The 122,485-nt window shown below is 42.5% G+C and overlaps 3 protein-coding genes across 5 annotated transcripts in view; 1 reads left to right on the top strand and 2 right to left on the bottom strand.

Moving 5' to 3' along the window:
- nf1a (neurofibromin 1a) overlaps positions 1 to 31,682 on the bottom strand; it is a 117,228-nt gene extending 85,546 nt beyond the window's left edge. For all 3 annotated transcript variants that reach the window (XM_083914444.1, XM_083914443.1, XM_083914442.1), the window contains exons 1-10: positions 31,466 to 31,682; positions 18,512 to 18,655; positions 9,377 to 9,460; positions 8,573 to 8,763; positions 7,878 to 7,984; positions 6,234 to 6,301; positions 4,656 to 4,731; positions 1,963 to 2,120; positions 1,691 to 1,864; positions 210 to 338 (exon numbers count right to left, since the gene is read on the bottom strand). In XM_083914444.1, the coding sequence (XP_083770570.1) occupies positions 210 to 338; positions 1,691 to 1,864; positions 1,963 to 2,120; positions 4,656 to 4,731; positions 6,234 to 6,301; positions 7,878 to 7,984; positions 8,573 to 8,763; positions 9,377 to 9,460; positions 18,512 to 18,655; positions 31,466 to 31,525 (1,191 nt within the window). In that variant the 5' untranslated portion in view covers positions 31,526 to 31,682. The remainder of the gene's footprint in view (positions 1 to 209; positions 339 to 1,690; positions 1,865 to 1,962; positions 2,121 to 4,655; positions 4,732 to 6,233; positions 6,302 to 7,877; positions 7,985 to 8,572; positions 8,764 to 9,376; positions 9,461 to 18,511; positions 18,656 to 31,465) is intronic.
- A 17,288-nt stretch (positions 31,683 to 48,970) lies between these two features.
- smco4 (single-pass membrane protein with coiled-coil domains 4) lies at positions 48,971 to 56,204 on the bottom strand. Its single transcript, XM_083914583.1, has 2 exons — positions 56,051 to 56,204; positions 48,971 to 50,055 (listed from the first exon to the last, which is right to left on the bottom strand). The coding sequence occupies exon 2, from the start codon at positions 50,008 to 50,010 to the stop codon at positions 49,831 to 49,833; it is 180 nt and encodes a 59-aa protein (XP_083770709.1). The 5' UTR covers positions 50,011 to 50,055; positions 56,051 to 56,204; the 3' UTR covers positions 48,971 to 49,830.
- Positions 56,205 to 63,829: 7,625 nt separating this feature from the next.
- On the top strand, positions 63,830 to 115,629 carry nlk2 (nemo-like kinase, type 2). Its single transcript, XM_083913500.1, has 11 exons — positions 63,830 to 64,356; positions 74,560 to 74,689; positions 75,067 to 75,122; positions 77,803 to 77,909; positions 78,762 to 78,847; positions 80,616 to 80,825; positions 84,747 to 84,848; positions 92,492 to 92,578; positions 108,668 to 108,866; positions 112,630 to 112,723; positions 115,545 to 115,629. The coding sequence occupies exons 1-11, from the start codon at positions 63,938 to 63,940 to the stop codon at positions 115,597 to 115,599; spliced, it is 1,545 nt and encodes a 514-aa protein (XP_083769626.1). The 5' UTR covers positions 63,830 to 63,937; the 3' UTR covers positions 115,600 to 115,629.
- Positions 115,630 to 122,485: the final 6,856 nt, after the last annotated feature.

Raw genomic sequence — 122,485 nt, forward strand, 5'->3', positions numbered from 1 at the left:
CTCCCTCTCTCTCTCCCTCCCTCTGTCTCCCTCCCTCTGTCTCCCTCCTTCTCCCCTTTTCCCTCCCTCCCTCCCTCTCTCTCGGCCAGCGATAGAGCCAAAGCACTTGAATTACAACGCACATTAATAAACTGCCTACTCCAGCTTTAAGTAGGGGAAATTAATATAACTCATATTAAACACAGTAATATAACTTCTTTTCAGACCACCTTAAAGTGCTGGTTGTTGTGAGGATTGATGCGGAAACAGGAGACAAAGCAGTCCATCATGAGGTCCACGTCAGCGTTCTGGCTGCCTGTCCCTCTCCAGAAAGGTTTGGCTGGGTTGAACAGCAGAGCCTGGTGGGACAAGGAGAGCCACAGATCACTTGAGGTCATCCAGAAGCACATTTCACAACTGTTATAAATAATTGGTGATATATTGGAGAAAACAGTGTTAAGTTGTGATAAAAACAATCCCGTTTCCTGTGTAAAATTGAAACTTGTAGGATGATTTTTTTTAAATTAAATTTATACTAGACATTTTCTGGAAATGAACATTTGAAAAGTGAATTTTATGTTTAACAAGACATGAGGGCATAAAGTAACCATTTTGAGTAATGCTTCTAAAAACACATACAGTGTAGATCAAAATTAGAAAACAATATTCTGTTTTTAAATAACCAAGGCACTTCAACAAAAAACTTTATAATGTGAAAACAGTGATCAAAATTAGAGAACTGTAACTATTGTGTCAGAAGAGAAGATTTAAACAATATTTTCTTCTCTAGGATTCAAACATGAACAGGAAGTGTAGAGGCCACAGCTTTGAATGACTTCAGCACATCTGCGCCCACACGACATCACTAGTTTCTCACACTGCTCTAGCGATTTAATGAAGAGGGAAACAGTCTATGGCCATGCATCATAACCACTGAGCGACTCCTTTCAGATTCACACACCCCTCAGCCTGTAAAGTGCATTATTTATGACACCGCAATACAAACTATAGAGCAAAATATGAAACGATAGACGTTTCTATCGTCATATGGAATATATTCATATCGCACAGCCCTATGTGATGGTGAAAGCTCTTACTTTGGTCCCATCAAATCAAACCTCATACCAATTTGCATATCAAGCAAATTGTACGGTGTTGAGGATATGCTACTGGCCATGCTTAACAACTTCTATGAACACTTAGAACAAACATACAGTCTAATAATGGCGTTTATTGACTTCAGTAGCACTTTCAACACCATACAAACCTACCTCTGGGTGAAGGAGCTAGTGAATATGGTTGTCAATTATCTGCTGGATAAGTGGATGCAGTTTTCTTGTAAACTGCACACAAGTCACATTTAATTTTGCCATATCCATGCACAGAACAGTGAGTAAGGGTGCTCTGCAAGGCTGTGTAAGTTCACCAATTCTCTACCCACTGTACAAACACCTGCCAAGCCCTGAATCAACTACCTACTCTGTACAAGCACAAAGCCAAAAAAGTTCCAACTTCCGTGGCTAAAAATACCCAGATGATCGGCACTACTTCCACAGTATGATCAACAGGATCACAGTTCTGGGAAATACTCACAACTACAGTAATTAATATTTATTTATTTAATTTCAAATGAATTTTCTAGCTGCTGTGACCAAAATAGACAGAAAGAAGGAAAACAGGAAACAAAACAACATGAAGTAACTGGTCAGACCTTGAGATCCATGACGATTGACTGGACAAGAAGGAAAATGGTTGAGTGATCCTCCCAGTTGATGTAGGTGGAGGCTTTGCACAGTTTGACACAGGCGATGGCAGCGCTCTCCATCAGCTGCTTGCTACCACCCTGGCCTGCCAAAGCTTTCCGCAAACTGTCCAGAAAGAGTTTCTGCAGATAGATCAGGGAAGGAAAGGGTTTGTGAGTGCTGAAGTCAGCCTCTGCTTTGTGCGTGTGTGTTCGTGTGCGTGTGTGTTCTATCCTCCTACCTTGTTTGCCTTGCTGTCTTCCACTGAGTCTTTGGAGATGGTGTGCGTGATCTCTGGACAGAGGATGAGGAGAATGATTTGCAGAGGCCACACAGCGGCCTTCCTCTTAGCGCTCTCTGCAAAGCTGTCCACCAGGTCAAACAACTTCTCTGCAGCTTCTGAACACAGACCAACACACACAATAAAGGGATGTTGTTAAACATCATCATCAACAGATGAAAAACCTGCACAGCTGACAGAGATTTTAGATTATACTGTCGATTTTTCACAACACAATAACAATCCCCCAACCCCTCATGTTATAAAAGTCTTGGTACACATTGCCATACAAAGGTTATATATATTTTAATTATAAGTAAAGCTGCAAGCAGCGATAAACTGCCACGGTGTATTTCCATGAGCATCGAACACTGCGCTAAGTATAAAGTGCCGGAGTATTGCACATTTGTCCACTATGTGGCATTAAGACACACATAACAACAGCTAAATAATCATCGGTTGTTAACATACGTACACTAAACAAAAATACAACACTTTTATTTTTGCTCCAATTTTTCGTGAGCTGAAATCAAGGATCTTAGACTTTTTCTATGTGCACAAAAGGCCTATTCCTCTCTTGTTCTGATCACAGTTTTTTGGAAATCTGTGTTGGTGAGCACTTCTCCTTTGCTGAGACAATAAACAACAATAAAATAAAAGGCCACTCTAAAATGTGCTTTTTTATCAGACAGTACAATCCCATAGATGTCACAAGTTTAGAGGGAGCGTGACACTGGCATGCTGAATGCAGGAGTGTCCCCCATAGCTGTTGCCACAGAATTAAATGTTCATTTCTCAATCACTAACCAGCTCCAAAGTTGTTTGAGAATTTGGCAGTACATCCAACAGACCTCACAACCGCAGATCACGTGTAACAATGCCAACCCAGGACCTCCACATCTGGCATCTTCACCTGCAAGATCGTCTGAGACGAGCCACCCGGACACTGATCCAGCAACTTGTTTGCATAACCAAAGTATTTTTTGCACAAACTGTCAGAAATCATCTCAGGGAAACTCCTCCGTATGCTCTTGACCTGACTGCAGTTCATTTTTGTAACCGACTAGAATGGGCAAATGCTCTGGATCGGCATATACAAGATCATGTTCCAGTTCCTGCCAATATCTAGCAACTTGGCACAGCCATTGAAGAGGAGGGGACCAACATTCAAAAATCAACATCATGATCAAATCTATGTGGAGGAGATGTGTTGCTCTGCGTGAGGCAAATGCTTGTCACACCAGATACTGACTGGCTTTCTGACGCCCTGATGTGTTAACTATCAGCCAGTATTGGAATTAACGGTTTTCTAATAAACGTGAAATGGTATTCACTGGATTAGACAAAAATATGCTGTCAGAGACTTCTCTATAGAAACAGTTTTTTTTAGTTTTTTTAGTCTAAAAGTAAAGGACTTGAAGATAAATAGTCTTTCAACTAGTGCCTGTTATGGCTGCCGTTATTCCCCACTCATGTGTTTAAGTGTTTGTTTGTATGCAAAGTAGGATGTGTGGCCTCCTGTCGGGGATTGGTTCCATCTGGCCCATCCCACTCCCTGGCTCCTGCGGATCCCGATTGGTGCGGCGGCCTGCAATAGTCCCCACCAATCAAGCAGCGGCTCCAGCCTCTTCAGCGTCACCGGCTCACCTATAATTGGTTTCCCTGAGTGACGATAGCGGCGCTGTGTTTCTTTGACCCAGACGCCTCGTGCTTTGTTGTGTGCTTTGTTGTTCATTCATTGTTGTATCGTTCATTGTGTTGGTTACTACTGCAGAGATTGGGCCAGGGGAGGTTAACACACGTTAAACTTGCTTTGACAGTAGCTGCCTCATGTTAAGTAACGCTAGGGATAGGGATGCTGCTCACATTGTGCTTTGTTCTAAAGGATTAGTTAAGTGGAGGATCTTTTGTTTGCCTTTTGTTCCAGCTCTAGTTTTAAAGTCTTTTTTCAGTTTTATGTGTGTTATTGCTTTGGCAGCCCCCGTAGGCCCTCTCCTTCTGTTGTAGTTTTGTATGTCTTTCTTTTCTACTTTTAAACTTTACTGTTATTAAATACCTTACATTACCAAGAACAGCTGGTTTTATGTTGCTTCCCTTTCCCCTCACGAGCTGGCTTTATACATTAAGCACGTGTTGAAACAAATCACAGTTGATATAATCACAAACAAGGCAGTGGTACAGAGGGGTGTAGAGGTGTTGCCCTCTAAAGCCCCTGAACATTCACACAGGTGTTTTCAGTTAACTAGTTGATTAGACTTCTTCTCAAGACTGTTATGATGTGTCTACTGTGATTGACTGACATCTTCCCAAGTCTCCTGTTAGCCTTGTTTCACCTGTTAAGGCGAGACAAAGTACACCTTTATTATTCTTAGTGGTAGACGGACATTTATGACCTCATAAATTCCCATCAAATTCTCATCAAAGCCCCGCCCACCTTCAACTGGAGAAGCCAGAGTAACTGTAAACACCTGTTGGGGTGTTCAGGGGATTTAAGTTTAGCTTTGGCTGCCTCTTTGTGGGTTTTTTTCTTTGTTTCGTTGTCGTTTGTAAGTTCTTTGTGTTATTTGTTGAAAAATAAATAAATACTTTAATGACAAAAAGAAAGAAATAAAGATTCAGTCTAAGCTAGATTGAACGGTGACATCCATTCATACCTGCCATATCTGCCTGTGGTCTCTGGTAAAGCATGGTGAACTCATCTGGGTAGTTCTCCACCCAGTTCCAAAATGCCTGTAGAGAAAAAAACAGCATAAGTACATGAGTGGGCCAACAAGGGTTTATGCTAGACGGCAAGTTAGTATTCCAGAATACAGGCCATATAGAAAAACTACCAGACATATGTTTCAAATGGCCATATAAAGCCTATGTTTTCACAAAAAAAAAACACTATTTCTGCTATATCTAATAATTAATATATAGAAAACATTTTTGGATATGCATTCATCAGAGCGTATGAGCGGATCGGGAGGAAGCGTCGCCAATATCTCTATGCTTTGCTCCGGTACCGCTAACACCATGAGTTTGAAGCATGCCCAAGCTCGTCTTTGTGTTACTGCAGCGCAACATTCCCTGTAGATGGACGCTGCCCTCACCCTCCCTCACAGCAGGCGCCTTTCATATACAGTAAAGCAAGGGATTTCTGTGAGTAAGTGTGTGTTGCTGTCATTCACTTTCCACCTGATATACTTCACACTTGCTGAGGACGCGGTGATGTTTTTGTGGTGCAATTTGGACATGTGAACATGTTCAATATTAATAAACTTTAAATAAACCATCCATGTTGTTTCCACATCTTGACTTAATGCTCCACAAAACCAGTTCCCGACACAAAAATGGAACCGTCCGAGGGGCATGTTAATGAAGCAGGAGTCTGTCTTTGTGATCATTGTGTACGGCCTCTGAGCAGGTGTGTGTCTAGTCTGCGTGACAACTAGTGGAGCGTTGGGCGATATTTAGTGGAGTGGCTCAGAGCAGCTTTGAGCAAGAGAGCGGGGGGATTGAACAGCTCCTTGAGTGAGGAACGGACATTCTCACCGCTCCACTCCAGTCACATTTATAAGGGAATGGAAAGAAATGATTAACAGAGCCGTACGCCGCTACAGAATTATGAGCATCACACAATCATAAATATCCTCTGTTCTCATGTTTCATCGCTAAAGATTATTATTTGGGCCTGAGCACGAAAGTGCCAAGGGCCCAAACGAGCCCTGGCATTGAAAGTGCAAAGAAACTTATTGTGTTTGAGGAAATAATTAGGGCCATTCTACTGCGCCATCGCATTTTTGAAGGGCTTAGGATGCATAAAGGCTCACAGAAATTGGCACCAAGGTCAGAAGTGAGAGATCGATTGATCTTTCACACCAACCAAAACCAACCTGACTATCCGCGGAAACGAACGAGGATTCGCCTAAAATGGACCAAACGGGTCAGGTGTGAAAACTACCGAAGAGACAATTTCACAGTTGTAAACAAACATTCTTAATCTGTTTATTTCCTGTTGCAGTGTATGTAACTGACAACAGCTGACAGGAAGTTGGCTTTTGCCTAGCAATGGACTTCCTTTGAAAAGATATATAATCAGTATTGGTATTAGGCCTGAAAAAGAAAACATAATAACAAATAAATCACTGAACATACTGTGACTATAACTATGCAAGAGTACACGTTTAGTAAGAACAAATTAAATGTCAAGTATTCTAGTATTGGGAGGGAAAACAGGATGGTAGAAGTACCTTCTCTAAACTGTTGATGACTGCAAGCTGGGCAGGCTTTTTGAGAGCTCTAAACTTCAACACAGTTTCTGGAAGAAAACAAACAGAATTAACACATACATCACATACAAACTGGTGTAACCTCAATTTCTTCAACATTTCAGTATCTGATGAAGTAAGAAATTGTGAGCTTTGTCTTCTTCACACACGCTAAAGAACTTCTGCACTGACCACAGGATGTATGAGTGTGGTTGTACTGCCTACTGCAGCCGCCACTGTGTGCTCGTCATGTATGTTGTGTGTGTATGAGAGACAGTGCGCCTACTGTTTGTGCTGCTGTGTGCACAACGTAAAACTGGCAAAAAATCCAATATGTGAGACTGACAACCAGTTGGTATTGACCAGTGGAAGATGCTTGTTATAATTTCATGTACAATATGATTTATATGAATTCAAAACGCCACACCAGTCATTAGCCGTAAAAAGCGATACACAGTGTAAAAAAGTATTATAAATAAGTACTGAGTGTTCAATTGGTACTAAGGGGCTCAAGTGTGCCAAGAAAAATATCCTCCACATCATTACACCACCATCCCACCAAGGATCCATGCTTTCATATTGTTTACACCAAATTCTGACTCAACCATCTAAATGTTGCAGCAGAAATCAAAACATGTCAGACCAGGCATTGTTTTCCAATCTTCTGTTGTCCAGTTTTGGAAAGCCCATGCCAATTTTAGACCCAGTTCCCTATTCTTAGCTGACAGCTGTATCAAAAAATCGTCACGACTATGTCTAGATGCATTGAGTTGCTGCCCCACGATTGGCTCAGGGCTCGACAATAAGGCTCGCCCACTTACTCTCTGTACGGGCAAGTGGAATGCCTCATGCACTTGTCCGATCTGGCAACCCAATAATAAATGTGATTTTTTTTTTTTTTAAATCAATCTCTCCGTGTTGAAAACGGTGATAATATTCGCGTCACCTGATCTAGCCGGTGTGGGGACAGGAGTGGGGGGGGGGGAGAGAGTACGGTGGATGCGCGGTGAGCTAACAGAGACAGCGATCAGAACAGAGAAGAGATCAAGTTTATCTGTTAAGATATCAAGTGAATGTACAGTAGCTACACATAAATGCGTCAGCTCCTCCAGACTAGTGGAAGAGTGTAGTGTTGTTTCCACAGCTGCTGAGTAGAGTGACGGAGGTTAGCTCCGGAGAGAGTATCAACTCCGGCAGGGGACAAAATAATTGTCAGCCCCGATGCGAATTTTTAATGTCTTTATTTAGGATGCGAAAGCTCTGAAAAACAGACCGTGATCTGAAACAAATATCTTGTCCTGTGTCAAAATACGCATGAGAAAAACAACATTTCAAAAATACATACCGACGTGCAAATTATAATATAATAATATTTAATGGCCAAACCCCTGCTGATTAATTTATTTTCAATAGGCCTACATTTTCCATGTCGGGCAAGTGACTTTGGCTATCAGGCAAGTAAAGCATCTCATGCACTTGCAACTGAAAAGGCTTAGTGTCCCTGTGGGCTGATCAGATTTGTGTCAAACAGTTGAGCAGGTGTACTTAATAAAGGAGACCAGAGAGTGATTCAATTCCTTTAAGAAGTTCTGATAATGTACACCTGTATGAACATCAGGAGCTCACCTTGTAGCAGCCTCTTTAGCTTAGAGCAGTCCACATTGATGTACTGCATCAGCTCTATGTCATGCACGTCCACGTTGTCCTCGGAGCACACCGTCAGCTCCTGTAGCCTGAGAAAACACCAAAGTGAATCACACATGAATCAGAACGCTTTGAACACAGTCAAGAGAGATCAAGACATGAACTGAGATTTTGAAATTTTGATTTGGCAATAAAAATGATTTGGAGGAGTATACAACTTATTTTCCAGCACTGCCACTTCAGAAAAACATGCTGGGTTCGCATGTTGGCAATTTCTGTGTAGACCTTATCTCCCTCGCTCCGTCCGTTACTCAAATTCATGTAAATTCAATAACCTAACTAATGTCTGATCCTGAATCTAAGGGCTTGGAAACAATAAAAAAATGTAATAATAACATTGTCGAGCAGTGAAAGTGTATCTTTTTCTATGCACATTTTGTGGTAACAAAATGTTGTATTGGAACCTATGGGTGATCAAGTTAAGGGGTTATAATAAACCATTCTACCCACTGATGTTGAGCAGTGATACGTTTTACAACACAAATACTTATACCAGTGGACCCTGGACAAGACTGGAAAAGCAGGTTTCATCGCAGATTTCAGAGAAACTTTAGTCTGAGAAGACTGCATACTACCCCAGTAGCCTGGCTTGGTGACCAACTGGGTAAGCGAGCTACCTGGTGGAGATACGGCTAAAGACGGCGTTGAAGTTGTTGCAGCTCAGAGAGAAGAGGACGGCTGAAGCTGAGGCCCGGAGCTCAGCAGCGTGCTGGTGGCCCTCACGGTACGTATGGATGAAATGGCATATCTCCGGCAGCAGCTGTTTGACCAGCATGGTCTCATCCAGACGCAAGCAGTCCTTTGATTGCTGAGGAGGGGGGACAGAGAGTAAATAGAAGTCAGGATAAATGCATTAGTCTGTTTCATTGATGTGATTCTCCATGTTGAAACTGAGGGAGCTATGGGTCAGCATCCAAAAGAACGGGTTACTTTTTGTCACTTAAAGGCCGACTGGAGCAATGTGACACACACAATAGCTTCTTTCTGTGTAAATGTGTGTCTGTGCATGTCTGTTTTTAGTTTTTAGTTGCCCAAAATCAAATTACCTTAGGGATTCTCTCTCTGCTAGGTGTCGATCTAAATTCAACATCACAACATCAACTAAAGCTAGAAAATGCGTTGGAAATGCTGAGAAGCTGAGTTGCTAAAGCTAAAGCTAGTAGTAGATATACTAATTATTATTAGTGGTGAGACACTATTAAATAAATTAATGTAATAAATTAGCTTTGTAATTAATTAATCGTGATTAATCACATAGCAATATTTGACAAAAGAAGCAAAATGTTTTAATTTAAATGGACTTTGGTATATGACTTGAATAGTTGATAATTAAATAGACACAAAAATTAGTTTAAACAACAAAATGTTTTTATTTTTATCAGACAGACAGACAGACAAGTGTTCAGAAAGGGAGGACTCACCCCAGCCAGGCACTTTTCCAGGGTGTCCAGGATGATGAGCTGGGAGAGGTAGAGGTTCTTCTCAGAAGCTTCTCCAAATATCCGCTGTGAAAACAATCACAGTCAAAACATCATTTATTCACCATTTACAGTAGATATTAGAGCACATCATTAGGAAACCCCAATGTAGCACTTATGATTGGAACACATGCTTAACAGCGTGGCACACTGCAAAACAGGTGAAGCAGTTCCTTGAAGCTAAGAATATTGGATCAAACCAGAGCAGTGTGAGAAACTAGTGATGTCCTGTGGGCACAGATGTGCTGAAGTCATTCAAAGCTGTGGCCTCTACACTTCCTGTTCATTTTTCAATCCTAGAGAAGAAAACATTGTTGAAATCTTCTCTTCTGACACAATAGTTACGTTTCTCTAATTTTGATCACCGTTTTCACAAAATAAAATTTCCAATTTCCTTGGTTATTTAAAAAAACACACTAGTATAGCAGTGGTATAGACACAGAGGATATTCTATCAAATTATGAACAATAAATCAATAATTAATACCTTGTTCTAAATACTTTGTTCACTTGCTCTATTTTTAATTTTTTTGTAATTTTCAGAAATTTTGAAAGAAAATATTTTACTTGAATGTTGTGTGGTAAAATGTGTAAATCATGCTGGAAATATATATTTTTTTTAATGTATGATCATTTCAGGCTGTAAAACAAAAAAGTGACAGTCAAAAGGGTATCATGACTTTCTAATGGTACTATATATATATGTATATATATATACACATCTATATATACCGATATAGATATAGATATATATATAATATATAGATTTATATTTATATATAGATATAGATATAGATATATTTAGATATATAGATATATACATATATCTTTTCAATCATACTAAAAATCTTGCCCAATCCTGTTTGTATATGTAAAGAAACATTTTTAAGGTTATGAAAAACATGCTCTTATATCATCCCGACTGCACCATTGTAACTCTCTTTTTACCTGTCTTAACTCACACTCACTGTCTTAGCTGCAATTAATACAAAACTGTCACATCACTCCCATTTTAGCAGCACTGCACTGGTTACCCATTCATATAGCCTATTAACAGCATGTGAACACATTTAACAAAGTGAAATTAATCCAACTATTTATTCATCTATCTCATCTATCTATGTATCTATGTATTATTCATCCATCCATCTATTAATCCATTATCTACATATCTATTACCTGAGTTTTGCCCAGATACATTCCTGATTCCTGTAAGCATGTGTCTCTTTGGGAGGTTGTGCTTAGTAATGTTGTCCAGTTTTTAAAAATTATGTACAAGACATTGACTTTTTGGCTTGGTCGTACACAGGCCAAGGAAAAGTTTTCCAACACTGTGGGTTAAAACAGTAGGTTTTCCCATTAGATGTCACATGGCTGCAGGTTCCAGGTTCGTTGGTGCCGATCATGCTGATTCTCTTCCAAACATAGATTTTCTTTCTGTGCAGAGTTTGCATGTTCTCCCCGTGTCTGCATGGGTTTTCTCCGGGTTTTCCAGTTTCCTCCCACAATCCAAAGACATGCATGTGTTAGGTTAATTGATGACTCTAAATTGCCCGTAGGTGTGACTGGTTGTCTGTCTCTGTTTGTCTCTATGTGCCCTGCGATAGACTGGCGTCCTGTCCAGGGTGCACCCCGCCTCACGCCCGATGTCAGCTGGGATCGGCTCCAGCCCCCTGCGACCCCAATGGGGACAAGCGGTTGAAAATGAATTAATGAAGTTCCTTTTTGCTTTAAAAGTCAATTTCCCCGGGAACGTGAATAAGTCTCTTTGACAACGTGCTCATGCTTAGGAAATGTAGGTTTTTTTTATTAGTTATGTTGAACTGGTCAATATATACTTCGTAATACATTTCCCTTGATGCATCAGTTCTCTATGTCTTAACAAGACACACACTTGTCCTAAGTAACCATTTACAGTTTATATTAGCAGCCTAGCGCACAAGTGCAAGTGGACTTGTATTTATCCTCGCACATCATTTTATCACAAATACGATCAAAACCTGTCGCACTTTACAGCCCTGATTTTGTTCACAAATTTGTTTAGATCTGTGTAATTGAGCACTTCTACTTTGCTGAGATAATACATCCGCCTGACAGCTGTCATATATAAAGATGTTGAAGTAGAGAAATAGTTTTCTGTCTGATCCATGGATGTATGAGGTCTAGTATCAGACCTCTGAGGTATTGCATTATATTATGTTCACATTCGTGAAGGAGGACTCACATTGCTCCTTCACAAATTTGGTGCTAGTATAACGCCATATTTTACAGCCCTCTGATGCAATGAGGTATGCATCTTCATTAGGGCTGGGTATTGTCAAGAAACTCAAAATTCAATTTCTATTCTTTAGATCACGATTCAATATCTATATCGAATCGACGATCAAAATTAGGGATGGGCTTGAGACATCGATTTCTCAAGTTCTTTTTCTAACTTCGTTTGGTGTTTCACTATGGGAATCGCCTTGGTGTGACCAACTATGGAAGCTCCAATGACACAACGTCTGTCTGTGACGGACAGGTCAAACTGTGCAGGGGTCACGCCCCCTCATACTACAACAGATGACAGGCACTTCCTAAATCATTCTCGCTTTCTTCCCGTGAAGAATCTTGGTAAGCTCCCTCAGCTTATCTAGGCTAGCTTGGATATCTGCTCAACTGTTCATAGACTAACCGTAAAGGATAGCGTCGTCGAACGCAGTTCCTGGCGTAAGTCTGGATTTGCTGAGTAAGTACTTCGTAAGAAGTTTACTTGCGGTTACACAGGTTAGTTCGAGCAGTGACCGCGCTACGGCGAGCCGACCGGTCTCAGTTAGCAATAGCTTGTTAGCTGAGCCGAATACCAAAAGTTAAGCTAACGTGTTACGACGAGCTTACTCTTACGGTACACAGGTAGCTCGGGCTAAACCCCGTCTGCTAGCGCTACTGACCGACAGGCCACCGTGTTCGACGCGGCTTGTACGGCTGAATATTTATACAATATCCCCCTTTCCAGGCACTATGTCTTCGGCTACTACCCCCGCCAAAGGGTCAGAACCGGAGACTAAGGAGGCTGCATCCCGCCCGTGCCCTGCGTCATGCGGGGCGTCTATCTCGGGCAGGGACCCTCACCCGATGTGCATATGCTGCACGGGCGCTAAACACGCTCAGGCATCTTTGGCTGACCCCCAGTCATGCTCTCACTGTGCATCAATGCCAGAGAAAGTATTGGAAAGGAGGCTGAGAGTGGCTGTGTCCAACAACCAGGACCCCTGTCTGTCAGGAGCCACAACCGCCCTTCAAAGCAACTCCTGCCAGCAGTGCCTGCCTGCATGAAAGAAATGAGCAGGTACTGGTCCAGTCCTTTTAAGAGTAAGCTCCCCACCAAAGGCTACTTTAAGCTAGAGATCCATGGAATGGGGGCTCTGGGGCTGGCTGAACCCCCAGTGGTGGAGCCTTCAGTGGCTTATTACCTCCACCCTAACCGTCGCTCTCTCTCAGCTTCATCCAGCATCTCTCTGCCCAGTAAGATGGAGCGCCTCACTGCCTCCACCTTTCAGAGGATGTACAGGTATGCAGCGCAGTCAGTGTGCTCTCTGAATGCTATGACCTTGCTGTCTGCGTACCAGGCGGAAATCCTGGAGGAAATGGGCCAGCAGCTGGATGGTGGGGCACCTAACCCAGCCCTCTGGGATGAGATCTGTGTAGTGAATGGCCTCATCCTGCGCTCCTCACGTGGCGCAGTACAAGGCCGTGGTCGTGTTATGGTACTGGCAGTCTCAGGTGAGAGAGCCATGTGGCTGAACCACTCAGGCTTGAGTGATACACAGAAGGCCGAGGTTATGGACGCAGCATACGACCCCACCAAAGGTCTTTTTGGTCCAGCTCTGGAAAAGATGAGGGAAACTAGCATTCTCAGAAAACAAGAAGGTGAAGCCTTTGACCTCTGCCTGCCCCGGAAACAAATCCCTAACGCCCCCTCTGTTCCAAGGGCGGGTTATGCCGCTGCGGCCGCAGCAGCAAGGGGGAGACAGGGTGGTGCCAGACCACAGAGACAGGCAGCTGTTAAGCAGTCTAACCAACAGCCTCGCTCAGAAAACCCTAGACCATGGGGCAAACACTCATTCGCTGCAGTAGCAGCGAAAAAACCGCCCTTCCCACCCCGGGGAAGGCAAGAAGAAGAGTCCAGCCTAACGCTTCCTGCTTCTCCCTCTCCCCCTCCTGCAAAAAGGAGGAGGGCAACAAAGCCCTGCAGTTTGTTGTTCAGAGACCCAGGTAGGTTCCAGTTCTCCAGGTGTGGTCTCTCATTTTCTCTCCCCTCATGTTCATGGGGAAGAGACTCAGGGGCAACGAGTAACACATTGTCACCAAGCACAACAGTGTTCCAAAATAAAACATGCACTTTCGCAGCCAGGCCCTCAGCCAAGGGCGAAGTGCTGTCCCCAAAACAAAACAAAAACAAAAGACAGTCATTGCCTTTTAATCCCCACAGGGGGAGCTCGCGCTCCTCAGGAGGGAGAAATCTCCCTCCGGCTGCCGGGCTTGACGTCACTGCAGTGCGACTACAGGGGCCCACTTCCCATCCGCGCAGACCGCTGGCGCGCATGCGCAGTTCACCCATGGGTCCTGTCCACTATCTCACAAGGGTACAGGCTTCAGTTTGTCATGAAACCTCCCAGATTCAACGGTGTGTTAGTTTCAGTTGCCAGGGGAGACTCAGCACGTGTCCTAGAGGACGAAATAACGTCCCTGTTACACAAACAAGCCATCAGAGCGGTCCCGAGCGCGGGGGCTCAGCAAGGGTTTTACTCCCGTTACTTCCTCATTCCGAAGAAGGGGAGCTCATCCCTCCGTCCCATTCTAGATCTCCGTGTGTTAAACAGACACCTACGAAAATACACATTCAGGATGTTGACATACAGGGTGCTTTGTCGATCTATTCGTCCGGGAGAATGGTTTGTAACGATCGATCTCTCGGACGCGTATTTTCACATAGCCATTTATCCCGCACACAGGAAGTTTCTCAGGTTTGCTTATCAGGGCAAAACCTACGAATACCAGGCAATCCCGTTCGGGCTATCATTAGCCCCGAGGGTGTTCAGCAAGTGTGTGGCGGCGGCTCTGTCTTCGTTACGGAACAGCGGCATCAGAATATTTTCGTACATAGACGACTATCTAATATGCTCTCACTCTCGAGAGCAGGCAGTCAAAGATTCCGCTACTGTGATAAATCATCTCGTGGATCTGGGGTTCAATATAAACTGGGCATAGAGCCGAGTGGAACCCCTGCAATGTAAGGAGTATTTGGGTCTCACTATAAACTCCCTCTCTTACAGAGTCACGCTGTCAGAAGGGAGGTTAGCGTCTATCCCGCAGTGTCTCTCCCTCTTTCAGCGGGGCAAAGTAGTGTCGTTCAGGACGTGCCTGCGCCTGCTCGGTCTCATGGCTTCAACAATATCTGTTGTACATTTGGGGCTTCTTATGATGAGGGATTTTCAGCGCTGGGTCGCAGCGCTGGGTTGCAGCGCTGCGCCTGTGCGCACGCTGTCACCTCAGCCACAGGGTGAAAGTGACGCTGGCGTGTGAAGCGGCTCTCCGCCCGTGGAGGAACTCGACGGCGCTAGCGTCGGGTGTTCCGCTGGGGGCGGTGACGTCGAGAGTAACCATGACGACGGACGCGTCCCTGTCAGGATGAGTACCATGCTGGGCAGGGCAGTGAATGGCACGTGGAGCCCGAGGCTGGCTCGAGCTCACATAAATCTCCTGGAGCTTTGGGAGTTGTTTTTTGCACTGAAGCAATTTCACCAATTTGCCCAAGGCCGCCATGTCTTGGTGAAAACCGACAACTCCACGGTTGTGGCATACATCAACCGTCAGGGCGGTACTCGCTCTCTGAAGCTGCACAAGTGGTGCTTGGGAGATCATACTGTGGAGCAGCACCAGGTTCATGTCCCTTCGAGTAACCCATGTTCCGGGCGTGTTGAACAGGTGTGCAGACCTTCTGTCCCGAGGGAAACCCCTGTACGGAGAATGGACTCTCCACCCACAGGTGGTAGAGCAGCTCTGGCGGAAATACGGCCAGGCAGCCGTAGATCTCTTCGCCTCGCAGGAAAACGCTCAGTGTCCACTGTTTTTCTCCCTGTCGGACTTAAATGCACTTCTGGGTGTGGACGCTCCGGCCCACCCGTGGCCGAGAGGGCTGCTCTATGCTCTATTCAGGGGAGTGTCTGTAGGGGTGCTGGCGAGCTGGGCTACGCCTCACACTTTTGTGAAGTTTTACAGGCTGGATGTCCCTGTGATAGTAACTTTCCAGCTCTGCTTTATTATGGCTTCGGGAGATTGGATGCAATCCGAGAGGCGTCTATATCTCCCATAGCGAAACACCAAACGAAGTTAGAAAAAGAACTTTGGGTTACTTAACGTAACCTCGGTTCTTTGATAACAGAGTGAGGTGTTTCACCATCATTTCCCTCCTTGCATAGACACGGAAAGAAACCAGTGTTGAATGATTTAGGAAGGGCCGGTCATCTGTGGTAGTATGAGGGGGCGTGACCCCTGCACAGTTTGACCTGTCTGTCACAGACAGACGTTGTGTCATTGGAGCTTCCATAGTTGGTCACACCAAGGCGATTCCCATAGTGAAACACCTCACTCTGTTATCAAAGAACCGAGGTTGTCCTTGCTTTAAATTAACTCGATTGGTAAACATTGGCACTCAAGTTTTTTTGTGCACGTGTGTGTGTGTGTGCGAGAGCGCAGCACATCTTGCTACTGCACTTGACCCGAGACACAAACACCTTCGAAAGAAGTTGTGACCTCAGTGACGGGGTTACTGTCCAAGGACCAGGGGAGCGGAAAAGCAGTGACACTCGACCGCAGGGCTGTATTGCTGTGCATCATTATTCCTGCAGGAAGATGCGTTGTGTTCTAAAAATAGATTTGGAAAATCGAGAACTCGATTGGCCCTCAAAGAACTGATGCAATCCCTCGATCTTGGAATTAACCACTCATGCCCATCCCTAATCTAAATGCTTCGATATTGATTCAGTAATAAGTAGGGGTGTAACGATGACATATTCGTAACGAACAGTCACGGTACAGGCACCTCCGGACGGGTACAGAGGTGGAACGCAGCCGTAAATGTCCCATAGATAGCGCTGATATGGCGACTGTACAGGCTTGTTTTGCACTGCGGAACCTGAAGTTGAAGTTCCTCCCGGATCGTTTAGCCTCCGGCTTGGCTTGCACCCGGCAGTACCAGCAGGCGAGAGAGAGTAGCAGGCAGCAGGCAGGCATAGCCGTGACGCCTCGCACCCCCACAAGCAGGGATTGTTGTCTAGTGAACAGAGAGCAAACTACATGCCAAACGACAACAAATCATTAACTGTTGTCTTTAAGTATTTACTTATTAAACTTAACTTAACTTAAAACTTTGTTCTGACAGACATTGTTTTTTCATTTTCCCACTTAACTATGAAGCGTACCATCCTGTACATACCGAACTGTAACTTTAGTGTACGGTTACACCCCTAATAATAAGTGTAGATTACAGAAATACACAAATAATTCATCACCTTCTGATAATTGTTTAATAATAATGTGCGCAATATTTGTACTGGTTTAGAACAATCTGACCCAAACAGAAAGAAGATAGTAGTAATTATTATTACTATTAAAATTACTACAGAAAAGTTATGTACAGAAATTTGTAAAATGGTGACGGGAAGTCAACTGCTCAAAGCCACTGGACCAGAACGCTTCATAGTTAAGGGGGAAAATGAAAAAACTGCATGTTTGTCAGAACGAACATAAGTTTATAAGTAAATACTCAAACACAACAGTTAAACAGTTGTTGTCCGGCGGCTTTTAGCAGTTGACTTCCCGTCACAACGCACCAGTAACTCCGTTTTGTGACCGATTACGAGGCCTACAAAAGGTAAGAGTTAGGGTTAGACATGAAAAACACTAGGTTAGAATTAGAAAAAAGGTTTGGTACGTCCATGACTTAAACGGCACTAGGACACAAACGGCTAGGAGTCCTACTGCTGCTACTCACTTCGGCCGCTGTTTCAAGCATTGTTTGGACGAGTGGGGCCTCCGTAGGACACAAATCACACTACGCCGTTGCCCAAAGCACCCTTGACTAGGACTTCATTACAACAGAAATAATCGATTTCAAGATTTTCTGAATCAATATTGAATTAGGAAATATTATGCTGTAATCCATTGATGAATTAACATTTCTACCCAGCCCTAACCTTATTCATTTTCAGTGTGTTCAAGTGTGTGTACTCGGTTTTTACACAGTTTCATGTAGTGTTTACCTGTTGGAGAGAGAAAGAATAGAGAGGAGAGAAAAACTGCATCCAGCAACTTTTGCAACTTGAACTGAATGAAAAATTAAATGGGCAATTCAACAATTGAGCATGTTCACAATACAGTGACTCGCCAGAACTCCATCCGTCAGTTGTGTTTAAACAACAGAGTGCAACACCATGAATGCCTTCAAGGACAGCCCGTCCAAACAGTGTTGCCAGCCACCCACATGCAACAACAATAACTACAAAGGCACTGGCTGCACTACCAGTATTAGGAGAAGGAAAGATTACAGCTAGGGATGCACCGATCCAGTTTTTCGCGGTCCAATCTGATATCGATACCTGGGCTGAGTGTACCGGCCGATACCTGATACTGATCCGATCCTACTGTTGAATGAATGAGTGAAGGCATCAGGCTTGACATAAACATATGGCCTTGTTAAAAAAGGTAACACATTAACACAGATATAAATGTACTTAATATTATTTAACAAATGAAGTGTACATTAGCAGCAAAAATAAATAAATAACACTTCCATGTAATGTGAAAACTGATATTTTTAAATTTAATATTAAATAAAGCAGCTGCCTGAAACCCAACAAACAATAGCTTAATTAACTTGCTGTGTATTATATTATATTATTAAGAAAGAAATGACTGGATGAGAATGCTCGGCCTCATTCATCCGATATCCGATCCAGTTAATTAGTCAATATCGGAGCAGCTTTCCGATCCGGGTATCGAACCAGTGCATCTCTTATTACAGAAACCAACAACTCACCATGTTGTTGACATTTTTGAGGATGGTAGTGAGGCCACTGATGACGAGGGAGAACTTGTACTTGGAGATGTTGATCAGACATTCCTTGTTGTGCTCTATGCTGACTTTGGTGTGAGTGTTCTGGTGTCCAACTTTAATGGGAAGCTGGAAGGAAAAGAGTGGACAATGATGATGCAGACAATTCACTGTTGGATCATAGCAATGTCAGCTTTGTTATTTGAATCATGTTGTAACCAGCACATACAGTAGCATTCACATTCAGATCATAATCAACATGTTCCAAACATATTTGCTTATGAAAGTGTTTAGAGTCGTGGCTGTGGATGTTGCTAGCTGCGTGTCCTGTATCTTTGATGCCTTCAAATCTGAAAGGAAGCCGTAAACTCACTATCCACATGTTCCCTGCAATTATAACGCAGTGTCTATGTGTTTTTATCACAGCCCCTTAGCTGAATAAAAAGGAAAAAAACTGTGCTGAAAGTTCTCTCTATCTGTGTGTGTGTGTGTGTGTGTGTGTGTGTGTGTGTGTGTGTGTGTGTGTGTGTGTGTGTGTGTGTGTGTGTGTGTGTGTGTGTGTGTGTGTGTGTGTGTGTGTGTGTGTGTGTGTGTGTGTGTCATCAGCAGCAGAGCAGAGAGGCTATGATGGAAACAGTAAACCAGGTGGAGTGAAGGTAACTTTTTACTTAAGTTGACATGAACTTGAATCAAAAGTAGAAAAACCACATTATATATGTATATTTCCACCTGCTTTGTCTGCAGCTGTCTGAGACGACCACAGCACACTTGTTAAGTGAACAAACAAGCTGAAAATGAAAAACTGTCGGGGTCGTAAAATGTCGTCAGAACATATTGTTACCATTTATTCATTTTCATGTTTTTAAATCAGTAATATAGAGGACAGAACATGCTTATTGTGCATTTATAAGGACCAGTCTGCATACCTTACATCACTCACTATTCATCTTCTCTACATTTCTATTTGAGCAGCCTATAAAAACACATAAGGCACGAGCCCTGTTGAGCTTTGTGTCTGCATACGTGTCCACATTTGACACTTCGATGCTGCAAGCCCTGTCAGAGGTTCATCGGATAGATTCTGTGTGAATATTCAGCATTCAGATTTCCATGAAATAGGTGCATCTAAAACGGCATTTGGTTTGAGTGAGTCTTTTTCTTTTCTTTAGATTTGGTCTGTGTTTCTGCTCACTTTGACGAGGTGAGAGAGAACCAGCAACACACTTAATTTCCTGTCAATTGTTTCACAATAAAAGTCCCCTGTTATTTTGTCATTTAAACACTTTTACTGGGAAGCAGCAAAATCATGAAATGTTGACAAAGAAAGCGAATATGAAATGACAAGTGCATTGAAATGACAAGTTGTTTTGGCGCTCAAAAATCAAAAGAAGGTCATCGTTTTGATTTAGATTTTTCTTTTGTTCACTCAATTGATAAAAATAAACAGTTATTTATATTCTTGAAAGCATTCTTAGTTTACAGCATTTTTTCACACCTGCCTAAAACTTTCACACAGTACAACCAGCAGACAGCGCATAATCAAGGTAATGACATTTTAGCCTCTAACTCCCACATGGTACATCTTACAAGATCAAACTCACAGAGATGCGTGGATGTAAAAAAAATTCTGAATGTGATTAAGACCACGACCATTTCCACCTAGACTTTAAAATGCCTAAATATGCACAAACCTACTTTTTTTAACTCCTCCTGCACAGAGAGTCTGATTATCATGAAACTTTAATCATTAGACCATCAGGGTCAAAAGTTAGCAAAATACATTTTTTTTAAAGATTATTTTTTTGACAGTTTTCAAGCCTTCTATTATACAGGACAGACCGGAAATAGGGTGAAAGATAGGGGGAGACATGCAGCAAAGGGCAGCAGGTCAGAGTAAAACCTGCGGCGACTGCCCCGGCAAAATAATTTTAGTAATCTTAAAAATGCATGAGTTATAATGGAACAACTTTCTGTGGATTCAGGTCAAAATTGTGTTGCGTATCTTTGCAAAAGTTTGTTGGATAAAAACAAAACCTAACTCGAAGCTTCATTTGGACATCACTACTTTACGGCATCCTTCTTGAGAGTCAGCACTTGTTACTTCAACCCTGAGGACAACAAGGCTGAACACAAACTCCTACGCCTGAAGGAGATGGTTCACCCTCACACCCAAGGTCAACCGGTACACTTGTGGTGGAGTCAATGGAAGCATGTGAGATCCCCAAAGAGAAGGCCCTCACAACTATTACTGACAATGGCAGTAATATGGTGACTTCGTTCCACACACACGCAGAAGTTGCCACAACTTCTGAAGAGGACGCAGAGGGGAGCATGGCTATGCCGATGCTGCGGGTGGGCATCAGGAATGGGAGGATGACAGGTCAGTCTGTATATGAAACTATGCTATTAATTCATTTCATAGGAAGTTAACTACTTGATTTGGTTCAATAATCTAAGGGCTAAAATGGTTTAATGTGTAATTTTTTAAATATTTCCATGTAGATACGACTTCAAATGAAGTTGGCGCGTTGTGTAAAACGTAAATAAAATTTGAATGCAATAATTTGCTCATCCTTTTCAACCTTTATACAACTGAATACACTACAAAGAAGAGATATTTAATGTTCAAACTGAAAAACTCTATTGTTTTTTTGCAAATATTCACTCATTTTGAATGCAACACGTTCCAAAAAAGCTGGGACAGGGGTAGTGTTGTCCCAATACCACAATTATGACTTTGGTACTGAAACGATACCGCAGCAGAAAACTAAAACATCAACAATTATTTATTTATTTTAATTAATTTAAGCACTTAAACTCAAAAAGTCAAAATAGAAATATATTTTTGTAAAAGCTGCTAAACTTTATAGCTACTTAACATGTTGATTTGATTAAGTAAGATAATCCTCTATGCGTCCCACAAAGGGGAAATTTACCATTTGCTATTCATCATATTAAGTTCAAACCCTGCAAACTACAGTAGTGACTACAGCACAACACAAATGACCCAGACTTGGAGGTCTGTGCTCTAATCAGACCATTTTCTACTAAGATTAATTACAATATATGTTATATCATCATTGACCAAAATGTAGATGCTCTGATTGTTAGGGCTGCCCCCGACCAAGGATTTTACTGGTCGACCAGTGTTCGTCATTTAGAGCGATTAGTCGACTAAAATTAGCCCTACTGATTATATTACCAATACTCATTGATTTAAAATCAATAATTAATAATTTGTGTTGTTGATCAGCATACTTGTGAACACCAGCACATGTTCTGGTAAAGTTCATGTGTCCAGTGTGAACTGTTTGCATACAGAGATGTGTGAACCCCATCAGACAGTTAAACAGTCAGCTTTACCCCTGACTGCCTCCTCCAACTCTGATGGTGCAAAACTTCTATTTCTTGGGACTGTGTCCAAATTATCTAGAAAAGTCGAAAAGATGTCTGTTGGTCCCCTGCCCCCATGCCGCCATGCCTAACAACTTTTCTGGGGGAAACCCTGCATATGATGACTTTATCCAGCTCTAGCAGGGGACCCCAAACTTCCCTTTCCCGGGCCACATTAACCAGCTCTAACTGGGGGATCCTGAGGCGATCCCAGGCCAGTGTGGAGTTATAATCTCTCCACCTGGTCCTGGGTCTTCCCCGAGGCCTCCTCCCAGCTGGATGTGTCTGGAACACCTCCCTAGGAAGGCGCCCAGGGTTCATCCTTACTAGATGCCCGAAGCACCTCAAATGGCTCCTTTCAACGCAAAAGGAGCAGAGGCTCTACTCCGAGTTCCTCACGGATGGCTGAACTTCTCACCCTATCTCTAAGGGAGACTCCAGCCAGCCTCCTGAGAAAAGCCATTCCGGCCGCTTGTACCCGCATCCTCGTTCTAGATTTTTTTGTCAGAGCTGCTAAATTTTCTGACATCTTTACAATATCGTGTACATAGAATTGTATATTTTTTGTGATATCTCAAAAATAAAGCTATATTGCGAAGCAAAAAAGGTCTGATGTTGCTAACAGTTTCCTGTTGCTACCTGTTGTAAAGGTTTACTTGAAACTTTCACCTTTTCTTGGGCAATATTTTAACTCTTGAACCCTAGAGTAATTTAGCAAACAGTGTGACGCATATGTACTATATGAATAACGAAAGAATATAGTGATGTTATACTATGAGTAGAGTTATTTAAAGGTATTTAAAGCTTAAAGGGGTCGGTTGGGTTCTGGACGTCCCATTACAAAAATGGCACTTGGTTGGCGTGGCTGGTGCCAGGATGGGGGGCCCAGTGTGACATCTTTTCATGGGGCCCAAAATCCCTGGCGGCACCCCTGCTCATGTGTGTCTGTCTCTGTGACTGTCTGTCTCTGTGACTGTCTGTCATGGTGAAACCACACCCACTCTGGCTACACACAGACACACTGCCCCGCTGTCACACAAAGTTCATAAAGTACTGATACTAATAAAACCTCAAATGGTATTGAAAACTGGGAAAGTTGAGGAATGCTCCAAAAACACCTGTTTTGAACATTCCACAGGTGAACAGGTTCAATGGAAACAGGTGAGTGTCATGATTGGGTATAAAAGGAGAATCCCTGAAAGGCTCAGTCGTTCACAAGCAAGGATGGGGCAAATAGTCCAACAGTTTAAGAACATCTCTCAACGTACAACTGAAAGGTATTTAGGGATTCCATCATCTACAGTCCATAATATCATCAACAGATTCAGAGAATCTGGAGAAATCTCTGCACATAAGCAATAAGGCTGAAACCCAGCATTGAATAAGTGTGACCATTGATCCCTCAGAGGGCACTGCATTAAAAACCAACATCATTCTGTAAAGGACATTACCACGAGGGCTCAGGAACACTTCAGAAAACTATTGTCAGTTAGCACAGTTCATCTCTACATCTACAAGTGAAAGTTAAAACTCTACCATGCTTCTCTGAGCCCGAGCTCATCTGAGATGGACTGACCCAAAGTGCAAAAGTGGGCTGTGGTCTGACGAGTCCACATTTACAATTGTTTAGAGGAAAGGGACCATCTAGATTGTTTTCAGTGCACAGTTTAAAAGCCAGCATCTGTGATGGTATGGGGGTGCGTTTGTGCCCATGGCATCATGGGTAATTTGACACCATTGATGCTGAAAGGTACTTGCAGGTTTTGGTTCAACAAATGCTGCCATCCAAGCATCATCTTTTTCAAGTAGGTCCCTGCTTATATCATAAAGACAATGACAGGACACATTCTGCAGGTGTTATAAAAGCGTGACTTTGTGGTAAAAGAATGAGAGTATTAGACTGACCTGCTGCAGTCCAGACCTGTCTCCCATTGAAAATGTGTGGCTCATGAAGCACAAAATACAACAACGGAGACCCTGACTGTTGAACAACTGAAGTCGTACATCAAGAAAGAAAGGGAAAGAATTCAATCTACAAAGCTTCAACAATTAGGGTCCTCAGCGTCGGCGTAAATGACAGCCGGTTAGGTCAATCAGAGGTCACTACAGTTATTGTGGAGTCGGTGTGGACATATGCAAAGACTATGTCTGACATTTTATCTGGTCCCCTGCCCAATTACAACTCGACTAGCGATGACATGTATAACCCCATGTCATCATTCTGCCACTGGCTGTCGGGATGGTGTGCAGTAAATGATGTGGCTCCTCATAGATAATTATCTTGCATGAACAATTGTGGGCTGATACTGAGACAGTTGCAGTAGAGGTATTCATGTTGCTGAAGGAGGTTCACAAACATTTGCATTCACCCTGCCATGTGACTGTACAAGAGGCCCAACTCCTGCTGCAGAAAACATCCCCAAACCATGACACTTCCTCCTCCTAATTTAACTAACTCCTTTACACACTTTGGATTTAGTCTTTCCCCAGTCCTACGCCCAACATAAATTTTCCATCTGACACAAATAAACTGAACTTACTCTCATCACTGAAGTCACTCTGGACCAGTTCTCCTCTGTCCACACAACATGCTCCTCAGCAAAGGCAAGTCTAGTCTTTTTATTCTTTCTATTGATGAGGTTTGGTCACTGCAGAGTGGGCTTTCAGTCCAAAAAGTCTTAAAAGATGAGTCACAGTGTGCAGAGACAGATCCTTGCCCTGTTCGGCACTGAACTGGAGACCAACTCCAGCTGCATAGTTGAACTGACTCCCCATTAGGAGTCTTCTCATCATCCTGTCCTCTCGTGCACTTGTTTTACCTGGACGGCCGGCCTTTTTGAGGGACTTAAATGAATCTGTGTCCTTGTAAAGTTTCAATCTTCTTGAAATCACAGACTGTGAACGCCCAACCTCTCTCTGATGGCTGAGAGGGTCATCCCTCTGGCCTTCATCTGGATAACCTGCTGTCTCAGGGTTTCAGTCTCCTTAGAGCAGCTGCCATCTTACAAAGTAGCCAGGAGAGCTGCAGATAAATAGGGCGTGTCCAACAATGAAGTCAATCGTCACCAGGTGCCAGATTAACACCAATAACTGGGAGGGATCTGAAAGTGTTCTCTAATTTTGTTCACAAAATAAAGGTTTTTGTTGAAGGGCCTTGGTATTTTTTTAAAAACATGCTAGGACAGTTGTGGTATAGCCACAGCAGATATTCTATCAAATTATGGACAGTAAAAGTAGAGACTGACATCTGGTCTTGAGTTTCATCTTTTTGTTGCCCACCACAAATTAATTTGCACGCTGCTTTTTTTTAGCTTGTGCCTGGCAGGGGGAACAAAACATGATACCCGTTGAGTCCTTGTACTAAAGCCATTCATTTTTCGTTGGGGTTTCGCCTTTTTTTCACCTTCCCTTCCACCTTTCTCTTCCCCGGGAATGTGCCACCATATTGCTGCGCTCGAATCACAGTAACTGCACTAAACCTTATGATTTGTGTTGTTTATTTGTCTCAACGAAAACAAAACCACCAAAAGACTGGTCCCGACCACCAAACTGCTGGTCCCGACCACCGGGTGGCTGGTACCGACTACTAAGAGACTTATCCGTACCACTGGTCCGTGGACGGACTGGGCAGACCACTGAATTTTCTACAACCCCTACTGCGTTCATGTCATGGACATACTAAACCATACCACGGCCTCTTTTCTAATTCTAAACAAGTGGTTTTCATGTCTAACCCAATCTTGCTATTATAGTCTACAATCGGTCACGTAACCATGTATTTGTGTCTTGTTGTTCCAGGATTCGCTATAAGCTGACCAAACAGGTCGGGTGTGAATGTGACCCAAGTCTACTTTTTTTCTTTGACAAGAGGAGAACGAGACAAAAACTTGATTAGGATGAGTGTGTGTGTAGGTAGTGATGTCCAAATGAAGCTTCATAGAGCATAAGTTGTATTTGTTGAGCCCACTAAATGGAGCTCTTGGTGAAAAGAAAAGGGCTTTATGAATGGTGATTCAGTATTTTCAACCCTTTGTTGAACAGAGAGCTCCATCTAGGGGACTCAGAAAATAATGAAAACAGTTCATGAAGCTTTATTTGGACATCACTACATGTAGGCTAGCTGGAAAAGGATTGTGTAGTCATTTTATTTACAAAGGAAACAAATGAAGACAAAATTATGGGAGAAAAGCCATGTGAACAAAATAGGAGGAAAGAACATAGGGCTGTACGGTATGGTCTAAAATTTGTAATACGGTATAATTTGAAGCATAGGCGGTAACAGTATTATATCATGGAATATTAATTTATCTTAAAGTACAAGTTTGAGGCTCTTGTTTTTTATTTGAGTGTTTCTTCTCATGCTACTTTATAATTCTACACCACTCCCATTCAGGGGGAAATTTTCTACTTTTTACTCCACTACATTTATATGATAACTTAAGGTACTAGATACTTTACCAATTTAGATTTTTTCTTCACACCGATATACACTTGTTGCAGAGTAACCATAAAGGCTTCACAGTGACAGCTATAAACAATTTCTTCTCTGTCCATTCGCTGTTAAAGTGCCGGTTTTCTGTGTCAACCTTTCGTTTTTTCAGAGAAGGAAGAGACATTGTGGCGGTGATTTAAGCATGGATTTAACCAGACTGAAACGATTGCAAGAACAACAACAAGCGCAACGCGGAGCTTGGCGAGCTGATGAGAGGATTTAGAAGCACAAGAAGAAGAGCGAAGCGCTGAGACCGTGTTGTGCTGAGATGCGAGAGAGGACAGCAGTTAACATTTGCAACTATGGCCAGAAATTACTTTTTCACATAGGCTTCTACTCAAAGGGCCAGTACATATTCCCTCCCGGGCCTTTTTTGCCTACAGGCATTGTGTGGTTACATCAGAGCTGCTCTGCTGGTTAGACAGAGTCAAAATCCATATCGTAGCGCAAATTCCTACTAGTGTACTCTCTATAGCGCTTATACCTTACACCCATAACACATACAGTATGAATCTGAATACACACTATTCAGTCATGCTGCAGTAGGTAAGGCAACTGCAACATCACCACATAGCTTTTCTCCAATTTCAATGCATTCAGTTTTTCATTTGTTTGCCTTAAAACGTAGAGCTGCTCCCAAATAGTCGACCAAAAAAATCATTTGCCAAATAAAATTTCATTAGTCCATTGGTCGCAGGAAAAAAAAAACATTTGGAGCTGTGTCTTGTCATAATTAAATGAAAATCTGTGACTGGAGGCTGGCCTAAAAGGCTCGAGGGCTTTTAATTTGAAGGACCAGATACAGGAGGTCGTGACACTCACAGACAGATAAGAATTAATAGCCATTCATATCGGGAAAGACGTCTTAAATATGGGACCACTTTGAAAAAGAACAAGGATGACCCCAAGAAGGTCGGATGAAACTCTGCAAAAAAACTTCATGCCATCACTCGTCCATGACGAACATGATCTACCACCTTAAACATGCAAGTAATGCCCATGTTCCGACAGTCTCCTAGGTGATTTTTTCTGACACATTCAGAAATCGAATCTGAAATACAGTCATTTGCCGGTGTCATTAACAGGCGACAGACTTAGGACCTGTCCACACGGAGACGCGTTTTCCTGTAACCGCACAACTTTAGTATCGTTTTGGCCGACCATCCCCACGCAGACGGCATTATCGGAGCCTGACAACGGTATCTTTTGAAACCGGGTCCCAGAGTAGGAAAATTTGAAAACGCCCCCCTGTGGCGTTGTCGTCTGGAGGGCGAAAGCGCATACTTTGTTAAATGATGATAGAGACAGAGACCCATAGAGACGGAACTGGACACTGAGCCACTTGCATAGGAATGAATTAGGCCAACCATATATTTCTTCCATTTTTCTGATGGTCCGAATAAGGAGCTAAATTGGTCGCTAGTAGCTTCTTATAAATTAATTTGCCAAGAGGGTCTGAAAAGTCTCTAAATGTAGTGAGAAAGTGGCGCCTGTGAGTGCTTTGGGATGGGAAAGGGGCTCCCAGCAGCACCCTCTGCTCGTTGAGGACACTAACTGCAGAGGGATCGGTGCATCAGAGTCCAAAACAGCACAAAGTCCCCACTAACACCAGAAACAGTGGACACATTTGTCTCTAGGATCGAGGAGGATTTGGAATTTATTTGATCAATAATATGTTTTTGTTTAAGAAAATAAACAATGCATTTAAATATACATTTGTTTTACCTTTTTTGTGACTTAATATGAAAACCAGACATTTAATGCATTAAAAAAAAATTAAATAATGTTGAGAAAACCAAGAGTGTGTTAAATGACTTGTGCTTTGGTCCCAAGAGCCCATTGCAGGCTCACATGTTTTCCCCAGAGGCACTTCACCTCCACTGATACAACTCCGTCCTAGGAGAAACACTGAACATGTAGGGTTAGCTTAAGCTAAAGATAGCACCGTGTCAGCGGCACACCAGCAAAGCTGACTGACATTTCCAATAACAGAGAGCTGCAAACACTTTATAAAAGTTCCTACACTGTACAAAAATATGAAAGCGGAGTGATATAGAATTGTGTAAAGGAATTAGATGTCTATTCCATGATATACAAGTATTATAAGGGCGCACTCACACTGTCCTTCCGTACCATGCCCAAAATGGTTTTACGGGTAAAGCCTAGTTCGTTTGACCAGTGTGAGTGCAACCGAACCGTGCCGTCCACGGCCTGTCTGAGAGAGGTGAGCTTTTGTAGAGCGTGTTTGCACATGTACGAGCACAAGCGTGCGCATGTGTACAAGCACGAGTCCTACGGAGGCTCTGACGTCATTTTATGTGCCCCTGTTCGGACATAGAAAAAAATAAAAAATAAAAGACGGACCAAGCGCGGACATTTAACAACAATGGCGGCGAAAGGTTCACGTTGGTGTGATGCGGAGGTGGAGTGTTTACTGCAGATTTGGTCGGATGAAAATATTCAAAAACAGTCGGACAAGACACACAACAACTCCGAGGTCTATGGAAATATTTGCAAACAAGGCGGCGCATCGTGATGACGTCATCAATGCGTGTGACGTGTTAAGGCGTGATGACGTATAGGCAGCAAGAAGCATTCGCCGAGGCCAAGGTAGTGTGAGTACAAACGGGCCTGGGCCGCGGGGGGAGAGGGGACAAGTACCCTAAAGCACGGGGCACGGTACGGGCGGACAGTGTGAGTGCGACATAACATGGCTATCAGCATGCTTGATTCAAGCCATATAAAACTGTCATTCCAGAACATGTTATAGACCTTTTCAATGGATTTCTATTGCTTGGCAACAGCCTGTGTCCTTATTAACTTCCTGTCAGCTGATGCTGAGCTACTAGATTTTCCTTGCACTGTTGCAGGAAATAAACTGGGACACATTTAGAATGTTTACAACTGTGAAAAGCGTATTGTCTACATGATAAAAACGTCCAGGCTCTAGCTCTCATTCATCATTTTCATATATACTGTAAATCTAAGCAAGCTGAATAAACTGTAATTCATATCCACCTACCTCATAAATTTAGTGTCAGATATTACATTACTCAGTCCATCTTAATTCCAGCACTCTCTGTAGTCTGCATCATTGCCCTATTGTCTTCTTGTTTACCAATGTACTTATGTTTTTTCATAGTAGTGAAATGTTTAGGTTTACCTTTGTCTAGTTCGCTGTCCTTATTTTTTGTACAAGTACACTGAGAATAAGGAAAAACTGCCTTGTAGGTGTACACATTGTTGGCCAATTAAGCTGATTCTAATATTATACAAAACACTGTAGGACACTACACTAATCAACGGTCAGCTGTGATGCAGACCATATTTTCTAAATGGAAACCTACTCAGCTGGTAGTTGTATCTAAACTGGTTTAGCTTTGCTAACTTAATGCTGGCGTACTAGGTTAACTGTTCACTGTGAACCCTGTGAATATTCTCATTTGTCCAGGTCATCGTTATCCCCAATGCGATTTCAGTCAAAATTAACTGGACTTGGTTATTTGTCTAGGAAGACGTTTCACCTCTAATCCAAGAGGCCTCATCAGTTCATTTGCGCATCTGACCAGGCTGGGACTGGTCCAACTAACTGGTGTGGAGATCCAGGTATTTAACCTCTCACAAGGCCGATGATATCACTGGAAACTGGATCTCCACACCAGATAGTTGGACCAGTCCCAGCCTTGTCTAGTGCGTTAATGAACTTATGAAGCCTCCTGGATGAGAGGTGAAACGTCTTCCTAGACAAATAACCAAGTCCAGCTGCTTTTGACTGAAATTGCTTTGAGGATGTTCACTGTGAAGCTGAATTATGTCAAAATAAATAAATAAATGAATAAATAAAAATACCATGGGTTATGATCAGCCCATTTGAAAAAATATACTGTTATTCCTTTAGTTATTTAAAATCACCAAGCACACTAGGTGATGTACAGCAAATTAATAAGAGGAAAATATTTTGCAGCAATACTAAACAGCATGGGCTACTCATTTATTTATATACTGGAAAGCTTTAGTTGGGGCTTAGGGTAACAATAACCAACAAGTGGATATAACTCCTTAAACCTACGGTAGTAATCCAAGCTGAGCCACTAAACCCCGGCTGCAATCCGTGATCGGTGGCAACTTACACCAGACATGAGTCTTGGAAGTAAACAAAGCCAAATGACTTTTAAATGACAGCCACTGGAAGTCAGATTTCCCCTTACACAAAAAAGACAATTCATCCTGGAATAGCCCAGACTGGTTGGGATGACAGACCGGGTGGAATCTGCCCTTTTTCTTATTAAATAGAAACACAAGTTGAGGATTACACAAATCCCTACACTTAAGGTTTCATTTTACAACAGATGATGAAAAGTATGCAAACGTCGCTGTTACATGCAGTAAATGTGAACGGTTTCAATTTGAGCAAAATAATGGGTCACGAGAATTGCAGCTGTAGCTAGAATCCCTGTGGAAAAATAAAGATGTACTGTGGTTGTTTTACCTGCGATATGAAGCCTAGCGTTAGCGGACAGTGGTTAACCCGCAGGGAGAGCAGCGTCCACTGCACTGACGTCCCCTCGGTCGCCACAGACTTCATCTGCTCATATGAATACAGCGTGCTAAGCCAGTCACATCCTATTTGTTTACATTAGACAGTTAGGCCTGCTAACGTTAGCTACCTAGCTGTAACGAAAGAAAACATTAGCTCGGGTACTTCATTTGACACATAGACGCGTATGTGCAAGTGCAAATGTTCCTGACGTGTCGCTTTTCTGTGTGTTATTTTGCAGTTGACAGGTCCGTGCAAACACCAACAATGCGGGATACATCTGCTAACTGACCGTATAGACGATGCTAGCTAAAAAAAAAAACCATCTAGTGTTTTGCAGTTGGGACAAGCAACACAGAACATAACGTTATTTCAGTCGAAAAACTACTAAAGCAGGGAAACGTTGCTTTAATCGGGAGATAAAAAGGAGCTCGCCTGTGTAAATGAAACGCTTGCTGGAGCGGTGGGGCATCAACCAAAGCTCGCTACACCCATCCACTGAATCAACCCATCTTACCTGCTCATCAAATCTAGTAATCACGGCCTGGACCCACTCCACTGGTTTGTGAGCCGCCATGGCCGGGCGGAGGGACACCGCGACGCAGTGCTGTTTAATCCAAGGTATAAGGCTGGAGCTGACAGGCTTATTTAAGAATGAAAATCTGTCCCGAGTCGATGGAAAAGGACGAAAGGGGCGAGTATTTTTCCCTTTCTGTAGGCTTCACCATGCTACCGCCATGACACACCACCGGAAGTCTTCTTCAGAGAAATTGATGGGAGGCGTTGGAGACCAGGGTCAAGCTGCGATAGCTGGAATAAAACAGACCACTTCCCGGGACAATCTTCAAAGTAACGACCGTTGACGAAATGTTTTTTCGAAGTGACGAATACAAATGCACAGGTGACATGAAGCCCACTCGGGACGTCAATTCCAGACGTGTAAAAAAATAAATACAAATAAAAAAATATACTCTGTTTCTGTTAAACGTTCTGTATTTTCTGTAATATTAGCCCATTGTGTAACGTTGGTTTTGGACAACTTGCTTAAGACTACTGAAACTGTAAAATGGACGATACAACCTCCGGGATTACAGCGATAACCAACCATCGCCCTGTGATTAGATGTTCCGGTGGACCCACTGCAACAGTTTTTCCTGCGAGTCTTCTTGTTTTATTTTGAAATGCGATTGTTTAACTTCCGCTGTAGTGTAGCAAATTGGCCAATTCTAGCCAGCACCAGCTTGTTTGGAGCGCATGCGTCAAGTACCAGAATGTTTCGGTCTTTAGAAGACATTTTATTGTTTTCTTACACACTTCATGTTCCTTCTAAATGTTTTACACATATATAGGCCTACGACTTAACACTAGTTATAACAATTACCCACTCTGTATACAAGTCAAGTGTTAGAATTTAATTTAAATTATAAATCCAAATAGTGCAAAATAATAAATATTAAATAGATGCAGTATAGCTACAGGAAGTGGGAGTTTATGTACAATATATTCAATTTTATGTCGTGTCAAATCATTACAAAAGTTCTCCCAGGGAACTTTGCATAAGGAGTAGGTCACTTCAGTTCAGTCTTCTTCATTAGTACCCGTAGGTAGATTTGTTGTGCAGTAGGAAGGAGAACAGGACAGAGGACAAGTTAACACACAAAAGGGACAATAAATACCATTAAAAAATATTTCAGGAAATAGAAATACATAGATAAATAAGACACTCTGATTTGTTAAAGGTTAGCTATGTAGAATCTTTATTAAAAGCTATATATATATTTATTTTTTTAAATAATACACCCAGGGGGCGTTTTGAGGGGTACAGAGTGAAAGTATTGCTTTTCCATAAAAATTATATTCAGTCTGAATTAATATTTTAAAAAACATTTTTTATGGGTTTAACAATGACCTTCTGTCACGTTCTGTTTACATTGTAGCAGCCAATAGCGTGGGGCATTGTGGGTTGCCCGGGTTGTCTGCTGTTGGGTGCAGCTACTGTAGGCTGGCGCTAGGTAAAAGCCTCAGTGAAGGGGGCGTTATTTGTCCCAGCAGCTGAGTGAGCGGAGACGGGCAAAAACCAGAGTCAGTACAGGCCAAGCATTCACTCCATGGACTGAGAGAAAGGAGTTCAGCAGCATTAAAACACACACCCAAATGGCTGTTTCTCCTTGATCTGTAAGCTAACTTTCATGTTTACTTAACTGCAATGGCTAACGCTAACTGTCAGTCAAATTCCTCTGTAAGACTTGTTTTTATGTTGCCATTTGCCGGAGGGGATGGGTTCAAACAGGCTCAAACAGACTCTGGTCTCCTGTAGGCCACTGGACCGGGTCTCTCCAACATGGAAACCTGAGTGCTTTTATTATTTTTAGTTGTTGCGACTGTGTTCGGCTCATTCCCCATATTCAACCTTTAATGATTTACAGAGACCCAACAATTCCCAATGAATAAACAGCAACAGCAACAGTGGCGGAAAAAAACAGTCAGGAATGCTAACAAATTGTTGCAGTAGTAGTAGTAATAGTCATATAAATACGGCTAATAATTAAAGCTGCATGCAGCGATGAACAGGCCCTCGCACCTGACGCGTCGGTGGAGCCAGCCAGACTATGGCAGGCACAGCCAGGGTTGAAGCACCAAATACAGCAGTCTCTGGTATATGGTGTCATATGACATTGTAGCTTTGATGCTGATTAATTTAGTGTACTGTGTGTGTTCTAAAAGTAACTAGCAACTCCCACTGTATTCAGGTAGTAAAAGTTACAGTTAGCTAGCAATAGCAGCTGTGTCCATCTCAGCTAGCTAGCTGCGAGCTAGCTGTTGTAGTAGGAGTTTGCTAGCCAACTTTCTTTTGAACGCTTGTAGCTCATCTATCTTGACACAAACAATAACACTTCTCCTCCCTTGGTTTCTTTTTCCTCTCTTTCTTTTATCTTTTTTCTTTTCTGGAACGCAAATTTTACTTTCTTGAGGGAAGACATGAAGTCACTGGTCAGTAGATTAGCTGACTCTCATACTGTTTTGTGATAGACAGACTTAACAATTTGACGCCTTTTGTAAAGGGTGAGAGGGCCTTGAGAGAACCTTCACTATTTTTTGAAATAAACAGTTCAGTCTCTCAACCAAGCTTTGAATTGACAAAGGGTAAAAAATTGGCGAGCAACATTGTATCTCCGTTTTCCGGCAAGAAATTTAGGTGGTTTTATGTGTGTTTGTCTTGGAAACGTAATCTTTATCTGGCAACACCACTGGTTGAAGTAATTCTACATTTCAATCTATGTCGTTATGTGTCATACAACCATTGGCTGAGTGCCTAGCGTAAAAGTTAAGTAGTAAAGTTAAGGTTAACAAAAAACTAGAGATATTCTTTGAGTTAAAAAAAAAGAAGAGCAAAAGAGGGAGGCTGCAGATACAGTAACATGACATGATTATAATGTAAATGTTTATGTTTTTACCATTTTAATGTATATCTGCCATCAATGCAAATACAAAAACTATTTAAAGACACATGGATCTCATAATCTGGTTTATTTCCCCTGGAACTTGTGACAATACTTTTCTTAAGGTCCTTAGGATAATGGCTGTTTATGGTTAGTTTTGATTTTATTTACTTGTGCCAAATTGTCATTTTATGGGTGGTTATTGATATGGCGGTTGAGCTAATATGTTACTGGCAGTGTTCACCTACCATAGCAACTGTAAACGTACTGTTAGCGGAAACAGGCAAGCTGATTGATTGTATATATATATATATATATATATATATATATATATATATATTGTGTTTATTTTGATGTAGGTCTAGTAGGATTTATGATTTCTATTAATGTATGCGTACATACAGTATTGCCTATATATAATTTAATAAGTGTAATGTATTTGTAACGCTGAGACGAGGCTAAGTGAGTTAGAAGCACGGCTCCGCACCATGGAAGCTCACTCTTCTGTAGCGGAGCCACATAGCGTTAGCTTCTGCTAGCCCTACCTCAGCAATCCCTGAGCAGCCGGGAGCCTTGGTGACTGTGAGCCCATGGTTAACCATCCACACGTTCACGTTTCAAATAAGTTTTCTCCACTCAGTGACACACCTGCTGAGGAAACAACACTAGTTATTGGCAGCTCCATTCTGAGAAACGTGAACTTAGCGACACCAGGGACCATAGTAAAATGCCTCCCAGGAGCCAGAGCGGGTGACATTGAGTCCTAATTGAAACTGCTGGCTAAGGATAAACGTAAATATGGTAAGATTGTTTTTCACGTCGGCGGTATTACGGTTAGGTCAATCAGAGGTCACTGTAAAATAAAACGTGGACTTTTAAACATCTGGGGCTTCATTTATAAAACTTTGCATAGGATTCACTTCAAAGGTGGCGTATGGACAAAACATAGAACGTGTGTGCGCATAAAAATACAATACAACAGTGCACCCTCACATCCTACGCTGGTTGCCCTTTATAAATCACAATCAACTCTAAATGTGTTGCAGCTTTTGCCAAATTAATATTCATTCATACCGACATCATGTCAAACACAGAGAGCACAGTGTGGACATTACTAAAGACAAAACAGCTGCAGAGTGACAACATGATGCAGACACAGTTAATGTAGCGTCATAAGGGAAATGAAAAAGAGTTGAAACAAAGCAATTTTCCTTCTCACTCGGTGGTCTTCTAGAAACATGAGTGCCGTCAACAGCACTGAGGACATTTGAGAAACAGGACACTTTTTATTTCCCTGTTCCCAGAGATCCAAAGGAACCATGAGAACAGTACACGGCAGTCCCAACCGGTCCTCATCTGTCAGTAAATCAGCCAGTGTGTGTCATTACGCATTGTGATGTCATCCCTTTTTATATCTGTCCATTTGATTGGTTTGATATAAAAAGATACAGGTGTGGGAATCAATCTAATCTCATTTTAATAAAGACTGTATTAAACACTGTGATGTATGATAACCATGTTCAAACTGGGCTCATATCTGCAGACAGAGGCATCGATATCAGCATCAGTGTGTAAACATGAGTTGTCCTGTTCACCATATTATTCATGAGAATAAACTCCATAACACGCAAGTATTGTTTGATAATCACAAAACATAGTTATGAGTTATGTTTTTATGTCTTTGTTTAAATTCATGATTATTGCTGTCTTTTTTCCACTGCAGAGAGAACCCATCAAAGAGCTGTTTGTGTTTTAATTGTAAGAATGGCGTTTGTGAATTCTTCATATGATTATTGAGAGAGAATATTACGATTTGTTTTACACCATGGTCTCAGTTTCTCGCGTTTCATCCTTCGGCGTCGGTGTTGCCGTTTCTCATTCCTCCCGTTTCTTTGCGTACGCCGTAGAGTGTGACTCTTCTGTGCGAGCACCACCTTTAAAAATGAGGCCCCAGAGCCTGTGTGTTTGTAACATGAATAATAATAGAGTGAAAAAAATGAATTTACTGTTGCAGGATTAATAAAGTAATTCTTCTTCCCCGATGGTCTCATTTTTCAGACCCGGACACTCCATCCAATTTTCAAATAGGTTTTGAATGATTTCTCCTGTATTAGCTTCTTTGCACTGGCTACCTGTAAAATCTAGAATAGAATTAAAATCCTTCTCCTTACCTACAAAGCTCTTATTGGTCAGGCTCCATCGTATCTTAAAGTGCTCATAGTACTGTATTACCCGACTAGATCGCTGCGCTCTGAGAATGCAGGGCTACTCGTCGTTCCTAGAGTCTCCAAAAGTAGAACAGGGGGCAGAGCCTTCAGCTACCAGGCTCTTCTCCTGTGGAACCAACTCCTTAGCAGTCCGGTCGCCAGACTTATGGGGGAAAGTTTAGAGACAATAACCGATTTCTTTTAGAATCTAAATTGTAACAGAAAAAGGAAAAAATTTGTCATATTCATCATTAAACAAATCATTCATCACATCTACTATGGGTGGAAAATAGCTTGGTGTCTGTTGCGTTACAACTGTTCTGCATGGACTACAGTGGTTATTTCTTTACCTGTCAAAATCCTCCTTGTCCTTCCACATATCCTCACGCAGCAGGTGTTCTTTCGAGGCTGCATGTTTGTTTAAGCCTGTCCCTGTAACCAATGCATGCTTCTAGTTGCAAAATCCAGCTATTGTAAACGGGGCGTCTACAGCTGATGAGGGTGCTCGGAACTTTTGGCATGGGAAACAGAAAGCAGCATTTGATCTACAGATTACTCCAGCCACTGTGTGCTGGCATACCAGGCAGTGTGGAAAGATCTTTTTTCCTGGAGAAAAGGCCCCTGGGGTATGTCCTCAAAGCCACTTGGTTGGGTTCATCAAGACCCAGATGCCCCATCTCAGACTCCTGTGAGGACCTCTGCTTGGCGTTAGCTAGCCTTTGACGACTGTCAAGCGTCAAGCTAGTGTCTGTAGCCTGGCTGATGTTAGCTCCACAGTGTTTATTGATATTCAATTCAGTTTATTGAATCATTTATATTGCAAAAATACTTTTGTTTATCCTGGTAGCTTGGGTTGTGTTGTATGTTTTTTTTTTGTGAATGGCTTGACTGACACTGGGTCTGCTCCCAAGTGTTGTTCAGGAGGCAGACACCGTCCCCTTAATTAAAAGTAAACTTAAAACTTTCCTCTTTGATAAAGCTGGTAGTTAGGGCTTACTAGCCCTTAGTTCTGCTGCTATAGGCCTAGTCTGCCAGGGGATAATACTGTTCCTGATACTCTCCTCTCTGTCTGTATCATTCATGTCTCATCAATGCATGTTATTCACTTTCTTCCCCCAAGTCGTTGTGCTTTCTTGCCTCACAGGTCTCTGCTGATTGTGGTGGTACTGTCGTTGGAGATCGGTCAATAAGGATCAAATGAAGAAAGACAAGGAGAAAATAAGACAGGCGTTCTCCATGTGAGTTTATTTTCGAATCGTTTGCTTGCAAGTGTGGCATGATCAAGGGGAGGAGACCAGCGAGAACGCCCCCCTGAGGGAGTTTCGCCCCCGGTAAATAATAGAATGATACAATGAACTAGAAATAAATAGAAAAAGGCAAAGCAGGTTCTTTGACACACAGGACAGAGAACGGGCTTTATGTTACAAAATTTAAGTTTTATTCATTTAAATATATTGTTTGGTTAAAATGCTACCACAGCAAAATACAGGCTAACAGCAATTTCCAGTGGACAGTTATGAAACAGGAATGGGGCTTACCACGGCGGCAGAAAATTAAAAGAGGAAAGAACCATCACCTTATCGTGGTGGAGAGGTTTGTGTGTCCCTGTGAACCTGAGGGCTGTGTTGTCTGGAGCCTAGTGCTCCTGGTAGGGTCTCCCATTGCAAAGTGGCCTCAGGCGAGGGGCCGGACTAAGAATGGTTCACAAAGACTCAATGGACAAACAACGAAGAGGAAGAGAAACCCTGCCCGGAGGAAGCCCGGGGCCCCCGTCTGGAGCCAGGCCCAGACGGAGGGCTCGCCGGCGAGCGCCTGGTGGCCGGGTTTGCCACGGAGCCGGCCGGGCACAGCTGGCTGGCCTCGACAGACCAGACACGGGCAGCAGAAGCTGGCTCTTAGGACGTGGAATGTCACCTCTCTGTCGGGGAAGGAGCCAGAGCTTGTGCGGGAGGTGGAGCGCTACCAGTTAGATCTGGTGGGGCTTACCTCCACACACAGTCTTGGTTCTGGAACCGTACTCCTGGATAGGGGTTGGACACTATTCTTCTCTGGAGTTGCCCAGGGTGTGAGGTGCCGGGCGGGTGTGGGGATACTCACAAACCCCCGGCTGAGCGCCGCGGTGTTGGAGTTCACCCTGGTGGACGAGAGGGTCGCCTCCTTACGCCTGCGAGTGGTAGGGGGGAAAACTCTGACTGTTGTTTGTGCATATGCACCGAACAGCAGTTCAGAGTATTTCTGCCCTCTTGGAGACCCTGAATGGAGTCCTGCATGTGGCTCCGGTAGGGGACTCCATAGTTCTGCTGGGAGACTTCAACGCCCACGTGGGTAATGATGGAGACACCTGGAGAGGCGTGATTGGGAGGAACGGCCTCCCTGATCTAAATCCGAGTGGTCGTCAGTTATTAGACTTCTGTGCTAGTCACGGATTATCTATAACCGAACTGAACCGGAGTGAGCAATGTTCAAAGCTTCCATTGCTGAAGCTGCAGCGGTTAGCTGTGGCCTCAAGGTCTTAGGTGCCTCAAGGGGCGGTAACCCTCGAACACCGGGGTGGACACCGGTGGTCAGGGAAGCTGTCCGACTGAAGAAGGAGGTCTTCCGGGATATGCTATCCCAGAAGACTCCGGAGGCAGTTGCAAGGTACCAACAGGCCAGAAGGGCTGCAGCCTCTGCTGTGTCAGAGGCAAAGCAGCGGGTGTGGGAGGAGGTCGGAGAAGCCATGGAGAAGGACTTTCAGGCGGCACCAAGGTGCTTTTGGAAAACCATTCGACATCTCAGGAGGGGGAAACGGGGAACCGTCCAAGCTGTTTACAGTAAAGACGGGACGCTGGTGACCTCAGCTGATGAGGTAATCGGGCGGTGGAAGGAGCACTTTGAGGAACTCCTTAATCCGACTAACACGCCCTTTTTGTAGAGGCAGAGCTGGAGGCTGATGGGGAATCATTGTCAATATCCCTGGCGGAAGTCACTGAGGTAGTCAAACAACTCCACAGTGGCAAAGTCCCAGGGGCTGATGAGATTCGTCCAGAAATGCTGAAAGCTTTGGGTTTGGAGGGGCTGTCTTGGTTGACACGCCTCTTCAACATTGCATGGAAGTCTGGGACAGTGCAAAGGGAGTGGCAGACCGGGGTGGTGGTTCCTCTTTTTAAAAAGGGGGACTAGAGGGTGTGTGCCAATTACAGGGGTATCACACTACTCAGCCTCCCTGGTAAAGTCTACTCCAAGGTGCTGGAAAGGAGGGTTCGTCCTATAGTCGAACCTCAGATTGAAGAGGAACAATGTGGATTCCGTCCTGGACGTGGAACAACGGACCAGCTCTTCATTCTCGCAAGGATCCTGGAGGGGGCCTGGGAGTATGCTCATCCAGTCTACATGTGTTTTGTGGATCTGAAGAAGGCATATGACCTGGTTCCTCAGGAGATACTGTGGGAGGTGCTGCGGGAGTATGGGGTGAGGGGGTCACTTCTGTGGGCCATCCAATCTCTGTACACCCAAAGCGAGAGCTGTGTCCGGATCCTCGGCAGTAAGTGGGATTCGTTTCCGGTGGGGGTTGGCCTCCGCCAGGGGTGCGCTTTGTCAACAATCCTGTTCGTGATTTTCATGGACAGGATATCAAGGCGTAGTCGTGGTGGGGAGGGGTTGCAGTTTGGTGGGCTGAGGATCTCGTCTCTGCTTTTCGCAGATGACGTGGTCCTGATGGCATCGTCGGTCATTGACCTTCAGCACTCACTGGATCGGTTCGCAGCCGAGTGTGAAACGGCTGGGATGAGGATCAGCACCTCTAAATCTGAGGCCATGGCTCTTAGCAGGAAACCGGTGGATTGCTTACTCCAGGTAGGGAATGAGTCCTTACCGCAAGTGAAGGAGTTCAAGTACCTCGGGATAATGTTCACGAGTGAGGGGACGATGGAGCGTGAGTTTGGCCGGAGAACCGGAGCAGCGGGGGGGCGGTGTTGCAGTCACTCTACCGCACCGTTGGGACGAAAAGAGAGCTGACCCTCACCTATGGTCATGAAAGCTGGGTCATGACCGAAAGAACGAGGTTGCGGGTACAAGCGGCCGAAATGGGTTTTCTCAGGAGGGTGGCTGGAGTCTCCCTTAGAGATAGGGTGAGAAGTTCAGCCATCCGTGAGGAACTCGGAGTAGAGCCGCTGCTCCTTAGCGTTGAAAGGAGCCAGTTGAGGTGGTTCGGGCATCTAGTAAGGATGAACCCTGGGCGCCTCCCTAGGGAGGTGTTCCAGGCACGTCCAGCTGGGAGGAGGCCTCGGGGAAGACCCAGGACTAGGTGGAGAGATCATATCTCCACACTGGCCTGGGAACGCCTCGGGATCCCCCAGTTAGAGCTGGTTAATGTGGCCCGGGAAAGGGAAGTTTGGGGTCCCCTGCTAAAGCTGCTGTCCCCGCGACCCGACCCCGGATAAGCGGATGAAGATGAGATGAAGAATCAAAACAAGACATCGCCGTGAACACAACACACCAGACAACAGATAGAAGACATAGAAGACACCACCACTGCCGCACAGCACCTGTTCAACAAAAGAAGAAGGTAGCAACAAATTACTCAAAGTATCATACTGGGAAAAAAGTAACACAAACAACAGTCAACCCCCAAATACACAGACACTTCAGTCACAAAACACAAATATAACTCATCTTAATTAACAACCAAAGTAATCTTACAATGACAGAAGATGATAACCACTAACCAATAATAAACAAAATACTAATAAGATCAGGTGACCTCAACAAAAACGGCTTAGTTAATCTTAAAAAACAAAAAGTCAAATATATAACCCAAAATAATAAACACTGGAACATAATACACACTATTGGATGGCGGTTCCTGCCACAACTAGTAAAAGCATCGGGTAGGCCCGGCCGAGAGTGGAGGCAAAGAGTGAGAGACGGCGGAGTGATTACTCCTAACTTAGTTCAGGAGCCGGGTAACAGCCGTACACAGCCACGCTATCTTTACGTGGCTTAAACACTCGAGGCAAAACCAATACAGCCAAAACGATGGTAAACCAAAACAGCATTTAACCAAAACAGCAGTTCTGTTCCAGGCGAGGCACCAATGACCGGTATAACCCCGGGCACAGCTGGCAATACGGAGGATTGTCTCCAAGACAGCAGGAGAAAGAGCGGCCAAGTCCACAGCTCTTCTTCACAGCTAAACAAGACGTCTCATGTAACAGTTATGGTGAAACAAACCATCGGCAGATTGGGTCAGGCAGGGCATGGCGCATGCGCAGGACTAGGTACACACAGTTCCGAGTTTGGAAGCTAAATAAAGCTAAATGTTAAATAAATTACTGTGAGCTGCCTCGTCCTATCAAATAGTCGACTATTCTGGGCACTCCCGTGTCCCTAGCGGAGACTACACCTGCCCCGGGAGTAATGTGCAGCCAGCATTTATGAATCCTCCTGGTGCTCCAGATTAGCAGCTAGTGTTTGTGTCATAGATAGCAGGCTGTACTGCAAGTCGTGGTGCAAGTCTGGCTATTTAATTAGCATAACAGAGCTAACGTTAACATGTTGTGTTCCTCAACCATCTGTTTGTACAGTCGATCGAAGAGCAAACCATCTTGTCACTTATAATAATACCACCACACGAATGACAACAGTCCAGGTCGAGATGACAGAGTTAGCATGCTAATCCTAACCCGGATGTCAGCCAGAAGAAGCAAAAGGGACGCATGATTCTAACTTGGCCGTATTTGTACATCATCCAGCGCCGCCCATCAATCATTTCAGGTTATCCTGCCCACAGCGCCATGCAGTGCGCAGGCGGAGAAACGTATTCGGCTACACAAGGAAGGCTGTCTTCGAGACGCCTGCACAGCTCCGGTCTGGGAGAGTGCCCCGAATGCCAGGTTCTGTAGAGACTTAATACAGATGACATGACATTTACAGCGACATATCAGAACACATGGGTGACTTGTCCTGTGTTCTGAGTTACAAAAAGTCATAATTATACATTTCCGTCACGATATTATAAATAGTATACACATCGGAGAAGCCCTTTTGAATATGAAAATCCAAAAAAAATTAAGAAATGAGTACATGAAATAAAATCACAAGGAAATGAATTAATAGATGAAATAGAAATGACAAAAATGTAAATGAATAAATAAGACAAAATTGACTTGAATGGACTTTACTATGAGAGGAGCTGGTACAGGGGCCAGTAGGTTTAAAACACTCTTTTAATAAACTCTGGGTTCTCTAACTATGTTGTTGGTGCTTTGTTTTCTGTGTAAGGACTCTTCTCATGCTACTGCAGAGGTTTGCTGTTATTTTGAGCAGTATTAATGGTTAAAAAAGACATTTTAATGTCTTCACCGTACTGCCCCGAGCTAATCAGTGTTAGCCACGTCCGGCTGTTAGCGACTCTACCGGATTTCTCCGTAAATAGTTGTTGCACGAAAAAAACTGTCTTAATGGCTTATTTGATGAATGTAAGTGTCGAAAAAGACCATGGGATGATTTTGCGTTGGAATGATACTTTAAAACAATGACTTTTTCTTAGAAAAGAACAGTGTGTAGGATGTATATGGCACAAGTAAAGAAAAGGATGTGGTTGTCACCTTTACAAAGTTGCAGTGGGTCTGTTGTCACCTCTACAAAGTTGCAGTGGGTCTGTTGTCACCTTCTCAAAGTTGCAGTGGGTTTGTTGTCACCTCTACAAAGTTGCAGTGGGTCTGTTATCAACTTCACAAAGTTGCAGTGGGTCTGTTGTCACCTTTACAAAGTTGCAGTGGGTCTGTTCTCACCTTTACAAAGTTGCAGTGGGTCTGTTGTCACCTCTACAAAGTTGCAGTGGGTCTGTTATCACCTTCACAAAGTTGCAGTGGGTCTGTTGTCACCTTCACAAAGTTGCAGTGGGTCTGTTGTCACCTTCACAAAGTTGCAGTGGGTCTGTTGACACCTCTACAAAGTCGCAGTGGGTGTGTTGTCACTTTTACAAAGTTGCAGTGGATCTGTTGTCACCTTCACAAAGTTGCAGTGGGTCTGTTGTCACTTTTGCAAAGTTGCAGTGGGTCTGTTGTCACTTTTACAAAGTTGCAGTGGATCTGTTCTCACCTTTACAAAGTTGCAGTGGGTCTGTTGTCACCTCTACAAAGTTGCAGTGGGTCTCTTATCACCTTTAAAAAGTTGCAGTGGGTCTGTTGTCACCTTTACAAAATTGTAGTGGGTCTGTTATCACCTTCACAAAGTTGCAGTGGGTCTGTTGTCACCTTCACAAAGTTGCAGTGGTTCTGTTGTCACCTTTACAAAGTTGCAGTGGGTCTGTTGTCACCTTCACAAAGTTGCAGTGGGTCTGTTATCACCTTGACAAAGTTGCAGTGGGTCTGTGTAAGGACTCTTCTCATGCTACTGCAGAGGTTTGCTGTTATTTTGAGCAGTATTAATGGTTAAAAAAGACATTTTAATGTCTTCACCGTACTGCCCCGAGCTAATCAGTGTTAGCCACGTCCGGCTGTTAGCGACTCTACCGGATTTCTCCGTAAATAGTTGTTGCACGAAAAAAACTGTCTTAATGGCTTATTTGATGAATGTAAGTGTCGAAAAAGACCATGGGATGATTTTGCGTTGGAATGATACTTTAAAACAATGACTTTTTCTTAGAAAAGAACAGTGTGTAGGATGTATATGGCACAAGTAAAGAAAAGGATGTGGTTGTCACCTTTACAAAGTTGCAGTGGGTCTGTTGTCACCTCTACAAAGTTGCAGTGGGTCTGTTGTCACCTTCTCAAAGTTGCAGTGGGTTTGTTGTCACCTCTACAAAGTTGCAGTGGGTCTGTTATCACCTTCACAAAGTTGCAGTGGGTCTGTTGTCACCTTTACAAAGTTGCAGTGGGTCTGTTCTCACCTTTACAAAGTTGCAGTGGGTCTGTTGTCACCTCTACAAAGTTGCAGTGGGTCTGTTATCACCTTCACAAAGTTGCAGTGGGTCTGTTGTCACCTTCACAAAGTTGCAGTGGGTCTGTTGTCACCTTCACAAAGTTGCAGTGGGTCTGTTGACACCTCTACAAAGTCGCAGTGGGTGTGTTGTCACTTTTACAAAGTTGCAGTGGATCTGTTGTCACCTTCACAAAGTTGCAGTGGGTCTGTTGTCACTTTTGCAAAGTTGCAGTGGGTCTGTTGTCACTTTTACAAAGTTGCAGTGGATCTGTTCTCACCTTTACAAAGTTGCAGTGGGTCTGTTGTCACCTCTACAAAGTTGCAGTGGGTCTCTTATCACCTTTAAAAAGTTGCAGTGGGTCTGTTGTCACCTTTACAAAATTGTAGTGGGTCTGTTATCACCTTCACAAAGTTGCAGTGGGTCTGTTGTCACCTTCACAAAGTTGCAGTGGTTCTGTTGTCACCTTTACAAAGTTGCAGTGGGTCTGTTGTCACCTTCACAAAGTTGCAGTGGGTCTGTTATCACCTTGACAAAGTTGCAGTGGGTCTGTTGACACCTCAATAAAGTTGCAGTGGGTCTGTTGTCACTTTTACAAAGTTGCAGTGAGTCTGTTCTCACCTTTACAAAGTTGCAGTGGATCTGTTGACACCTCTACAAAGTCGCAGTGGGTCTGTTGTCACTTTTACAAAGTTGCAGTGGATCTGTTGTCACCTTCACAAAGTTGCAGTGGGTCTGTTGTCATTTTTGCAAAGTTGCAGTGGGTCTGTTGTCACTTTTACAAAGTTGCAGTGGATCTGTTCTCACCTTTACAAAGTTGCAGTGGGTCTGTTGTCACCTCTACAAAGTTGCAGTGGGTCTCTTATCACCTTTAAAAAGTTGCAGTGAGTCTGTTGTCACCTTTACAAAATTGTAGTGGGTCTGTTGTCACCTTCACAAAGTTGCAGTGGGTCTGTTGACACCTCTACAAAGTTGCAGTGGGTCTGTTATCACCTTTACAAAGTTGCAGTGGGTCTGTTGTCACCTTCACAAAGTTGCAGTGGGTCTGTTGTCACCTTTAAAAAGTTGCAGTGGGTCTGTTGTCACCTTTACAAAGTTGTAGTGGGTCTGTTGTCACCTTCACAAAGTTGCAGAGGGTCTGTTGACACCTCTACAAAGTTGCAGTGGGTCTGTTATCACCTTCACAAAGTTGCAGTGGGTCTGTTATTACGTTTAAAAAGTTGCAGTGGGTCTGTTATCACCTTCACACAGTTGCAGTGGGTCTGTTGTCACCTTTAAAAAGTTGTAGTGGGTCTGTTGTCACCTTCACAAAGTTGCAGTGGGTCTGTTGACACCTCTACAAAGTTGCAGTGGGTCTGTTGTCACCTTCACAAAGTTGCAGTGGGTCTGTTGTCACCTTCACAAAGTTGCAGTGGGTCTGTTCTCACCTTTACAAAGTTGCAGTGGGTCTGTTGTCACCTTCACAAAGTTGCAGTGGGTCTGTTGACACCTCTACAAAGTTGCAGTGGGTCTGTTATCACCTTTAAAAAGTTGCAGTGGGTCTGTTGTCTCTTTTACAAAGTTGTAGTGGGTCTGTTATCATCTTTACAAAGTTGCAGTGGGTCTGTTATCACCTTCACATAGTTGCAGTGGGTCTGTTGTCACCTTCACAAAGTTGCAGTGGGTCTGTTGTCACCTTTACAAAGTTGCAGTGGGTCTGTTGTCACCTTCACAAAGTTGCAGTGGGTCTGTTGCCACCTTTACAAAGTTGCAGTGGGTCTGTTGTCACCTTCACAAAGTTGCAGTGGGTCTGTTGTCGTTTTACAAAGTTGCAGTGGGTCTGTTCTCAGCTTTACAAAGTTGCCGTGGGTCTGTTGTCACTTTTACAAAGTTGCAGTGGGTCTGTTATCACCTTCACAAAGTTGCAGTGGGTCTGTTGTCCCCTTTACAAAGTTGCAGTGGGTCTGTTGTCACCTTCACAAAGTTGCAGTGGGTCTGTTGTCACCTTTACAAAGTTGCAGTGGGTCTGTTGTCACCTCTACAAAGTTGCAGTGGGTCTGTTGTCACCTTCACAAAGTTGCAGTGGGTCTGTTATTACTTTTAAAAAGTTGCAGTGGGTCTGTTGTCACTTTTACAAAGTTGCAGTGGGTCTGTTATCACCTTCACAAAGTTGCAGTGGGTCTGTTGTCACCTTTACAAAGTTGCAGTGGGTCTGTTATCCCCTTCACAAAGTTGCAGTGGGTCTGTTATCACCTTTACAAAGTTGCACTGGGTCTGTTGTCACATTTACGAAGTTGCACTGGGTCTGTTGTCTTCTCCGGATCAGGAAAGGTAAAATAAAACAAAGTCAGAAAAATATCAGCATCAGTATACATAAAAAATAGTAGAAAACTTTACCCTGGCAACATACTGTATAACTGAGTCTGTGTAATGGAGATTACTGTAGTGGCACGACTGATGAAAGCAAAATAAGACTTGCTGCCTATCTGGCCAGGCCTGTGCGCTGGCAGGAGAAACAGTTTTATAAAGTACTTTTAATTAGCTGATAACAGAACTTATTAATGTACAACCATGGACCTAAGGCAGAGATTGTATTAGACTTTCTCATTGTCCGTCATCTAAACAGAGGTGGAAAAATGTTCTTTTTAATCTACCTTGTCATTTTATAATTGAAATTAGTTGGATAAGATAATTTAAAAAAATAAAAACAATATTTACATTTTCTTAACTTCCTAAAAATAACAATCACAATGACGGAAATATCAAAATACATTTTGCTTCCTTAGGTTAAACCTTTATTAATGTCAGCTTAGCTGTGTATTTGAAACACCTGAGCACCTTCTCTGCTGTGTGAATGTCCAACGCCATGATCCGGCGGCATGTCAGGCGGCCACATGTCGCTGTCTTCTCTCCTTGGTCCTACCTGATAACTGCCCTGTCTGTTCTGGCCACGGCTTCTTGCTGCCCATGGGACTGTCTAGCCGCTCTTCCACGTTCTTCTGCTGCTTTGTCTCACAAACCATATTATTACCACAAAATTAATTAAAGGCTAATAAGCTTGCTAATGCAAGTGGCTAGCTAACTAGCAAGTGCTAGCTAGAGTTATGATGCACAGCACAGAAGGGAGCGTTTCTATGTTCCCCGGTCACATACAAAGTGGGGAGCATACCGTAGGACCCTTTTTAAAAAAACAAACAAACAAAAAACGGTCTGATGGTCCCTACTTTTCGCAGAAAGGGTCAGTGCCCCCGCAATTCCCTGGCAAATAGGCCTATGTAGACCCTAACACTACCCTCTAACCCAGAAAGTTCCCTTGTACCCTTGCCCCACGGCAAAACCTAACAAAATGCTAAATCAGCAAAGGCTTATGCGACTGGGGAACATAGGACTCTGTAGGGGGAAAAGGGAAAAGGGTCAGGACCTGGGGAACACAGGGATGACCCTGCACAGAACAACCCCCCACCCTCCTCCACTGCCTCCACAGGTGCTCAAAGGCCACAAGTCACTTTTGAGCAAACACTTACTATTTTATTTATTTGAAATGTTTATTTAAAAATATTCCTCTTTTCTCTCCAAAACTTGAGGAGGAGCTTCCTCCTCTGCCTCCATGGACCAGCCTCTACTGATGCAAATATGATAACAGTTACCGTTAAAACATCAGGAAACAATTAAAATGCAGAGAAAGGAAATTGCAAAACTGACTTAGGTATATCATTGGAAACTGTAGAATGGTCTCCTGTCTGGAAAACACTTCAAAAAGCACCCAAAATGGTCAATTAAGACTTTTATCATCTTTCAGCCTCCTTCAATAGCACAAGATAGGTGTATCTGACAGTGAACTTTGTTGGCATTGCAAACAGGATAAATGTGTGTGTGTGTGTGTGTTATAATATGATACGGGCTTGCACTAAAGTACAAACCTTCCTACGAGAGATCAGCGGCTGAACTGTTCTTTGTGATCAGAGTGCCTTCTAAATGACACTGTTGAAGGAGTTAGGGCTAATTTAAACAACAGAATGCACGACAGCGAATGACTAATAGCAACAAATTGGAAGGACGCTGATCCGCTGTAAGAGGGACTGTGGCTTCAAACATTCTTAGAGACTATCTCCACGGAGGGATTTGAATCTAATCTTTCTGAAGTTTATAATGAGGAACAATCATGGAAGGCTATACTGGACATTACATTTCATCGCTAAATACCTAACTTTCCCATTATCTTGAGATACACTCCTGAAGCAACAGGAACGCTTTCCTTTCTTTATTACCCTATTAGATAGATGACATTTTCTTGTTAAACTTGCTCTCAAGACCCTCATCTCACTAAATTACACATGATACTTTAAAAAAAATAAAATGTATAGGTATCTGAGTGGGAAAGTCAGTAAAATACAATGTTTCCTTTTTGTTGTTGTTAAGAAATTCAATAAAAGTTCAAGTGATCAAAAATATATTTTAAAAAATGAATTTATTTTACTGAAATAATACAGTTGCAAATCTGTTAAGGCACCTAATTACATCTGCAAGGATGTCATGAATGATTGAAAGGTATAGTCAATAATTTAAAGGAAACAAATTGGGTCACATTAAAGATGAATAAATCCTGGTGATGGAACATACTGGACATAAGAGGACATGTTCTACAATTACATTCAATGAGAGAGAGTTGCATTCAGGTGTTCAAAGAAGGAGCAAACGGTTTTCCTCTTTGTACCTAAAACACTTTTTTCTGGGAGTGCTGTTCAAAGAGAGGTTCATGTCAGAGACCAGGCTCATGTGGCATTGACTAGAAATAATTAGAAGAGCATGAGTCAAAAGTTTAGTTCTTTTTGGAACACCTCTGGTCGAACTTGGCAAGCTGTGCAGCAGTCCTTTGGTATGCGTGATAGTGCATCGTTTTGTAAGACATCCACATGAATCCATCTGCTGCTCAGAAATGAACAGGATTACATGGATATGGTCATTCACCTGAAGGGATCAAGAGTTCCTCTGCTCCGTTGGATTTCTTATTCCTGCAGATTGAATCCGTCTTGGAGCAAAGAAACACCCTTTCTGAGAGGCTTTCATTAAGACAAAGTCACCGGCCTGCAGAGGGATGCTTGTCACATGATGGGGGGTAATCCTTTTGGTATAGCTGTTGTGAGTTTGTCTTAACCCAATCAGTTTGGGAGTTCATGTCTTCTTAGTAGAGCGTTAAAGGGATACTTTACCCATTTCAATCCAGGTTAGTGTCATGGCAGTGTGGGCATTGTTCAGATTAACGGTGTCTCAGTGGCGGACATCCCCGAGCATCTGAGATGTGCCAAAATCATGTCAGACCTGGATTCACATGGGTAAAATATCTCTCTAGTGTTTACTCTATAGCACCCGGCCTGGTGGCCACATAGACGAAGACAACGATGAGCAGCACCACTACAGCCAGTGTGGGCAGGACTATCGTGGCCACCTGCTGTCGGGCTTCCTGCATGGTCTGCTTACGCTCCTTCTTGTCCTTGGAAGTTTCTTTTTTGGGTTTGCCTTTGAGCTGCCTCATGTCTTCACAACGGCTCACTCTCTGCCTGGCTATGCTCACAGGAACCTGATAGACAAGAACACACCATAATAAGTCAACTTTCACGTCAAATAGTATACAGCTGAGTACAAATTTCCTGGAGATAGACATTGGAACTCATTGTCATATTCTTCTACTAACTTTTAGTAGGACTCTCTAAACTAAACAAGATTGTTGTAAATAATTTGTTTCAGCCTGATGAATGTCACCTTTTTATGAGGATGTTAGTATGTTTAAGACAAGATTGTAAGAAGAGAATAGATTCAACTTTATTGATCCCCATATACAAATCCCCAGTGTTTTCACAAAATAAAGGTTTTTGATGGAGTGCCTTGGTTATTTTAAAAAAACATGCTAGTGCAGCAGTGGTATAGCCAAAGTGGATATTCTATCAAATTCTGAACAAAAAAAACAAACCAATATTTCAGAATAAATCAATAAGTAATTAATAACTTGTTCTCTAATTTTGATCTGTAGTGTGTGTCTGTGTGTGTATATATAACGTATAAAAAAAGAAAAAGTTAGAGAAGAAAAAATAATAAAACTAGGGTTAGGGTTAGGTTTGCGCTACGGTATGGATTTTGACTCTACCATGTAACCGGCAGAGCAGGTCTGATGTAAAGACACAATGCGTGAGGGAATATTTATTGGAGTAAAAGCCTGTGTGAAAAAGTAATTCATAGCCGATGTTGACTGCTGTCCTGTCACGCATATAAGCGAACACAGTCTCAGCGCATTAAATACAGGCGCACTGGGAGACTTACCCCACGCCCTTCCTGCAGGTGTGGGGTCACAACTATCCACACGCTCCTGCTACGCCTTTCTAAGTGTACTGCTGCATAGCTCCTCTCCACAACCCATGTGGATGACACATGGGTTAAAATCAAATGCAAAGAGGTGCAAACTTTTACTGAACATATAAACTCCGTGGACAGAAACATCAGGTTCACCAGAGAAGAAGTCAAGGTTAATAGTTTGCCTTTCTTAGACTGTGACATCCATATGAAGAATGACAAGAGCCTCCACATTGGGGTATACAGAAAACCCACTCACACAGCTCAATATCTACTGTTTGACTCCCACCCCCCCCTGGAACACAAGCTTGGAGTTATCAGAACACTGCAGCACAGAGCTGATAACGTACCCACCAGCTCACAGGCCCAGCGGGAAGAACGCAAGCACCTGAGAGGCGCCCTCACAACCTGTGGTTACCCCAGCTGGAACTTTGTAAAAACGGCAGCTGCTTTCAGAAAGAAAACCAAAGTGGTTGAAAAAGTAAAAGAAAACAAGAGAAACAACATAGTCATTCCGCATGTGGCTGGGGTATCAGAGAAACTCAGGAGGATCTTCAACAAACACTGCATCAAATTATACCATGATATACATTTTAGACCAGGGATGTCAAAGTCAAATACATCAGAGGGCCAAAAAAACAAATTTGCTACAAGCCGAGGGCCGGACTGGTTCAATGTTTATTAAAACATATTAAAATGATTGCATATAACCTATTGAACCAATACCTAACACAGTGTACTGTGTTAATTAAATGAATAATCCAATATTTTCTTATGGCTCTGTCAGTAATTTCAAGTGAAAACATTTCTCAGGCAAAAAGCAAAAAAGAAAATGTCCTTCAAAAATAAAACATGTTCCTAATCAAATATCATCCCAGGGGCCAAGATATTTCATTCGAGGGCCAGATCCGGCCCCCGGGCCTTGACTTTGTCACCCATGTTTTAGACCATACTGTACAGCCCCTTCCATCACTGACATGGACCCCTCCCTCATTAGTGCATTCACTGTCAGACTGCAGACCCCACTATCAGATAGCAAACCAACCATACACAAGACAATAACAGAATTTGACCGTTAAAGTACATTAAATAATCAATATAAAAAGGGATTCCTGATGGTGAAGTGAGATTAAAAAATTAAATCACTTCACCTAATTAAATTAATCAATGAACTCATTTACATTTTCTTATCTGTAGTTTCAACCAAACAAATTAGAATGATGGCTATTACAATGTTTTTTATGTTCATCATAAATCGGCCAGTAAAGCAGGTCTAACTAAAAATAGCTCTTTATCTTAACAGAGACTGAAAAAGAAAGAGTGGTATGACAAGGACTGCGAAAACGTCCAACATTTAAAGTACCCCTCCACTCAAAAAAGTGTTTTTCTTTTTTTTTGTGTCTTCTAAAATGTCTGACGTTGACGATAGTGACTTCTATTTATGGAAGTTTTTCACTAGAGAGGTGATTTCACCTTCCTGTCCTGAAGGAGTAGTCTGTGCACTTCTCTGAGCTCTGAGATTCATATGTATTCTGGGCAGCTTTAGTTGGAACGTCACTAATGCATAAACCAATCCAATTATGAGATGTGAAACACTTAACTGGATACAGCATTCATCCAGCATTCATCCGCATCTAGACGCAACAGCCCAGTGCTCCTCCAAGTTTTTAGCAGCAGCATTGGTACAGTATATGTATAGCATATGAACTAAGTTGCTAACGCTTGCAGACAACATCTTCTATCTGCACTATGCGTCCAGAGATCCAGCGCTCTACCACGAGCAGAACACTCTGCCCCCCCCCCCCCCCCCCCGCACTGAGTTGGCGCCGATGGTGGAGGCACAGAAAGCAGAAGAGGGGCAAGAGAGGAGGGCTACACGCTAAACTTAAAGCTAGTCCACATAAACCGGCCATTCCATGTCTCTTTCTCGCCAACACCCAGTCGCTCAGCAACAAAATGGACGAGGTACTGCAGATAACTTTGCACAGGTTTGACCACTGTGTGATGGTAATAACAAGAGACCTGGCTGGATAATAACACACCAGACGCTGCTATCAAGCTAGCAGGCTGTGCCGTCTTTAGAGCGGACAGGACGATGGACTCTCGAAGGACTTTGTATTTATTTCAACAGCAGCTGGTGTGCAACCGCCACAGTTAAAGACTCTGCTCTCCAGACATCGAGTACTTATTATTACAGTGTATACCTTTCTTTTTGCCCAGGGAGTTTACATCGGTCATTATTACAGCTGTTTATATACCACCGCAAGCTAATGCTAGGCTAGAATTCCAGAAATTACATCACTCCATTAGCCAGCATAGAGAATGTCTGCACAACCAGACTGCATTGTGATAGCAGCAGGTGACTTTAATCATGCCAACTTAAAATCTGCTCTGCCTAAATTCCATAAATATGTAAAGAGAAAAGAACACTTTAGACCAAGTCTACTGTCACATCACAGAGGCCTCTAAAGCCAGCCCTCTGCCACACCTGGGACTCTCAGACCATCTGTCTCTGTCCCTGATCCCAGCATACAAACAACTCAGCTGTAAAACGAGACCATCCATGAAGACAGTCAACGTATGGACCGAGGGAGCCATCTCAGTTTTTGCTGAGGTGACAGACCTGGAGGGACACACATCAGCTGTTCTCTCATACATCAACTTCTGTGCGGAGAGTTTTTCAGAGACTAAAACTGTCAAAGTGTTCCCCAACCAGAAACTGTGGTTCTGATTTGACAAACACTTTGACACACACTCATATACATAGATTTCAGCACGGACTATCCTTACGGCTGGTTTGGAAACGTTCTCTTAAATTACAAAAAAAGTTGACTGAAATGTGTTTCCGATAACATTATATGTAGAAACAAGCTATGTAGTTCCTGAATCTGCCCATATTTTAGAACAACAACGGTTAGTTTAAAGCCCCTGAACACCCACACAGGTGTGTGGAGAACAAATTATTAATACATGATTTATTCTGAAATACTGTTATTTTTTAGTGTGCATAATTTGATAGAATATCAGCTGTGGGTATACCACTACTGTCCTGGCATGCTTTTTTAAATAACCGTTTAAAAAAACGTTATTTTGGGATGAAGACGGACATTTATGACATCAAATTCTCATCAAAGCCCCGTCCACCTTCAAACCAAGCATACGTCTAATCAGCCAGAGTAACTGAAAACACCTGTGTGGGTGTTCAGGGGCTTTAAACGAACCCTTGTTGTTCTAAAATATGGACAGATACAATGCAGTTGTTCTGCTGCGCTGTGTCGTGCCACGCCGGTGTCCATTGCATTTTGGCCGAACTCCGGAGCCAATTGTGTCCATACTCCTTTCCAAACTAACTGGTTTCCAAATGTTGTTTCCCTAAAAGCAGCAGTTATGCTCTACCTCTGTAACTAGATTTGTCACACATTCACAAACACATTACTTTTTTCAAGTCGCACCTCTATGGCGAATACGATTGGGTAAATGTGCACTACATTACAGCCACTCTTGAAAAAAGTGTATTTCGGATGATGACCTAGTTAACGATACATGACTGGGAGTGAATGGATATGTTTTTGCTCTAGTGAGATCTAAAACAGCTGGATGCGATCTGGCCAACATTAGATTTTCTGAAATGTAGTCTACTTGTTCATAGGTGGCTGTAGTGTGGTGCTCACTTATACAATCATGTTCGCCATAGTAGATATGAGATGCTACTTGAAAACCACGGTAATATGTTTTTGAATGTGGGACGATTCTGGTGACAAGAGGCATAGCCCAACTGCTACTGAAAGCAGAGGTGCCACTATTCAGTAGGCCCCAGGCCAGAAGGGGGCCCCGATGGCTGACTAACTTTAAACACTGACAATAGGCGTGTTTCCATTAGCACCGTAGAGTAGCCTCCAGGAAAGTTTCAGGGCATGCCCTCTCAAATGGCCGTTCACTCGCCGTGTTTCCGTTACAAAAAAAGGCCCAAGAGGGATTTAGGAGACTCTGGAGGTGACGAATCACTCTGAATGGGTTTAGATCACTGGGGATCAGCTGATCAGTGTTATCAGAGTGGCGCTCTTCCTCAAAGTCAGAAATATAGAATAGTTGTAGTTTGATTTAAGGTGGCCCTTATGATTCACAACGTCATCTAATGTACAAGTAACATGAAAGAAAACACTCCACCTTAAAGATTCGAGGCGCTGTTAAAGTGTTTGTTGACAGATCGGCTGTCCCCCGCTGCAGTATAATGTGTGTGTGTGTGTGTGTGTGTGTGTGTGCGTGTGTGAGTGTGCGATTGTGTGTAAATATGAGAGATAGAGGTATAGAGCATGCAGCTAAGGACCACAGGTCTGTAATTCAATCCAGAATATGTGCACAGATCATTTTCTTCTACACCACTGGATAAAAGTATCTACTCTACTTCACCGTGTTGTTGTGGCGTCTGTGCGACCACACGTCACATCCCGCTGAGAGCTACATCCAAGGGGTCAGGGGTCAAACGGCCTCCTGAGCGACTCACATGCAAATTAGGGGCGTTTTTGAAGAGTTAGACCCGCCTCATTCAGGGTCATCGACCAGTGTGGAAACACACCTTACGCACAAAGTTTGAAATGACAGTAGGAGACTTGACCTCCCGAAAGGGGTGTGAATTAGAAGTGTTCTAATGTTTATATTCATATTTTGTAAATAATGAACTTTAAAAAAATAAAAGGTGCACTTTGAAATAAAAAAATTTTTTACACTTCACATCGTTTCTGTTTGTGTCAGATTATTTAGAACACAATGGGGATGGACGCTGGCTTGAGGGCCCCCCTGTAATCTTTTGCCTAGGGTCCCAACACACGCTGGAATCGGAAACACGACATGCAGACACTAGTTAGATATGAAACAGTGTGGACACGACACTGGCTCAGAGGCGCTCACAGATTTGACCGACTCAACAGGCTGTGTGAGAGAGGCTAAAGTTATTAATACCAACACAAAAGTAACGTTAGTGACTTTGCCAGCTGGCTACGTTAAGTACAAGTAGTTAACCTTGCTAGCTAAATGCGCTGACGGGCTGGACAGAAAGTATCCTTTCATGCGTCATGTTGGTGAACAGTAACGGACGTTTCTGTATCCAGTGACTCCTCGCGCTAGTTAGCATGTGACGTTACTAACTGTTAGATAGTTAGCCGAAGTTACAGGACTGAGAAAATACTGCTGACGAGTCAACAAGTCTGGCATTGTTACGTGTGTCTTACGGGCGGAGTCCAAGTTGTAAACAGTTCCACGCAGAGAAATGAGTTTTGGCCACTTTTCCAGTGTTTCTCCCGGGGTCCTTGACGTCAGCTTTGTTACAGCAAAAAGTACAGTAAGTAAAAACTTGCTGTTCCACACGGAGCTCGACGTGGCAGTCAGCGGTGAAGCGTGTGCAATACTGCTGTACACTGTGATAGTATCAAATGAAGGGCGCTTCCGGCCTTACCCTCCAAAATAAAACGCCAAATTAAGGCGTTGTCATAAGAACGTGCAGTCTGAATTTGTACAATACTATTAATAATGATAATAATAACAAGTTTCACCATCACCGTCATCATCATCATCATCATCACCATCAGGGGCCTGTTGCACAAAAGCATGATGATAAAAGTGCCATATGTTATGACATAAATTACCATGGAGATTTGTTCTGTGGAGCTAACCTGCTCTATAACAGGCTAAGCTTCAGGATCTATTTGATCGACCCTTTCTCATTATTCAAACATCTGTGATCAAAAAAATACAATAATTTTTGGATGAATTAACTTTCAGTCTTTGATTTCCTGGTCCGTACAGCACTTTGAGTGGGGGCTGCAGTGTCCCATGCTTTTTAATGGAGTAGTTGCTGCTTGAAATTGCTTTAACACTGGCTCCTGTGTCCATCTTGAAAATAGTCTCTTCTCTGCAACATTTAAATCCACTCTTCTTCTTCCGCAGAGCACATTTCTCCTAGGAAAGCAAAATTCTCCTCTTTATTGCTCCCCGTAAGAGATATGGTTTTAAGGTGGTTGAATCAGTTTATTGTTAATGTGGTCGGAAAATAGCTGCAACATCAACATCCCCTGCCGCCTAAACATGAAAATGACAACTGGTTTTGCCAAAACTCACTTTATTGGAAGTGCATCTTTAACAGTAACATCAACAATGCATCTTCTGACATTTTAAGTTGAACTTAAGAACTATCTCCTGAAAAAAAAAATCTATGTATTGCATAATAAATACACATATACATTAAAGGTTAAATAACATGTAACATAGATGATAAACAGAAACACAAGAACACCTTTGGTTTTGCCTATCCATTCAGAGATATTTCACTGTGTGTACTATAGCTGGATGAGTGGATGCATGAATTCATGAAAGAATCCCGTACCTGTAGCTGCCTCTCCTGAAGGGACAATAATATTCTACCACGCAGCTATTCCACCAATCGGGGGTGGATGGGTTATATCTATTTGTTTGTTTTTTTCTTTTGCTTGTTTGATTTGTTATTTATCTTTATTTCTATTATTTTATCTTGGCTGTTTTCACAAAATAAAGGTTTTTGTTGAAGTGCCTTGGTTATTTAAAAAAACTTGTTCTCCAATTTTGATCTTCAGTGTATATAATTAAATTATACATTTTTCTTTGACACAAACCAGTTCAGTATTTGTTTTAATATCAAAGTTAACTGTGTTTATTATTTAGATGTACTAATAAACTGTACAATAATGGAGTTTTATTCAAAATGATTTCCTCGTAAGGAAGGCTGTCTCCCAGACACGCACATACACAGCTTCTTTTCAGAACAGTGGGGTTTAAATACAGAAAGAACAGAAAGCCCCGCTGACATTTACAACAACATATCAGACCACAGAGCTGCCATGAGTTGTGTCACGATCTCATCTTGTGGCTACACCATGAAGACATTTTGACAATCCTGTTCACATAAAGCAGGGGTGCCCAACCCTGCTCCTGGAGGGCCACTTTCCTGCATGTTTTAGGTTTCTCCCTGCTCTAACACACTTGAGTCTGACGATTTTCAAACCTGTGAAAAGCTTCAGCTGCTTGATAACGAGCACATCATTAGATTCAGGTGTGTTGCAGAGAGAAAACCTAAAACATGCAGGACAGTGGCCCTCCAGGAGCAGGGTTGGGCAGCCCTGACATAAAGAGACATAATGTGCTTTGTCCTCAGATGCACAAGCTGTTTCTTCAAGGTTAAGAAGACTCTGTGGGATGAAGTCATGGGTTTATCAGGGGTCTGAGGCCTTAACGTGTAAATTGTGATTCTTGCCGACACACTACCACACACACATGCACACACGTTCCTATTACACTGCCCTTACTACAAGCCTGACCCAGAAGTTGGAAGTTCCCGCCTTCTGATTACAAATGACCGCAGCGTAACCAATTATGGATACAAGTATCCATTTTGTGTGTGTTCCACATGTTGAAAGCAGGAGATGTAGTATAAGACACCAAATCGCTGCTTGCAGAGGCAGGTGGGGTGGTGGATGGGTCCCAAAACACAGGACTTTCACCAAAACAGGGGAATTTCAGCTGGGTAAGCAGGTTTTGTTTCATGTCAAGGACGTAAAAAGCCAAATCACAACCTTTTTTCTAATCCACGCCAAGTTGTTTTCATGCCTAATCCTAAATGTCACATTTTATAGGCTAAAACCATCACGTAACGGTAGTTTTGGTGCCTAAACCAAACCGACACCAATAGCACGGTTGCTGTCCACTTCCAGTCCGTCACGGTATCACGGTCGATTCACTGTTTTGTAAGATATCATACAAAATTTTGAACTTTACGCACTGTAGTTTAAAGTAAGTGCGTAGGGTAAAATGCGGCCGCTCAGAAAGTTTCAGGCCACACCCTCTCAGATGGCCGTTCACTCGCCGTGTTTCCATGACAAAAAAAAGGCCCCAGAGGGATTTAGGAGACTCTGGAGGTGGCATATCACTCTGAACGTGAATGGGATTCATTCACCAGGGATCAGCTGATCAGTCATACAGCTGCGTGCTGTTCTTTCTCCAAGTGGGAAATACAGAATTGTTGCATTTGGATTTAAGGTGGCCTGTATGATTCACATTATGTACAAGTAACTTGAAAGAAAATACTCCACCTTAAGAATGTGTATGTGTGAAAATGGGAGAGAAAGGGAACATGCAGCAAAGCGCAGCAAGTCAGAATCCAACCTGGCTGTGGCATCACTCATTTAACAAGCCCGTGCAAAGATGTGCGTGCACAGATCATTTTCTGTGCTGCATTCTTCTACACCACTGGATAAAAGTGTCTACTTTAGTTCGTCGTGTTGTTGTGGTGTCTGTACGACCACACGTCACATTCCGCTGAGAGCCACATCCAATCAGCAACCAGGCTTCTCTCAGGGGAGAAAACCTGCATCTCAAATGGCAGCTCGAGTGACTCACATGCAAATTAGGGGCCTTTCGGCGAGATAGTCTCGCCTCATTCCGGGTACTCGATTCTCTAATGGAAATGCATGCATGTGTCAGCCCTCGGGGGCCCCCTACTGGCCTGGGGCCCCAAGCAGTTGCCCACCTTGCCTGTTGGCAAGCGGCGCCTCTGAGCTGCACTGGGAATTGCAGCAGAGAAAAATGTTGTGATGTTTCATAGTAGTTGTGTTCTACACAAATAAACGCATCCACACCTCCACTAACCCTGTGGGAAGCTGCCATACTGCAGGTTTCTGCAGTATGGCAGCAGAAAGCAGAACTTTTGTCATAGTGTGTGCCTGTGTGTGTGTGTGCGAGAGAGAGAGAGAGAGAGAGAGAGAGAGAGAAAAAATATAAATTTGTATAGACATGAGTATAAAATTTGTGTCACTCGATCATGTAGACTATAATAATACATATCTTTATTTGTATATTAGTAGGCCTATTTTTTCATTTGTAGTGTTGTGTCTGGATGTGTGTGTTTGTGTGTGTGTGTGTTAAATAAAAACTAAAATGTATGACATCCGTACATTCTTGTCCTATTATAGTACATTCTGAATTGCATTAAAAAGAATGAATTAATAACAGTGTCATGCTTCTCTGACAGAGATCCTAAAATAGAGCTCTATAAGAAAACAACGGACAGCTGATGCAGATGACAACCTGAGACAACCCTAACTATAAGCTTCATCAAAGACTAAAGTCTCTATATATTCAGCCTATAAATATGGTATATGTGAATCTAGGCCTATTGCTATTTCTTTTTGTACTCGCCTATTTATACTAGCCTGTATACGCTGCCAAACTCTGTGGATTGCTGCCAAACTGAATTTCGTTGAGTTCAACACGCAATGACAATAAAGCAACTTATCTGGTCTTATCTTATTGATTGTAATGTTATTTTACCACATTAAGTCTAGAGCAAACACACAAATGTGGAGCCTTTTAAAACTATATTTCTCAGTCATTTGAAACTTGGAGGAGAAATTTCAGGAAGTAGCAACATCTTTGTGTTATCACCAGTTATGCCCAACAATGACTCAGCACTTGTGCCCTGGCATGCAGACACACACACACACACACACACACACACACACACACACACACACACACACACACACACACACGTGATTCTTATCAGCTGATTTGACCTCCATCAGTTTCTGCCTGTGATTAATGTATATAAAATAAAAATTGATAGAGCGTTGCTATTAGCCGTTACAGCTAAGTAAAGATGACGGTGATGTTAGCGATCGAGGAGAAACAGTCATTTGGGCGTGCGTTTTAGTGCCGTTGAACTCCTTTCTCTCAGTCCATGGAGTGAATGCTGAGTTTTTCACGGATGGCTGAACTTCTCCCCCTATCTCTGAAGGAGACTCCAGCCACCCTCCTGAGAAAACCCATTTCGGCCGCTTGTACCCGTGACCTCGTTCTTTCGGTCATGACCCAGCTTTCATGACCACAGCTTTGCCTTCCAGCTCTACTCAGCACGGTGCGGTAGAACGACTGCAACACCGCCCCCGCTGCTCCGATTCTCCGGCCAAACTCACGCTCCATCGTCCCCTCACTCGTGAACATGATCCCGAGGTACTTGAACTCCTTCACTTGGGGTAAGGACTCATTCCCTACCTGGAGTAAGCAATCCCCCGGTTTCCTGCTGAGAGCCATGGCCTTAGATTTAGAGGTGCTGATCCTCACCCCAGCCGCTTCACACTCGGGTGCGAACCGATCCAGTGAGTGCTGAAGGTCACTGACCGACGATGCCATCAGGACCACGTCATCTGCAAAAAGCAGAGACAAGATCCTCAGCCCACCGAACTGAAACCCCTCTCCACCATGACTACGCCTCGATATACTGTCCATGAAAATCACAAACAGGATTGGTGACAAAACGCACCCCTGGCGGAGGCCAACCCCCACCGGGCAAGAATCCGACCTACTGTCGAGGATCCGGAAACAGCTCTCGCTTTGAGTGAACAGAGATTAGATGGCCCACAGAAGTGATCCCCTCACCCCATACTCCGGCAGCACCTCCTACAGTATCTCCAGAGGGACCAGGTTGTATGCCTTCTCCAGATCCACAAAACACATATAGACTGGATGAGCATACTCCCAGGCCCCCTCCATGATCCTTGCGAGAGTGAAGAGCTGGTCCGTTGTTCCACATCCAGGACGGAATCCGCATTGTTCCTCTTCAATCTGAGGACGAACCTGAATTAATATTGAACATTGAAAATATTAATTCAGACTAAATATAATTTTTATGGAAAACCAATGCTTTCACTCTGTACCCCTCAAAACGCCTCGTGGGTGCGTTATTTAAAATATATACATATGTTGCTCTTAATAAAGATTCTACATATTCAACCTTTAATTAGCTTGATTTAGTTAACGTTGTATTAACTTGGCTTTTTTTGTTGATTAATTGATTTATGTTCTTTATACATTTCTTCATCATTATGCGAATGAGGGGGTTGATGGCAAAAATGCGGGGGTTTGGGTACAATTATTTTCCTTATCATTAATTTATAGCATAATAGTTTATTTATCGAGTTATTTATTCATTTTTGACAGTTTCAGTCCTCCATAGTCTACTAAACGGTCTACTCACTCTCCTGGTTCCTTCTTTTAATAGACTGCAGGGTACATTCCACTGCCCTTGTTTGGCTCTTTAGTCGACCACTTTCCGTGGAAGTTGTCTCCATATATTTCATTGAATTAAATTGTACCGCTAGTTTCTTCTTCACTGTTTCTGTGTGGATCAGAGGTGCAGATCCAATGTCAGGATTGGGGGACACACCAAAGAGATCTTTTTTGCCCGTATGCAGCTCATTACATGTCTCTTATTAGTCTTATTTGTCCTAAACAGCCAACAGAGAGTATCGCTGCTTACTAAACTGTGACATTAGTATATCTTAATTTGAAGGGTCTCAGTCATGGAATGTCTACTCAGCCCCAGTTCTTCTCACCATCGTCCTTGTCTCCCAGTGTATGGGACTACTTTATGCATGATGATGAACATGAAAACTTGAAGCCCTAACCAAGTTGCGTAAACTAAGGGCACACTAAACTCAAATAGTTGACCCAACAAACATGATTTGTTCCACCATATCAATTGTCTCTTTTCAGATGTGAATCTAAAATGCGAAGAACGTACAGTCTGAAAAAACATTTGTTCGACTTAGGGTATTTTTTATTGTGTGTGTGTGTATGTGTGTGTGTGTGTGGGGAGGGGGGGGGCATGTCCCCAACAACCCCCGGGATCTGTACCCATGATCATTGGACCTCCGGAGCGGCAGTACACCGCGCTGTCACCCCGGCCAGCACGCGCCACTGGCTGCGCGCAGTGACAGTCAGGGAGATTACCGTCACGTCACCGCAGCGCGCTCGGCGATTGGTTGGCGGTCCTTCATAATCTCACCTCCGTGTACCGAGGGTTTGGTTCACCATGTTGGATCAACTGTACATCACAGTTTCCTTGTGACCGATAGTTTGATCGTGCCAGTGGCACCGGAGCGGCGTGGGCCCGGAGAGTAGCGCTTCAAACCGGTGGCTTCCTGTTCCCCGACGGACGGAAGGGCTCACCGACACCGACACGAGCGGAGGGACTACTGACTGGTGCGATTAGGGGACGCGGACACCGATTAATCCTGCATTAGGAGGATTTACCCCCCCCCCGGATGTATGCATGTGAGCCGCGAGAGGACAGTTTGAAACAGGACGGAAAAACTACCAGTGGATGGGGGGGATGTGTCGCCTGCCAGCCGTCTGCGAGGACTTCTCTCCTCGTTTTCTGAGTCATGGTCGAAGCTTCGCCACTCCGTTAGAATGAGAGGATATTTGTTATTATAACAACAATAATAATATGTGAGTGGAGCGGGTGACCGAGGCCTGGACCTGCCTGCCTGAGTGTGTGCGCTCTTCTACTGTGGCCTGGGCTCGGATACAGCTCCTGCGCACCGGATCAGCAGCGTTAATCACGGCGGGGAGATTACCCCCGTCTGGTCTGCGCACACGTCCCCAGGAGGATTCAGCTTTATGTGCGGCGTGGAGCCCCTGTGATGGGAAGAGCAGCGGCGCTGGAGCAGAGCGTGTGGCAAACTTAGCCACAAACCTGAATGCCCTGCTTCCCCTGTGACATGCTTTAGATCCCACTGTTGTAGCAACACGGGAGGAAGGAGGGGACGCCATCTCTATCACGATGGACATCTAGGACCACCGACTTTTTTTATTTGCTGAGGGGGGTCCGGGTTATTTTCTACTGGAGAGTGTTTGGATTTACCAGTGTTAGGAGTGGCACTGTTTGGGGCCGCACTTCTTTTAAGACCCGGGTGGTCATCGCTGTAGGGCCTACAAGCTCATGAGATGCTCTCCGTTATTAGCCCCAGGATACGGTGCGTGGTGTGCAGACAAGTCCAATTGCCTGAGGAAGTGGGTCGGATCCTTGTTGGCGTTATGATAAGGAGGCGCACGGGAATGATGCATCTATCCACACATTAGAAGTATCAGGTGTTGGATCATTTAAACCCTCATCTGTTTTCTAAGTTCCATTAGTCGACCTGTAGCCATCATCATCCTCATCACTTGTTGTTTTGGAGCAGTTTTTGGCAGGAGGAGTTTCACCATCGTTGGCTCTTTGTGGCACAGCGGCTACAAATGTTCCAAAAATGATGGCTGCTTACAACGGTGGCTCCTCAACAGTGGCTGCCCATCACTCGCATCACCACCACCAACTCCAGCACCTTCCGCATCCCCACATTCACCACCACCACGCGGGCCAGCATCACTTGCAGCACCCTGGCTCTGCTGCTGCAGTGCACACGGTCCAGCAACACACCTCCACAGCTGCTGCTGCGGCTGCGGTGATGCTCAACCCCGGCCAGCAGCAGCACTACTTCCCGTCCCCTGCCCCCGGGCAAGCCCCTGGGCCGGCGGCCGCCGTGGCTCCAGCCCAGATTCACGCCGCCGCTGCTGTCAAAGCTCAACATCACCAGCAGCAGCAGCAACACACACTTCACCTACAGCAGCAGCAGCTGGATGTAGAGCCCGACAGGCCCATCGGCTATGGAGCGTTTGGGGTTGTATGGTAAGTGCAAGGTATTCCGCTACAGGTTTTGATCGGACCGTGTCAGTAACCGTGCATGCGTGATCCCGTTCTACTACACGCCATGGCTGCTTAAGCCAATTGGCATTTGCCTATAACTTCCAGGCAGCCACTGGTGTATTTTCAGTCATTTCAGTAGATCTATCATGGAAATCAACTTGTAACTTAAAATTGCAGACATTTCTACATACTGTATGCTTGCTTGCACTTGAATTATTATATTATTATTATTATATAATAATTCTACTGACGTGAACATTAGAACAATATTTGAAATGTGAAGGCTACACTATTTGCACATACACCTGGTGCTCAAAATTAGAGAACAAATTATTGATAGTTGATTTGTTCTGAAATATTGTTATTTCTTATCGTTCATAATTTGATAGAATATCCACTGTGGCTAAACCGCTGCTGTATTAACACGTTTGTTTTTAAATAACCAAGGCACTTCAACAAAAACCTTTATTTTGTGAAACAGAGAGAAAATTAGAGAACAGTAACCACTGTGTCATAAGAGAAGATTTCAACAATGTTTTCTTCTCTAGGATTCAAAAATGAACAGGAAGTGTAGAGGCCACAGCTTTGAATGACCTCTGCCCATCTGCACCCAAAGGACATCACTAGTTTTTCAACTGACCTTATTTATAATTTGTTCTCTAATTTTGATCTCCAGCATACTGTACATACACAATAAATGCTGGGTTTGATTTAACCCAACTTTGGTTGTTTCTCCAACCCAACGCTGGATCAAATATAGGCTAAACAACCTATGGGTTAAACCTAGTATGTTGAAGTTATGTGTTTTTAAAATAATAGTGTTTCTGCATGTATGTTGCATTACTGCCAACCAGCAGTGTCCCGTGTTTTTTTTTTTTAAATGTAGTACAGGACATTATTTGTTTTTTCAACAATGTCTAAATTAAAGAGTTGGAATTAACAACAGCAGACAAGTTGAAGTATAATTCCAAAATGATCAGTGTATTTCCACGAAAACAGTGCAGCATCATCCATGTAAGCAAACTTTATTGAATGTCTTGATGACATGTCTTAAAACAACATGGATGATGTAGCACAAGTACAAGTGGAAGTCAGTGTGACATTTAGGTCAAATGGGCAATGTACTGTCACATGGTGCTAACATAATGCACAACAGCCATATAGAGGCAAATTCTGTTTCTGGGGAAAGAACACATACAAGATTTTAAAACACAAAAGGTAATTTAAAACATATAAAAGATGGGTACAGTTACAGTAGTGACAGTGCAGTTTACTGAAAGTCATTGGCAAACAGAAAAGTCTTGATTTAAAAGAACTGAGAGTTGCAGCAGATCTGCAGTTTTCTGGAAGTTTTTTGTGGATCAGAAAAACTGAATGCTGCCTCCATGTTTAGTCCTGACTCTGGGGACACAGAGCAGACCTGAACCATGTTTAGTCCTGACTCTGGGGACACAGAGCAGACCTGAACCATGTTTAGTCCTGACTCTGGGGACACGGAGCAGGCCTGTCCCATGTTTAGTCCTGACTCTGGGGACACAGAGCAGACCTGAACCATGTTTTGTCCTGACTCTGGAGACACAGAGCAGGCCTGTCCCATGTTTAGTCCTGATTCTGGGGACACGGAGCAGGCCTGTCCCATGTTTAGTCCTGACTCTGGAGACACGGAGCAGGCCTGTCCCATGTTTAGTCCTGAGTCTGGAGACACAGAGCAGGCCTGTCCCATGTTTAGTCCTGAGTCTGGAGACACAGAGCAGGCCTGTCCCATGTTTAGTCCTGACTCTGGGGACACAGAGCAGATCTGTCCCATGTTTAGTCCTGACTCCGGGGACACAGAGCAGATCTGTCCCATGTTTAGTCCTGACTCTGGGGACACAGAGCAGACATGTCCCATGTTTAGTCCTGACTCTGGGGACACAGTGCAGATCTGTCCCATGTTTAGTCCTGACTCCGGGGACACAGAGCAGATCTGTCCCATGTTTAGTCCTGACTCTGGGGACACAGAGCAGACCTGTCCCATGTTTAGTCCTGACTCTGAGGTCACAGAGCAGACCTGTCCCAGAGGATCTGAGAGGTCTGGATGGTTTGAGCTGAGCAGAAGATCAGAAATGTATCTTAAACCATTCAGTGCTTTGTAAACCAACAGAAGTATTTTGAAATCAATTCTCTGACAGGAAGCCAGTGTAAAGATCTGAGGACTGGAGTGATATGAACGACTTCTTTGGTCTTAGTGAGGACTGGAGCAGCAGCTTTCTGGATTAACTGCAGCTGTCTGATGGACTTTTTAGGAAGACCTGTAAATACACTGTTACAGTAGTCGAGCCTGCTGAAGATGAATGCAAGGATAAGTTTTTCCTGCTGACACATAAGTGCTTTAATCATTGATATGTTCTTTAGGCGATAGTAGGCTGACTTTGTAATTGTTCTTTGTGGCTGTTGAAGTTCAGGTCTAAGTCCATGATTACACACATGTTACATAAGTTTCTGGCTTGGTTTGTGGTTTTTAGCATTACTGTTTGAAACTGGGTGCTGACTTTTAATTGTTCTTCCTTTAATTGTTTAATTGGAGAAAATTCTGCTCCATCCAATCATTGATTTGCTCGATGTATCTGCTCAGTGCTTGTATTGGACTATAGTTGTCTGGTGATATTGTTATATAGATTTGTGTGTCATCTGCATAGCTGTGGTAACATATGTTGTTGTTTTTCATGATCTGAGCCTGTGGCAGCATGTAGATATTGAACAGAAGTGAGCCTTAGGGAACTCCCCTTGTAATTTTTGCCCGCTCAGATGTTTACCTATAGACACAAAGTAGTCCCTGTCCTTCAAGTAGGATTCATACCATTTTAATGCTGTGCCAGAAAGTCCCACACAGTTTTACAGACGGTCTAAGTAATATGTTGTGATCGACTGTGTCTAATGCAGCACTGAGATCCAATAATACTAAGACTGAAATTTTGCCATTGTCCGTGTTTTAATGGGTGTCATTGAAGACTTTAACAAGAGCCGTCTCGGTGTTGTGGTGTGGTCTAAAACCTGACTGGAAGACAATATATAACCTATATCCCATGTGCGATGATGTAACTTAATGTGTTCTTCTGCTCCTTTACTGTAAATGTAACTAACAATACAATTCATGTCTTCTATAAATCGTAGATATGCATTGTGACCTTTTTTTAAATTGGACCATGAAGGGTGAGGGCTGTATTGGGTTGGTTGGGCTTAACAGATTCATTAATAAACAAAAAACATGTTTAACCTTCTGCCTGGCTGAATGTAATCAGCTCTCAACACTCCTCATGCAGGGCCTGAAGTTAACTTTTTTGGCCACAGTGATGTTTTTACCAGGTGTTTTCAACGACTCAGAAAATGCATAAGAATGGTTCTTGAACTAGTACAGAATCCACATTAAAGTGCTGTTGAGTTATCAACCAACTTAATCTCATTAATGATTAGACCCTAAATAATGACTTACAGCTGTGTGTGAGCTGGTGTGGCAGCATTTAGAATAGAAAATAGCAGAAATAAACAGCCAATCAGCTCACTCATTTATTTAGACCCAACTGCATTTCATTAGTCACTGATTCTGTAGTGTCATTAGATACCCAGGTTCAACTTTTTTTTTTTAAATTTTAGATTAACAATAAACATTACATTTATAAAAAATGACTTATAAGTTTAAGTTGCTTTTCAAGATAAGACATTTTGACTATTTTGACTGAATAACATTTAGATAAACAACAACAATAACAATCATAATAAGGAACAGAAACCAAACTCCATTCCACTGTAATGTGGAGGTCAGACACTGATTAAAAACCCTTTCCCAGAGCACAGAGCACAGACTGAGGCTCCTGTCCTTGAGTCCTTAAAGAGGAGGAGCAGCAGACCCTCCCCTCTGCTTCTTCCTCTCTCCAAACACACGGTGATCCCCACAGTGCATCTCCTCTGTTGTGGCGTCGTACACAAGCCGGTGGAGAACCTCGTCATCCCTTTCCACTTTTATTAAAACGTCTTTTTATTCATTTTTATAATCGTCCTCATCCTCTTTCGGTTCGGTTGCAGTATGGGGTATGCCCGCCACATTTTTTTTTTTTTTTTTTCTTCTTTTCGTTTTTTATTTTGAAAGTCGAAGAAAACGGCGGGGCTTGCTTAGCAACAATAGGCTACCTGATTGGTCAACAACACACACTTGCTCAGTGTTGTGTTGGTTTATTGGCTACACGCCAACGTGGCAGGTAGATTGACAGTTTCACCCACCAATCACAAAAGTCACCCGCATTTGGCGGGTGCCATTTCATGCCCTACTCCTCAATAAAAAGAGCAGGGGCCTCATTTATAAAACGGTGCGTAGCATCCTTCCCAAAACTTTGCGTTCCCACAAAACCATGAATGTGCTGTGCAAAAAAAAGAAGAGATTTATAAAACTGTGCGGAGCACATTTGCACACAATCTTTCCTTTATAAATACTGATAAATTCCCACCTGTGGTGAATTGTGTGCAGATGATCTTATCCCACCTTTCTTCCCACTATCTTCCATAAATGGCATACGTTAAATAGCTCATGAATATGGACGCTATCTTAATGAGGACGTTATGTTTACTGACGTGAGGATAATGAGACAGAAGAAGGCAGAAAAAGCACAGTTCTCTGAGGAGGAAATGGAGGAGCTTGTTACAGAGCTGGAGCAAAAATGTGTTGTTTGAAAGCCTCAGAAGAGACATTTCAAATAAATATAAACCGAGCGAGTGGCAACATGTAACCGCCGCTGTGATATTCCAGAGCATTATTTGACATGTGAGATTCACACATTAGTGATAGACTGATACATCGGCCGGCTGATATTATTGGCTGATATTTGTGTCTTTTTAGGTGTATCGTGTAAGCCGTGCGGGCTGCTGCATTCGGCGATATATTTTTTTAAGTGCATATTTACAGGCAGGCGTCCACAGGCAACTCTGTGTTGCTTGAGATGCCTTTTTTAAGTTAATTGAGGGGGCAAAAGTAGTATCGGCTCCAAATATCGGCTCAAGAAAATCGTTAGTCTGTACCGGTCATCGGCTAAGGCTGATGAAGAAAAAAATCTGTCTCCGCATCTGCCCTAAAAAAAATCCATATGGGTCGATTCCTACCACGCATCCTTTCTATCTCAGCAGGGTCAAATCTGACTGAAAACAGATAGCTGTAATATTTTCCTAAATTTAAAAAAAATGATTGTATCAAACGAAATTTACCTTTCCAATTCATAATTGTTGGCCATAACTTAGCACAGAACTTTTTTGACAACTTCAGCCAAATGGACACACCTGCCGACGTATGCAGTTCTAAAATTCAGTTAAACATGTTATTTAAAACATGTGGACTTGATCATCAATTCAAACTGCATCTTAACTGCGTGCAGACAGTATAGTCCTATATCAGTATAGCCTATCCACAACTACAACTAGGCTTTAAAACAGTGTGAAATACATTTGCTGACCATTATTTTAAAGTTAATGTGTGTGTTTTTTTTCTGCTGACTCAGCTGTATTTCATGATAGTTGGCGTAGTTCTCCGTAAATAATTTTTCGATAAATACCAACGTTTGCCAGCGCACATTTTACCGCACAGATCTGCCTGTCTACGCAAGGTTTTTGTGCGCATCAAGCTTTAGAAATAAGGCCCCTGGTATCTGCAATGGATGGAAGATAAGTTCAAAATTACCCATACAACCCCACCATGACAGTCAAACTGTTGAAACACGGAACTTTCATGGTTCAAAGATTTGCACGTAAGTGAAAGTTTGAGGGTGACTTCCCTGGCATGAAACTGAGTGCTCAGAAGGAGAAGAATGGTCTGACAAATAACCCACCAACACACAAAAACAAAATCTCCATCTCTTTTCCCCCAACACCTGACATAGAGCCTGCAGATGCAGAAACTGACCGCACCCTGCTGGAACTCTCAGAGGCCCTGAACTCCATGTTCAGGGCCTCTGAGAGTGGCTAGTAAAGCTCAGAGAGCAGCTAGACCACTGGCAGCCTAAAGCCCGATCTGACAGTGCTTGCTTTGTCAGACTAGGGTGGTTAATTGTCTCAGGTTTATACACCCTCTACACTTGATGAAAGTTAGTTAGAAAACAAATGCATCTCAGAGTGGAAAAGTGCCCCACGTCATTTAACCTCGGCTGAGGAGCGGTGATTTGGTGTTTGCCTAGTAGCAAGAGTAACAAAAAGACACAACTGACAATGCTCTGTTTGATCGGGGTGTCTTCGATAGAAAGGCAGTGCAGTGCACCTTTTGCATGCTGCAACACACCCTCTTAGGGCGGACTCACACTATCCTCCCGGACCGAGACCCGGACTTTAGGGTACTTGTCCCCCCTCCCTCTCCCTCCCGCGCCCCAGCCCCGTTTGTACTCACACTACCAGGGCCTCGGCCAATACTTCTTGCTGTCCATACGCCATCACGCCGTAACACGTCACACGCATTGATCGCGTGTGTGTGGCTTTGTTTACAAATCTTTCCATAGACCTCGGAGTTTTTGTGCGTCTTGTCGACTGTTTTTGAATATTTTCATCCGACCAAATCTGCAGTAAACACAACGTGAACCTTTCACCACCATTGTTGTTGTTGTTAAATGTCCGCGCATGGTCCGTCCTTCTATTTACATGTCCGAACAGGCGGACATAACGCTACTGCCGTAGGGCTCGTGCTCGTGCGCGTACACGTGCGCATGCTCGTGCTCGTACATGTGCAAACGGCTCCGCTAAAGCCCACCTATTTCAAGCGAGCCGTGGACGGTCCGCTGGCCGCAGTTGAGCGCGGAGCGGGTGCGCTCACACTACTTAAAGGTACTAGACTTTAGCTGAAAAACCGGTTTTGGCCGCGGCCAAAAGGATAGTGTGATCAGGCCCTTATATGCCCTAAGGGCGCACTCACACTGTCCTTCCACACCGCGCCCCGGGCTTTAGGGTACTTGTTCCCCTCTCCCCCCGTGCCCCAGCCCCGTTTGTACTCACACTGCCTGGGCGTCGCGCAAATGCTTCTTGCTGTCCATACGTCATCACGCCGTAACACGTCACACGCATTTATTGACATCGCGATGCATCGCTTTGTTCACAAATCTTTCCGTAGACCTCTGAGTTGTTGTGTGTCTTGTCCAACTGTTTTTGAATATTTTCATCCGACCAAAATCTGCAGTAAACACTCCACCTCTGCATCACACCAACTTAACCTTTCGCCGCCATTGTTGTTGTTGTTAAATGTCCGCGCATGGTCCCTCCTTCTATTTTCTATGTCCGAACAGGCGCACATAAAGGACGTCAGAACCGCCGTAGGCCTCGAGCTCGTGCTCGTGGTCGTGCTCGTACACGTGCACACGCTCGTGCTCGTACATGTGCAAATGGGCTCTACAAAAGCCCACCTCTCTCAGGCGGGCCGTGGACGGCCCGCTGGTCGCAGTTATGCGCGGAGCGGGTGCACTCACACTGCTCAAACGCACTAGGCTTTAGCTGAAAAAACGGTTTTGGCCCGGTGCGGAAGGACAGTGTGAGTGCGCCCTAACTCTCCCTCCTTTCAGGACATCTTCAGGAGAGAACAGGAGGACATCCTCAACACTCACTGAGAGAGTTTCAGCAGGACAGCCAGTCAGAACAGAGCATTCATCAGTGAGAAGGGGAAGCAATTGAGAAGGGACAGAGACGGCTATGAGACTGAGGAAGAAGCACTGAGAGATGAGCTGCTAGAGAGGGAGAGAACTCTGCTCAGTCTACAGAAGCGACTGAATACAAGATGCTCACCCACAGACACCCCTCAGAGCCTCATCTCCAGCCAGGGTGGAGCTATAGGCTCCAAGACCAGATGGGGTGGATCATCGCAAGGGGCCTTTCTGATAAATTCACTTTAAAATTCACAACTGTAAAATAGCTCATACGTGCTATTTCTGTAAACCCAATTGTGTTATGTATTAAGTACAAGCAATCTCTCTCTCTCTCTCTCTCTCTCTCTCTCTCTCTCTCTCTCTCTCTCTCTCTCTCTCTCTCTCTCTAATTATATATAGAGTAAGAATAATTATTTCTCTCTCTGTTGTAGAGGTGTTGAGCACTGCTGCGTTCAACTCCTCTGCTGCCATTTGGCCTGAAACCAGTGAAACCAGTGATGGTGCTCTGGTTCCTCCCCTCCAGCTTCCTCCTGTACTTTTCTTTAGCCGGTGCTGCCTCCATCTGCAGGCTAAACCGAGAGAAATACTTAATTATTAATGTCAGCTAAAGGCAAGTTTATGTTACAGGTTTATTGTTGACTACTCAATGTTACTTGGCATTACTACTACATTTGCAATTTCTTTAGAGAGGATCCATCATGCTTTTCCGTCTTTTCTGACCTATAAATGTAGTTCTGTTTTAAAGTCGTGTTAAATAATACCAAAGCAACTCTAGGGTGTTGGACTCTATTAGTGATTTCCCTGAATTTCAGGAATTTGTCTCCGTAGCAATGCATCTAAGTACAACGTCCTTCACATGATAGTCCAAGAACTGGGCAATTATTGATCTCGGTGGAGTGGAAGCATCTCTAGGTCTCATTGTCAAGGCCCGATGTGCTCTCTCAATGCGTACGTCCAGGACTCCTGGTTACTGGAGTAATGTGCATATCAGATCAGAGATAAAGCCTGTCATGTAATTTTTCTTGCTTCCCTCTTTGATACCATAAATACGCAAGTTGTTGCGTCTGGCTGTTGTCTCGAGGTCCTTGCACTTTGCTGATAGTTTTGCTTCTTTGTGCAATAAATATGGGATTGCTCTCTTGTGGTACATTCTTCTGTCCTCCGTGTCACTCAGCCTTCGCTCCACACTTTCAGTCCGCTGTTAATTGAGTTGTTCTTTTCAGAACAGCGTTGATGGTTGGGTCTATGTAAATCATAAATAAGTCATAGTGTGGTCTTTACCTACTCCATATGTAAAGTGTCCTGAGATAACTTCTGTTATGAATTGGCATGTAAATAAAATTTAATTGAAGTCCAATCTGGTCTGTTAAGATTTTGTATCTGCAGAGGGCTCTGCCTGTTCTTGTAATAATTTACGTAGTTCAGCAAATACTGCTAAATCTTCTGGGTCCAGCGTGGGGGAGAACGGCGGACCAGTTTGGTTTTGCTTTGTTTCATCCTTTTTGGTCACTTTCCCTCTTTATCTCCATCTTCCCTTGTTATTTGCATTGTAGAATTAGCCAGTGTATACGTTTGGCTTGTTTATCATAAGTTAGGTACTTTTAATTTTATCTCTTTATATTTAAGTTTTACACAAGGTCCCAACTGTGGAATTGTGGTTGTATAAACAGTCAGGCAGTCATTTTTTTCTTATCGAGCGTTGCAGACCTTGAACCCGATACAGTGTCATACGGGATCTGCCAACTTTTACCACGTTTACCAAACATCTAAAAACATGGTTACTGTAAATCAAAACTTCACTCATAATCTACCTTAAAATTTCCTCCAGATGTTTATTTTGTATCTTATAGCTGCTGGTTTATCTGATGGGTGACATTGGGGGTGTGGCTGGAAAATCCAGTTTACTGTTTGTTGTGCTCTGTCTAGATATTTGGAGAAATTGTTCTACTACTGTTCTCTCATTTTGCTCACTGCTTTTTAATTTTATTTATTTTTTACAAAATAAAGGTTTTTGTTCCCTAGTTGCCTTGGTTATTTAAAAAAAACATGCCAGTACAGCAGTGGTATAGACACAGCGGATATTCTATCAAATTCTGGACAATAAAAAATAACAGTATTTCAGAATAAATCGAGTATTCATAATTTGTTCACTAATTTTGATCTCCATCTATGTTTAATCAATATTCCATTTCTGATTTTACAGTTTTTGTGTATTGTCCAAATACCCGATCAATTTTTGCTATGATGCTTTGTTGAAAATAGTTCTTGAACTTTCATTCCAATAAAGCCATTCAATTGAATTGACAGAGAGAAAATATGAAGTCAGCAGTAACTTATTAATTTTGAACGTAGCAGTGCAAGCCAAGTTCTCCTGTCTTGCCTGACACTTGATTAAACGAAGGGGGTTACATGACGCTTGCTACAACTTTTGGCCCATGGTCACTTAAGGTGAAATGACCTTCAAGGTTGACCAGCTATTCTCCTTATCTGCAATATGAAAGCGCTAAATCCTCCTGGTAACATTGTGTTTGTCCTCTTCACCCAGGTCAGTGACAGACCCCAGAGATGGAAAGCGAGTTGCCCTCAAAAAAATGCCCAATGTCTTCCAAAACCTTGTATCTTGCAAAAGGGTATTTCGGGAGCTGAAGATGCTATGCTTCTTCAAACATGAAAACGTAAGTACACAGCACTGCTAAAATGTGTCATCACAAGAGACAAACACACTTGTAGACCCCATCTCCACCCGATGTTAAGAAGTCTGGACCCTGAGCCAATAGTAAATGTCAGCTAGCCATCCAAAAGCTACAGATGGTCTCTCTCAGAAAAATTATAATAATAAGTAAAAGGGAGAGTAGGGAGGTACCATCACAAACAGCAAGACAAGGGTCACGTGTATCACAGCTAGCACCAATAGCAAGCTTTTCCACGGACACTGATAACTTTCTTACAGTTAGTAGTTAGTTATGTTAGCCTAGTTAGAAAGGCCACTGAAAAGTAGACTACAGATGTCTGTCACCTAGTATCAACCTGGAAAAAACACCTCTCTCCTCAGGTGCTCTCGGCTCTGGACATACTACAACCTCCACACATCGACTACTTTGAAGAAATGTATCCTTTACTGTGTGGATATGTGGTACAATCGTTTCAAATCTGTTGCCCGACAGCATGGATTATTTTCAGAGAGCCATTTTCAATGGAGCGCCTCTTTAGTGCCTCGTAAATGTTCTATATAATCCTCACTCCTACTTTCTCTGGCGGATGAGATCCTCTTTTTAGCACACACACACACACACACACACACACACACACACACACACACACACACACACACACACACACACACACACACACACACACACACACACACACACACACACACACACACACACACAGTGTAGGCTACAAAACATTACAGTTCCACAGTTCCATTTATTAAGACATATTCAAAATACTAACGTTAAGGACACACAACCATGACTTTCTTTTTGTAAAACAAGATAAATAAAATCCCATAAAATTGACATGAAGTCTAACCTTGTTTCAGCTTACTGTTTTCAGTTTTTTTGTTTTTTTGATCTTTCTTTGACAATAGCTGACGATATATTTAGAAATGTAGTTTCACTTTCACGGCGCTGTGTCAGACTGTGTCGGATTGAACGTCTATAATGGAAAAAAACAACAAATGGGCAAATATTCAAAGTAAATGATGCTGAAGATTAAACAGGAGCAGACTGTTGTGTTTCTGACGCCCTGATAGATTTAAAGCCCAGCCAAGATGAGCTCTGATGTTGCCAGATCCTGGATAAAACAACTTAGTCTAAGAGGGGGAGGGGGTTATTCCTGCACACTAAGGAGACAGATTAAAAGCACAGGAGTTATTTCACATTTTTAGCAACAGTATTTATTAATAGGCTTATATTTATACCCAAATAGGCATGTAAAATCAGACATTCAGCACCCCCACAGCCAGAATGGAATAATCCATTGTTTCATAACCACATTTTGCACATTTTGCAACGATTCCACTAACAGATTGACAGTCGACTCAGGCTCCTCGGAGTGAATCATCGAAGAGTCGACTATTCGGGGTCACCCCTAATTTCAATAATTTCTTTTTAGATGTGAATCTAAAATGAGAAGAATGTGAAGTCTGAAACTACATTTGCTCATGCTCCAACACAACTGTTGGGTCAATGAGTCCATTACTGATACACCTGTTAAAATATTTTTTATACATATGGGAAATGGGAAATAATTTATAATTCTTAAAAACCTGTGCACGTTCGTGCCAGAACGTGTGCAGCACAAGCCCACCACTCTTAAACGGGCCGTGGCTGGCAAGCCTGCTGTGCCTGGGTGTGGAGCAGATCTACTCACACTGGTCAAACCCACTGAATTTTAGCCACTTGAGCATGGTACGGATGGACATTGTGAATCCCAGTAACGCCTGTTTCTTCAAGTAACGATGAGTCTGTGCCCCTCTGGATGGCACTGTTGAGTGCTTGCTCCTTTGTAAATAAATCCTTCGTACTGAATAATTTATTAACCTTAAAAGGTTTAGATTTCCTGTCTCTGACTGAGCCCTGGCAGAGGAGTATGCTGCCCTACAAAGCCAAAGTGCAGTAATTATGATTTAAACAATAAAAAGTGGCTTTTAAGTTTGTTTACTGTTCCATCAAATGAATAGTTGGCACATCTATGATGAAGTATGGTTTACTGTTCTACCACGGTATAATTTTTATCCAAATCAATTCTAACCTCCTTACTTTCAGGCCAAAAACCGCAAAACGTGTTTTATTTGTGATTTCATAGTTACTGCACTTTGGCTTCGTAGTGTCCTTTAAAAAACTTCGCTGTCAGACTACCCTTTTATCTGCGTTACGAGGACCTCGGGCGAGGGAGGAGGTCTCGCTGTGATCTTCAGGAAGTGTTTTCAGAGTGGCATAGAATAGAGCAGTTAAATGTAATGTCAGTTCCAAATAAAGTTACTGGTTCTGAATAAACCTTGCGCCAGAAAATATTTATTTTTGGACAGGCCCAGAATAAATGGCAGTGATTGGCTTCCTGAGAACGACACAACCTCCAGCAGCTGGAAGATCCTGTATGGTGGCCATGCTGAGCAGGTGTAATGAAATACCTAATGACACACTTTCAGCCAAAAGATCTCCATGAGTTTGAGCATGATATCCTCCACTGAAATTCAGGCAGCTGTTGGTTTCCCTGTCCCATTTTTGTTTAATATATGTGGTATTCACTATTTTTATTTCCTATAGGCATCTATAAAGTCTAGAGATGACTTTAAGCGTGGAATCTGTCCAATAAGCACTAATAAACACTGTAAACAAACTGACTTTTTAACCCGGTGCCGTTTAGGTGGTGGCTGAAATCTAAAAAAGTCACTACTGTTGAGACCATGTAGTCTTTTCAACATCTGAAAGCTCGTCAGTGTTGTCTGGTTGAACAAGGTACAATATGAGGAGAGACCCCGGCTAACCCTAACCCTAATGTAAGGGGTAATAGTGACATACTGCTTAGGAGAACATGCTAATTAACATTTCTAGTATATTTCAAGAAGGGGGGCAGAAATATAAAGCATAATGACATAGGGAATTTGAATAAACCTACTCCTGAGTGTAGAGTAATTAGTGTCATGTGTCAACCAGGTAGAAAAGGCTTAACCCTAATTTTAGGAGATTAAGTACAGCTTTAGAATATCAGCTCTATCTTTAAATGCTTCTTGCTATTTGTGCTTTTGGATGTATTTTTCCCTTAATATCCCATTGGTCAGCTATGTGGTGACTGAACTGATGCAAAGTGACCTCCATAAGATCATCGTATCACCACAGCCTCTGAGCACAGACCACGCCAAAGTTTTTCTTTATCAGATTCTACGAGGTAGGTTTGATTTTTTTCTCATGTTCTCACTTAAACAACTTTCTGTTCAATTCAGATGAAATGTGCAGATATGTGTTTGGAGGAAGTGGGTGTTTGTTAAGCCTGGATAGGGCTACCACAATGTCATTGTTCATTTTATTGTATAATGACAATAATAAATCCTTGAATCCTAACACCTGTAATATGATGTAGACTATTTTGTTTTTAAATCAATGAGATGATGTCCTGTACACTCCTATACAACTTAAATTTATATAGTTGTTGTGACTGTACACCTTTGGCACCAATTACAGCCTCAAGTCTTTTTGAGTATGATGCTACAAGCTTGGCATCTATTTTTGGGCAGTTTCTCCCATTCTTCTTTGCATGACCTCTCAAGCTCCATCAGGTTGGATGGGGAGTGTCGGTGTAGAGCCATTTTCAGATCTGTACAGAGCTGTTAAATCGGGTTTAAGTCTGGGCTCAGGCTGGGCCACTCAAGGACATTTACAGTGGTGTCCTACAGCCACTCCAACTCCTTTGTTAGCTTGTCTGTGTGGTTAGGGTCACTAGTCTCCCAGTTCCTGCCACTGAGCAACATCCCCACAGCATGATGCTGCCACCACCATGCTGGCTGATGGTATTGGCCAGGTGATGAGTGGTGCATGTTTTCCTCCAGACATGATGTTTGGCATTCAGGCCAAAGAGTTCAATATGAGCAGACACCAGTTTGAACTGGCAGCTCACTCAACCATTGGTGCTGTTGTTAAATACAGGTTCAAAAAGAGACTTGAAAACAGGATTGTAATATCTGACATCTCATACAATATCCCATTCTGTTGTATCTTCCTCTTATACCACTCCCACCACCAGGACTTAAATACCTTCACTCTGCTGGCATTCTACACCGAGACATCAAGCCTGGCAACCTCCTGGTCAACAGCAACTGTGTGCTTAAGGTGCGTGGAACAGGCTATGTGGCCACCCTTTTCCATGTCAACTTAACATGTCAGAGAGAAAAATCCACATGCAACCTGAGGACAAAATCACAGTAACAAACCTCTGTAATTTCTGTGTAATAGTCCAGCCATTGTAAGGTACTTTGCTATTTAGTTAACCGTGAACAAAATACAGTTCGGTACAAAATCAGAGTTCATTTCATCACTGAAAATTATGCAAAGTAATCATTTACTGACCTTTTCTAACATTTTCTTCAATGAACAAACAAACTGATGATAATGATGAACGGACAAATGAACTAATTGCAGTTTCAAAGCAGTCATATTCACTGACGTGCATGTGTCTGTAGAATCACATTGTAGCTCCTGAGTGGTCAAACAGCATCCTCCACCAACCAAAATCTCTTGAATAAATTAATTCACAGGGGCTTTGATTTTGTATATCAAAAACACCTGTATCTATAGAGTCGTTACCTAGTGAGTTAGTGAACCCAGAGTTTATTCAAAGAGTGTTTTGAAAGACTCACCTCCTGGCCCCGTTACCAGCTCCTCTCGTAGTAGCTCTCGTAGCTCCTTCTTGAAGTCCATTCAAGTCCATGCGAGCTCATTGATGCTTTATTTAGGAATCTGTTGCCTCTTCCAATTTATTCTGGGAACATGGAAAAAAAGTGTCCAGTAGGGTGCGGTTGAAGAGGGATAGGGAATCCTCCAGAGCAGTCACAGTGTGTTGCGGTATTCAATAGTTCCAGGCCACGGCGAAAATATTCCCTCTGTTGGCAGCATAAACATTCTTCTTCAGTGCTCATGGGCTCACAGTACCCACAGACACACCAGACGAGACTGCTGATGCTACCTCTACCTGTAGCCCCTTCCGGCAACACATGATCCCACCCCCCCGCGTGACATTTCGGTGTTGTTGGGAAATTCGCTCTGGGACTTTTCCAAACCTTTTACATCTATTATCAACTTCTATTTCACCAAATTGCCCCAAACCACAAAGTTAACTTGTTTTTCTGGAATAAATCATCAATGGGCTCCTTCCTTTTGGATTGACTTTGATAATTGACTTGAATGAACTTTACTATGAGAGGAGCTGGTACAGGGGTCAGTTGGTAAGTCTTTCAAAACACTTGTTTGATAAACTCCGGGTTCATTAACTAAGTTGTTGGTGCTTCGTTTTATGTGTAAGTGCTCTTATCATGCTACTGCAGAGGTTTGCTGTTATTTTGAGCAGTATTAGTGGTTAAAAAAGCCGTTTTATGCCTTCACCTTAATGCCCAGAGCTAATCAGTGTTAGCCACGGCCGGCTGTTAGTGACTCTCTAGAATATCTTCGTTAATAGTTTATACACGAAAAAAATTGTCTCAATGGCTTATTTGATGTATGTATATGTTAAAAAGGACCCTGGGATTATTTTACGCCGGACTTAAAGGCCGTTTTTATATGTATTGTATGTGTGATATTCCACAGGACAGACCTGCTCACAAAAATGAGTAAAGTCAAACTACCTTTATGAACACCTGCCATTGTTTAAATTGCAAAATAACGCAGCTGTTACAGTACATGGGTGGACAGCCCATGTATATATGTGTGGGAAACACTATCAAACTGTGCTACATGATGTAACACTGTGCCCTATGGTTGTTTACATTTGAGCAGGAAAGACAAGTGTTCTTGCTCAGCAAACCTCACAGTTAAAACTGCAAGGGGAAAAAAGAAAACATAAGATTACAACAGTTGTAGTAACCTCTGAATGATTGTCTTCCAGATCTGTGACTTTGGCCTGGCCCGCGTGGAAGAGTCAGATGAGTCACGACACATGACTCAGGAAGTGGTGACGCAGTACTATAGAGCTCCTGAGATTCTCATGGGGAGCCGCCATTACTCCAACTCCATCGATATCTGGTCTGTAGGCTGTATCTTTGCTGAGCTGCTGGGGCGACGCATCCTCTTCCAAGCCCAAAGTCCCATTCAGCAGGTAACTGAGTAATCTCTTAAGATAAAATGAGACAAGAAATACATTTATTCAGGGAATGGAGGGAAGGAGGGAGAGAATGTATGACATGATACTTGAATTACATAGATTAATATACTATATATACTGTACATACACTGGAGATCAAAATTAGATAACAAGTTATAAATACTCGATTTGTTCTGAAATGTTATGATTTTTTTTACATTATGAGAATTTGATAGAAATCCGCTGTAGCTATACCACTGCTGTACCATCATGTTTTTTTAAATAACTATGGCACTTCAACAAAAATCTTTATTTTGTGAAAAAAGCAGTGAGCAAAACACTTTCCGATACCTCTCCTGGTTACTTCACAAGATGTCAGCTGCTCTTAGGGCGTGATCACACTGTCCTCCCGGACCGAGACCCGGACTTTAGGGTACTTGTCCCCCCTCCCTCTCCCCCCCGCGCCCCAGCCCCGTTTGTACTCACACTACCAGGGCCTCGGCCAATACTTCTTGCTGTCCATACGTCATCACGCCGTAACACGTCACACGCATTGATCGCGTGTGTGGCTTTGTTTACAAATCTTTCCATAGACCTCGGTGTTTTTGTGCGTCTTGTCGACTGTTTTTGAATATTTTCATCCGACCAAATCTGCAGTAAACACTCCACCTCCGCACCACACCAACGTGAACCTTTCGCCACCATTGTTGTTGTTGTTAAATGTCCGCGCATGGTCCGTCCTTCTATTTACATGTCAGAACAGGCGGACATAACGCTACTGCCGTAGGGCTCGTGCGCGTGCACGTGCGCGCGCTCGTGCTCGTACATGTGCAAACGGCTCCGCTAAAGCCCACCTCTTTCAAGCGGGCCGTGGACGGTCCGCTGGCCGCAGTTGAGCGCTCACACTACTTAAAGGTACTAGACTTTAGCTGAAAAACCGGTTTTGGCCACGGCCAAAAGGACAGTGTGAGCACGCTGTAAGGTAACTGAAACCCTGATACAGCAGGTTGTCCAGATGAAGGCCAAAGGGATGACCCTCTCAGCCATCAGAGAGAGGTTGGGCATTCACAGTCAGTGATTTCAAGAAGATTGAAACTTTACAAGGACACAGATTAATTTAAGTCCCTCAAAAAGGCCGGTCGTCCACCTAAAACAAGTGCATGAGAGGACAGGGTTATGAGAAGACTCTCAGTGGGGAATCAGTTCAACAATGCAGCTGGAGTTGCTCGCCAGTTTAGTGCTGAACAGGGCAAGGATCTTTCTCTCAGCGTCTCGTACTTTAAGACGATTTCTACTGAAAGCCCTCTCTGCTGTGACCAAACCTCATCAGAAAAAAGAATAAAAAGGCTAGACTTGCCTTTGCTGAGGAGAAGTTTGTTTGGACAGAGGAGAACTGGTCCAAAGTGACTCCAGTGATGAGAGTTCGTTCAGTTTATTTGTGCCTGATAGGAAACATTATGTTGGGCGTAGGACTGGGGAGAGACTGAAACCAGAGTGTTTGAAGAAGTCAGTTACATTTGGAGAAGGAAGTGTCATGGTTTGGGGGGTGTTTTCTGCAGCAGGAGTTGGGCCTCTTGTACAGCTACATGGCAGGGTGAATGCAAATGTTTCCGTGAACCTCCTTCAGCAACGGGCAATACCTTCACTGCAATTATCTCAGAATCTGCACATTTTTGCAATTTTCATGCAAGACAATGTCCCCTGTCACACTGCAAAATGGATTACCTAGTTCCTTGAAGTTAAGAATATTCAAACAATGAAAGAGTGCAGATCTAAAACCCATAGAGAATCTCTGGAAAATCCTTGGCAACAACGTAATGTGTAAGAAACCCACTACAGTTACTGAACTGTGGAAGAGACTGAAGAAGAATGGACCAAGATCAAACCAGAGCAGTGTGAGAAACTAGTGATGTCCTGTGGGCGCAGATGAGCTGAAGTCATTTAAAGCTGTGGCCTCTACACTTCCTGTTCATTTTTGAATCCTACAGAAGAAAACATTGTTGAAATCTTCTCTTCTGACACAATAGTTACAGTTCTCTAATTTTGATCACTGTTTTCGTTCACAAAATAAAGGGATGAGGGGAGTGGTATGTCATTGTGGGATGAATATGGATGAACTGGGTCAAAGTGTGGATGATTGTCCAGGAACCCAGGAAGCTCGGCTCACTGTGGGGTTACGCCCTCATGGTGTGCCGTTCTATTATCCCCAAATAAAGAGATTTTCAATGGATGAGGTTAGAATGGGCCGTTCAGATGTTGCGTAGAAAGTTCAGGCCTAGGTAGAACATCGCCTGAGAATTTTAATAGTGTGGTCTGTTACCCCTTGCCTGGAAGCAGCGGCTCCTGTGTGAACCTTGTTGGTGCTTAGTTGTATGTGTCAGGACTCTTATCATGCTACTGCAGAGGTCTGGTGTTATTTGCAGCAGTATTAGTTGTTAAAAAAGTTTTTTTATGCGTTCAACTTGCCGCCCCAAGCTTATCCGTGTTAGCCGAGGCAGGCTGTTAGTGACACGAAATGCCATACTCGATGGCTTATTTAATGACCGAATTTGCCTAAAAACCCTGGGATGATTTATACACCGGAATTTCACTTTATTGTGGGGGTAGCGATGCCCTGGGGAGAAGAGAGGTCAATGAAGAGTCTCTTATTTCAGGAGTACTTCCTGGTAGTGACACTGATGGGGCTGATGCGGTAGACGGAAAAGGGCCGCAGATGAGGAAGAGGACGAACTGATGGTCAGGGGGGTCTTTCAGGGCAGGCGTCGACGTTGCTGGGTGTCCTGAGGTACAGCCGTAGACAGAACCCGTGCTTGGTAGTGTTATGGGGGCAACCGGACCTGTCATGGGCGCCGCTGCAGAAGGAGCAGGTGTGGAGAAAGCGACAGCTGGAGACTTTGCAGCCAAAGGTCAGAGTAGGGCCGACCATAGATGGAAGAGAGTCAGAGATCACGGACCAGTCACTGAACAGGTCAAAGTCCGATGGGTTGAGGATCAACTTGTTGTCCATGAGGGAGCTGGCGTGAAGGCAATACACAGTGTGGAATACATATTCAGTCAGGTCTATCCGGGACAAACGGTCCAGAGGCGAACGGGAGAGAGAGAGGGTAAGACACATGCATACATGTTTGCACGGGTGATTATGTTGATGAGATTCAGGTGGTTGGCTTTCTGAGGCGTGGATGGTAGAATTAGTGGTGGAAGAGGGGTGTGGTCCTGTTCCTGAACCTCAGTTATTATAACTACATTCTACTACTTACTGAAAAATAACAGTATTTCAGAATAAATCAAGTATTTATAATTTGTTCTCTAATTTTGATCTCCTGTGTACATAGTGAAATAAGTATAAATGCTAAAAATAACAAAACAATTATGTAATAGTGGCCAGTGCCTTTATAATATCTTTTCCACAACATTATTTATTTACAGAGTGATATATGTCAATTTTGAAGTCATCCCCCCCCCCCCCCCCCCCATCACTGTTAATTTACCACCAATGAAACTGAACCCTTCCTGTACAGTTATTTAAAAAATTAAAAACCTTTCAGTGGCTCAGAGAACATTATCCATCCTGTTACTGGTAGGGACATTTGAAATATCTTCAAAGGAAGTTTTGAGTATAATTGATGGTAACTTTACTTAAATAAGAAAGAAGTGATTGGAATACATATGTAAATGAAAGACAACATTTGTGTTAAAAATATCAAGTGTTTTCAGCAAAGTGGTGAGAATGATATGACTGTTTGATTTAATTAGTGTGGTGAAATGGACATTTTACTGAATTTAACATGTGAGTTGTTAGAGTAGGCTACATGTAATTCCACCCATCTCTGTTTTTATTTGCATGTTCTGGCCATGTGTCTGTAAATTACAGACTAATAGAGACCATCTTAGTCTGTTGTCTGTGATGTGTATGTCATTTTACCTTGTTGCTTGTAGCTGGATTTAATCACTGACCTGTTGGGGACTCCCTCTATGGAAGCGATGAGGACGGCGTGTGAAGGCGCTCGTACACACATTCTCAGAGGACCTCACAAACAGGTTAGCGAGCTATTTGTGTATAGAGCTTTCCAATGTCTCTTTCTGAGAAGAGAAAATTATACTAGGGGTTTCTGTTTTGCTAAAAGCATTCAAACTGTTTCCACTGGCATACAGTAGACAGAAGATGATACTACAGTATGCAGTATCTGGCCCATGTGTGCTCTGTCCTCAACATCCCTCTCTTGACTGCTCGCTCTCACCCCCCCCCCCACCCCCCCACCCCCATAGGAACGGACAGGCTTCTTCTTCTTGTACTTCCTGGTTCCCAAGAAGTCTGGAAGCATGAGACCGATTATGGACCTGGGGCGTCCTGAATAGCTATAGAGACTGCCTCACATGCTTACCGTGAAACATCATGCATTGTGGCCGACCTGTTTGCAAACAAAGAAAATGCACAGTGTTCTCTGATTTTCTCTGAGGACAGGCACTGCCATCCTGCTGGGGGGTAGACGCTTTGGCTCACCAAGTCTGGCCTGCCGGCCTACTGTATGCTTTCCCCCCACCACGCCTGATGATGCAGCTGCTTCAGGATGGAACGCCTGACTGCAATAGTGGTGGTGGGGCCAGAGAATCCAGGTGCCAGGTGGCTCCAGGATCTGGTCCGGCTGGCAGTATCGGAGCCGGGCTGGTACCAGACATGCCCAGGGCTCTGCACATGGCAAGGGGCTCCATCGTATCCTGTCTGGGGTGGCCCCTGAAAGGTCTGGAAGTTGCATGCTCCCTTCACGTTGAGAGCTTATTCAGTTCACTGGCAGGTGTTTGTGAACTGGTGTGAGTTTTAACCTCTGGATCAGGTGGACTTGGAAGTGCTCTCTAGCAAGACAGCTCTCCTTTTGACTAAAATGGCAGGTGAATTATATATGTTATCAGTGGACCCCTCCTGTCTGTCTTTCAGTAACAATGGGGTGTCAGTGGAACTTTTACCTAATCCATCCTTCAGGCTGACAATCATCACTTCTTCATTCAAATAAAGTTCATTGACTTGAGTTTGTTTGTAACAGCAGGCGGGTCTAGAAGCCTTTGTGCGCAGCGGCTCGCTCACTGGATTTGTGATGCGATCCGCCGGAGGGTCTGATTATGCACTCCACTTGGGGCATCGCTCTATGGCTTTATTTCTCAGTGGAGGACATCTTTTTGGCTGCCTCCTGGTTTGACCTCTACTTTTGGAAAGTCTTATGTCAGGGACTTGACATGCTGGGTCAATGTCTCAATCAGTGCTTGGTGCATGGTCTGTGCACAGTTGGCCCAGGTGGGTTACGGTTTAGTTCTGAAGGAGGACGATCCACGTTAGGCTTTTATAGGGGAAGGTTTGGGACGCCTGCTACCCCCCTATTGAGTGGTGAGTAGATTGATCTTTCGCAGGGTGCAAGGCGGTGCCTCGGAGGACAAACCAATAGCCCATTAGAGGTCTCCACACATACTCGTAGAACTGGAGTTACCTGGCGTTACATTCAGTAACTAGATGTTAAAGTAATGCATTGGAGGCATTATTTTACCATGCCTCCAATGGAGACTCCTTGTAAGTGTTCAGGGCTTTCAGACCAATTTGACGTAGTGACCAAACAATTTTTTAAGCATCACAACTCCTGTGAAATGTCTGATAATATTTTGAAAATTCAGCTTGACCACTAAACAGAGGGAAACTTCCATATGAATGAACAGGGCCCTGCCTCCAACAATGTATCCAATGGTCTTTATACATCCATGACAGAGACAGGAAGTTTGAGACTCAGACTCAAGTTGCACTTAAATCACACACAAATGTGACTTGAGACTTGACTTGGACTTGCCCCCCAAAGACTTAAGACTCAAATCTGACTTAAGATTTGGGACTAGTGCACAATCTTTTTATCTATGTCTTTTTTGGAGCATTAACATCAGGAGCAGAAAGTCATTCTCTCCCACAGAGATGCACGAGCGGCAACACTCCACAGATGACACGGAGAGCATGTCACCTGCTGCTACTGCTGCTGGGGTGAAATTAGTTTTAAGTTGGATATTTGAAGGATGTTCACTCCGGTCCCATCCTTCCTGAATATCCAACTTAAAACTAACTTCATTCCAGTCTGCTGCTGCAGTTTCATTACTTTTTGTCATATTGTTTGGCTTTAATAACTTCACTCAAAGCCGAAACAAAAGAATTTGCCGAATGCAACGTCTGTGTGTTAAGACCAGCTGCATAAACTATCAACATTAGCTTTCTACTAATGTTAGCTTTGTGAGGGATTCATTTTTAGATTGGCATTCATTAAATTACATATTTTTAAAAAATGTTTTCTTGCCGATGCTGCCACCATCTGCTGGATTATGCTAGCTTTGCTATTGCAAAACCAAGTTCAATCTATGGTCGCCGTGTTGAATGTAGATTGTAAACACAAAACTGCTTGTGACACTTTTCTGTAGTCATCGGGTTTAACCCGCCAATAGTGTGGGAGGTGGAAAAAGACAGCTTGGTGAGTGGATCCAGAACAAAGGGATAGGAAACAGGAGGAAAAGACCTTCTCTTTTCCAGACCCAGGTGCAGAGCGAAATCAAATCGCTGGTAGATGGGGCTGGGGATACCCGGTCTAGGATAACGCTGTCAAAGCGGAAGAATTACACGTTTATTATTTATCAGCTAAAGGCAAGTTTACGTTACAGGTTTATTGTTGACCACATAACCTTTATGTTACTGCGTTATTAGCTTAACATTACACTGCATTTGAGAAGCTAGAGGAATGTTTATTTAACAGGAAGAACTCACTGACTGAAATCTCTTTTTTCAGAGGGTCCTGGTCAAGACAGACTGACAAAGTTTCTGACAAACATGATGAGCAGCCAATACAAAATACATGACTATAATACAATAAAAAGTTCAGGTGTGTCTGTAATTAGTTCAGGTAAAGGGCGCAGCAGACTTGGTTCATTTACATTAGATAATAAGCTCTTATTAGTTGGGACCTTGTGTAATTATACAATACGGTTGCACTCCCACTTTATCATTTTTATTAAAACCATAAGATCCTCAAAGCAATTTCAGTCAAAAACAACTGGACTGGTTGTTTGTCTAGGAAGACGTTTCACCTCTCATCCAAGAGGCTTCATCAGTTCATGTACGCATCTGACGAGGCTGGGACTGGTCCAACTAACTGGTGTGGAGATCCAGGTATTTAACCTCTCACAAGGCCGATGATGTCACTGACACCCTTTGTGCTCCAAATGCCCACGCCCGTCGTTAGAGTGACAGTCGTTGGTGGGCAGTTGGTTTCGACTTCGTTAGTGCTCTATTGAGTCTGAACGACAGTCGTTGGGGTCACCCGGGCCATGTGTGAACAGTTGTCCTTTGAGGTTAGATTGTTGAATCTCCTGGGAAGGGATGAAAGGAGTGGGCTTTCTCCTTGAGGTGTAAGTGGACAGCGGAGTCCAGGCCTGAGGAGTTAGCTCTCCTGTGTTGGGCCATGCGTTTATGCAGTGGTTGTTTTGTTTCTCCAATGTACAGATCTTTGCATTCCTCGTTGCATTGGACAGCATAAACCAGGTTGCTTTTGTGGTGGTGTGGTGTTCTGTCCTTCGGATGTACTAGTCTCTGTCTGAGTGTGTTACCGGGTTTGAAATACACAGGAATGCAGTGTTTGTTGAAAATCCTCCTGAGTTTCTCCGATACCCCAGCCACATATGGGATGACTATGTTGTTTCTCCTGTTATCTTTTTCTTTCTCAACCACTTTGGTTTTCTTTCTGGAGGCAGCTGCCGTTTTAACAAAGGTCCAGCTGGGGTAGCCACAAGTTGTGAGGCGACCTCTCAGGTGCTTGCGTTCTTCCCCTTGAGCCTGTGAGCTAGTGGGTACGTTATCAGCTCTATGCTGCAGTGTTCTGATAACGCCAAGCTTGTGTTCCAAAGGGTGGTGAGAGTCAAAAAGGGGATATTGATCCGTGTGAGTGGGTTTTCTGTATACCCCTATGTGGAGGCTCCTGTCATTCTCCATATGGACGTCACAGTCCAAGAAGGGCAAGCTGTTGTCCTTAACTTCCTCTCTGGTGAACTTGATGTTTCTGTCCACTGTTCAGTAAAAGTTTGCACCTCTTCGGATTTGATCTTAACCCATGTGTCATCCACATATCTGAACCAATGGCTTGGGGTTACTCCTTTGAAGGAGTTCAAAGCCTTTTCCTCTACCTCCTCCATGTACAGATTTGCCACAATAGGGGATACTGGTGAACCCATGGCACAGCCGTGTTTCTGTCTGTAAAAAATGCCATTAAACTGGAAATATGTGGTATTCAGGCACAAATCCAGAAGTTTGCAAATGTGGTCTGGTTTGAGATTTGTTCGGTTTTGTAAGGAATTGTCCTGTGTGAGCCGCTCTCTTACCATGGCCAAGGCCTCCATGGTTGGAATACAGGTGAATAAGGAAGTCACATCGTAGGACACCATGGTTTCATCTGGATCCATTTTTAGGTCTCGGACTTTGTTCACAAAGTCCATGGAGTTTTGGATGTGGCATGGGGTGTTTCCCACCAGTGGTGCCAGAATATTGGCAACATGCTTGGCAATGTTATAAGTGACCGAGTTTATGCTGCTGACAATGGGCCTGAGCGGGGCCCCTTCTTTATGGATTTTTGGGAGTCCATATAAGCAGGGGGTTGAGTCCTGTGGGTAAAGCCTGTAATACTGTGGTTTGCTAATGACTCCTTCTTTTTGTAGTTGCTGTAGACATTCTATCACCTTCTTTTTGTAACCGCTGGTAGGGTCTCATTTCAGAGTTTCATAAGTGTTAGAGTCACTGAGTAATGCAGAGATCTTTGCCTGATAATCAGTTGTATTGAGAACAACTGTGCATCTACCCTTGTCTGCTGGAAGGATAGTGATGCTGTGGTCTTTGCTCAGTGCCGTTACTGCTTTTCTCTCCTCAATGGTGAGGTTGGATGGGGGGACCTTAGCCTGGGACAACGCTGCTGACACTTTCAACCTTAGCTGTTCAGCCTCAGTTCCATTAAGGTTGTTTTTCTTTATGGCCGATTCCGTAGCCGTAATCAACTCCACAACGGGTACCTCTTTTGGTGTCATGGCAAAGTTCAAGCCCTTGGCTAAGACCTCCTTCTCTGGGTGGGAAAGATCTCTGTCCGACAAATTCTTAACCCATCTGTTTTGTGTTTCTTCCTTTGTATTTCTGTGTTTTTGCCAGTATCCCGGGATTGCAAATTGTGAAATTTCTTGGTTTGTCTCTCTTTGCTCTTGTTGTGCTGAGATAGTTGGGCTTTCTGGGTGAGGATAACGATGACCTGGACGAATGAGAACATTCACAGGCTTAAAACCATAAGAGACTTGACTTGGACTTGACCCTCAGAAACTTGAGACTTGACTCGGCCTTGCAAAAAGTAACTTGTGACTATCTCTGGTCCATGAAGTTCCCAGCTAACATTGGCACTAGCTGGCTAAGGTTAGCCTTATTAGCACAGTGCAACTGAACACGATTGTAACAACTATTAACTTTAATGAAGTGAAAACTAGGGCTGCAACGGCTAATCGGTTAAATTGATTAAAATTGATTAAAAAAATAGTTGGCAACAAGTTTCATCATCAATTAGTTGTGTCTATTTTATGGGCGCTGTCTATGTTCCCCGACCCTTTTTTAAGAAAAGTGTCTGATATTCCCCCGTCTGTAAGGCCTGTGTAGACCCTAACACTACCCCCTAACCCTGACCCTAATCCTAACTCTAACCCTAACAAAATGCTGAATTAAATCAGCGAAGGCTTATGTGACCGGGGAACATAGGGATGACCACTATCTTAGGATGCACGGCAACATACATATTATGTCGAAAACACACAAACGGCCGGCGGTGAGCTTCCCTGTAGTGTCTATGGAAAGCAGCTGCAAGTGCAGTCAGATAATACCCACCACAGCCAATCAGTAACAACAATCAGACTCCTGTGACTCCTGTGATAAGTAAACCTATGTTTACAAAGGATTTTTTAAAAACAAACGTAACAGGCTTAACAGACAGTAATATCATCCATCTGTTTTCTCTCTGTTTTGTGATGGATCAATGTTGACGGGCACATGATAAACTTTACAGAAAATGAGCCGTTTAAAGTTGTCACTCATCTACCATAGCAATGTGCTTTCCTGTGCTGTGTGGTTAAATACAGTAGTGTCCGTTTTCCATTATCATATGTCATTTTCATGGCAACCCCTGCACACAGGTTGATGATGTCTGGACACAAATCCTGATCACATGCAAAAAACAAAAACTATTTGTAAATAACAGTGCGGCTGATCTGTCATATTTGAGATTCGAGAAACAGACGGGATTTCAGTCTGAACATTACTTTTTCCTTTTTATTATCAGGGCGTGGCTACATCCTCAATGTCCATTTATTTAACTATTTTTTAATTGTTGTGGCCTTATCTGTACTTTCCTTTTACATAAGCAATTATTAACTAAAACAGCATTGTTTGTATGGGTCACATAGTATTACAGAACTATAGTAACTGATAACTGAAGCTCTGAGACCATCTCATCTCTTTTTAGCTCCGGATGAAGCTGCATTAGCCTCCACCATCGCTGAAAAGTGGAGCCTGTGTTGACCCGCGTCAATAATCAACAGATTTATTGATTATCAAAATATATGTTAGTTGCAGCCCTAGTGAAAACAAACTTTGAGAGGGTCCTGAGACTTTAACACAGACAACACCCAAAAACAAGTTATGGCTATTTTAATGTCCACATACTGGATACACGTCAGTAAACCTTTGTTTACTGACGTGTGTCCTGACAGGTGGCCGTGCAGCTCCGCCCTGAAGCATCTCGGCTTTATGGTCTATTTGACTCTAAATGGGACCATACTTTACTAAATGAAAATCATGCTGTATTGAAGAAGACTGAAACTAGAAATTGAGACATAAACTCATCAGGAAAATGTTTACTGAGGGAATAAATCAAGTGAGAAGAAGGCGGATTTTCTCATTGACTTCTATACAATAACAAGCTGGACATTGGTTTAAGGCACTTCCATATTGGCTTCCCTTTTCAGACCCGGAAGCTCTGTACATCTCTATTATACATTCTATGACTTTCGTCCATACATGTACCTGGTGCACACGTGGTTTCACCCTGCTGTGGGCCCCATTTAGCAAAGCCTCTTTTTGGAAGTCCTATCAGTGATTTTGGTTATTTGATTTTGTCCTTACTGTCCTTAAGAATGATAAAATCTAATAATTATGCCTATAAAAAAGTATGATTTCTCCAGAGCTGTAAAATATGTAAAAAAAAAATAAAAAAAAGTAAAATAAGTTTTAATGTTTCAAGTGTTGTGATCTGTTTATGTGTGAATTATGTGATGACCTTAAAGATGCCCTGTCCAAGTTCTTATTACCACACACTTTTACAAGTTTACATTAAATATCTCTCATCAAAACACATACACATTCTCAGTATATTTAGTTTCTCATTCAACAATTACAAAGTGAATTATTTAAGATTTCTAAATCATGCATGCATGTTTAAATCGACCTGTATTCATCTCACCCACATACAGCTGGCAAAGTTTTTAGAAATGCAATTAATTAAAAACATTATTTGAGTCACATGTTCATAAGATATACTAGAAGCTCAAATATACAGGGGGAGTGTGGTTGATATTGTTTGTTTTGTCTACAGCCATCCCTTCCTGTTCTGTACACGCTGTCTAGCCAAGCAACCCATGAAGCTGTCCACCTCCTTTGTAGGATGCTGGTGTTTGATCCGGTGAGTCCTTTTATTCTACATAGTTTTGCATTATGTTTTGTAGTGAATGAAACCCATTTAGTGAGTCCCATAACTATAATCCTGAATGTGTTCTGTATAACGCAGTATATATAGTCTGTGTGCCTGTAATGAGAACAGTCTGTTTGAAACAAGCAACAACGTAAAACTGAGCAGACTTACAGTACTTAGCCACCCATGCTTCGATTCAAAATATTTACATTTTGATTGGAATTACAGTCAAATGTCTAACCTGAATTTGAGTTTATATTGACCAAAACATGAAGATCTACTCTAAAGAACATTTCAGATTAGAGGGATGGGGGTATGAAATGATATGAAACACCTTAAGATGAATTGTCAGGTACGTTTTTAGGGAAATTAAGGGAATGTTTTTTGAGAGAAGTTACAAACCTGTAGATACATAAAGAAGTGTTGACAGGGAAGTGAGAACCACAATCAGAGAGCTGCTGAAAAGATGCAAAGGTGTTATCTATAAATAAAGCATTGAATGTATTAATGCAGAGATTAGACCATGTCGTAAACCCACTGTCCGTTAAGGAGGGAGGAAAACATGATTAGCAGCCAAAAGAGCAGGGATATAGAAGAATTGCAGACCAATATACCGCTTGATCTGGGCCCAGATCTTGAGAGATGTCTTAACAATCACAGATTTAGTATAAGGGGTTGTGGCGGAAAGAGTAGGGGAGTGTGCAAGGGCCTCAACCACGCTTGTTTGGATGAATTGTCCTCCGATGTCAGCCATACAGGAGGAGAGTTGAGTCATTTAGAATCCTCAGTCAGTCAGTGGCCCATTAATAAAAACGAAAGTTGGGTAATGCTACCCCCCTCCCCATCGTTTAGGTCTACTTTAGTTATTATGTTCGTATTCTAGGGATTTTTTTAATTTCTGAAATGAGGCTATCAACTTTGCAAAAGGAGGGAGAAAAATATATTGAAACAAGTAAGAGAGTCTTAGAAGGACATTAATTTAAACAAAATTAACTTGTGCAGCAATCAAAAGGGTCAATACAGACCGGCGTTCACAGTCCCCACAGAGTCAAGATACAAGTGGAGTAAAGTTATAATTTGAAAAGATCTTCAAATTTCTGCTTCACCAGGACTCCAAGATAAGTAGAACTATGAAGGGTGAACAGGCTTCTGGTTGAGCATGGACCATGTTGGACGTGTTCGATGGTGGCTCCTTAGGAATGTGTTGACTCTACCTGTTAAGTGTATAGCTCGATTGACCCCTCTCTCTTTCTCTCTCTGTCTCTTTTTTTCTTTTTTTTGGGCCCATATATCAGTTTAGTTTTTTATCCCAAGCCCTGTTGTTGTCATTATGCTTTGCCTTTTTTAAACAAGGCTACTATTTTAATTATCTCCGAGTCCTCCAGTGTTGTGTGTTGCTGGCTGCCGGTGTATCAAAGTTTTTATTTTGTAAACTACACTAAAAAAAAGAACCACTGACAAATATAAATTAATGCTACACAGCATCATGCTATTTACAGAGTCAGCGGCGTAAACCTGTCCATCTTTCTGGGGGGAGATCATCCATTCCCCATGATGATCGAGAGACAGAAAGGATTGTAGCGTCTCCTCTTGGCATGGCAACCCTGTCTCCTCCTCTTCAGCTCTCAGGAAACATCGGGTCTCTCATCGGCAGAACCGTAGTGTTATGAGTAGAGATGTTCCGATTACCATTTTTCCCTCCCCATACCCATTCAGATACTTGTGCTGTGGGTATTGGCCGATACCGAGTACAGATACCGATACCAGTGTGTTAAAAAAAAAAAGAAAAGAAAAAGATCCTCCTACGACTGCTTGACTGTGATAGGATTATCATTGTGGTAGGGCCTGGCTCAGGTTCAACCCTTTGTAAAACATGAATGAATACAGGAAATGGAAGCCATTTATTTTTAAACAGAACAGTATAGACAGTAGTGCAACAGCAACTTAACTAAAATAAATATTGGAATAAGTATTGATAAGAACTACTAAGAATTAACTGTGTCAGAGCCAACGGAGCTAACCGGTAAATAGATTCCTATTTCTAATAAATTACGTAGTATTGGATCAGTGCCTAGACTTCAGTAATAATGGAGGTACTTTCAATACTTGTATCGAAATCGGAACAACTCTAGTTGAGTCTATGAGCTGATCCCTGGTGTAAACAATGGGGCCATGACTGCGTGTGGGTTCCCCAGACACGGCTGTAAATAGTGCCATAACCAGTACAAGGACCAAAGCAAACTCAAAGAGTTTAGTGTCCATAGTGCACAATACATGTAAGTTTAAAAAAGTAATAACACATTAAAAGTAGATGAATTAAGTTGTGAAAAGTTGAAGAAAAAGCTAAAAGATGAGCAGGAGATGGGATCAAGGAGTGCTGGGATCAAGTGCTGGATAACGGGCTCTCTCTCACAGCATAGATCTCTCTCTGTCACGGCACAGATCCAGTTCAAATAGGGCTTAAAGAGCAGTCTGCAGGTTGCTAAATGTAATCTTTAAAGGGACCTGTATGCTTTTCCTTAGTTTATGTCATTTATATGTTGTTATAATGTTGGCTTTCCGCGCTTAACATGACCAAAGTCTCAAATAAAAAGGTAAACTTGTTATTGGTTAACCCCCATGAGCAGATCTGCTCGGGATACAAACTGCTGTCTAAGTCTACTTTCAGACAGCTTTTCTACTTTTTCGGTGGTCTGACATCCAACCAAGAATTTTTCAAATAAGGTAATCTGCTCCAGTAAAAGCACGCCCACGAAGTACAGCGACACACAGCTTCGAAAGGAACGTGTTGCTTTTTACAACATGTATGCTAGCGGCAGTGAAATTATTACTTACTTATAATTAAATAAATTATTAAACATCCCCGAAACTATGACATGACATTGCGTTATTTGTGATTTCTGACTGTAGAAATTGATGCTATATTCCCCCACATTCCCCCGTTTACTACATGTAGCTACATGTTAAAGTGAAATTCCGGTGTCAATCATCCCAGGCTCTTTTTAGACAAATACCCTCATCAAATAAGCCTACAAGACAATTTTTTCGCGAACAACTAATGAAGAAATCCGGGACAGTTGCTTATAGCCAAATGTGGCTAACACGGAATAGCCCGGGGCAGCAAGGTGAAGGCATTAAAACGTCTTTTTTAACAACTAATATTGCTCAAAATAACACCAAACCTCTGCAGCAGCATGAGAAGAGTCCTAACACAAAGAGTGTTTTGAAAGACTTGCCTACTTGACCGGCAGAGCAGGCACGGGTAAAGATGACTAGCCTGCAACATAAAGTGAAGGGAGACAGAATGGTTCGCTTTTGTATCTTTCTCGGCTGCGAAACAAAAATGAAAGCTTACAACCCAGAAACTTTTCATAGGCTGCTATTGCGGTACAATGAGCGTGCTCTGGTAAACCAGTGTTTTATTGTTTTAAATCTGGACATTGAGACGCCGATCGAGACACTAAGGCAGAGGGATTACTGTGTCTGCAGCAAACATTTGGAAAAGGATGACTTCATAATTCCTAGAAGAGCTTCTGACCCAAGGAACCCAAAGAAGACGTTCCACAAACCACAACGTTTAAGTTTTTTGCTGGACTAAATCATCAATGTGCTCCTTCCTCTTGGATTGCATTTGTAATCGACTTGAATGGACTTTACTATGAGAGGAGCTGGTACCGGTCAAGTAGGTAAGTCTTTAAAACACTCTTTTAATAAACTCTGATGTCACTAACTACGTTGTTGGTGCTTTGGTTGACGTGTAGGGACTTTTATCATGCTACTGCAGAGGTTTGCTGTTATTTTGAGCAGTATAAGTGGTTAAAAAAGCCGCTTTAATGCGTTCAACTAGCAGCCCCGAGCTAATCCGTGTTAGCTGCATTTGGCTGTTAGCGACTCTCCAGGATTTCTTTGTTAGTTGTTCATGCACAGAAAAAATTGTCTTGATGGCTTCTCTGATGCGTGTATTTGCCTCAAAAGAGCCTGGGATGATTTTACACTGCCGATTTAATGGCAGTCATAAGGAACAGTGGGGAGGAGACCAGGAAATGCTTGACCACTCTGAGCCGACTGGGAATTTTTGGGAAGGGGGCATGTATGATCCTGAAAAGGAGTACAATAGGTCCTCTTTAACTTTTCCTGAAAATGACCATTAGTAAAAGTTGACGCAGGATTTTATGTTTAACAAAACATAAGGGCACAAATTTCGAGGAAGAAGTAAGCATTTTGAGCAATGATCGTGTTAAATGAATGTGGCTCTTTTTTTAGTTTTACATTGCATTTCACCATTTTTCATTATGGTAAATTATTGTTTATGCAGGTTGCACAAACTCTGGCCTGTCAGGACGCGGGGTCTGTAGTTTTGTGTCGGGGTGTGGGGTGGTATTTTTGTCAGCAGCAGATTCTGGCGCCCCCACTGGTGGAGTGACTAATGGTCCCGGTCACAGAGGCCCTGTTACCACCTGGTAAAAACATCCAATCTTAGGGCGCACTCACACTGTCCTTCCGCACCGCGCCCCGGGCTTTAGGGTACTTGTCCCCCCTCCCCTCTCCCCCCGCGCCCCAGGCCCGTTTGTACTCACACTGCCTGGGCGTCGCGCAAATGCTTCTTGCTGTCAATACGTCATCACGCCGTAACACGTCACACGCATTGATTGCCGTCATCCCGATGCGTCACTTTGTTCACAAATATTTCCATAGACCTCAGAGTTTTTGTGCGTCTTGTCCACTGTTTTTGAATATTTTCATCGACCAAATCTGCAGTAAACACTCCACCTCCGCATCACACCAACATGAACCTTTCGCCGCCATTGTTGTTGTTGTTAAATGTCCGCGCATGGTCCCTCCTTCTTTTTTCTATGTCCGAACAGGCGCACATAAATTAAGTTAGAACCGTCGTGGGCCTCGTGCTCGTACATGTGCGCACGCTCGTGCTCGTACATGTGCAAACGGGCTCTACAAAAAGACGGCCCGCTGCCCGCAGTTATGCGCGGAGCGGGTGCACTCACACTGCTCAAACGCACTAGGCCTTAGCTGAAAAAACGGTTTTGGCCCGGTTCGGAAGGACAGTGTGAGTGCGCCCTTAGTGATCTGGGGCCTCATTTATAAAGGTGGCGTACACACAAAAGAGGGCACACATTTTAAGCAAACTTTGGGATTTATAAAAAGCAAACTTGACGGGAGAATGTGCAGTCCTCCAATCAAACTCTGACCCAGGCGTACGCAAAGAAACGGGATGAATGAGAAACGGCAACACTGACGGCAGAAGGATGAAAGAAAGAAACTGTGAAACCAAGAGCATTGTGTGAAATAAATCAAAATATTGAATTAATAATTTTGATCTCCAGTGTACGTGATTTTATCCACATTAGGGGCTGCCTACTCAACTGAGCCCTCTGCCTGAGAGGAAGAATGTATGGAGCCAAAATTGGGCCATTAATCCACCGCACAAAACAATGACTAGAGCGATGTATGTGATTTCACCAGGGGCGCAGATGAGATTTTTGAACTGGGGAGGACCAGGCGCTCAAGTAATTACTTTTGTAATAGCCTATAGCCCAATCGTTTGCACTAAAAAGCCATTGGAGAATTCTTGTTTGAAATTACGGATAAACAAAGATCAACACAAGCCATGTATGATGAAATGCCACAAAAACTTCATGATCAATGCAAAATATGTTTTATTTAAACATTTGTGTATAAACTCAGAAGTGTAAACAACAGCATATTAACATAAATAAACTAAGTATGTATACTGTAAATGAAATTCATATTTTAAATGATAGAAGTAGTACTATTAGGAATTCCCTATAGTGCAGCCAAACACATTTACTGTCATCAGGAATTCAGGAGGATAATGTCAACGTTTTAAATCGTATAAATTCACAGCACTTGCTTATTTAAATAACAATATACCGTAATTTCCGGACTATAAGGCGCACCTGACTATAAGCCGCACCAGCTAAATTTAGGGGAAAATACAGATTGCTCCATATAAAAGCCGCACCCGACTATAAACCGCAGGCGTTTTGATGTGTAATTACTGTAGTATATAGTGGTTCCTGCTACCACGGAGGGGATTGTCGGGACAGAGATGACTGTTTGGGAACGCAAAGCGTCCCATTTATCAACAATAAATCTTTCAATCATTCAATCAAACTTTCACATCTTTGACATGGCGAACAGCATTCGTGCAGAGTACAAATAATACAACGGTGCAAAGTAATACAAAGTGCTCGCCTGTAACACGGCAGTAAAAGTGCAGTCCCACGGCCGTTTAAGTTATCAAAATAACCAGCCTACTACCGGTATATGAAAAGTCAGTCTTTAATCATTGTGTAATCGTCTTCCTCCTGCGTACTAAAACCACCGAAATCCTCTTCGTCAGTGTCGGAGAAGAACAGGTCCAAAATGGCGTCGTCAGCCACTCTCTCTCCTTTGTTCTCGCTCTCAAAACCTTCCAGATCGATTGCCTTTAACTTAAAAGCAGCATCATATGCACTTCTCCGTTTGTTTTCCATATTGAGGGTGTTTGCATGAACACTTCCTTCCTTTTGCTCTCATTACCTGGCGCCAGATGTCTGCCTCGGTCTCGCGCATCCTCGGTAGTGCGCGCCCCTGGTTACCGTAAGCCGTAGAAAAGCCGCACCGTTGTATAAGCCGCAGGGACCAGAACGAGGGAAAAAGTAGCGGCTTATAGTCCGGAAATTACGGTACATAAAATATATTTTAAAAAAACATTAAAGCTATTCACCAACGGCCTAAAAAGACTTTTATTTTGCGTTTTGGCTACCTCAGGTATTTATTATTTTTGAGTATTAATGTCAGAATAGATTCTCAACATTACAAAACGATTAGCTGCCACATCTGGGAAAGTCAACAGGCGTAGGATCCAGTATGATCGTCTACTTACATTGTTTGTTTTTTGAAAACACGCTCTGATTGTTTTTTTGTTTCTTCATTGAATTGAAATCACCCGCTCTGTCATAGTAGACAGTGATCTGATCACTGCAAGCACAGGCGCAGCTACCAGTTCCTCTTTAGGACCCTGGGGAGTGAGAGACATTATGGTGTGTTCAATTTACACTGAAAGTAGGAACTTGGAGCTCGGAACAACGTAACCCCAAAGTTGAGTGCTCCCAGCGCTTCCTGACTTCATAAACATACAACAAAACATGTAACTTTTGTTTATGTGAGTAGCAGATAGCATTGATTATATGTCTGGCTGGTGAGATTAATCTGACTTTCAGAGTTGGAGATCCAACTTCACAAGAACGGGGGGTTCTGATTCAAACTCTGACTTGGAGCTCGGAAATTCTGACATTCATTGGAATGCACCATTAGTCGTGGCAAACAAATGCCAGGCTCTCAATGCGCGCTGCAATGTAAATTAGTCTAACTAACGGAACATTAATTATCCGTTTTACCACTCCTTTTGTTGCATTATGTAGGAACAGTGGGGGGTCACTATGAATCTGAGGGGGTCAACCAATGTTGATCAAAGTGCTGTACAGAAGAATATACTTTATTAGACATCATGAATAAAAGACTCACATGAAGCACAAAAACTACATATACAACAATAAATTAAAAGACATAAAACATAAGTATATAGTTTATTTAACTCCCTTTTGAACTGTTACAATGTCTCAGACTACTGGTAACATTAATAACTGCAGTGGATATACAAAGAATAGACACAGAAATTGTAAATTGTATCTCAAATAAGGGGTCTGTGAGAAGATATGATACATTTTATGATAAGATGCACTTTATTATCCTTGAAGGAAAATGTGTCTTGGACTCTTATGCTGTCACATAAAGCTAAAATAACGCATACATGGTATAGGCCACAGGCCACACACCGTCCCTCCCCACCTGCTGTATTACACCGTGGGTGACCATGGTCAGTAGTACTATTGCACAATTTGTTTGGCCCGGGGGGAATTTAGGATCCTCTTTGAGGTGGGCACAAATTAATTCCTAAAGCTGTTCAGCCTGTGTAGCGTCTACCTGATGGTGGAAGCTGGTATTCTGTGTGCAGAACATGTGTCTGACCAGATAGTATTTTGTATTGGAAAGTGGTTCCATGGGGAGATCAGGAAAGAGACGGGGTCTCATAACAAACACCTAATTGTTTACTTTGAAGTGTGTGTGTGTGTGTGTGTACTATCTGATCAATGAACACAATCTAGGGTCACCCATTCATTTCCTACGGCATTCATTTTTGACCTGGGCCTCGAGACAATCAAATTTAAAAACAGCATTTGTGAAAGTAGGAAATCGGCCAGATTTGACCTGAACAAGACAGAAATGTTAAATAATTAATGGGGGTGTTTAACTCAGCATTGGAAAACTAGTGCTAATTATCCAGGGTACATTCTCTAACAGCACTCAAGTTGACATTGTCTGTGCCAAACAAGTTGTGAATTTTTTGTAATGTAACATTTAAACAGGAGATGACTTACTCTGTGCTCAAAGTGATGCTCAGAGCTCCAAGGTGCTCGTAGAAGAATCAGCTAAATAATTCTAGGATAACTGTTGTTTTTTTTTCATTGGTTGTTGCGTTAAATCTTTCCCAGATACAATAGTGCTATTATCTGATTGGCCATTGTGTAGCCCCGTCTTTTTTTTGATTGGCTGGTCAGCGTCAGCTCGACTGAGCTCCAGAGGAGACGCGTTTGATTCCTGCCAGTTCCATAGTGAGAGCAGTGCTACTGTGCTGCAGCTTATTATAAATAGTTTTTCCGCGTGAGAAATACAATGTGTGGCGGAAGTGTGTGCCCAAAGGCCAAAATGACTGACTGACACTTGAGAGCCCTGTCTTGGTTCCAATGCACTCCGACCATAAAATGCTCTGGTGGTAAATGTTCATGCTTATCAGTAAACCAAAGCATGCTATATATTACTTGTGCTGTTGTTTTATCAAAGGGATAGTAGTTTACCTTTTCTGAACTACTATTGTTCTTCTCCACAGTCAGTGTGCGCTTTCAGCCCAACACACTATTTTAAGATTAAGAGTAAATCTGGAAAGAAATTAGCCACAAGCCAAAAATCCAGTGGCTAATTTTATGCTAATTTAGTTTTCTCAACATTGCAAAATAGAGCTTTTTAAGAAAACATTTTCAATGCAAATTAAAACATTTTTATTAATAAAATAGCTAATAGCTAAAGTATGTACTCTGACTGCTTTCTAGTTTTAAATCATTCACTTTTCCTTTTTACCATACATTTGGTACATCCACATTCATATTTAAAAAAAAAAGTTCCAATCAGTTATTTTGTCACATTAAATTATATAAATATATAATTCCAGTGAAATGTAATCCTGTCAGTTCCTTTAATTTGTGTATTAAAACCATAATTATACATATTAGTGTACAATGGGGGAAATTCATATTGCAGAATGTGCCTTATTGTCCTACTACAATTAATGGATATAACGATAGATTTATAGTTTGTATTCATCTAGGAATGTTTATTAGTCTTGCCACATGCAGCCTGAGACATTAATGCAGTATCTGTTAAATATATATCTGATCTTAACAGGCCTACCTGAAAGAAGTAAAGGACCTGACCCGCTGGTGTCAGGACAACGTCACTGCCTGGTACGGAAACAGCACTGAACAGGACCACAAGGCTGTGGAAAGAGTAGTTAATCAGCTGGACATACCCTGCCTACCTCAAGGATATGTACACCAGGCGTTGCAAGAATACGGCTAAGAGAATCATTTAAGACCCCAACCTTCTGGGTTACAGCCTTTTTTCCTGTTGAGGTCAGGAAGAAGGTACCGAATACACCAGGCCAGCACTGAGAGGCTCAGGAGGAGCTTCCACACTCAGGACAGTAGGATCCTAAATGAGGACACTGATTGAGACTGCTGCCCTCCATGATATATATTTATTTTAACACTATTTTAATGTTAAAATTGAAGGAACTGACATTACATTCCACTGAAATATTTAATATTTCATGTGACAAATTGATTGATGTATTAATAAAATGTTTTTATACAATGACTTTTGGGATCGAACAGGCTTTTGTTAACAAACACAGACCATGAATGTACCATGTATGAAACTGAGCAGCCTAACGGTGGGTATGGGCACCAGCCCACCAGAACCCCTTTTTCACACCTATCTGTCACTCGTCTGGCAAACTCTGGTGTCGTATTGTTCAGGGTGCCATTAAATACCACAGTCCCAAGCTTAGACAATGACCTCATGCAGGTTATAAAGCTGAGTTGCACCCATTCCTCTTCGTCAGTCCCAAGCCCCCACCAGAGCGACTTCCTGGTTGATCCACCAGGAAGTGCAAAAACTACAGTTCTCTGAGTGTCCACTAGGAGCAGTTTGCACAATAGAGCAGTTTTTTATTGACCCCCATGTTAAACAGACTGTTTTCACAGCATAATTAAACGTGTTTAAGGCCTGGGACAAAAAACATTCTAGTCTGTATGTTTAGCTCATATCTCCATGACAACACTGAGGGGGGTGAATAACTTTGTACCAGGCTAGTTTTTATTTTATTGGATGTAAAAGTTTATGAATAATTAGGGTATTAGGGAATAATTTTTGGTAAGAGGTAGTGAGGCGGAGTTAAAAGTTTGACTAGATGGGGCGCCGGTGGCTCAGTGGTTAGAGCAGTCACCCATGTAAAGAGGCTACAGGTCCTCGAGGCAGCAGCCGTGAGTTCGACTCCTTTGCTGCATGTCTCCCCCTCTCCCTCTCACCTCATCTGAAAACTGACAAATAATAATCTTAAAAAAAAAAAGTTTGAAAAGATGGAGACTCCGGTAGGTGAGTACGATTGGATAAAGTTGAGAGAACAGACCCTGGCGTCCATTTTTTATAGTCTATGGTTCGTCCACATGGACTCACATTGTTGAAAGGTGACATGCTCAACAAACATTTGCATCAATCCATCTCCAAGTGAATAGGCTGTTCTGTGCTCATAGCTAGAAGTCGCTAAGTGATGTCATCACCTAATTTGCATAGATCGCCAATTGAATGTAAATGTTATATACACTGTAGCAGAGATGAATAATGTGGGAGGGACAGGAAGTGAGTAAAAAGCACCCTAAATATGTTTAGAACTAAAAATGAATGTTGTTGTTTTGTGTTTTTGCAATCACATCGAAAAATAACTTCATTCAATACTTTGTCTAGACCTACATTACATAAATAGATTTTGTCCTGTATTGTTAAATGTTAGCAGATTTAATCAAAAGACTGTTATGTGGGGAAGATGGCGACCCCGCTGAGTAGTAGAGGTGTTTGTCGGGAGCTCCACCTTAATCTAGCTCATAAACCTCACCCATAAGTCTTAAATAAGCTACCAAAGGTCGGAAACTGAGCCATTGGAAAATGACAAGGGGCAAAAATCTGAAAAAAGCCCACATGAAGATTTTGTCATAAAAGATGCTGACGCTGAACAGGCAGATGCTATTGCGGCTAGTGCTACTGCTGTTAACTTTGAGATCCCGGCTACCAACGAAAATATTCTAGCAGCAATACACCAAATGAAAAGTGCCACTGACAATGGATTTGACAAGCTCAGAGGGTCCCTTTCCAGCCTTAAATCAGCTTAATCAGACATTAGTGAACATGTTTCGACAACAGAGGACGCCATTGAAACGCATGAAAAACGTCTTGACGAGCTAGAGCAGCAACACGAGAGCCTAGCAAGCTAAATGAGACGACCTAGAGGCCTGTTCGCGCAGGCAAAATATCTGCATAATCGGAATAAAAGAAAGCTGAGAACGGCAGGCCAACGGAGTTCGTTGCCAAGTCACTACCGGAGCTGGGAGAAGAGCATCGACCCGTGGACATGGACCGGGCCCATCAAACCGCAGCGCCAGATAACGACATGTAACCGAGAGCTATCTTCGCCAGGCTGCAATGCTTCCAGGTAAAGGAGCTGGTATTGAGGCTCACAAGGGAGAAGGCACCAATGCGGTACAACAGGCGTGAAGAAGCAGGTGGCTTTTCAACATATCAAGGAGAAGTGCTGAGCCAGGAACATACGGTGAGGCTTCAGGATTCCAGCAAGGTTCTTGGTCATGGTAAAGGATAACATGGGTACCTTCAGTAGAACCCTGGCCAAAGTTGAATGACTCCTGATTCAGGAGGCTCAGGACTGGAACACAGACATCTGACAAGATCATGGTTAGGACTGAATTTTACTGGTAATATGTCAATTTCACTGTGATTTGGGTGAGGTTAAATGCCTTATTATCTCGAGAACATTTTTCTAGGTGGTTTGCTCCATGGTATGTAGGGAGATAAGCCGGTGTTAAGCTTTGACTTTGAGTTTGGGGTACGGAGCATCACTCGTGGGTTTGTTTTCCTCCTGGAACGTGTTCATATGTTCAGAGACTGTTCAGGGTTGTCTATGTTTCAGCACATCTATTTTCTCAGTTTATTGCACATTGCTTTTTGTCATGGTCATGTTACATGTCATTTTACACTTTAGACAATAGATATGTTAAGAGGACCAAGAAAGTTATTTAGTTGTTGCCAATAAAGGAAGTTTGAGTGAAATACATGTCAGAAGATCTGTAGGACCCAGATTCTAGTTTCTGTAGAACGACCCATATACCACCAAATGCACTCTGATATTAGTATTACGTTAGTTTAAATATCACAATAGCTCATGTGCAGCTAATTCACATCACGTAATGATACATAAAAGTCACACTTACTTCCATTATTTATGATGCGGCAGTCAGAATCGTGAAACAAGACCAAAGAGGACTCATCACGGTGACGGCGGAGTCAAATATTGGATAGTGAATGTTTTAGAACGGTTAACCCTGCCCACATTGAGGTCTGCAGGTCTCCAGTCATGGGCTTCTCAAGCTGTGGTCACATCGTACACGATAGATGTGATGAAATCACAAGAAACGCGGGTAACACGCTGCTTGGTCATATTTGTAGCATCTCGCCAATCGTGTTTGGAGCGCCAAGGCAGTAAGGTAGCAGCCGCCGGCTAGCTTTCTTCAGCTCTATTCTGCTGTTGTGCCAAATGGGAAGTTATGCTAGTGCTATTGTGGATCTGAATGCTTCTAAAATAACCGAAATTAACTCGCAGATGAAGTGTGTGGCTCTTAAAAGAGCCGTTATGTTGCAGTGAGATCAGGCCGTGATTTAACCTCTGTAGCTGTAGAGGGTGCTGACCTGCCCCTGCAGATCTCCTGTGAATCAGACTCAGATACGCTCATGGGATAGGCTTCAATCATAAGGCTTGTTTCCATTAGCCCTGTAGAGTGGCCTCCCGGAAAGTTTCAGGGCTCGCCATCTTAAATGGCCGTTCACTCGCCGTGTTTCCATTACAAAAAAAGGCCTGAGAGGCATTTACCAGTGGGATGGGAATGGGTTTAGTTCACCGGGGATCAGCTGATCAGTGATACAGCGCTGCGTTCTTTCTCCAGAGAAAAACAGAATAGTTGTAGTTTGATTTAAGGTGGCCTGTATTATTCACAACTCACGTGTGTGTGTGTGTGTGTGTGTGTGTGTGTGTGTGTGTGTGTGTGTGTGTGTGTGTGTGTGTGTGTGTGTGTGTGTGTGTGTGTGTGTGTGTGTGTGTGTGTGTGTGTGTGTGTGTGTGTGTGTGTGTGTGTGTGTGTGTGTGTGTGTGTGTGTGTGTGTGTGTGTGTGTGTGTGTGTGTGTGTGTGTGTGTGTGTGTGTGTGTGTTCAATCCAGAATCCGTGCACAGATAATTTTCTGTTCTGTGTTCTTGTACACCACTAGATAAAAGTGTCTACTCTAATTCACCGTGTTGTTGTGGCGTCTGTACGACCACACGTCACATCCTGCTGAGAGCTACATCCAATCAGCAATCTGGTAAATCTCAGGGGACAAAAGAGGCCCTGCTCTCCAATGCGTGTCTATCGCATGTAGCAGCCAAGGCGGCTAGCTAACTGATGCTAACCCCCAGCTCAGCCTACTCTGCTGTTGTGCTAAATGGAAGTTATGCTAGTGCTATCTGAATGCTTTTAAAAAGAACAGAAATGAGCTCTCAGAGCAAGTGTGTGGCTCTTAAATGAGCCGTTGTGTTGTAGTGAGATCAGGTCTTCAGTGATTTAACCTCCGTAGCTGTACAGGTGCTGCCCGGTCTCCTCCTTAGCTTCACTCTGCACTGACAGCTTTCTTCTTCTTCTGGATTTCCAGCAGACTAGATGCCTAAAGACACATTGCTGCCACCCACAGTTCATAGTTATATCCATTATATTATATCCACAGGAACAGTCTGGTTTCTCCCAGGGACTGCAACAATGGCTGCCTTGGTGAGCCCAGTGAGCCCCTAGATGTTTCAAGGACGCTTAGCGCAATCTCAACGCTGATTGGCTGTCGCGACACAGTTTTACGCGATGTCGCTTGAAAAGTCAAATTTTTTTAACTTCAAACAACACACACAATGAGGCGATAGACGCGATGGACGCATCATCGCTGCATCGCTCTTATCGCTCAGAACAGGTCGCCCAAAGCGACATCGCGTGTCATCACGTCATTTACATTGATTTTGAACGTCAGCTTGGCGCTTTCATCGCCTCCATCGCTTTTGGTGTGAATGCACGGTGAGACGTTCAATATTTTCAACTCGCACGTCAGAGGCGTTAGACGCGAAGATCGATCTATTAGCGCGTCTAAAGCTAAGCGAGTAAAGAGAGGAACACGCCGCCCACGCTCAAAACGCGTCTATAGATTGACTTTGCATGTAACCGCGCCGCTTCTATCGCATGCGATGTGATCACAGCATTAAACAACTTGGACCCGATCAGCGCGATGCTACAGTTGACTAGACAACCAGTGAGAGAGCAAAAGAATATGATCATTCGTTTAACAAGACGTTTGTAAAAACTTCACAGCTAACAGCTTGTTGTGACGCTCAGGAACTCTTCTGATTTTGTTTAAAAATTTTAGTAAAGTGATTAGTGAATGAATATTATCTTTCCAAAGAGTGTGTTCCAAACAATGTTTCCTTTATCATGCCATGCACGTAAAGTAAGCCTTTATTTTAAGTTCAGTGTTGCGCTTTGCCAACTTGTTCAAATGGTGATGTAAATGACACATTATTACATCACTGCAGCCTGGTTCACAGTGGCCCGGTTGCAGCGCAACTTCAGTTATCAGTTATTGATGGTAATGAGAGGTTTTCTCGTCACCCGGCTCTTTCACCAGACTCCCTAAAATGACTCAGGAATCATGGATCTTTAGTGACGTTCACTCGAGTCAGTTGAGTCTTCACAAATTACTATTAAATGAGAAATTGCACCAAACAAAAACATCTTGTTTACATGTTTACAACCCAACAACAACATAGAACTCTATATATGCAGCCAAACATTATATAACCTGCAGCAACTAGTTATTTTGTATCATCAAACATCATCTGGGGGGCTGAGTGAGCCACAGTCTGAGTCATGGATCAGGATACATCCGCGTACATCCACGAATCACAAAACAGTGAATCAGCTGATTGACAGGCGGTCTAGTTATGGCTCACAAGAGCCTGCTGCACCCAGAGAGATGACCCACACTTCCTCAAGTTATTAACCCACCACTCATGTAACTGTTTTATAGAACTTTTTGACTGTGCCTTGGATAGAAGGGCTCTAAATGTTTAAAATACATTCCTTAAATCCTCGTTATGTAGCCTATTACTCAAGTAGCAAGTCCCGCCCGCTGGAGACAGAGACCCACCGCACAGCTGACTCGGCTCCTGCACGGTCCTGTCACTGTGTGAGCGGATCAGTGAGACTCAAATACGGAAATTCCCTTTTAGTGTGGTGATCTGTACAGACATTCTCATTTGTTCTCTCCACAGTGAGCTGAACTGTAACCAAGACATGTAACAAGAGCTTCGATTATACATGACACCTTGTTCCTAAAATTAATTTAGCTGTGTGTAAAACTAAAGCTTAGAGCAAAAATAAACTAAACTAAACTAAATTGTGCATATTCAGTGGATAAAGTGCCCCATCCTCAAAGAGTGTAAAATGTAATAGTTAATAGTAAGTATTAATACAAATGTAATAGTTAATATATTTGTTAATTACATTCAACATGTGTTTGGTCTCCAGTCAAAAAGGATTTCAGCAAAGGATGCCCTGGCTCACCCTTACCTGGACGAGGGTCGACTGCGCTACCATACATGCATGTGCAAATGCTGCTACACCACATCCTCTGGCCGTGTTTACACCAGTGACTTTGAGCCTGTCACCAATCCCAAGTTTGATGATGGCTTTGAGAAGAATCTGAGCTCTGTGAGACAGGTCAAAGGTAAGTCTATATGCTGAGTTTCTGGGAGCCTTCATGTTTGCTGTATTCAAATACATTCTAACGTTGACAAAGGAATAAAGAACTTAACAAAATGTAGACTTCTTGCTATTGGCAGTCTATTTTAAGAATATCCTACTACATGCAGTATCACGCTTTGTGGGTGAAATGAAGAGAAAACAACAGAAGAGAGTACTAGCACTAGCAGATACATCTCACACACCAGAGATGTGGACTTGAGACTTGGTGACTTGGATAAGATTCAAGTCACTGTTTGATAACTTGCAACTTGACTTGACAGGAAATAAAAATCAAGACTCTGCCTGGACTTGGAAGTTAAAGACACTTGACTTGAGACATAATGACTCAAATGACTTGTCTGTGTACATTTTGTTGACTCTTCTTCCAAAAAAAGAGTCTGACAGATGAAACTTAAAAGGACACATATAAAGTGTTGGAGCTGAATACAGTAGTGACAGACCATACCCTTAACACCCATGTCTTTATCTGTTGGCTCAATCTATTGCAATCTGGTAGGAGGCTGAGACCTCCAACCTGTGGCTACTTAAAGGTGCCCTGTTTCTGTGTAAACAAACAGAAGTCATGTTGACATTCAGGGCCAGATTTAATGCCGCTTTTGTGTCTTTTATTCAGTGTGAAGGATTCTGCCTCAAACACTTTATGTATTTTATCCCCGGGAGGTCAGGTAATTCATTAGGAGAAATAAACTATAAACACTATAAACAGGAGACGGAGCAGACTCAAGGCAAATGGCATGGCAGTGGCAGAATCATTGGACTATGGACCTTGTGCCCCAGTCAATTTGTGTATCATCACTGGAACAGCTGCATTATCAGGGGATCAGGTGGACTGTTACAGTCTTGTGGTGATTACCTTACATTACCTTACTACACCAGAACTGTTCTGTGGGTGACTGAATATAGGAGACAATAGTCCAGGAATTAAGCGTTATTAGATTCATTAATCACCTTATTAATAATTAATTAGACAAATTACTAAAAGAGCACCACGCTGAATTTTGGTAGGACAGGATTGTATATAAAACTTTAGTGAGGGTTTAATACCTGGTAAAGTGAGAGACGCTCGTCTCTGTAGTTCTAATAGAATATTTCTCTAACAATCTCATCAACTGAAACGTTTGTTCTGATACCACAGGCACAGCTCTTTTATAAATTATTTTCTAACTACGGAATATTTAGGCTATATAAACTCTACATATATACACACTTATAATAGACTATTACATGAATAATATGCAACATGAAAATAACAAAAAGATAAATAGTAACACTGTTTGAACCGGCAAATGGCAAAAGCTATGGTATGGAAGAGAGCAATTCAACGTAACGGAAACTACATTTAATCCTGTTTTAATAATCATACTTACATACTTATTAAAAGTTTTAATATCAAATGCCAACGCACCGGACCTACTCATCAACAATACCAAACCCAAGTCACCTCACAAGACACCCAGCTGTTGAAGAGAAGAGCCAAGGGGAGAAGCTTCGTGGTAACAGCTCACAGCTCCACGCTGACAAAGTTGCCCTAGCGACTGATTTCAGAGCGTTGAGGGTCACTTTGTTGTGAGTCTTCAGCTGTTTAGCCATGCAAAAGTCTTTAACTTGACGTCGACACACTTGGAGTCTCTTTCAGTCACAGCTTTTGGAGTGAGGCTCGGCTGGCTTCTGTACACAAACTCATGGCAAATGTTGAACTTTGATATTAACTATAAAGAGTAATTTCATGAGATGACTTGAGCTTATTTTAACCGGCTGAGATAAAAAATAAGTGTCAGGGACGGTTACAGAGAAAACAAGGAGGATTAGACCCAAATACAGACACGGAACTCGAGAGTCAGTCTTAACAGATTTAAGGAACTTGCATGACACAAAGGGTGCACAGAGAACGAGGAGAAAACATGGAGAGGACTAGGAAAAACTGGTCACGGGGAATGAGCACAGGAGGGGGGTAAGCTAGGAGACAGGCTGACAGGTAGGCAAGCAGGCTGACAGGGAGGTCCACAGGGAGACGGGCAACTGGAAAAAACCCCACTAGGAACAGTCACAGGTCGACAGGGAAACGGGCAACTGGAACAACAAAACACTAGGAACAGTCACAAATAGGTCCACGGAGAAATGAGAGGAAAAACACAGACACTAGTATTAAGCCAGCCCTGCTACGTGCTACCGCTACCGCTCCTGCTACTGAGACATCTGGAGTATCTTGATTAACGTTTCTCTGGTCAGTTTCACTTTTGACAGTTCTGTTTATTCAACAGCTCAAACATAACTCTTCTTGTTCAATGAGGAGCTGGTGGATAATAATTGTCTTTTAAGTTCCTATCTATCCCAGAGTGAGTGAAAAACAATGGTGATTGATCATATGACCCACTAATGAAAGCACTTGTTGCCTTTTTGCCGAGTATTCCAACCTGTGTGTCTGTGGAGACATCCCCTATCTAGATGGAAATAAGCCGCCATGTTAGTGACGCTGCTGTTATGCGGTTATCAAGCACGAAAGCACTTTTAATAGTAAATAAATATTAGATTAACTCTCTGTCAGCCCTTCTCTGAACAGCATCGCTGGCTGTGTGTGGGGTTTGTAAAAGTCAGATTCCAGCCTCATTGGGCTTTTCTCTCACTAGCGGTCCACATGGCTACTTAATATTCCTTAACAGACTATCAGATGTGTTATGAATATTGATTAGCCATTTGGACCGCTGGTAGAGAGAACAGCCCAATGAGGATGGAGCAGGTCTCCTCACCATATGATTTCATCAGACCTTATATCTACATTGTTTAACCTGTTACTTCTGTTTGCATTTTCAATTTAAACTAGACCTGCAAGTAGGTATCAATGGGGTCCAAGCCCCCGACCAGCTTAGGTGATACAACTCTAAAACAGAGGTCCACGGGCACAACGCAGGTTGAGCATAGCACAGATAGGAATTTGAAAAAGAAAGTGTTGGTACTTGTAAAAGTAGATGTTGCATTTCACAAAAGTCACAAATTACTCCATTTTGCACAATAGCATTAGCATGTAGCTGATTGACCTCAAAATCTTGTTTAGACTGCAACATACAGGTATTTGATCTTTTGTAACTTTTATAACATTTTTTGTATTATTCTAATTCTTTTTATAACTTTTGATGAAATACTTGAACTCTTGGCCAAGGAAGAGTTTGAGGTTTTGCATATTTTGAACATTTTAAGACAAAAAGGACGAGGCTGAAATAGATGTGGCCATTATCACGAAATGCAGTTCACAGAAGACGTGGTTGTAGGAAATTTGTACAATGTGGGAGTGAGAGGCCAAAAAGCCTTTTCCTTGATTATAGTGCCCCGTGTGCCACCAACTGCTGGCATATTTTTCTCAGAGCCTCAGAGGAGCATGAGAAACTATCTCGAAGATAAGGTGACCTAGTGGCCAGTTTGTGTGTGATATTGTACCAAGTCTCAGTGGTGCATGCAAACCTACTTAACGAAGTTTAGTGTTTATCGGACAAATTTTTGCTTAGATATGCAACACTTTGCACTTAGGATTTTTGGACTAAAAGGGCATTTAAACATGTCATTCATTTTTGTGATGGCAGTCAAAATATCGTATTCTAGCTACACATCATTGTGATACATGTCTTATAAAGAAATGTAAAGGTAAGAAAGATCTGTGACTTTAGGTAAGAAATTGAAATAAAACTGTGTTTACTGATCTCCCCCTGCTGGTCTGGGTTTTTCCTTCACAGAGATCATACATCAGTTCATTTTGGAACAGCAAAAGGGGAGTCGAGTGCCACTCTGCATTAACCCTCAATCAGCTGCTTTCAAAAGCTTTATCAGGTAGGAGGGTCTTTAATGCACAACACTACTGTCTATCAGTTTGACCATTAAATATCTTTATTGAATTGTTTCTTATAATCAGACAAATTGATTATTTTCAGCAAGGATATTCTCTTACCTTAGCTTAGCTGACAGTTTTGTCTGTACTCCAGCCTTCCTCAGAGCTGCTGTTTCTTCCGGGTATGAAGTGTTTTTAAAAACAGCTGTTAAGTTCCCAGATCCGTTCGCCAGTCGAATTAGCAAGTTACTTAGTGGGGACTGTGCCAAAGGTAAATTCTGATGATTGCATTTTCTAAGTGCATTTGAAGAATTATAAGGCTCTCTTCAAACAAACATCTTTTTTTTGCATTTGAGAAACACAACATACAGTGGAGATCAAAATTAGAGAACATGTCTGTTGTTGGACGGGATGGTGGGATTCATGTTGGGGTTTTTTGTGTTTTTGTCTCTGTTCTCCTTCACTTAAAGCAGACACACTGTATGGCTATAATGTTTTTTATTGTGTACTTGTCTGCATCTCGATTTATTCTGAAATTATTTATAATTAAAATATTTTTTATTGTTTAGAATTTGATAGAATATCAGCTGTGGGCAACCACAATTTACCATGACGTCGCAACAATCATAAATGCTCTTCTAAGTAGCAAAAGCCGATGCGCTCTCCGATGGCACCACTAGTAACCAAGCCCTTCCATGTTATTTAACCAGATGGCTTGAATTACTAGGTGATCTGCAACACGTTCCTCAGGCTCTCCTGATGACTTCAGGCACTCTCATGGTCCTTTACTGCCTCAACTTTAAAATGACTAGTTCCCACCACCAAATTGTTCTTTTTCTTTTGTTTTTTCTTTTGCGAACATGCAACAATCCTGACAAAACATGATGACATATTCTGGTGATCAAACGCAAGCCATCCACGAACCTTCAGCCATTTGGCATTAAATTTTATTTTCTTCATTTCCCTGCCTCTTTCCTCTTCTCACCCCAAAAGTCTGTCCCAACCACCACCACATTTACTTTAATCTGCACTTTTGACTTTACTTTACTAACATTAGCTAACTCCCTCCTCTCAAGTCATTTAGTTTAATCTGAACTTTTGACTTGACTTTACTATCGTTAGCTATCTCCCTCCTCTTTAGTCATTTCGTTTAATCTGAACTTTTGACTTACGAACATTAGCTAACTCCCTCCTCTTTAGTCATTTAGTTTAATCTGAACTTTTGCTTTATTTTACTAACGTTAGCTAACTCCCTCCTCTTTAGTCATTAAGTTTAATCTGAACGCTTGACTTTACTTTACTAACATTAGCCAATAACCCTCCTCTTTAGTCATTAAGTTTAATCTGAACGCTTGACTTTACTTTACTAACGTTAGCTAACTACCTCCTCTTTAGTCATTTAGTTTAATCAGAGCTTTTGACTTTACTAATGTTAGCTAACACCCTCCTTTAGTCATTTAGTTTAATCTGAACTTTTGACTTTACTTTACTAACATTAGCTAACTCCCTCCTCTTTAGTCATTTAGTTTAATCTGAACGCTTGACTTTACTTGACTAACGTTAGCTAACTCCCTCCTCTTTAATCATTTAGTTTAATCTGAACTTTTGACTTTACTTTACTAACATTAGCTAACTCCCTCCTCTTTCAGTCTATTTTTCCTGCTTTGGCTCCGTTCGTTCTTCTGCTTCCTTGTGTTTTCTGTTGGACGCTTCGTTCGTTTCCATGGTTTTTCACGCTGGTTTCACTGCAAACTGAGCACAGCCAATGGGCGTATGAAACATCATCACGTAGTATTACGGCACAGCGTTCATGGGAAATGTAGAAAGTACCGTAACAGGGAGAAATTACTTAGAACAGAGGCTTGTATCATGCATGTAATGCCTCATATTCTACATCACTATTCTACAAACTTTCTAGTAAATTATTATTGACACCCTTCCACTGCAATTATCTCTCAATCAGCTGCAATTTTCACAATGCCCCATGTCACTCTCCAAAACAGGTGAATCAGTTCCTTGACGCTAAGAATATTGAAACAATGAAAAGGCCAGCCCAGAGTCCAGATCTAAACCCCATAGAGAATCTCTGGAAAATCCTTGGAAACAAAGTAATGTGTAAGCAACCCACTACAGTTACTGAACTGCGGAAGAGACTGAGTCAGAATGGACCAAGCTCAAACCAGAGCAGTGTGAGAAACTAGTGATGTCCTGTGGGTGCAGATGTGCAGAAGTCATCAAAGCTGTGGCCTCTACACTTCCTGTTCATTTTTGAGTCCTAGAGAAGAAAACATTGTTGAAATATTAGCTAATGACACAGTGGTTACTGGTTATTTAAAGCCCCTGAACACTCACACAGGTGTTTTCAGTTAACCTGGTTGATTAGACTTCTTCTCAGGACTGTTATGATGTGTCTACTGTGATTGACTGACATCTTCCCAAGTCACCTGTTAAGGCGGGACAAAGTACACCTTTATTATTCTTAGTGGTAGACAGACATTTATGACCTCATAAATTCCCATCAAATTCTCATCAAAGCCCTGCCCACCTTCAACCCAAGCAGCCAGAGTAACTGTAAACACCTGTGGGGGTGTTCAGGGACTTTAAAAACATGCTAGTACAGCAGTATAATAGCCACAGCTGATATTCTAACAAATTCTGAACAATACAAAATAACAGTATTTCAGAATAAATCGAGTATTTATAATTTTTTCTCTAATTTTGATCTTCACTGTACATATTATATCAAGTAGCAAATGTCTTTAGCTAAAACAAATACGAATAGCTGATATTAACTTCCTCATTTTGTTGACCTTTTTTAAACAGCTCCACAGTGGCTCAGCCCTCTGAAATGCCTCCATCTCCACTGGTGTGGGAATAGCTGCTGCTTCAACTTTCCCGACTGACAAGCTGCTAACCTGGGATCAAGAATTCGTTTCAACGTCTTCTATCATCTGCGTAGCATTTCACTGGAGAAGAGGACTAGCAGGTCTGCAATTTGTATACTGAAATATGAAACACATGAAGACAAATCCACTGGTAAACGCTTTATGGTGGTGTATTAGAGGGGTTTTGTATGAAAAATGCTCTGTAGATTCAGAATGTTTCAAACAAACTCACGTGGCTACTTCCATTATGATAAGATTTAACAGTTATTGTACATTAGTTTTGCTACATATATTAATATAAAATTTAAAAAAGATGTCTATTTTAACATTTCTGTTATCACAAATGGATTAATTTCCCATGCAGTCAGCCTACTCTGCATTATTATCGCCACCTTCACCTCTGCACTGGTAAATTAAATCCACCTTTTGCTTCTTATTCAGACAATCGATTGTAATTATGAACTGAAAGCCCCCCATATTTTATAAGAACATGCTCCCTTGCACGTTGAAATTTTAACCTATTAAAAATGAGTAATGTTATTCTTCACATTTGGTTATAGCTTCTACTTATGTAACAGTTATTTTGCCAAAGGAGCCTCATGTATAAATTATACAGTTTTATAAAAAGGATTGTGGGCAAATTGGCAAGGTTTGGGATTCATAAACTGTCATCTGTCTATACATTTTCTACATCATGCTCAGTCATGGGTCTGGATGGATGGACATGTCAGGCAACAATTTAGGGGCTCGGTGTGTTTGAAAATAAACTAGTTTGTACAATGTGTCCTTGAAGGCAGGGAGAACATCCTTCCTTCATAGTCTTCACCTGGCTGGATCCCACTGTTCTCCCTCCACTATGTGTATCTGTTTTGTCTTAACACTAAGTCACAATCATTTCCATATCCAGTCCCCCTCCAATTCTGATTTGGGAAGGTGAGGCTGGAGGTCCAGACACTATTAGATGGTCCGACAGGACGATGGTCCGTACTGTAGTGTTGGCAAACACTTGATACAATAACCATTCTTAACTTTAGAAGACAAACTTGTTTAAGAGTTTGTCTGCCAGTTGGTGGCCAAACATGGATAGATTCAGTCTTTAACAGAACAGTGATTGAATGATGCAAACTACATTAATTTCATGCATAATGCTTGAGATCTTGCTTGTCATTCTTTCTTCTGTCTGTTAATAGTTTTTCATCTATTCATGGTGATATACTTCCATGTAAAATGTGCATCTGATCAGTTCACAATTGGCAAAGCTTCTGTCACTTACTTATCCACCTACATGTCATTATATAAATTTAGATCAAATAAAATGGAGGTGAATTAATTGAAATAAACTTAATTGCAGCCTGTTCATGGTTGTTGTCAAGGAAGATGAGCGTATAAACAAATGTCTTACTTAGAGGACATGCTTACTGGAATGTAGTTATTATTATTCAGATATGTGAAGTTTTACATATATGTATTAGAGAAAGTGAATGTATATGCTATTTTGAGCATGATTTCAGTGATGAAAGTATGCAGACATTTATACATGAGGCCCCTTAATATTCGTCCATAAATATTGTTTGTAATATTAAGTTGAGCCTTTCCCAATATGTAAACCTTTCTGGCTCAGTCATGGTGGAAAGGGTCAGGTATTACCTGAAAAGGCCAACAACAGCTTTATTTTGTATGGAATAATGAAACAGAGGGTATTTGCACAGCTTTAGTTCATTTTCTCTGGTACAAATCAGTTTGAGTAATGGAAAGTATTTTCCCCCTTGTTTGGTTTCTTTTCGCACACAAACCACACAAGGACCTTTGGTCACATGTGTCAGGGGCAGGGATGGGCATGAGTAGTGTTTTCCCAGATCAATAATCAAATGAATAACTTGAGGAATCGATTCCTTAAAGAGGGAAATCTGTTTTTACACATCTTGTGTCCTGAAAACAAGCGAACCTCCAACTATCACGTCGCATCAAAACTCTCTGTCCACATTGAATTTGTGGAACAAGCTGTAACATACTCCTGAAAAACAGCTTGACTTCCTATGAGTTTAACAAATGAGGAGGCAGTGGGGGGCTCTTTGCGGTGTGGTGGGGGGAAATTTGCAGTGCATGCAGTCCAAAAAGGTGAGATGTGTCGCACTGCATAGCACTGCAATATAAAAAGATTAAAAAATCGAGTTCCCTCAACAACTAGTAATTGAGGAATCGATTACTCACACCCATCCCTAGTCTGGGCAGAAGCAAGAAAGTAAAGACAGGAAGAGTCCTGTGTTCTCTGATCTGGGGCAACATTTTCACTACATTCAAGCTAGCTGTCTCTCACATGTCCATCCAAATTAGCTTATACCTGGCCAAATGGACTGCATCAAGTGGGAAAACTTTTTTTTATTTAACTGAACTAAACAAGCCAGGAGTGAAAACAACTCTGCGGTCAGTAGATAAGCATACTGTTATTTAGAATATAAATGGAATCCACTGGATTTTTAGATTAATAGTGTTTTGTTGTTGAGATTTAGTCTTGAAGGTGATGGTTTAACTGCTCACTTGTATCTTCCTATGAATAGAAAATGAGTGGTTAGGGGATGAGATTATACTATACTCATTCTACTCCATGGTTCCAAATCCAACTACAGAGAGTGTCCAGTCACTTACTGTACTGACAAAGGTAAGGAGCGGAACAGGAAATCTACCATGCTACTCCTGCCCCCTCCTTGGAACAGCCCGTAACATTTTTACTGCTAATATTCAGTTCAGTATTAGTGTATGGCTAAACAATCCTGTCAGCCCAACTCAATAGTGGTTGTTTTTTTATGAATGAATGTGTGCTGTCTTCTTGTGTGCCTCATCTGCTTCGACAGTAAGGTAATTATTTACACACTCAGCCAAACTGAATAATATTTACTTTTACTCCAAAGAGTAGGAATAGAAAGATTCAGGGAAAAAACAAAGACCACAGGAACTTGGAAACTGCCCTGATCAGCTTCCCAGTGTTCCCAATGACCTTGGCGTGGCATGCTCTCTTGAATGATAACAATTCAACTTGTTTTGTAGTATGGGCCATCCTTCCTGTTGTTTATGAGAACATTTTACTCAACAGTTTGATTGTGGAGATTAATGTTTGCCAATGACCATAAGACACACTTATTTACATGATAACTGCCATGTCTCTGCTTTGAGTTTGAACTTTTGTTCTTGTTTTTGTTTTGCTCCTGTGTGGTTGTCGACTGTGACCATGAGATTAAACATTCCATCTACAATTACTTCCCACTTGGACCTGCTATGCTTACTGTAGATGTTCACATACAGTTGTGCTTCACATTGGACTTGTTTTTCTTTGGATCATAAGGACAAATTGGTATCTGTCATCAACAAAATATCAAATATCATGAATCAAGGTAGAGAAGCAGTTTAACCAGCAGTATCATTCTTTAACTGTGTTCTGTTCCTAATATATCAATCAACATATATATCGTTTTTGTCTTTCACTACATTCAAGCAGCTCACCATAGAATGGAAACAAGTAGCATATGAATGACGTATACATGATAGCATGGTCTCATCTATATGTGTTTTTCTAAATTGTATTCCAGTGCTAAAGTGTGCCCCCCCCCCCCTCACACATGTACACTGTCAGCTTTGAAGTAAATTATTTAATATATTTTTAGAATTGTTTTCTATTCCTGTTCCTGTGTTCTATGGCATGCGTGTTTTCCCACACTTCAAAGTATGATTGTATATAATGTTATATAGAGAAGCAAATCTACACACCAACCTAAAAATAATACCACTGTATAGAAATTGTATAAGCCTGCACATTTCTAAGGCTGTGAAGTTCATTTTATTTTTGAAACATGCATACCAATGTATATATTTTCTTGCTTTTTACCCTGCAACTGGAATCTGACAACAAATCCTGTAATGGTTCACAGAATACATGGTCATGTTAACTGTATCTTGTGTGTACAGCAGAGTTGTAGATATATCTGAGGAGAAGCCTTTTTGTTATTGTTGTTAATTAATTAAGTCACAGCAGCACTGTGTGAATATGTAAATGATTCGCTGTGTTGGTCTCTACCTCTTGACCTTGATAACTTGGCTTTGTTTACCTCCACACCTTTCTGATTTCATGTGGGGATGAATTTAAAACACTTGAATGTCCATTCAAGCTTTTATACTGAAATAATAACATGACCACCCCCCCCCCCCCCCCCCCCCCAAGACCTTCTGGGCAGGGAGGGTCACTACTCACACCACAACGGCTGTGTTCATAGCTGAGTGTCACAGAATTGATTTGATTCACAGATGATCTTTTTCAGTTTCACATATGAAACGAACTACTTATTTTGGCTCATTTTCATGCCAAAGAGAATTAGACTAGACTTGTCAATAGGTCTGCAGGCTGTACTACATATGGTTGGAGTTCAATAGCATTTAATAAAATCCCAATCTGATATTGAATTCAGAGAATCCTTCATTGAATTGTGTTTAGATTTGGCTTTCAGTATCAGCAATTAACTAAAGTTAGGGACTATTACACAATGATTCGGTTTGGATCTCTAGTCATGTTTTTAGGTTAAGTTGTAATCCGTAAGATTTTCATCAAGTACATTGTTTATTAATCAAAGAGTGAGTTTAAATATTGGTGACTGATCATATGAACATGATAAAGAAAGCACTTGTATTTGCTGCTTTGCAGAGAAGTACGATCTGAGTGTCTGTGGCATCTTTGCCCTGCTAAAATCAGATGCTTTGCACAGTTAGTGACGCTTTTTACGTCGGTCCCCTTCTCTCTTCGGACCTCCTCTCAGTGTGGAGCCTGTGAAGGCATCATGCCGCGTCGAGCAGGTGAGAGCTGCCAATCTGCTGACGTCATACAGTCGTCACTATTGGGATTCCAAAGGAACTCTGGGAGAAGTTGGGAGAAGAAGAACTCTGCATCTATATCTTATCGCCAAAGTGGCCGCTCGAAACAACATATCTCAATTCTTACGGATTACAACTTTTAAATATTGATATATTAAACAAAAAAGAGAAAGGAGAGATACAAGTATAATAAGAGATGCTTAGAGAGCAGCAGTTATTTCCTAACTGAGAACCAGATGAAACCGGATATCATAACCCATTAGTTGTGACTGCCTCAGGGTGGTTACTGTTATATACTGTATTTGTCAATTTGAAACCACGTACACAGCAGAGAGAAACACTGCAAATACAGAAAACACAACACAAATAGAGAAGCAGTGTGAGTATAACAACAGAAATTAACAGGTGACACTGAAAACCATTCAACGATGTCTGAACATGAGTTAAAATGTTTACTTAATCTTTAACATTTTCACTGCCTGATCCTAATATTATGGGAGCCTGTGACCATATTCACCTCATTGTGGAAAGACAGCTTTTGCTCCTCTGCACTGCACGGAAGTTCAGATTAGTTTAACTTTGACCCAGTAAACCTTTGTGAATGCAGCTTATGTCTGACGGCTGCTGCATGTGACTATACAATAACAAACTATGATCACATTGAGACCAAACTAAACATGTTTGCTGGGTGAAATATTAGCCTTCGGTTTGAACGTCCAGGCTTGTTACAAAAACAAAATTTGAGGCTATTCACCTTGCCCTTTTTCAGAAAGTGGGTTTAGGAAAGACTGTCAGTAAAGGGCACAGTCTCCACCACTCCTTCCTAGAACAGAGCAAGGGAGAACACTCAACACAAGCGTTTTTTTGCTAGAATGTGAATATGGAAGACACCTTTTACTAGTTTTCAGTGTCGCCTGGAAATGTCTGTCATATTATTCTTAAATCACATTGTTTTTAGTGCTTCTCTATGCGCTTGTGTTTTCTTTTTTTGCTGTTTGTTTCTATATACCACCTATTGCCAAATATGTTTCTTATTTTATCCATTTGTTTTGTTGTCAAAATGTTAAAGGTGTTTTCCGATATACTTTTACTTTTTATACTACATTTTTCAAGCCACTACAATGATACAATACAATATTGCCCAAAGTACGAAATAACCTGGATGTATTTCCATTTTGAAAAGACTATTGATTCACTCTGATGAGGCTCATAATTTTATTTCTGTCAAGTAGCCATGGGATAATCCACTCCATCCCATCGTAAAATAACTGCACAGTGGCACTGTGTATTACTTATTGTGAATAATCCCTTACTTATTCAACAAGGACTACTCTGAAAAAAGGAGATAAAATAAGACACATGCTATCGGTGAGTATCGGAAACTGAAAGGGGATTTTCTCAGGAATGAACACAGCTCGCAGTGGTAGAAGTCACTCTCCCTACCCTTTGCCTGTATGAACTCTTCATGTAGATGTAGTTTCCTGTATGTTTTATATTTAGTTTGAATGAAGCACTTGAATCAAATGATCCTCATTTTGAAAAAATAGAGTCAAACTTGTGTGAGAGACTAACCACAACACAACACTGAACTATTTGGATTCACAGAATTTGCTATCCTATACAATGTTTGTATATGTGATGTTTTAATCAGATGAATTGTATTTTGAATAAAACTATATATACAGTACATAGATGTAAATATTAATCTCTGCTTTCAAGCACTGTAAATCAAAGTGAATGACTAGATATCGGTTGTCATTTTGGAAAGTGTTAGGTCTACCCAAAAGGTTTCGTCTGAAAATTCATGGTGAAAACATTAAATGGGACATTCAAATGCCCAACCTCAAAATGTCAGCCGGGGTCATGTTTGGTTTATAGTATTACATCTACTTCAAACCATATTTTTACTTTAAAGCCTAAACCTAAAAGGTATATCTTGTCTCTTTCAGGATTGAATTATTAGTTTGAGATTGATGCTGAAGTTGCTCCGATTATTGTCATTGGACAAAATCCAAAGATTCC

Source organism: Echiichthys vipera (assembly GCF_963691815.1).
Source record: "Echiichthys vipera genome assembly, chromosome: 5".
In the NCBI taxonomy this organism is placed as follows: domain Eukaryota; kingdom Metazoa; phylum Chordata; class Actinopteri; order Perciformes; family Trachinidae; genus Echiichthys; species Echiichthys vipera.

Excerpts from the sequence above, each read along its gene's own strand:
- nlk2 (XM_083913500.1), top strand. The coding sequence starts at position 63,938 with ATGATGGCTGCTTACAACGGTGGCTCCTCAACAGTGGCTGCCCATCAC. Across the intron at positions 75,123-77,802 it reads ATCGACTACTTTGAAGAAAT|CTATGTGGTGACTGAACTGA; the intron begins GTATCCTTTACT and ends CCCATTGGTCAG. Across the intron at positions 92,579-108,667 it reads GGATGCTGGTGTTTGATCCG|TCAAAAAGGATTTCAGCAAA; the intron begins GTGAGTCCTTTT and ends TTTGGTCTCCAG.
- smco4 (XM_083914583.1), bottom strand. The coding sequence starts at position 50,010 with ATGAGGCAGCTCAAAGGCAAACCCAAAAAAGAAACTTCCAAGGACAAG.